Source organism: Tachypleus tridentatus, chromosome 1, assembly GCF_004210375.1.
Source record: "Tachypleus tridentatus isolate NWPU-2018 chromosome 1, ASM421037v1, whole genome shotgun sequence".
Classification (NCBI taxonomy): Eukaryota; Metazoa; Arthropoda; class Merostomata; order Xiphosura; family Limulidae; genus Tachypleus; species Tachypleus tridentatus.
Genome location: NC_134825.1, coordinates 142,022,776 through 142,144,671, shown reverse-complemented (window position 1 = coordinate 142,144,671; position 121,896 = coordinate 142,022,776). Strand labels below are relative to the sequence as shown.

The following is a 121,896-nucleotide window of genomic DNA, read 5'->3' as shown; positions in this document are numbered from 1 at the left end:
CTGTTATTTAATTATTAGTTCTTATATTTTTCATATGAGGTGGATGTACACATCAGCCCTTGCCAACTACGTTAGAATTATTCTTCATTCAGTTTATACTTGATTTCACATCAGTTCAGTAAACAAAATACTTACATTCACTGCACTATTAAGACATCTAATTATATTGAATATGATAATAAAATGTAAAAATAATAAATTTCTGTGCTGTAATAAGGACCTCATATGCATGCAGTATGAAATTAAGACTGGCTAGTAAATTGAGTGTAATTTTACAATCTAAAAATGCAAATAATACTAAAATTTGTAATTTATTCATTACAATATGAAACTGCAAATAGTCACTGTAGAATTAAGATTAAAATATAATCAGTGTGATATTAAGGTTGTTATTTGTTTTAATTAAAATATACATGTTTTTTTTTATCAGTTTAATTACATTATTAAATATTCTGCAACTTCCCTACATCAAGTATTTAGATATATTTAAAACTAAAGTGTGAACAAAGTAACAGATTTCGATAAAATCATAAATCAAAATTTTGAATTTTATTTATTATTATATCAGACCATTGAAACTTCTGTTATAATAATGTATTTACTGACACATGCAAAAAATATATACTTTTCCTTATGAGTTTAATATTTACATTAAAAATATATATGAAATGTGTTTTCTTTTAAATTCAGAAATAAGTTAACTGGTGTATAGTTAGTTAGTTAACACCATTAGATTCCATATAGGAACATAGGGCCGCAATCGCTTGTGGATTCTTCAACAAGTATTTAAGTGAGTAGGTTGTTAGCCCACTGCACCGAGCCGTTCCTAATTTAGTAGTGTAGGACTAGAGGGAAGGCAGCTAGTCATCACCATCTACCGCCAACTCTTGGGCTACTCTTTTACCAACGAATAGTAGGATTGACCGTCACATTATAACACCCCCACAGCTGGGAGGGCGAGCATGTTTGGCGCGACGCGGGCACGAACCCGCGATCCTCGGATTACGAGTCGCACGCCTTACGCGCTAGGCCATGCCAGGCCGTAACTAGTGCATATGAAACATTAATTTGTTTTGCTATTTTGTTTTTGTAAAATATTACGTTACTATTCCAATGAGTAATTTCACTTCATCTACAAGTGGAGAATTAGTGTACTAGGCATTCAGAAGATACACAAAAATGTTCAGAAAGTTCTATTTTTATTCATACATGAGGAATAATGGTTATTGTTTAGTAGAAAATGAAAACTTATATGAAACATTAATGGAAATTTCGAAATTCGATATTGTTCGAAACCTTGGTCTACAGATAATGTAGATTTGTGAATTACTCTATGGCTTGTGAATTACGTAGCCTATTATTCAGGGTTGAAATTTCAAGAACGCAAGGGCTAGATTCTCCAAGAGTTCAAATACTCGTGGTACAATGTTTACAAGCTATAATGAAATTCTAGAATAAACCATATTCCTTTAGCAGATTAAAAAAATAAATTGTTAGTTTGTGATAGCTTACTGAAATTTATTAGTGTTGTTGGAAGTTAAATAACGAAACAATATTATTAGAAATAGCCCAAAAGTATATTTACGTTTTTCCAACAAAATAATAGTTTAGATAATGAACCTGTGCTTTGAGATCTGTTAAAATGAAGACTATAAGCAGGTAACTTCGAAATTCTTTTTTTCTTCAGAGATAGTAATTTATTTGAAGGAGAAAATACATATACCAATGAACACTCATGCCAAAGATACGGTATAATTGTATCGTACTAATTCTTCCCTTTGTGTTTTTGCAGTGAGTGCGAGAGCTTATGACGTTAACATTTAGAATTTGATACCCACGGTGTGTAAAGGAAATATTAAATTTTCATTGTTACTCACGTCTAAGTAGAGAGTAAATATTATTGTAAGTGATTCTGCAGCGAGTGAACAAAATAAGAAGCTAAACGGAGTGATTCAGTAGACACACTGAAGAATGATATGTCTATAAAGAATAACTAAAAATTGTGAACAAAACTTGGAAGCATCAGAAAATTATAGAAGGTCACCATAGTATAAGAAAACATGAAAACAAATTAACATAAAGAGTTGCAATATGAAGGGTCGCAGTTTGAAATCCCTTCACACCAAATATGCTCGCCCTTTCAGCCATTGGGGCGTTATAATGTCACGTTCAATCCCACTATTCTCTGGTAAAAGAGTAGCCCAAAGGTTGGTGGTAGGCGGTTATGACTAGCTGCCTTCCCTCTAATTTTACACTGCTAAATTAGGGACGGCTAGCGCAGATAGCCCTCGTGTAGCTTTGTGCGAAATTCAAAAACAAACAAACAATATAAAAATGACAACATCTCCAATTAAGAGCAATAAAATCTAAAGACATTGATATGAAATGTGTAGAAGATATAAAAAATGCAAAACTTCTAGCCTTTTACAAACTATTTACCTAAATATTTAGTTAAGTCAGTTATAGCAAAGTAAACATTTGTTAGTGACTGAAATATTAGTTTACTGGCGGTTCTAAGATGCAAAATTAACACTATAAGAGTTGTTATGTTAACTTGTAGAAAGTATCATAATTGCCTATGACAGAAGAGATATTCACATGGACAAACATAGTCACTGTAATAATTGTTATGATAATAATCAGATGCAAAAAGACAGTTTCAGTATTCTTTTTTAGATAAAAATCAGATAAATCAAATAGGAATTTATCACAGAAAAAGCAGTTTATGTAGTTTGATACTGCTGTATAATCACAAAATATGTAAAAAAATATTCTAATTCTGATTGGTGTTTAAAACAATTCACAGACAATAAAAACCTGAAAAGACCGAAACTCTAGAAGAAAATTCACTATTAAGCCGAACTCGCGGCTCGAATATATACCGTAATTTTGTCAGATTAAAACCTGTAATTTGAGTCAGTTTCAAAGTTAACAGAACCTTATCGTTCTTCCCAAAACCTCTTCTCTTTTCTCCCAGTAAAAGAAGGAGGTACATATGAGTCCATAATGAAAGTATATAAACTATCTGTTGTAATCTTGAGTCAGTACTCAAGTTGTGAACATCAGATGTGAAAGGAAATATCACACAACAAGTTGTTTATTTTATATTAAAAGTATACACATAGTATTTTGTCAAACCTCATTATTTACATAATTTGATAAAAGTTGGAGAGCTGTAGAATATGATCTAGCTTTTCCCAATAAGGAACTATAAGAAATGTCTTCATAAGAAAAGAGAATATATTATATACTTAAGAGGAAATAGAATGTATATATCTATGTATACATATTCATATAAGTCATACTAAACTTGGAAGTTCTGCATCATTAATTTATGAGACAATATTCATTCACACAGTGATACTTCTGATTCAAACTTAGGTGTTCTATCAACAAAATTAATTAATTTTATTATATCAGTACCGTGACATGTGAGACCTACGGATGAGAGTTATTGTTACTGTACAACTCAGTATTATTTGTTATCAGCTATATCTTCCAACTCTTACACGTTTCCTTTACTGCTTTCACGAAGATTAGCCTTACAGAATCAGATCAATATCTGTTAATGACAGGTGTGGTTTCTGACCGCAAGAGTTTAGAAATCTTGAGCCTAATGGGGAAAAGTTCATTACTTTAGAAAAGTTTGAAAAAATCAACTATCCAAAATAACATTTTATTAAGAATATCTAGAATATTAGAGAATGAAAAGCTAACTTCTGTTATGGTGACAACCAGTGTCGTTCAGCCTTCAGACGATGTTTGAGTTAGAAGGTAGAAGATTCATCACTCTCAACTCTCCTATATTTACCTGAACGTGGGTAGTTACCCACAGGTTCAATCTTGCCCAGTTTTATTGTCTGATCATATGCTTCTCATTATAGTTCCTTCACAAACTTTCAGGTATCTTATAATGTTGTTTCAACTTCTCTTAGGCTCCGGTTTCTTATGCTAAGAGAACAACCTTAACGATTTTTGTAGATGGAGAGCGAGACCCTCAGGACAACCCCCTTTACCTACTAAGACAAAATGCTACGTGTGGTCATCTTAGAAGCTGTTGAACTTTGAACTTAATATCAAGACCAAGAATAAAAATATATTAAAATGTATTATCGGTGTTACATTCTTATGAGATAATATTATAATATGACAAAAATCGTGAGTTAATATATCATTATGTACTTTCCCGTATAAATTACTATAATTGTATAGAATATTGCAGAAGTTTAATTCGCTTTAAAAATAAAATAGTATTTAAAATGTTGAAATAATTCAATCTTCCTACATTACATGATTATCCTAAGTACATAGAAGAATAAAATGGTTTAGTCTAATATGTTTATTTTAAGGTTCTACAACTATTTGTAGTTTCTTCTAAAATATTTTGATAAATCACTACAGATTTTATACGAACAAGAAAAATCATAACAAGCTTATAAAATTGTAATAGGTAAATATATATATATATATATAATATTGGTGTATCGTTTTAATCCTAGCAGGATTTACAATAAAAGTTGTTATAAGCAATAATTTAAAACAAAACAAAAAACAAGATATTCAGTTTTATTTATAAATGGATAATATTAATTCTCAGAGAACTACAAATAAAAAGTTATATAAAATATATTCAAAGTGATGCTATAAAACATAAACTATTTAAAAGGAAAGTTTGATTGAAAAGATAAAACAAAATTTTGTTCTTTCATCCATATGATTAGCAACTTTCAAGAAAGTGTACAAAATATTTTAAATATTTTAGTTAAATTTCTTCAACAGTGTTATTTTACAATAATTTTGGATTAGTGGTAGTTCTGAAGGCTTATAACGGTAAAGCCATAATTTGGTGGGCACAGCACAGATAGCCCATTATGAAGCTTTATATTTAACTACACAAAAACGAATACATTTAAAATATTATATTCGAAAGTTCAAATGAAACATAACTTCTAAGATAACGATTAGCTTATGGAGTCATACATCGAATTTATTTTCATTAAAGATTTATTATTATTATTTGAAGTTTAAATGCAAGATATAAAGAAAAATTTTAACATGGTCACTCGACGGAGAAAGTTTGATAACAGTATCATTAAAGTATGCATATTTAATTTTATTATGTTATAATCACCTTGAATCTATTAGTTTGATGTTGTTTTTTTATCATAATAACAGAGAATAATTATACTCTGTAAATACCCTCAAAGTTGCTAGACGATGTCCTTTTAACCCCAATGTTTTAACACACAGTTAAAATAAATGTCTGTATTTAAAAATAAAATGAATGCAACAGCATGTGAAGTAAGTCATATCTTTCAGTATTAAACGACATAGCACAAGATAACGAGGTATTTTATTGACATTAAACCCTATAATTTAAAAATAAAAAATGTTTTATTTCAGTAACACAAACGTCTACATTTTTCACTATAGATAAATACATTCTAATGTTGACTCTTTGATTTTAAAATATTTATATTTCCTTTTTTAAATTCTCATTTTGACAGATGAATGGCCATTAAAAACATAAAACGTTTCTAATTCAAAATTTAAAACCAAAGGTGAGCAACTAGTTAACAATACATCTGTGTCTCAGACTATGATAAATTTATTATGCCTGAGATGGACAAAGAGTGAAAACTTTGAAATATATGACGAACAATCAAATGTCAATAACTATCTCAAATACATCTAAATATCGAAGACTTAACTTCTAAACTAGAATGTTTATAAAAACAATCTGGCAATATGGCTATTATGTTTATATACTGTTGCGATAAAATATGAAAAGCCCATTTATTATTATCAGTTCTTTCCAGATCTCAAGTACTCCATAGGACAACTATAAAAGCTCTCTACCGCATTCAATTTTCTGCTCATTTCTCAAACTTTCTTCTACCATATCTTCATTTCTTACATCCATCTCTATTGTTCTACATTAAATGTCTTTCTGTTTCCTCTGCACCGTCTTCTACCTACCCTTCACCTAATTACTTGTCTTCGTAGTCCATTCTCCTCCATTCTTAGAACACGCACAAAGTAGTAGTTCCATCTATACAACTTGAACATTTCTCTGGTTGATTGCTGTCCTTTTATCTCTATTAATATATTTTTGTATAAAATGAAACCATTTAGTCTTCGTTATCTTTCTTAAACAATTTATCTAAAAACATTTTAGATCCAGTTTTCTCTAATCCTTTCCATACCTCATTGCTGTATAACAAAACCAAAACAACCAAGCTATTGATCAACTTTAACTTCATCTTAATAGATAAACCAGTATTATCCCATATTCCATACAAATTTCTAAAAACAATTCCTGGTTCTCCCAGTTTTGTCCTTAGTTCCTTGCGTATATCTTTATCAATACTAACTATACTATGCAATTTTTTAATGTCCTCAAGTACCTCTTTATCTACAGTTACCTGATCCACTTCATTTGTCTTTAACCATACTTAGTAGTTTTAAATCCTATAACAATACTCCCATACTGAAGTGTACTTTCATTTATACATGTCAACTGATGTCTCAGAGCTTACGGTCCCCCACACTAAATCGCTAAAATCAGGGATTCGATTCCCCTCAGTAGATTCAACGGATGGCCCGATGTGACTTTTCTATAGCAAACACAAACACAGAGAGTTTATATTTTCCATCCATACAAACTAAAGCACAGCAGCCGTATGCTTACTGTTTATTTACTTGTTTACAAGCGTGGTTTGTCGTTGTTCTCTCTCTAATATATACAACTAACAATGAACGAACCAATCTTTTTCTCTTCATCCATCAGCTCAAGATAAAGTTTAATACATAAATAACTTAATGTTTTCACTTTTATTAAAGCAATCAGAAGTGTATACAAAATATTTAGTTTCGTGCAAAATAACAGACCATACCTTAACACAAGTAATAACATAATTTCCACAACTAAATATCTCTAGAATGTATAGATATTGTCTGTAACGTTTCAATATTTCATGTATTAATACCCATTACCATCAAATAAAATTATGTTATAAGAATCCGCATAAGATATATTTTTCATTACAAAATATGCATTGTATAATACTTATTTTCAGAAATAAAAAACGTCAAAGGGATTTATAAAAGTTGAATTATGATACTTATATAACTTTTCAATAAAGCAGAACTCTAGCTCAAGTATTTTGCTGAAATTTAGTCTTAAAAACGGCAAATCAATTTTTAAGTTGAAATTTTAATATTACAAACACAAACTAGAGAACATATGCTCATAGTTAAAGTAAATAACAAAATATAACACAAAAACAAACCTTTCTATTTAAACATACACTTGAATATTTTCGCTCAATAAATTCGTTTTTATTTTAACGTACAAAAGTGAGTTTAGAAAAAAAACGATTTCAGCTTAACTACTCAACAGAGGCCGCTACGAAGGCAACACATCTGGGCTGTTGCGAATTTAATACATCCTGTCCTAAACATAAGCATGAAGAACTAAGGGAGTGTTAAACCAGTGGCCTCGACCAAGACTGGAAAGTTCAGCAACTACATGCCTTAAGTCTCTCTGTAGCAAGGTTTAACAAATATCACATATTGACAGCGAAATTCTGTCCCTGTAATTTGGTTAAAATTCTTGTTTTCAATTTCATATTACAAAAACATAACACCATTGCAACTGTTAAGTTCTCCAAATTTTTAATTCTTCGTCTAACTATTACTACTGTACAGAACGCTGGTTCACCTTATTGGGTCACCCTATCTTTGTAACTGCGTGTCTAAACGTTCTCAGATCCTATGGTTTCCTTCCTACTTTACCGATAGAATATTGCATAATCTCCGGGACAGTACGGCTAACATCGTCTTGTTTGTATGTAACATTCATTGATACATTTCGCCGTTACAATATTTGGTATGGCTTCACATAAAGATAAAGTTTTCCTGGAAAAACTGAGAAGAGGGGGATCGCTGAGGACGAAGGAACCACCGGTGATTACTACTGTTAACCAGCCTAGAAATTTTCAACTGGAGGAATTCGATATTATCAGGACAATAGGTAAAATTTCTCATTATATTCTCTGTTGAAACGAGCTTGGTAAATATGAAAACGTCGTTTATAAATTCTTAGGTTTGTCTCATAATTTAATATTTAATTCATTTTCCCAACACTATGTCTTTTTGTTTCAAATACGAAACATGGGCTTAAAATGGGAAAAAAACGATATACCAGACAAGTGTTTTAATAACTGGTTTTAAGGACGTTATTTTAGTTGTTTGTGTTTTAAATTCATTTGCATCTGGTGTATCACTAAAGAAGTTAATAATACTATCTATTTTTACTTCTGTTGATATCTTGCATATATCTAAATCATATATACATAATGCAACGAAGAAAAAAATCAAATGGAGTATGTTAAATCACATAAGGTTAAAGCTTTCCTATAGTTGATGGAATTTTACTAAACGTGACAAAACAATCTTTAAGACACATGTACGTTAGGTTATTGTAAGTATAGTAAAGGCAGTGTTCGGAAATTCATTAAGTTTGTATGTATATGTATGTTTATACGGATTCTTTATACACTTATCTTGAAATAAGATAACAAGTACAGAATAAAACATTTTACTTATTCATTATCTTGTATCATTCATTTACAGTTTAATACTTTATAGCTGTTTATTTATTATAGCTGTATGCATACATTACTCATATCAGTTTGAAAATTCGAACATCCAAGTTATATGTGATCGTTCTGTAGTGATACTTTCAACATATTAACAGAAAATTAAAATACAGTGGAGCTCTAAATGTCCTAGTTTAGTGATTTTTAACCAACAGTCCAAAGACCACAGCTGGTCCATCAAATCCATCTTGCCGGTGCACATGATTTTACGAAAACAACAAAAAACAGCAACAGGATTTACAGAAATCCTTATATAAATAGTCGGTTCCTGGTACCGAAAGATTATAAGTATAATTCTTTAATTTAAAACCCTTGAATGGACCACATTCCAGTCTCGTAGTGTGTCATCAGAGAATTTACGGGCTTGCGATGCTAAAATACAAAACATGACTCCCTCATGATAAACAGAGAGCAAATAATCCATTGTGTAACTTTGAATCAGAAAATAAGGATATGGAAAAACTTCATCTAGGCGAAAATAAAGCTGCTCTTTCTGATAATTACACTTTTACACATAAAACCACTTTTCATAAAAAGAAATTCCTGTCATCTCAGCAAAAATCTGTACATGTTCAATTCATTAAAGTTAAGGATTCTTCTAAACATCTAGCTCTTCTAGTTCTAAATTTTCTAACAGTCAGGATGAAACTTTATCAAAACGATCGAAGTTTGTCTGCCTTTTTTCTTAAAAACCTGGTTATGTTATGTCCTATTGTTAGTGTTTGAAGTAAAGAGAAAAAGGAGAAAACACCCAAAGCGTTTATATCCCCATGAAGATGTAGTTACGCCACATCACCAAATGGTGTTGATTTGGTCACTGATGTAGTTAGGGAGGAATTTAGACCTTTTGAGTCTGTTAGTTCTGTGTCTTTGACAAATAAAACCGCCAATCCCATACCCATAGGTATTGTACGCCATTTTGGGGCGACTCAATCATTGTTGTTAGAAGGTCCATTGCCTTTAGATTTGAGATCTGTCACTGGTGAGTCTGTTATTGCTCAGGGTATTAAGGGTGGCTCTGTTAATGTTGCTCTTCATAACATTTAGTTAACATCAGACCTAGTTTCGGGACCAGTTGTGGTTGGAGTAAGACCTACTTTGCCACTCAATGGTGTATTATTATTGTTGGAAAAGATTTGTCTGAAGTAAAAAATGTTGCCAAACCCAAAATGGTTAGCGAGCCGTTCATAGTTTCATGTAAGGTTGATGTTGTTGAGGAGAATCCAAACGTATACCCTCGTGTGCTATAACTCAAGCTTAGGCTAGAGAATTAAACCAAAATCAAATGATAGACACGTGTTCAGAGAACGACATTAAAGATTTGTCTCAGACATGTTTTAGATCGGATAGGGATCACACCAATAATTGTTCTTCTGACAACTTTGTGAGTGACAATAATGTACATGAGGGATCTGGTTCACCTGGTGAAGTTCTGTTTGCTAAGAAGTAAACATATCGCTGACCAAGAAATTGATCCAACGAATTCTTCATTGTTTAAATATCCACTCCGAAAAGATAAACTGGAGAACGTTGCAAATGGTTACTTTTTTCAAAAATGGTATACCAGCTTTAGAGAACTTGGCTGTAGTTTAACGAATTGTTGTTCCAAATTCTGATATATTGAAAGTGGCTCATGAACTCCTCATGGGAAGTCATTTAGGTGTCAACAAGACATGTGACAAAATTATGAGATATTTTATATGTAAAAACGGCTGGTTTGGGTTAAGAAATTTTTTACGTTGAGAAGCAAACAACATTTCGACCTTCTTCGGTTATCGTCAGGTTCACTCCTCTACATAAAAAATTTCTCAACCCAAACCAGCCGTTTTTACTTATATATTTTTCTCTAGAAGTGGGTTTTCTCGTCATCACTGATTATGAGATATTTTGTTTGGCCAAAAATTAGGAAAGGTGGTTCTCAGTTTTGTAAAACTTGGAATACATGTTAATTGATTAGAAAATATAACCAAAATTTATTGTTGCTCCTTTGAAACCTAAACCAACTTTCGAAGAAAACCCCAGTCATGTGATTATTGGTTGTGTTAAGCCTAAAATGTAATATTTGCGTTTAAGCACTTTCATGTGCTATCTAATTTTATTATCGTAAGGTTACTTGTATTGGTTGTATTATATACTGTCATAATTTTTGAAGTTCTATAGTTCTTTGAGAATGTATTGTATTTAATGTATTGTTATCAATGTACATATATATATTTGGTGAAAATTAGTTCATTTTTATAAAGTTTAGTGAACAAAATCACAGAGAAGGACTGCGTTAAAAACCAGCATATCCAAACCTCAAACCGGTTAGTTATATTAGCTTGTTATAACTTAGAAACAAGCCGAAACAAAAATATGTGTAATATTTTATTTAAAAATTGTCCAACGCCAATTTTTAACTTCATAAGGAGGGTGGTGTAAGGGATTTAATATTATACATTTATTTTAATATCTATGTTTGTTTAAGCTTAATATATACTTAAAAATGCATATAACGTATATTGTTAAATGTATTGCGAAAGTCCGGCCTGTTCTCTAAATTTGTAAAAGATTCTCGTTTGTAAAAATCAACAATGCACAATGTATGCATGTAAGTACTAGAGACTGTCAGTATTATTGCCAGCTAAATTTTTAAACATCTCGCCTAATGAATATAAGACATACCCATCGCAACACGTGGGAGTAATGTCGTTAATATTGTTGGTTTACTACAGTCGGTATACTGTAATCCTCGGAAGCTGTATTTGTGAGTAATGTTATTAATAGGAAAACTAGAAGTATTTTACCAGGAACGTTTATAGATTTCGAACGTTACAAATTGTTTAGCTTCAGTGAATTAACTTCTAATTTCTGACGCTAGTATTTCCACAAGGACATTAGATATCTTCGTCGGAGGAAAATCAGCTTGTAAACGGCGTAAGGCTAGCTATTAACCGAAATGTAACATTATCAACATGTAATTATTTGTACGTCGTGAACCGTCGATAAAATATTTAGTTCCATACTAGATAAAAGGCTCAGTATTGTTGGTAAGTTTATAAAATTTCTGTCTGTAAAACACAATTTGTGATAACACTTATTATAAATTGTACTGTTGTTTGTATGTTAAAATATATTTGTGTTAAGAAAGAAAATTGTGTACATGTGGTTATTTGAAATCTTAATACGTATGTAACTTTATAAATCGGAGATTTCTTCGAAACAAATTATTATACGTAACAGGACGAATGTCTTTTAAAAGCTGGCAAAGTATAACATAACTATATTTGTCATAAGACATTACGTTAGAGTGTTGTATTTTTAACACTGTGGGCCTTATATAGTCCCATACGAATTTTAGAGAAATAGATTTAGTTTGGTTTGAATTTGGCGCAAAACTACTTATCTGCACTAGCAGTCCCTAGTATAGGACTGTAAGAATAGAGGGATTGGTTTTGTTTTGAACTTCGCGCAAAGTTACACGAGGGCTATCTGCGTTAACCGTCCCTAATTTAGCAGTATAAAACTAGAAGGAAGGTAGCTAGTCATCACCACCCACCGCCAACTCTTGTACTACTCTTTTACCAACGAATAGTGGGATTGATCGCACATTATAACGCCCCCACAGCTGAAAGGGCGAGCATGTTTGGTGCGACGGGGATTTGAACCCGCGACCCTCGGATTACGGGTCGAACGCCTTAACCCACCTAGCCATGCCGGGCCGTTGTTTGTTGTTAAGCGCGAACTACACAGTGGACTATCTGTGTTGTATCCACTACTGGTATCCAAAACCGGTTTTTAGCATTACAAAACATACCACAGAGCCTCCGAGAAGGGGGGCTTCTTTTGATGAATTCTAAATTTTACGTTTTTCCATCAAAAAATGATCACTAATTTCCTTCATCCTGTTTTGAATACTTTTTTAATTTTCCTATCGTATAATTCCGGTTCACCGCTGGTTTGCATTATATGGTTGATAAAACAAGTCTCTGCTCTTGTAATTAAAATTTATTTATTTAATTAAACAAAATACATCGCAATTAAAAGAAGGTCGAGATGTTTTCGACGAGTATTCCAAATACTTCTTACATTACAATATATCTACCAGTAGCCTATACTTGAAAACACCCACTAATCTCATCATTCATGTATCTGACGCCCATATGTACGTTTGAAACTTATCTATTTCCACGAATGTTTTCCCTCTGAAATTCGTCCTTCATCAGCTCATCGATTACATTTTTACACACATCCTCTGAATTAAAAAGACCCATTACTCAGCCGTTCTCCAACCCACTTCTTTGTTCGTATTACCCATTCTCTAATTCCTATCGTACACCCTATTACAACTACGTATATCTTTGCACTTTAACACTAACTGCTGCTCTTGTTAACTTATATGGAGTTTTAATGACTGTGTTTATATTATTATTTAGGTACATGTGAGTGTGTATCTAGGCTTGTACTAGACAAAACATATATAGTAGTTGTTATTCCCAGTTTTGTTGATTTAAATTTAAAAACAATTTCTAAATGCATGACCCTTCAAAAGTACAGATAGGGTAAGGATAGCTAATATTGTTCAAAGTAGGTCTTTGTATAGAGCAGGGGTTCCCAACCGGTGGGTCGCGACCCCTTGGGGGTCGCAAAGCCTTGGCAGGGAGGTCGCAAAGCCTTGGTAGGGGAGTCGCGAAGCCTTGGCAGGGGAGTCGCGAAGCCTTGGCAGGGGAGTCGCGTAGCCTTGTTAGAAGTAGCTTGGGATAACATTAATTTTATTTCATCAATTACATTTTCATGCTCTTACATTTTTTTTGTTTCGGTGCAAAGCAAAACGTGTGCTACGTTAGTTCAATGTCATTAGGTGATATTATGGGTGTATGTATGCGTGCCTGTGAGTGAATGTGCCTGTGTGAATGTGGATGTGTCTGCAACTGTATGTATGTGTGTATTAGTGAGTAGCGAATATGTGAGTGCACGCGCATGTACGTATGCTTGTGTGTCTCTTTAGCTGTGATTAAGTGTGTGTGTGCTCGCTGTTGACACGTGAGTCACATGTCCGTTGCTGATTGGTGGATGACGAATCGCGCGACTGGCCACGCTCCCTTCCCTCCCAATACTTACCCCATCATTACTCTACCTGCACCCCCCACAAGCAATCAGTGTAAGATCTACAGTTACCAAAGCGTTCATTATTCAACATTTTTATTTTATTTTAACAAGGAGATAAATAAGCAGTAGAGGTGAGTTGTGTCCATGGCTAAACGGCGCAGATACTCAGAATGCTACCTCAACATTGGCTTCACCACTGTGCTCGCCAACGACGGCATCGAGAAACCACAGTGTGTTTTGTGCCATGCCGTCCTGAGTGCAGAGTCAATGCAACCATCAAAACTCAAGCGTCATCTCGAGACGAAACATCCAGAACACGCAAAGAAGGGTTTGGATTTCTTCAAACGGCATGAACGGTGTCTTAAAAGCCAAAGAATCGATAGAAGTGGGTCGTTTAAGCAGCAGAGTGCAGCCGTAGTGGAAGCTTCATATGAGATTGCATTCGAAATTGCTAAACAAAAAAGCCTCACACGATTGGAGAAACACTTCTTAAACCCTGCATGATGAAAGCAGTAAATCTTATTCTTGGAGAAGCCAGTGCAAAGAAGATGCAGCAAGTATCTCTGTCAAATAATACTATACAGAGGCGCATTTTTAAAATGTCTATGGATGTGAAGGAACAGGTTTTGACTGAAATCAAGGGTTCCCCTTTGTTCTCCTTTCAGCTCGACGAGTCAACAGATGTAAGTTCATGTTCTCAGTATCTCTTCGTGAGATACATTAATTCAGGTGACATCAAAGACGAATTTTTATTTTGCAGTGCACTTGAAACCATAACAAAAGCTGATGATGTCATGGAAAAAGTTTCAACTTTTTTTCAAGACGAAGATCTTCAATGGAAAAACGTGTGTGGGGTTTGTACGGATGGGGCACCGTCTATGCTGGGATCGAAATCAGGATTCCAGTCGAGAGTGAAGAAGCTAGCACCTCAAGCAAAGGGCATCCACTGCATGATTAACCAATATGCTCTCGCCAGTAAGACTCTCCCTGCCTCTCTGCAGGAAGTGCTTGGATCTGTAATCAAAATTGTAAATTATGTGAAGACTCAAGCACTCAACACTCGCCTATTCAAAGAACTATGCAAAGACATGAATGCTGACCACGAAATCCTTCTCTTCTACACAGCAGTACGTTGGTTGTCGAAAGGAAACGTTATTAATCGTGTCTTTGAAATGAAAGATGAAGTAAAGCTATTCCTGGAGACTCAAGAAAGGAAAGATCTTGTAGCTCACTTCGAAGATGAAGCATGGAATAAAAGGGTTGCGTACCTAGCCGACATTTTTGACCAGCTGAACAAGCTCAATTTGAAGCTTCAAGGAAGGGAAACACATGTTCTCCTTTTTCAAGATAGTCTTCGGGCCTTTGTTTCCAAACTGCAGAACTGGCGTCGGAAAACCAATCTTGGAAACATCGCTATGTTTGAAAAACTTTGTGGAGTGACGGATGGGTCTCAGATCCAACTGGATCAGTTCCTCAAGGATGAGATTACCGAACATCTTCAGTCTCTAGAAAAGGAAGTCGAGCGTTACTTCCCTGAGCTATCACAGGAACAGGAGGCCCTGGTAAGGAACCCATTTTGTACTGAACTTGATGTATCCAGTATCCCAGATGATATCCAAGATGAATTTCTGGATCTAAGGAACGACTCTTCAGCTCGTGATCTCTTCAAGGTGAAATCCGTGACTCAGTTCTGGTGCGCTATGTATCAGTCATACTCCAAAGTCAGCTTGATATCTTTACGTGTCCTTGTTGCATTTGCTTCTACCTACTTGTGTGAGGCAGGATTTTCCACTCTTGTCAATATAAAAACAAAGAATAGGAACAGATTGGATGTTGGAGATGACATGAGACTGGCTCTAACAAATGCTCGGCCATGAATTTCAAAGCTTGCTGCTGAAATGCAACATCAGGCATCTCACTAGCTGGGTTGGATAGCTGTTCAAACCTATGTTAATATTAGTTTAAGAAATATATGTTCTTTTTGTGAATTCAGGTTGGACCAATGTGATTTAATTTGCTAATAAATAATTACAGAATTTTTAAATATTTTTTTAGATGTTTCTTTCCCTCTCCTTCACAGAAAATAAAAGAAAAATTAAGCTGCTGATAGTAAGCCCTAAGTAGGGGGTCGCATGGGTTTCAAACTTTTAGGTAAGGGGTCGCGAGTGCCAAAAGGTTGGGAACCCCTGGTATAGAGGAAATAGTATGACGCTAACATTATTCTCACACACACGTCTTTCAAGCAAGAAAAACGTTCTAAGCTAACTAGTCTTCCACTTAGAACGGGTATCCGAGATGTCTTCGGTTTCTTATTGGTAAAAGATGGGTATATTTCCACTAGCTGATTTAAATAACAATCTCTACAGTGGGTCAATTATGCTTTACAAAAATGATTTTCAAATGCTAAAGCAATCCCCTTTCTTCACAAATGTGAGGTGACTACAAGCGGCATATCTCGCACTTTTATATTTCCATGGTTCACGGCTCTTCAACATGTAGTGCTGTTCAACTAAACTAATAGCAAGAAAAAATATGATACAGCTCTTTTTCAAGGACGGATATCCGTGAAGTGTTATTATTACATTGATAGTGTTTGGACAGTTTCGGCTTCCAAAACTACACAACAAACTAATCCGTATTAACTACGTCATTCACAACATAAAGACTATAACTGTGAAAGAGAATCCTATTAATCCCAAAATATTCTTATAAATAAATCTAATTGTGTGTTTTACTAGCAGTAACAAGATAATAAACAAGGATTAAAAGCTGAAAACGCTACGCAGAGCTTTGACAGTTAGTGATATGACAGAGAAAATATAAACATTTACCTTAACAACTTATAATATTCATTTAGAAGGTTAAGCAAATGTTATGCGAAAACTATAATATATATGTAAAAATAATTTTGATATTTAACATGAAATCACCTTGCACTCGAACCACTCATGATCTGAGTGTAAATAAGTACAATAATTAACGAAATATATCAAAATAACAAAATAGAAATAGTAGAGAAGATCAAAATTAGATATTTTATTTTTCTAAACCTGCATGCCTTTAGAAACGTTCTCTCTCAAGTTTTTTTTTACAGTTATAGCATACCTCGAACCCCAAAGTGTGGAATACATTTTAATGGCAGCATGACTCCAATAGTGATCTCCCGGATTCAGAGATAGTGTACCCTAATTATTAGATCACGTACAACCCTGGTAGCTTACAAGCTTCCAAACAAATTACAAAATCAACAGTTGTTACCATGAAACAAAATGATTTAAGAAACGGAAATCACTGCAATCCTCATAGTTTCAAAGGCCTGTTTAAATGGCATCTTGGAAACTGGCATCTTTGTGTTGTGGGAAGTCTAAATAAAGTTTATCAAGATATATCATCATCATCATTCACCATTAGATTCCATCAAGGAACATAGAGCCGCAATCGCTTGCGGATTCTTCAACAGGTATTTAAGTGAGTAGGTTGTTCACCCACTGCACATCAAGATATATAGTGTAAACTTAACTTCGCGGACCTTCTCAAGATCGTGTTATAATGGAAATTATGATGTCAAGTATTTAAGCGTAATCAAAGCCACAATATTATGCTTGACAGATGTTGAAGGAAGTATCTTCAGGGTCAACACCAAACAAATGCCAATGTTGTAAAGTATAGTTGTAAAGTATAGGAGTAAAACTCCCCAATAGTTGAGTATGAAGAAACGCAGGCGTTTCGGAATAACGTATGTTCTTTGATAAATTCTTTAGACAGAGTACTCATGTTGAGTAAACTGGAATGGTTGGAAGACTTTCAAAACGTTGCTCTCTACGCTTGTGTTTTTCTACAACAGGCAGTTGCTACCTATTCCAGTGTATTCATCAACTGACGTTCTGTTTATTTCGGTATCGTTTGTAGTGAAATACGATTGTCAGAGTAACAACTGACTAAATACAAATCATTTAAACAAAGTTCAAAAATACATATTATATGCGGAAGTAATATTTAATACGTTAATACAATAGATAGTTTCATGTTTAGTAGTATCACATGGCTATGAGTAACAGTTTTGCTCAAGTGTATCCAAATGACAAAACCTGAAAACATCAAAGTCCAAACCTTTGGCGAAGAAATATAGAAATGTAATAATTATACTTTGCCAATAATAATATTCCATATTAAGGATCGTTAGACTCTTAGAAATATACTTTATACATCTATATACATTTCTGTGTCAATTCTGTTGGGAAAATGCCTATTCTGGCTTATTTCTATTTATTGCAGTGTAGTCGATCATAAAAGACACTGAAAGAAAAGATTACTTAAATATACTTTAAAAACATGTTGTACGTATAATGTCAGTACTTGCAAATAACTTACATTGTCTTTATGCGCTCAGTTTTACAAACTTTACATCTATAGACTTTTAAGACTCCTATGGATGTCAGTTTATTCCCTCGACCCTAGCTGGGCTAATGAAAGCTAGAAAGGATTGTCCAGATGTAGAATTTTATTGCCTACTATGTTATAATGATGTGTCCAGTTAACAATTGCAGCTGTCGGTTTGTCCAAATATTGTTTTGTGTTACGTAATATATCATGAATATGTATCCAATTTGTAACTGAAGTACTCAGTTTTCCTAATATAGTTTGTGTTACGTACAATATAATTTATGGGTACTGTATTAGTATCTGCAGTACTCGGCTCTCCTACAGTTTTGTTACTTATTATTTTATAAAAATATATCCTATAACTAAACGCAAACTCAGTTCGTTAGGCTTATGTTTTTGTTAATTACTGCATTATATAACAACAGTACTCAGTTAGTTTACGTATTGTTTTTGTTATAATCTATAGAACGAATGTGCAACATTCACCAGGACCAAATACAGGTTTTACTATCTATTCTTTTATTAACTTTAATTCTATCAGCATTTGGCCCAAGTATAATTTGTGTAATTTGCTATATTATTAGCACGAACTCTATATGTAGCTGCAGTATTTAAGTAGGCTAGGTATATATTTTATTATCTACTGTAGTGAACATGTGCATCGTTAGTAACACATTTGTTTCGGGACAAGTTTGGTTGTTTGTTTTTTTTCTGAGATAGGGTCAAGATTTGACGACATTTTATCTCTTGTAGTTATGCGATTATCTTTTGCTATAAAAAGAAACAGTTACCAGTTTTAGAAGTAGGTGTTCTCGGTTTGTATTTGGAAAATCTGGGAACAAATGTTAATGTGTTGGGGCGCCAACTGTCGTGTGACCTTCGTCCTCTTTTTACCTGCTTTTCTCTACACTTTCGTAACCTGTTCCTTAGCAACAGGGTTTATGTGGTGTGTAGCATATAAATATTCATTTTTGAAAACAAAAAACATTTTACTTCTATCAGGCAAGATTTCCAAACCAAAGCTGTTTGATTTGTCCACTAAAGAAAATTGTTTACTGTATGTTTAAAATGACAAAACTTTTACTCATAATTTTTCAGTTATATTTGTTCTAAAATTATAATGATGTGAAGTGAGATAATACTTTAACAAATCGAACAATTGCTTTATGAATTTTAATATAACTCTATAATAGGCCTGATAGTAAAATTCGTATAACACTGCACAACAACGATTTTGCTTCTTGAACACTGTTGGGTATTCCTTATAGAATTTTGAGTGCTGATCACGAAAATCACATCCAACTTTGCCCATCAGGTACCGTTTCATCGAAATCTTCAGTTTTGCTACAATGGAAAAACGATATCAGGGCAACTGGAATCCGTCAATGCTTGCTGACTACTGTTGGGCACTGCAACGTGATGTACCGGACATTGAATACAAACGAAAATCAGAAGCAAAACACTTTTAATTATGTTGAACATAATAGCGTATTAGAAACATAAACGCAATTAAATACGTTATTGCCGGTAAACAGTTAACTGTCTATTTTTCTCAGAGTTCCTACGTGATGAAGCAAAACCAAAACTATATTTGTGCACACCCATCAGGTACCTGTCACAATCAGCAAAAACTTTTCAGGAAGCAAAACTTTTCTAAAAAATTGGTGTGCAGTGTGATCACTAGAACACTTTTATGTACCTTATATTCATTATTTTAAAACCCATGATTGGTTAATACCATATGCAAATACTGCTTAAATTGTCATATAACTTACAACGACAAAATGGTTTTGGGTTTCAGAATTCCAAGCTAGTGGTTCAGTTCATATATTTCGTGTATAACTACAGATTTATGGGTTGTCGAACATAGCTGTAACAACATAATATTTCCATGCAGGTAATTGTCATACTTTTTTTTATAAAACATTATCATTTTGTTTATTTAAATATATAACAAGTTCTATATACGGTATGACCTGATCTTGACAACAATGCAAGTTTATTTTGTTTATTGTTTTTAATTTCGAACACAATTGCACGAGGTATATCAGCGCTAGCCGTCCCTAATTTAGCAGTATAAGACTAGAGAGAAGGCAACGGATCATTACCGCCCTTCGCCAATTCTTGGGCTACTTTTTTACCAACGATGGACCATCACATCATAACTCCCTCACGGCTTAAAGAGCGAGGATGTTTGATATGACGAGGATTCAAATTCTCGACCCTTAATATTACGAGTCGAGTGCCCTAACCACCTGGCCACACTTGGCCTCAGCAATAGGAGAATGGGAAGACTTGGTTGGTTGGTTTGGTTTTTGGAATTTCGCAGAATTTTCTCGAGAGCTATCTGTGCTAGCCGTCCCTAATTTAGCAGTGTAAGACTAGAGGTAAGGCAGCTAGTCATCACCACCCACCGCCAACTCTTGGGCTACTCTTTTGCCAACGAATAGTGGGATTGACCGTCACATTATAACGCCCCCACGGCTGGGAAGGCGAGCATGTTTGTCGCGACTCGGGCGCGAACCCGCGACCTTCAGATTACGAAGCGCACGCCTTAACGCGCTAGGCCATGCCAGGCCCAGGGAAGACTTGGATATAGTATCTAAGAATAACGTGTGTTAATTTGTTTCGCAGGTAGAATGAAGGAAACAGGACACCGTGAGAAATTGAACAACAAATAGACTGTTTTACAGAGATAACAGGGTGGCCAAAGAAACTCTAGTTGATTTATTGGTAGACAGAACTACTCTGCTGTTGTATTTCAAAGTAAAATTAGCTATGGTTAAAACAAATGATTTTTATTCAAATGGTTATCGCTCTGATCTTAAAAGTAATGCAGAAAAATAGATGGGGGTTTCGTTCTTCTTCACCAGATAACCCTCAGATCACAAGCTATGTGAATTAATCTGTTATTACTGAAACAAAACATCTAGAAAAGCAGAATGTGTGGCAACACCTTCATTATAATATAATAAAAGACATGTTTCAATAGGAAGGCTAAAATTCAATTGCATTATTATCATACTTACCTTCTTTTTATCTTGGCTTATCTCATTTTCGTGTAGTTGCAAATATGAATTGTATTTATTACATACAGATGTGTTTATGCAGGGCTTTGAAATTTATTTTTAGCAATTGTCATTGTATGCAACGTCATACACCGGCAAAGAGTGAACTATTGTTGTTGTTTTTATCATACAGGTGTGTTTGTGAATGACTTTGGAGTTAATTTCTAGTAGTTATCCTGGTATATTACACCATATTCCGATTTACCGACGAATCGCAATTTATTAACCGGTAGACTCTATGACACAGTAAGGCTTGCAATAAATTTTTCCTCATTTACTGACCCCTCACTATAGGTTTCCCAAGGTATTTAACCATATTATATAATGTTTTATTTTATTTAAAACCCTGATAGTTGAACAAAATTTAGAAAAATAAATGAGTTAATGCTACGTAAAGTATGTGTAGTAATTTATTTTACATTGTAGTTTTTACTTGGTGTTATATTTTACAGCTACAGTAAAATTGTTCTAATGGGAATAATTCTTTTTTTGACAAACAGATGTAATTCAAAACGATTAGTTTCTGTTATTCTATTGTGTTTACATACAATCCAATGGATATAATATTATTATATGTTCCAATTTTGACATGACTACTATAGCAACATATTGTGTTACTATATATATAGTCATTGAATGTATTTTATCAAAATGTCCTTAGCTTAAGTATTATGGTGTTAAAGAAAGAGATACATAATTGATATTCAGCGGGTTGAAGCTGACTAATAAAAGTGTTAAGCTTAAGTATTATGGTGTTAAAGAAAGAGATACATAATTGATATTCAGCGGGTTGAAGCTGACTAATAAAAGTGTTAAGCTTAAGTATTATGGTGTTAAAGAAAGAGATACATAATTGATATTCAGCGGGTTGACGCTGACTAATAAAAGTGTTAAATAACAAACATGAAATGTTTGTTTTTTCTTGTACTACGTACTATCAAAAGATTCTAAGGTCATTTCAGCAACAAACAAAATACATTGAGTAATCCTTAAAGTGGCATTCAACAACACTCCTGTGTCAACCCTTTCACGAGGGTATGAAATACCCACCCTTAGCCTATGTCATCATTTGTAAAGACTTGTATCCCTTTGATCTACAATACCTCCTTCTATGAATAACTTGCTATTCGGTACTTTATAAGTTTGTTTGTTTTGAATTACGCCACACGAGGGCTATCTGCGCTAGCCGTCCCTAATTTAACAGTATAAAACTAGAGTTAAGGCAGCTAGTCATCACTACCCACCGCCAACTCTTGGGCTACTCTTTTACCAACGAGTAGTGGGATTGATCGCACATTATAACGTCCCCATTGGTGAAAGGGCAAGCATGTTTGGTGGGACGGGGATTCAAACCCGCCACCCTCAGATTGCGAGTCGAACGCCTTAACCCACTTGGCCATGCCGGGCCTCCACTTTATAAGAGTACTATGTCTTCTCTTGTTTTGTCACTATTCGTCAACCGGTTCTCTTCACACGTATCTCAACTGACATAGTTTGTCTTCTTTCTCTTATTTTAGTTTTTATTGATTTATTGTCATCGTAACGATGAAGTCTACATGAATACCTTTTAGTTTGAGTCAATAAAGTATAATGTGTGAGCAAAAAAAGTTTTTCTAGAATTAATCAAACCTACCACAACCTTGCTAATTTTAATCAACCTCATAGTATCTATAGTATAAGTATTACTTTTAACAATCAGATATTTCTAGGGTTAATAATATTATATTATACTTTCGGCTAAAGGTGTCAAAGGAATATCTCACACTTACCTAAAATAATAAGTATTATCGTCCTGAATTTTATGAAATTTATTTGATAAACTTAATTCCCCAGAAACGTAAAGCGTGTTGCTTCCCAATTTTCGTGTCTAGTTGAAATTATACTCTGCATAAATGGAACGATATTAATTAGATAATATTATATTTAAAAAAAATGAATTTATGTATTTTCAGTATAGTATACATGAAATAAATATGCAATGGTCGTTTACTTTGTACACACTCTATAGTTTACGTTCGTTTATGGTTGATCTGATGTGGTTGTAATTGTGGATAACAAAATTTTAACACCACTTTTGCCTCAATACACTTTTGGTGTTCTTCAATGTAAGACTATTAAAAATTGCTACGATCATAACACCAACTTTTTGTTGATTTCTTAGATCACCCCTGATGAAATCTGCGTACCACCTAAAAGCCTAAGTGGTCTTTTGGACTCGTTAGCTTTGATGCGTATCAAACCTGACGTCATGATAGCAAGTAAATCAATCATGTTTAGAATTGGACGAAGATTTAAACTGTGATCAAAATCAAATATTTTGCCGTTTCTCTCTGAAGTAGAAAACACTACTTTTCTTAATGGCTCAGTTTGTTAGGCTTCTTTTCTGATGCTAACATTTATTAATATGAACATATCTTGGAATTATATTAGACTTTCTTAAGTACAGGAATAAAATAGTGTATTAAAATAGAAAACACGTATTGTAAGTAACATGTCCGTTTGATATATGTGTAGTCAAGTAAACAGTTTGGTTTGTTAAGAAGTTCACGAAAGTTCCATGAGAGTTATCTGTACTTCCCGTCCCTAATTTAGCAGTGTGAGACTACAGGGAAGGCAGCTAATGATCACACCCACCATCAACTCTTGGGCTACTCTTACCAGCGATTAGTGGGATTTACCGTACGTTTTAATGCTTTAACGTATGAGCAAGCAGGTGGGACAAGGATTCAAACCCGCAATCTATAGGGTGCGAATCGAGTACCCTAACCACTTGGCTATGCCAGACTTCCAGGTAAATATAAAACGTGCACAACTAATGGATTCAATACATACTTTTAAAATATAATAAACATTCCTTAAAAATATGTGTCAAAGTGAAATTTTACAAAACTTGCTTGATAAAAAAATAAATTAACTCAATATTCCAATGGTATGTTGTTTAATTTTGCTCACTGTATCATTTCACGTCCTGCTCGAAAGTTATTTTAAAAAAGCGACTCATTATTTCATAATAAAAAAATAATTAGTTCAATTTCTCTGACACCTCTTAGGCATATCTATTTATATATATTTTTGCTAGTTGGTTTTGTTACGGCTTGGAAACAAATTGGAACTACCCTAAATCTTAATAATGTTAAGATTGTCACGCAGAAATGACTTTTAAGATCCAAATTTTGACAAAAAAACAGCAATTTAAAGTCAAACGTTTAAACAAATGCAGTAGGCTAGTATAAAATAAAATATAAATGAAAAGTTCTCAATAAAAATGAAAATTTATATATTTTTGTTTTGAATGAGTTTTCGTATAATATTTCGTTTTACATTTCATTTGACTGTTTATTATTTATTCTATATCTCATAGCGAAAATACTTTTATTGTTGTACTTAGCTATTGTATTATTAGATGTATACATATATTTCACTGTATTTTTAAAACATAATATATTATAAGCTGTAAAAGCGTTCTAATTTTAAAGAAAAATGTTTAAATGAAATGTTAAAATCTTGCAATTAATTTACTGTACTATCACATTATGATATTGTGAAACAATGTCAAAATGTACTTCTTATACAACTCGTTCCACCGCAACATTAAACTACTGTGCATGGTTGCCATGTGACTTGCTGATTTACATGTTCAAAATTGTTTTGAAATAATGGATCGTATCTATAACAATTTCTTCAAACACTTGCAGTTTCTAAATAAATTAATTTATGTGGAAGTGATTTTAATGACAGATCGTATGAGTTATTGGCGGCGTAACATTTTTAAAAAAATCAATTCAAATAAACAATTGAGAATTTAAAAACCTCCAAGTATGGATCGTGAGGCAGTAAGGAAGCAAGATTGTAACCTAGAATTATATGTGGTGGAGTCAAAACAGGAATTTTTAGTTTGAATAAATAATGTCTACAGTATCTCAAGCTTTGTTTTCTTACTTTATTTAGTACCCAATTTATCCTCAACTATAGACAAAGAATGCCTTAATATGGTAGCTAACCATTTATATTGTGAAGATAATAAACATAGCTAGTAGCTAGCCAATACAGTTCATGATGATTTACTGTAGCTATTGACTACTTTGTCACATTAGTTTAAGATCTAAAATGTTGAACTGCAGCTGGAGATTGTCATAGAGATTTGTTTAAGAACATATTAAGCATTTATAGTTTCTATGTAACTAAATTATATATATATATAATGTATAGCTATGGGCAGATATATGCCTAGACTAAGACACAAGCCCCCTAATGGCTAAAAATCGGGTTTTGGTATTCCTGGTTGGCAGAGCACAGATAGCTCATTGTGTAGCTTGGTGCTTAATTCCAAATAAACAAACAAACTAAGACACAAACTCTCAAGAAGAATCAAAATAAAAATTCCAGTAGAAAAGTCATCTAAAACATCGCTTTAAATAAACCTTTGTATATTTTAAAGTAATTATTTTACGAATGTGTGTTATGAAATTTACTGTTACGTGTATTGATTTCTTACTTCTTGACTTCATATGTAATATAGGAGTTGCCTCCATAAGACACCGACTGAAAATCTACATGTTACAGTCATCTGATTCTCATCTATCACGGGATGGAATTTTCTGTTTCATTCTCTACTCGGCCCGGCATGGCCAAGAGTGTTAAGGCGTGCGACTCGTAATCTGAGGGTCGCGGGTTCGCATCCAGGTCGCGCCAAACATGCTCGCCCTTTCAGCCGTGGGGGCGTTATAATGTGACCTTCAATCCCACTATTCGTTGGTAAAAGAGTAGCCCAAGAGTTGGCGGTGGGTAGTGATGACTAGCTGCCTTCCCTTTAGTCTTATACTGCTAAATTAGGGACGGCTAGCACAGATAGCCCACGAGTAGCTTTGTGCGAAATTCCAAAACAAACAAACATTCTCTACTCAAGCTATTTAAAGGAACACTAGATATTGATAAAATATAGAATAAACAAATGGACTTTGAAATACCCCTACGACCTACGCAGTACCTCATTCAGGTTTGGTGAAATATACCAAGCTGTTTGTTGTAAGGAGACAAGAGTATAATAATAAAAAGAAAAGTAGCCGTTTTGAGCGAATTTTTTTCCCTCCTAAGTCTAACACACGTACTTTTCTGTTCCTTTCTATGGTACCACGTTATCAGTTTATATTAAACGTATTAAGGTGTTTTGTGCCCGAACACTCTATTAGGATTTTGTACAATTCCTTGCGATTCATATTATGAAACACTGTTGTGGATCATGATATACAAGTCCCCTGCTGGTACAGCGGTAAGTATTTAGATTTACAACACTGAAGTTAGGGGCTCAATTTTCGTCGGTAGACGCAGCAGATAGCCCGATGTGGCTTTGTTAAAAGAAAACACACCCAAATGATATATAGAGAAATATAAGTTAAACTAAATCATTGATTTATATTTACCAAATATTTGATATTAATTACTTTATATATCTTGTCAATATAATAGAACAATGCTAACTACAATTTTTTCTCGTCAAAATAATTAGATGAAACACCAATGTAAGATAGAATTAAACAACTTTTATGTGGATCACACATAACGTACATTACTGTCAGAAACGCAGTTTCAACAGGTGGTTAATATGAAGACATATTTACAAATGCATTTATAATAAATACAATCGTCTGGAAATAACGCACATTTTATTTGTTTTCTGAACAACACCTCATACGGATAATAATCTAAATAGCCAAGTTAAAACTCTCTGTCATTTAAAAACAGCCGCCCCTAAATTTTAAACTGTGTATAGGGGGGAAGGCAACAAGCCAGCTTATTTTTATATCGATATTTGTTCAAAATGTGGCATAGTTTACAACTTTAACGTTTCTTCAGATGGAACCCCACTGGTTCAGGAATGTGCAAGTGTGTGTATGGGTTATTCATGTGTTCTACAAAGGCTTATGTGAGATTTTGAAGTATATTAATGTTTTCACTGTTGCTTGGATAGCGTAAATATATCACAAAACTGCACTCTCAAGTCTTATAATGGCACGAAAGGTGTTTTCATGCATGCTAGTTGAATGTCACGCATGACGGAAACAGCTATCATATTACGACTCTTTTAACACTTTCTTGGAGCTGTTCCAAACATATTTCAACTGGATGTTTTTATATCATAATAATTAAATGCGTATTTGTAATACATGAAACCATTTCCTAGACACGCTTTTAAACTATTCAAAAACTATAACTGTTAAAAACAATACAGAATTACAACATTTAAATCTAGACTAAAGCATATTTATACCGTGATAATCAGATTAAAGCTTTCTGTGAAAATAATATAAAAAAGAATTAAATAAGGATATTTCTAATTACAATAAAATTGTAGGCGGAGAGAAAAAACGTGTAAATAAGTTTCTTCTTTTGTCGTTTAATATTCAGTAAACGAACTTACGATCCCCAGTGAGTGATACGTTAATTTTGTAGCGTAATTTTTAAAAATTACATGAACTCATTGTCAGAATTCGGTTTTCTAATTCAATATGTAAGTGTTAGAACACATACATTGAATTAATAGTTTCGTTAGAATTTACTTAATAATAATAAAAAAGAACACGCATTGAATACCGAAACAATGTTTCCAAAATGAGGAAACTATATGGCGCATGTTAGCACAACTAGTGGCCTGGTTACGAGTTTTAGAACTTGTTTCCTCACGCGAATAATAAATTCAATTTTAAAGAAAAATAACTGTTGAAACAATATGCCCATTCCTGAATACATGTAGCACGGTATTGTAAACACACTCAACAAATGAAATAAGTTGTTACACACAGAATTTCCTTGTATTTATACCTAGTATGATTTAATGTGAAAGGACTCTCAAAGACAGAGTGGGTCGCGGGTTCGCATCCCCGTCGCACCAAACATGCTCGCCTTTTCAGTCGTTGGGGCGTTATAATGTTACGATCAATCCCATTATTCGTTGGTAAAAGAATAGCTCCAGAGTTGGCGTTGGGTGATGATGACTAGCTGCCTTCCCTCTAGTCTTACACTGCTAACTTAAGGATGGCTAGCGCAGATAGCCCTCGAGTAACTTTGCGCGAAAGTCAAAAACAAACAGTTGACAACGTGACCTGTTTAGAAATATATCTCAAATAAGCTTAAGCATAATATCTCCAATATTTGGCTGCATAAACGAAAAATAAACTACCGTTTAAACAGGTTTTGTTGTTGTTGTTTTTTAATTTCGCGCAAAGCTACATGAGGGATATCTGCGCTAGCCATCCCTAAGTTAGCAGTGTAAGACTAGAGGGAAGGCAGCTAGTCAACACCACCCACCGCCAACTCTTGGGCTACTCTTTTACAAACGAATAGTGGGATTCACCGTCACAGTATAACGCTCCCATAGCTTAAGGGCGAGCATGTTTGGTGTAACGGGAATTCGAACACTCAACCCTCAGATTGTGAGTCGAGCGCCTAAACCACTTGGCCATGCCGGGCTACGACTTGCGTTCTACAAAGAGTAAAACAAGTTTTTAAACACACTAAATGATTAAATATTTTCTATTGTATATATAAAGGTTCTTTTGTCCTTTTACCATCATAAACGTACTCCAAAGACCCTTATTGTCCAGCTACTATTAAGGATCGTTTTTTATAGATTTAATATAATGTAACATAAAAGGTCCTTATGTCATAAAATTACGAGACACGTACATCATTGTAGCCTAGCACTAGTATTATGCATATTTTACGTTTATAAAACATTGACAGTCTTTTTATGTTTTACATTAAAGTGTTTGGATTCTACCACTGAACCTATAGGGGCCCCTTTTGACGATCTTCAGAGCCTATTCTGATTATATGTGGTCCATTCCCTGTCTGTCATTAAAGAGAGCCTTCACTATCATTAAAGGGGTTAGCTTTGACTGTTATTAATATATTTTAGTTAATTTGTTCTACAATTATTTATAATTTATAATTATTATTTATAATACTTTCGACAAAATCGATTTTTTTCCATTATTGAGATCATTTTTATTTATTAGATGAAGTTGGATATTTTTATCTCTTTGTAAAATATTTTAATATTGAAGCCTTCATTGGAAAAATGGGATGCGACCATACCTAACACACTCCTCCGTGTGTTAGCCCTCACATCTTATGCATGCTTGAAGATAAAAACAGCAAAAGCATATAAGAACAAACGTCATATCAAATAGCTCTAATCAGGCTATTCTTGTTATGGTGTAATATGCACTGTGCTGACCGTTGTATCACTTGAAGCACGTACTCAAGTATTTTATTATACATGGTATTGCTGTCCCTCCTAGAGTCCAATGAAGCAAATTTCACTTGTAAAGGCACCAATTTTGTGTTTTAAGATGGTAAATCGAATGCCAAACCAAAACATATACGTGTGTTGTCAGGAGAAATAAACTTTTTTAAGTCTCACAAGGTAACTGATACTAAAAACACTATTCTTATTATGCTGGAAACATTTTGTTTATGACATGGTTTCCAGAACTGTATCTTTAAGAAACACACATCAAAGATATTTGTGAATCTATATGGGGGCTGTCCTCGTTAAACTCCGTACTGGATTATTCAGTAGAATTCTACATTTCAATTTTGAGTTTGGAAAACAAGGCTATTTAAAAGAGAGATATTCTCGGGGTTTGTTTTTCTACTTTGTTGAGCAATTATGCTATTATGTAGCTTAGATCTGGACTTATCTGCCATCAAAAATGAATTTTTAACCATACTGATCCTGTTGCATTGGGCTTTTAACAGAGGTGAACAATGTTTAGATGGGATGTATTTTTTCCAAATTTAGTTGTGTGAATTGATTAATACTTTGTGTTGGTTATTGGATCATACCATTTTGATAAACGATTTATTGATCCAGCAATTACTTCTCATGTATTCCAAAACTACATTGAAAACACTTTCACCTGGATACAACCACAAGACATGACTATCGTGTTTACAGGATTTAAGGTTGCATTGCATCCCCTTTAAGAATTGTATGTGAAAACCCCAGATTGTATTAGTTATGTAAAACTAGATATAATCTTTCAAGGGTTTCCACAAAAGTGCGCTGTGTTATATTTACTCCTTTGTTCATCTGAATAACCCTTTATGTATATTAAGGATAAAAGGCCAGATCATTCATTGCCAACCTTAACTTTGTAAGTTGAATCAAAGTTAAGGTAACTTGTCTACAAAACACACCACTATAATTTGGGTTACTTTTAAGCAAATAGCAGGATATACTATCAGGTACTCATAGCTGAAAGTTGGAAACTTTTCTGATATGCCTAAATAAATGTTTGAATCTTCAGTGTAATAACTAAACACGCAGGGCATAATAAGGTTACAACGGTTAATGGAAACGATAAATGGTCGCACACAATTCAGAAGCTACTGGACGTGATGGTTACCAATCTGCATATTTATTCAATACAGATTAGGTGAAAACTGTCAGTGCTCTTTAGCCTGTCCTCTCACGTAGAACAGAAACTGGTTCTACTGTTGTACAACACATACTCAAACTGGTGATTGTTCTGTTTGTTTATTTATTTGCTTTGAAGTTCGCTCAAAGCTACACGAGGGCTATTTGTGCTAGCCGTCCTTAATTTAGCAGTACATGACTAGAATGAAGACGGCTAGTCATCACAACTTATCACCAACTCCTCAGCTACTATTTTACTAAAGAATAGCGGAATTAGCTCTCATATTATAATACTACCACGGCTGAAAGGGTGAGCATGTTTGGTGTGACAGGTATTCGAACTCGCGACCCTCAACTTGCAAGTCGAGCGCCCTAATCACCTGGCCTTGTTAGACTGTGTTGTATAAACAGAGGTTCATTTGGAAAGCAAATATGTGTATCTTTTTACCATTGTCTGAAGATCGCCCACACGTACTGTGTACAGACTGGAGCAAGTGACATTATATGCACAAGAACATCTACCTGGATAATTAATGTTGGTGACGCTCAGGCTCGTGATTCAGTGAAGGTGCACTCTCTCTCTCACTGGATTCGGCATGACTTTTAGAAATATTAACCTGACATTGGTTGTGGCAAGCAAGAACTAGAGTAGAGGATCTTGAGCACACATTACGTTAGTAAGTTGATACATGGTCTCAAATAGCACATTGAACATAGGCTCCCAAGATCAGCTTTTTCATCCGAGATGCCCCCCAATAGTACAGCGGTATGTCTCCGGATTTACAACGCTAAAATCAGGGGTTCGATTCCCCTCGGTGGGCTGAGCAGATAGCTCGGTGTGGCTTTGCTATAAGAAAAACACACTCATCCGAGATGTTAAGAATGATGCAATAGTCACTGCTATATAGAATAAGAAATGTTTATACTTGATTTATTAACAAGGTAAAAAACTATTCTTTATCATTTTCTAGCTTTCAATGTTTGCTGTTAACTTATCACATTAAAAAAGTAATTTAATGTGTGGGTTGCAATTTTTCATCTCATTGTTTTTTCTTTTTTTTATTGGAACTGTTTGGATAGTCGTGTGTGCGGTTATGGTGTAGTCGGTGTAAACTGGCAAAGTTTCAACAAGAGGTAATTTGAAGTGAAATTTGTTATTGAAATTTTGTATTTAATTTGATATAATGAAATAATATGTTTGAATAAAGAACTAGTATATCTATAGTATTGTTTAAAATATTAAATTTGAAATGGAAATATTTTTAAAAACAACTTTCATTTTCCAGCTGACTTTTAGTAAAATTATAAAATAGATAACAGTTTTGATCTACGTTAATGGGAAAAAAAGGAAATATATATTTGAAAAGTATTAAAAATATCGGTATAATGTACTAAAAACGATTTATTCGGACTTTAAAACCAAAGTGTGGAGTGATACTGTGATTTTCTAAACAAATTTGTAGTGGCCTTGGGAAAACGTATAGAAAGTTCCAAGTCTTATCAAAATTAATTATTGTATAGAGTAAACCATCACTATTTTCAAATTAAATTTACCAAACACCTTTGTGGTACTTTTGTATTACATTTTATTATTTATGTTAGCGTTCACCAGCTGTGTATTCTCAAGCCTATCACGTCTAAATTAGGGATGGCTAGTGTAAATAGTCCTCCCTTGAATAGCTTTGCACGAAATTCAAATAACAAATCAACAAGCACTAGTCTTTACTTCAGGAATAAAGCATGTCAATAAGAAAACTGTGCTAAGAGATAAACATGTAAAAACACAAGAACCACAACAGAAAACATAATCAAAATTTACAAACAATACATTTGACCAGTTATAGAATATTCCTGTCTTGTCTGGACTAATGGAGTACCAACAAACATAAAGAAACTACAGACAATATGGTTCGGAATAATCACCACAGTATCCAGAGTGCCAATAACTATAAACACAGTTTTCATACATAAATACGCAAACATTAAACCAATGAAAGAAAGACGAGTCGTTTGCTCGTTCCAGTACTTTGATAACAATTGTATTAATGATAGATAGATCTATGTATCATACATAATGAAGATAACCCTAATTATCTTTCCCCACTTAATGTTTAGTATAAAAAATTACAATTGCACTAGACCCTAATATATCGCATATAATCGTATCGCTTGCGTATTTAAAGATATTTTTATACGTGAAATACGCGCATGATAATTATTTCAAGTGAAAAAGTGAGTTTTTGTTATGTAACTGCTTGCGAGTATGTGCAATCAGGCTAATAGAAATAGTAAAACAACACTGAATGCTATAGATAGTCTATTCTAGGACACCATCCTGAAAAGGGAAGTAAAAAACAGTGTTTCCACTCGGTGTTCTACATTAGTGTTCGAGTATCGACTTCTTGGATGACTTTATAACATTTTGTAGTTTATTAGCAATAGTAAAGGAAAGAGGAAGAGGTATGACTTGAACCTTAACCTCATAGGTTACGCACAAAGACCGAATACAGAGAAAAACTAAAATTGTCTTCACTAAACTTTTAGGCTATAGCCTACTCATAGATAATATACGTTTGTTTCGTGTTGACATTTTTGCATGTGTTTATTGCACTCAGTGTGTCTTATATGCTGATATTTTTCACGCTATCAGCTAGAGAAACTATAGGATACATCCGTTCATTTCGAAAACGTTAGGTTTAATGTCTTTCTTTACAATTAATCAAATATTGTTGATCCGATTTGATTTCTTAGCATCAGGAATAGAATTGTTGCTGTATTTAATTAGATGGACTATGATGTGAGAACTATGCTATTTTATTTTATATATTTTTAAGGATATATATATATATACACAATTATCACAGTAACTAAAAACGACATTCCACAATAAGAACACAGCACTTAGATTATTTTGAGCTCCAGGGTCTCAGTTGCTCTGTTTACAACATATTTTTGCTTTACATATAGGTTTCTTTCCTTTTGTCGTGGAAGGGCATTCATGTACACATATAACTTATTGTCCCCCCCCAGTATCATGACTTTATATCTGTAGACTTAAATCGCTAAAAATCGGGTTTCGATAACAGTAGTCGGGAGAACACATAGCCGTTGTGTAGCTTTGTGCTTTACTTCAAACAAACAAACCTATTGTGTAGCTTCACGCTTAAACACAAAGAAACAAAATGTATGTTAATGTGCTATACATTCAGTATAAATCCAATAGGACGTTATTTATGCGTACGATTTGTTGGTCCCGACTACCAGAATTTCGAGACAGAAACATCCACATGTAATACATAAACGTACGACAACATGTGACCTGTCTTTCTACCAGTACAAGCTTTCTTTTTAAAACAGGTTTTATCATTGAGACTTGAAAATAACGCGTTTTTCGAGATTGATGTAAAAACTATCGTAGAACATAAGGTCTCTCATGCTATTCACATGTTACGAAATTTATATTTTGTATGCTATAGTAATGCTGCAACAGACAGACACATGAATAAACTCAGTTTTATACTTCTACAGTGCAGAATATAATGAAGAAACAAAAGAATGCTGTAAAAGAACTTGGCTCTTATTGGGAATACTGAGTTATGTGACATAGATGTCAATATATATAGTTGTTATTAACGAATGGATCCGGCATGGCTAAGTGATTAAGGCACTTGACTCGTAATTCGAGGGTCGTAAGCTCGAATCTCCGTCACACTAAATATGCTCACCCTTTCAACCGTGGGAGCGTTATTATGTGACAGTCAATCTCACTATTCTTTGGTAAAAGAGTAGTCCAAGAGTTGGCGGTAGGTGGTGATGACTACCTATCTTCCCTCTAGTTTTACACTGCTAAAACAAACAATTAACGAATGTACTGATGAACTTCTTAGTTTCAAGTTTCAATCACAATAAACATTTTCATTGATGTTGTATGAAGACCTACGTGTTTAGTCGGTATACCTACGTGTTTAGTCGGTATACACCATTCTTAAGGTTGAATTTTTCACAAGAACGAAAAATGCTCTTTTTTATATATACCCATGCTTACGTGTTTCAGTAGATATCCTTGGAAGTTGTGGATTTCATTTTGATATACTCTAAAATGTCCTAAGTAAGTGTATACTGAAGGCATGTGTGAAATTATTTAAAATAACAAACGTGACTTGAAATGAATTAATTAAAACTTTGTCAAAGATATTTATTATTAAATACTGAAAATGCTTCATTTTTAATCTACTGAACACACATAGCCAGGAGTGGCCTTGTGTTTAGTGTACCTGAACTGTGAATTCCAGAATTCGTAGGAAGTGTCTCGTTTCTGCAAAAACGTGCTACGTCATGGTCATTGTTGTGATATAAGAGTGAGGTCAACTCTCACTATTTGGTCAGATAAGAGAAATCCAACAATTGGTGGTGGATACTACTGACTGGTTACACTTCCTCTAGTCTACCAGTTAACGACAAAGTACATCTGTAAAGATTCCCCTTCTTGTAACTTTTGTTTGAAAATATTAAAACGAACCAAATAAATACTTAAAATATAAAACCTGCATACGTCAAATATCATTAGTTAGTCATAACGTGTAACATCGTTCTAGTTATCTAAGAATTAAGGAGAATTATTAAATATACGTGCATTTGTTTGAGGTGAGACACAAAACTACACAATGAATTATCTGTGCTCTGCCTACCACGAGTATCGAAATTTGGTTTCTATCGTTATAAGTCCGTAGACATGTAAGTGTGAGATGTCACTCGCCAAAGGTATAAAGTTGTGGCTTTATGCAAGTTTATATTCTGATATTCCTAAGTACAAACATAAATTTTGAAATAGCGAAAATTAGATTTAAAAATATAAAACACCACCTTCTTTACGACAACGACACGTAGACAAATACAAATTCCCGTAAAATTACAATGCCTGTAGTATTGTTAAATACATATATATAATCAATTTTCAATGTTTTTCGTTCCCGCTAGTACAGCGGTAAGTATACGGATTCACAATGCTAAAAGTAGAGGCTCGATTCCCCTCGGTAGGCTCAGCAGATAGCCCGATGTGGCTTTGCTGTAAGAAAAACACACATAATATTTTTATGTTTACATCAAGTACATCTTGTTTTCGTATGTTTATACTATTCTAACCAGGTTCTCCTTCCTTTTATATATTCAATTATAATGTTTCGGATGGAGTTTGTTCATTCCGAAACGTCCATCGACTGTGTTGGAATATTGTTCATCTAGAATCCTTGTATATATAAAATACATATAATACTTTTCTCTTCCTTATAAAAGGAGGGTTTCCACCCAATGGATCTATTACTATTAAAGATATATGTCTATTATTATTAGTTTATTGAAACTGATATATTCATCTTTCAGGCAACTCTATTACTTTACCTTCAATGTATTAAGTAAGATATTAAATCAGTATATAATAAAGAATTACCATTTTTACCACCGTTTGTGCACAGAACTACATTACATTTATATAAACAAGTTTAACAGAGTAACTCAGACTGTATTTTAAATTAACATGCAAAAGTTATTCGTATATAAAAATGTCTCTAGCTGGTGACTCAGTCATAAACAAACTGAGGTAGCGATGGCTACTGAACAAATAGCCCATTAGACAGATTAGTGCTTAAAGATAAATAAAACCAACTAAACTTCTACCTTCATAAAATATGCTCGTTCTCCCACGTCTTAAGCTATCTTACTTTTGTTTCACTGTCGCTAACTCAGTTTTCATGTGAAAAGATAAGTCATAATTTAACAGACAGTTCGTAGGAATTTTTGTTCAGAGAAAATATTTCATGTTTTATAACGCAAAACATAATAAAACCAAGGTTTACTATATCGAGTTTTGATGCCTATGGTAGACACTGCACAGACAGCCCGTTTTGTATATTTGCGCTTAATGGTAAGTAAAAAGCCTAACTTATTAACAGATCGTTGCCTATTAACAATAACACGAATAGAAAACGTGTTTATATTATTGGTTGTCTTAAAGAGATTGACACTATTATTATTTTCTACGAAATTTGTCTCAATAAAAGTTCGTGTGAATCAGTTCTAAATCTGTTAGTCGTTAGGCACATCTATACAATAAAACTAGCATTCCACTTTATTGTACTAGACATACACCACAATTACTAATAATATCCCTACAATTACCAGCATAGACTAAATGTTTCAACAGGTTTCAGTCATACACTAATATTTATTACCCGAGCGTATACAAGTAATTACTACTCTACAAGTACAGGATGAGCCAAAATATTAGTGTATGGTGCTCAATGTTAAGAACAGAAGTAAAAAAGCAGAATCATGTATGTGAAACTCATTGTAGAAATATTGTATACCTATAAAAAACTCAGTTTATTAGATGCACATGATTGATAGGGCAATAGAAAGTCATAACACAATAAAGATAAATACAAACTAAATATCCATGTTACTGATTAAGCGTAACTTGGAATTAATTTTTATACTAACTTCTCACTAGATGGCAGTAACAAATATATGAACATTAATAGTCATTTGAAATGATTTAATAATCTCCAAAATAAACAAATCAAAGAATATTAATGTTTTGACACTTGAGACCTAGTGGCTGAGTTGGTTAGCATGGATAACACGTAATGAAATGAAGGATATTTCAAATACTGATCGCTGTATTGTGTTTCACTATATCAAAATAATTTACAAAATTCGTAGAGATGGCTATACAAATAATTAGCAGTTACTAGCCGGATAATATTTTTTTACATAAGTATTTCATTCTTCTCTTCCCCATACACCGCTAGAGTAAAAAAATTCACATCTAGTTGAAACTGGCATTACTACAATTTTTAAAAGTTACGTTACATCCTTCACAATACGGTATATTGCTTTCTTTTTCAGATAATAGTTTCTAAAGAAACGTCGGTATATGCACTACAGAATTAAAATTGAGTATTTTTTAAACTCTTACTAAACTTTAAGAAGAAAAGCGATTGAAATAATACAAACCAAGTAAAAAAAGTGTTTATCTAATCAAAAATAAATCAAGAAAACGAATGTTCTGGACGATGGATAGAGCTTATATTGTAAATTGTGAGGCATATCGACCTCGACCTCAGAGAGCATGGCATCATTGACCGGCGCAAGTGGATGAAAGGACAATACGGCATCGTGATATTTCTAAACTCAGACACGTTGATATCGCAAAAGGGATGTAAATATAAGGTCAAAACCAGTACTACAGCAACACCCTTCGTGAGAAAACATAGAGATATCTCAGCGAAGCGCGTGTCTTGACCTATGTAGCACATAAAATCAGGTCAGTACGATACAAGGCGGATTTCCTGTATATGAAAGACTTAATCATTCTCGAAGAGTATATATATGAACATAAGAAAATAAAAATAAAAAGTTAACATTTCTAGTGATAGTGAGAAAAAACAGGCACTCCTGCAAGTACCACGTGTAGTTAACTTGAAACAGAATACCTAATTACATCTGATGAACCATTATGAGTGTGGGTGCTAGTCTTCATCATACAGAACTGGCTGACTCGATTTTCGCATGGTAACTGGAAACTGTCGGACGTTCTACGTGGGCGACTTATTTTTAAGATTGTTTTACCTGACAAGGAGTATAGAAAGACCCTGAAACAGGACAAATTTCTACTTTTTCATTACTTTTGGCTTTATCATCTACAGTTGGCTGTCTCGATTACTGTAATGTATATAATAACTAGAAACAGTCTGGTAGTGTACAGGGGCCACCTTGCTTTAATATTTTACCCGTTGAAGAGGATAAAGAAATAACCTAAAACAGGACTTGTTTCCACTTTCTCCAGTCTTTTGGCTTTGAATGCAAAGATGTAATTAATTAGTTAAATGCAATGTCTGGGATTTTCATTTGCTGAAATCAGTAGGGATTTCATGACAAATTAACATTATCTAACACTGTTCTTTATAAAATATTTGCATCTTTAACGGGTACACTTAGTAAAATGCACACATTATTCCCATGATATAAAATTATTAGTTTTTTTCTCACGTGCTGATATTTATAACATATCTCAGTCTCACATTCTTCATTACTCTGAGTACATTATGTCCAGTTATGTAAAAATGATAAAAGAAACGTAATCTAACAAAATAATTTAATTATAGAGGTTAATTGGGTTTCTTGTTTTCCGAAAATGACATTTTTTTCCACGTCATTTGATAACTTTGGACTGAATATGCAGACTGACTACATCATTGATTTGTTTGTTTGTTTTCTTTTAATTTCGCGCAAAGCTACACGAGAGCTATCTGCAATGTAAGACAAGAGGGAAGGCAGCTAGTCATCACCACCCACCAGTAGGCGGTATTGGGCTACCCGTTTACCAACGAATAGTGGAATTGGCTATCACATTATAACGCCCCCACGGCTAAAAGGGGGAGCGTGTTTGATGTGACGGGGGTTACGAGTCGAGTGCCTTAACCATCTGGCCATGCCGTACCTTACAATTGGTTGAAAAGGAAAAAAAGCTGTTTATATTCCAGTGAAATACACTTTAATACAATTTTTTTCTTCAGACCTGGGAAATACTAGCTTGACAGGATGTGAAAGTTTCAATACGCGTTCCAATTTCAGTGTAATATAATAGCTAGCTATGTACATGTGTAAATAAAATAAATATTAAACTTTCTTGATATTGCCTACTATTATTAATTATCTATGAAACACATTATAAACACTACAAAGTATGTTCCTTGTAATTTCTAGTGGAATGTAAATTCACACCTAAATTTATAATTATGCTACTCATCCCAAAGGAAATACACTATAGGACAATAAATCATATAAAAATACAATCATATTCTAACCCTAACTGAAGGTATATAATTGTGTAAACACATGCATTTTGACCTGCGTGAACAAGACGGCTTTGAAAATCAACAGGCCACATGAAGTAGGTGCTCGTCTTGTTACAGGTGTGGCGACAAGCACGTTTCGTGACGGAACAAAAAAATGCACTATCAAAATGTCTGTGAAGCTATTTAAGAGAATAACATTTTTTTATTCGTGATGACTAAGAAACTCACTTGAAGTAAAAATGTATCTAAGACGACAGGTATGGGTTTTAAAACTTTTATTAAAATAAAATAGAGAACAACGTTAACCTGAAGATGACTTAACAAGACCGAAATGTTCTTCTCTACTTTATTTTAATAAAAGTTTTAATACCCATACCTGTCGTCTTGAGATACAATGTTGTTTCTGTATACTCTAAACAGACAGAAGCTTGGTCACCCATAATTTTTTAAATGAATTGTGCATTATAAATTACCACATTGATATATTTTAAAATTAACCATAATTATTCGAACTTAAAGTGACCAAACAATAATTATTGCATAATCGAATTTCTCATTAACTTCCTTTCCTTTAAGAAAAATTTGATAAACGCCTGTTTATTAGTTTTAATGAAGTGGAAAATGGATTTAATTAAACATCATAAATCTTTCATTAATAATCAAATGCGTGCCTCAATAATGTTTTTTTTTTGCATTACTATTTCACACGAATTAAACTAATGAATCTGTATTTTGTTTCTTTCTAAAAGTGGTTATTTTTGCGTTCCACGTTGAGTGTAAATGTATGCGTATATCAAAGAAGTAGAAAGTTAGTATGGACGCTAATCTCAATATATTCCTTTGTATTTTCTTCTAGTAGCAAGGCCCGGCATGGCCAGGTAGGTTAAGGCGTTTGACTCGTAATCTGAGGGTGGGGGTTCGAATCCCCGTCCCACTAAACATGCTCGCCCTTTCAGCCGTAGGGGCGTTATAATGTGACGGTCAATCCCATTATTCGTTGGTAAAAGAGTAGCCCAAGAGTTGGCGGTGAGTGGTGATAGCTAACTGCCTTCCCTCTAGTCTTACACTGCTAAATTAGGGGCGGCTAGGGCAGATAGCCCTCTTGTAGCTTTGCGCGAAATTCCCAAACTTGTAGCAGTAAAAAAAAACTTAGTAAAGCCACAGTGTTTCAGGTCGCAAAAATTATATATGAGCGTCTCGCTTCATCATACTAACTCAAATAATCTCAAACTCAAGGCCCACAGTGGCACATATGTCTTCAGACTCACACCGCTAAAAAGCGGGTTTCGATACCCGAGGTGAGCTGAGCACAGATAGATCACTGTATAGCTTTGTGCTTAATTCTAAACAAACAAAGAAATTTAATTTCAAAATTAATCAATCTAATTTGCTTGAAATATGGTGCACTTGGGTTTACCTGGTAGCTTTCCCTCTGATCAGCCGTTTAAAATCAGTAATGGCTGTATTTGATTACAAGGAGATATCTGACCTGACTGTTTAGCCCAGGTATTGCATAAGATGTCTTTCGGTTTGAAAATGCCAAATCTAATAGTTAACTTATATTTATAATAAAGATCTTTTGCGCTTTAACTGTTACTGTTTTAATATAAACATGTGTAAACACAATAAATTTACGAGTGTATAAAAGTTTTTTCAGAACGTATTTATTTAGTATTGAAATTGTGTAAACTAAAAATATATTTACACCGTACTTTCGGTTAACAACATATTATATCTGTAGCACTAAACAATAGAACTTGAATTGTGTGAAATATGAAGTGATTCCAAATGTTTTGTAAACATTTCATTTAGTGTAGTTCATGTTTCTACTTAAATTTACATCTTCAGAGGAATTGTAGTTCAAATTATCATATCTTCCGTTGTGTAACGAGTACGTTTATAAATGAATAATAAACTAAAAACGTTTTCAACATCTTGAGTCCCTAGTATACGATTTGTGTCGGGACTGTAGAGTAATCAAGTTTCAACAGCAAGAAAAAAACAGCGTACATTATACACAATTAACACTTAAATGTACAGTTTTTGTTTCATCCGCAATGTGTAAGCTGTTTAAAAAAAAACAACATATTTTCATAAAATTGATTAGCTTAACTAAAACTAATTTGAAGTTTTTTACTTCATTCTGCTTAACTGATTTTTTTTCTTGTTCGTTAATCAAGCTTCATTACTGGAAGGTAATTTCATCATTTGTTGTTAAGGTACAGAATGCGAGAAGACATAAACAAGTTGAGTGAATGCACTGGATTTAAAACTCTGACAAAACGTTATTGAGCAATCCACCAATAGAACAACAACAGGATCTCCTAAAACAAGAGAAAAACAAATCTTTTAAGCATGATTTAATGATCTTATTTACACTGATAGCATATATTTTAGTAAATACATAACATAGTATTTCTTTGTTGGTTACAAGTGCTAAATGTAAGTTCTCTTCATAGCCTGATAACAAGACTACACATTCTTTACAATCACAGGCTTCATACAAATGTATAACAACGAAATAATCAAGAAGTTATTGAGTTTTAATTTGATGTCTACTGGTGACATTAGAGAAGTTGGAACTCAACAGGAATGCATATAATTTTAAAACTATCATATATCGCTACTGAAAAATTAGTTGAAATCCATTAAGACCTTTATTCTATATCCTGCAACACTATTGTTTAACAAAGTAAAGGTGGAAAAGCTTTACACTCTGAATTTAGAATTAGCCTAAAGATTTAAAACCTGTCCAGTGAAATACTGAAATCAACGATTCTACTCACTTAACAGGTGTTTAAAAAAACTAAGCTCGTGAATTACGACTGCTGCTAGTTCTCGTTTTTACAGAGGAAAAAAAATGAATCCCTGTAAAGTTTCATTATTATTTTATTCTATTTTCAGAACTAATGTTTAAATTTCTAACAGTTTCTAAACCTTCACATGTGTTAGTGTGCATACATTTTATCCATGGCTAAGGCTATCATCTAGTATTCTAGTGCTACATTTATATCTATTGTTGCTATTTCGTACATAATTCGGACAACTTATTACGTTTTACTTTTCAAGTTTGTCAAAACATAGGGTCAAGTATCTTTAATTTATTAAAATAATAGTACCACTATCCCTCTGGTACGGTTCTCAGTTAACGTTGGCATCCTATATTCTAAATTGATAATAAATTAACCAAAACATTAGAGCCTTTTATGTTAACCTGCCAGCTTAGTGTTAAAACTCCACGCTTTATAAACACTATTAGTCTTGTATGGTCTTTGGTTAAAGTTTTGTTTGTTTTTTATTTGTGATTAAGGGCAAAACTACACAATGGAATGTCTATTCTGTGCCCACCACAAGTATCCAAACAAGATGTTTAGCGTTATAAGATATTAAGATCCCACTGATCCACTGGGACAGGGGGTTGGTAGTTTACAATCTTCTAAATTCATGTTAGTTAACTAGTGTTTGATGTTAACCTGCCAGGTTACTGTTAATGTCCGTGTACTATAATATTAATGTTAAGTTTGTAGACGTGTCTGAAGTATGAATAGTCGTGTCACTTAATATTGAAATGTGTCGAACAAGACAACGGTTTTATTCTTGATCAGTATCGTAAACTGTTAATATTTATTACTTGTAAGACTTTTCACTCCAGGTATTATTCTACCGAGTATTAAACTGTACTTCTGTAATTTTTATCATTGTTATCCCAAAGTGCTAGGCCCGACATAGCCAGGTGGTTAAAGCGCTCGATTCGTAATCTGAGGGTCGCGGGTTCGAAATCCGGTCACACCAAACATGCTTGCATTTTCAGTCGTGGGGGCGTTATAATGTGACAGTTAATCTCACTATTCGTTGGTAAAAGAGTAACGTAAGAGTTGGCGGTGGGTGGTGATGACTAGCTACCTTTCTTCTTGTCTTACACTGCTAAATTAGGGACGGATAGCGCAGATAGCCCTCGTGTAGCTTTGCGCGAAATTCAAAACAAACCAAAACCCCAAGTGTTAGAGTTTTATTTACCAATCTAGTGTGATAATTAATCACCGTACTCGTTCAAACTAAAGGCAGTGCCATTGTTACTGCTTAGTCTAAAGTGCTCTACTGTACTTTCATATGTTAAGTAATTTTGATCAGTGGTTCTCAAACTTTAGTAACCCGAGGTCCTGTTTTAATTTAAATGCTTTTTCGTGGAACTCAAACTTATTTTGAAAAGAATATTCCGTGTGAGAAACGCTGTACGTTCACATTGTGAACTGTTACAGTTCTTTGATCTTCCATCACTATTAAACTTCATTATTCACTGCACTAAAGCTCCACTTATTAATAACTAACGTATGTTTAATAAAAATGAGTAGTCCTTACTAAATCTATTGTGTTATCTATATTTTACCATATAGTAGTAAAGTAACAGGATAAAGCTTATATATTCATGCTTAATTATAACGGGTAAGTGTTATAGTCTTACTTGCTTAAGATTAAATATTATTATCATGTACTTAATAGCAACTTCAGATGATCTTAGAAAACGAGCACTTTGACCAGACTTTAGAACAGAATATTATATAGTTCTAATTAATGAAAAGTTTTAACGTTCTAAATAATTACTTTGTTTCGGTTCTTTCCGTAAAAGAAAGTAATTTTGTCATGATTTATAAACTATATAAATACATGTAAGTTTGGAAATAAAGAAATGTTCTTCTAAAATAAGTTTGTTTCATTAAGAATTTCGCAAGAAGCGTCAGAATGGCTACAGGCATAAATTGTCCATGATTTGTAATGAAATGAAAAGAACAATGGTCCCCACGTGCCACGTAAAGTCCACGAAAGCCTTATTCATAACCCACACTCCGAACAGGTATTACAAACGTTAAAAACTAAAAAACTTTATTGTACTCCCCAAGCAGCGTAGGCCTGGATCTTGACTTATTATCGACAAAAGCGACCCCTGTGAAAACAATTCCAAACCATTGGACACGAGGGAAAGCAGCAAATGAACAGCAATCACCGGAAAACTTTACCCACAGCTTCATACTGCAGAATGTAGTTTTGCGACAATAAGTTACGAGCAATTAATTCACTGATTCACAATCCGGTAACACTTACTATTGGGCTACACTTAACCCTTTTAAACTCAGCTAAAAAGACTCAGAGAATAGTTAGTTCTACAAAAAATACAACTTAATATGTTTTTCAATCAGGTTTATTAAATTTATAAGCATATCTATTTCATAGTCTGAAAGCCCTCCCCCCCCCACGCGCTATAGCTAACGATACGCTCCGTCTTCTACCCTTACGACAGCCATTATGTGTTTAAAACAAGACTCACAAATATAATCTCTTGTACAGTATAACAAACGATTAAAATAATTTCGGGCCCGACATGGCCTAGTGGGTTAAGGTGTTTGACTCGTAAACTGAGAATCGATTATTCGGATCCTCATCGTACCAAACATGCTCGCCCTTTTAGCCGTGGGGGCATTATAATGTGACGGTCAATCCCACAATTTGTTGGTAAAGGATTAGCTCAATAATTGGCAGTTGGTGGTAATGACGAGCTGCCTTCCCTCTAGTCTTACACTGCTAAATTAGGGAAGACAAACAATTAAAATTGATGGCATGATAATATAATGTATAACGAAATGCTGTCTATATAACCTTACAATAACAAGACAAATGTAAAACTGTGTTGTCCTGCATACGCAATATATACCCAATACTTTATTCGAAATTTAGGGAAAAGAATTAAGGTATAGTCGCGGTAGCTTTTAAAAGTTCATTGCATTTTCATGACTGTTAAATTTCACAAGAGACGATCGAAAAAACATTGTGTTTACAGCATAATAAATTGAACTTTATTTCAAAATTTGACACGTTTTTGAAATTTATAAGTAATTCTTTATTTGAACTTTCGTACAAGTACTACTGTAGATATTAAGTTGTGCTGATTTCCCCCAAGACCGTTCTTGTCGGCTGTGGTTTCGCTAGATAGTAGATAGGGACAGTGGAAATGTATTTAATCCATTCATGTATAGCACTAATTAAATGAAGAGACATTTGGCTATCGATATTTTCAATTACCCAATTTAACGTCAAGGTTGACATTACAGACAGATGTCGGGTGTTGTTTGCATGAATGTCTAATGTTATATGGAGAGGTGAAATCTGTAGTATTATGTCCTACCAAACAGGGTGTTCATTACTACTAGCCTTTCACAGAAGGTCCATTACGGTGCATCTACACAAGAACTGTTCAAAATATTTGGACCTTATGTTTCGGCCTGCCAGAACTTCCGTGTTTTCAGGCAACTAGGCACAATAAGCAACTATTTGAAAGCCGTGAAACACTACGAAAGAATAACCTGTGTGTTGTTTAATCTGTAGTGCTAAACTCTCCTATTTTGATATCTTTGAAGAGTAAGCCTCTTTCAATGAGTCACACATTAGCTCATAGCGAACCATCACCTTAGCAACAACCGCTTTGTCATGACGGTGGAAGATCAAATCAGGACGCCGACGATCCCCAGTATTTGTCACAAAGGTGGATTCTTGAATAACCGTGAAGGTTCTTTAATCAAATGGTCACAGATCTTGTAATGACGACATATTCTTATCGACTTAAGTTTCGGACAATGATCACTAAGATGACATACGGTCTCTCTCATGACTGTAGAGCCCCGACATTTCACATATTTTTTGTTCTTAGACAGGTTACTTCTATTGAGGGCCTTATTTGTAGGGTAAACATTAGCTATTAGAAACAGACTTTCATACCATCTGGCCTAGGCAACCAGTAGTTGGCAGATGTTAAGTATTTGAAAAGTTCCACAACATGCCCTTGCAGGGTTAGCCTTTCCCAGTTTTTCCTTTCTATATCTCTCCCATTAGAATGATATGTTCCGGATCTTTGGTTAGGTCTAGGGATTGAAAGTTCAGTCTTCAGGGCAGTACCCTCGATAGCACCAAACAAAACATTGTTTTCTGCCAAATAAGATGTTACTTTGTCGGAAGAGTGAATGAGTCTCAAATACGTCTTGGGTCTTTAAAGTTAGAACAAAAAACTCCAATTTTATAGTTGCTAGACCCCCGTTGCGATGACATGAGTAAAGCAAACCATAGGCCATATAGGCCGACAAGTGATACTAAGTTTTGACTGCCCTTTTAATTAGGCTGTCCAATTCTTTAAGCTCTGTGAAATTCAATTTGCCAAGTTCAAGTTGGTACAAAAGCCAGGGGACAGCAAATTTATATAATATTTCGATGTGGTTTGAGGGGAGTATTAGTAATCTGGCTTATCCACTCCTCCTAAACGGGTTTTACAGGTTCACTGCTAACCTCAGCCCATGGACAAACGTTAGCTCCAAGATATCTCTACGTCTGCTTAGGTCCGATCATAGGGAGTGTTTTACCGTCGACTGACCACGCTTGGCAGTCATTTACAGTGAAGTTCTTCTTCGAACCCCTAATCAACATTCCGGCACTCTTTGGGATGTTAAGGTTGTAGCCGTTCCATGAACAGTATTTGTCAACTAGTTCCAACATCGCCTGGAGGCTAGCATGATCTTTGGCCAACACTGCCATGTCATCGGCATATGCCAGAGTGGAGACTGGATCCAGTTCCTTACCCAGCGATATACCTCGGTCTTACTCCTCTATCTTATGCAGAAGAGGGTCCAAAGCAATAATAACAAGTATAGGACACACTGGGTCAACTCCCTTGACACCTTTGGGCTGGTTGATTGGGTTGGTATTCTACGTTCCCATTGGAAAGGTTATCGTACTCCCTTAATACGAATCTTCGACAATCCGAATGAAATGTGAATGAATAGCGTGTCTTTCAAGGCTGGCTAAGGGATGTTTGTGACCAACAGTATCATAAGCTCTTGACAGATCTAGGTAGGCCAAAGCCAGTGTTCCACGTCACTTGACCTTCCTCATGATAGAATGAAGCAAAAATATATTATCCCTACATCCAGCTAAGGAATGAAGCCGCACTACCTGGGATTTATCTGCATCGCCTGCCCGAGACTGCGTGCCATAATCCTGGAACTTAAGAGAGCCACAGTTACTCCAGCCGTGTACTCGCGCTTGGTTGAATTCAAAGCACTGGAAAAGCAAGCATTTAAAAAATAAATCTGATGTTTTTGTTTTATTAAAAGTAGTATTTTAAAGATTAAGTAGCTACACTTGTATTAAAGTCCAAGTTGTCTAAAATGAAATAATTATTTAGTAGCCAATGTGCGAGTGAGGAAATATTGTTTCTTTCGGAATTTCTCGCAAAGCTACACAAGGGCTGTTTGCTCTAACCGTCCTCAGTTTAGCAGTGTAATACTAGAGAGAAAGCAGCTAGTCATCACCACCCACAGCCGCCTCTTGGGCTACTCTTTTACCAACGAATAGTGGGATTGTCCGCCACAATATAACGCTCCCATGACTGAAAGGGAGAACATGTCAGGTGTGACGGTCACCCGAACTCAAAACCCTAACATTACGAGTCGAGCGCTCCTAACCACCTGCTCGCTGGGCCTATGGAAATAAATAAGTTTCACACTGCCAAGAAGGTTTGGATAGTCTGATTATACTACACTGTATAATCTAACATATTATTCTGTCACCTAACGTTATTTATACAAGGCTGAATTTTATAAATTAATTTTGTCTAGATATTATAAACAATAATTAATTAATAAAAGTGTTTGTTTCAGTGTTTATTTTGTGATGTACAGGGTGTTTGGAAAGTCTCTGTGCAGTTTGGTAATGATATTTTATTCAATCTATTTCAAGCCAGCAACTGATAGCGGTGTTTAGAAACAAAATAAGAAGGATCCAGACCTGTATTGATGACAACGGTGGTTACTTTCAACATTGTTTATAATTGTCATTCATATTTACCTCCTGTATTCTATATTGAAACATGTTTATTAATAAATATATAAGTACACAGTGACTTTCTGAACACCCTGTATAAATCGATGGTTTTACTGTCCTTTGTTATTAAGCTCAAAGCTATACAATAGGCCAGCGGTGATCTGTCTACCACAGGTATCGAAACCCGGTTTTTAGCTATACAAATCTGTAAACATACCATTGTGCCACTGAGTGGTTGGTTTGTATAAGGGATTATTACACGAAAGTGGAAAATACTATTAATCTGCTCTAGGTGAAGACGTTTATTATATTATAGCTACCTAGTAGTTAAATGACAGATTGGGATTATTTGAAGAGAGTTATTTGTGTTTCAAACACAGTATTTTTAAATCGTTTGAGAAAGTATATAATTAAATATATTTTTACATTACCCGTCATCAATGAACTTTGTCCTCTCCTGCATTCAAGTTTTAGCGCGTCGTCCTTGATGAAAATAACTCTCTGAATGTCTACGTGAGCTAGAAGGTATAATTTTGAAAACAATGGCTATTGCTCACGCTAAATTAAAAAAGAACGTGAAGAAAACAGATATTCACTTCTCACGTACACCTGTGTTATAATAATATATCAGCAAGATATAACAGCAACTTTGTCAAGACAATAACAGCTTTGCTTAACTTACTTATGTAAGAATTTGTATTTCTAACCGAGTTCGAACTCCGTTTCTTTTGTCGTATTTTATTTTTATATTTTGTTCCTGAAAATCTCGATTTATTTATTTCAATTTCGCAGTAAGCTAATCGAGAGCTGTCTGCGCTAGTCATCCCTAATTTTGAAGTGATAAAGTATAGAGAGGGCGACTAATACCACCCACCGCTAAATCTTGGGATACTCTTTACCAACGAATAGTGAGATTGACTGTGACATAATGACGCCACCAGCTAGGAGAGTAAGCATGTTTTGTGACGGGACCGAACATAAGACCCACAAATTGTGAGTTGAGTGGTCCAGGCCTGAATGTTTATGAGAGAAAAGCGTAATTTAAAATCTTAAGATATTACTGAAGTTAAACGTATAATACTTGCATCTAACATCCTATGATATAATCGATTTGTTTTTAGAATTTTAAAACATTTATTTCCAAAACTATTGGTAAATATGAATTTTCATGATTTATGCTTGTCATATCTCCTCACAATAATGTTAATTATATCAAAGGGAGAGTGATACTTACTATGATTACAAATAGCTCAAAACGGCCGAGACACAATTTGTTACTAATTGCCTGTTGAAATATCCTTAACAAATATCACGTACATTTATGAATTGATATGACTAATATGTTTAATATTCAATGAGAAAAAAATATGTTTTTCTTCTTGTTGTTTCAGTTCGAGATAACAACTACTTTATTACTAACTCAATTTAAATATAAATCAATTCTATGTGTTTTGCGGCAGTACACGATGTCATTGCTTAGTCTCAGTAACAACTAGTAATTTAAAATTTAAAAAAATCAATATTCTGGTGTGAATTATATTATCGTTACCCCTCGTGATTAGATTGTTTTTTTACAGAACTATGGCGTTCTTATAGAAAGCCTATGTACAAGATAAACCAGGAATTACCAGCCTGTGATAGATGAGCATTAGATTTCTGTGACATGTAGAATACTCAGTGTTTTATACGCTATACAGCCGGTGTCTTTAGGAAGCCAATCCTTGTATTAAGTATGAAGTGAAGGCGTTAACATTAAATTTTATTACACACATTCACAGAGTATACTGACTTACAGTCAGCGAGAAAATGTCACAAAACAAGTATTAAAAACATTCCGTAAATGTAAAATGATGTAGGGATAGCAGTGTCAAAAAGAATGTAGAAATAGATATAGTGATGATACATCTATGCGTAGATCATCCCTACATGGCTTTCAATATTAGAACGTAATGTGACGTTTATCTAAGTCAAGCCTAGTGGAGTGTATCTGAAAGTGTATGTAGGTGAAACAGCGATATTCGAATATATTTTAAGAGCACTAGCTGAAAGTACCCATAAGTTTTTATAAAGGACAAGAAAGATAATGTTCCTGTTCTTCTTTTCTTTCGTTATAAATCCCTGATGTTTTAATTAGATGCTAAGTGTATTCCTTGCTTTATGGAAAGTTATAATCGACTCATTAAGTTGATTAAACACTTGTAACTTTAAATGCAATGCCAGAAACATGCAGAAAACAAAGAAAACGTACTCTGTTTCAGGGATTTCTTTAATCACCCTTTTCGGACACGCCCCCCCCCAAAAAAAAATACCCAGTATATACCGTTAGACAGTTCCCAGTTATTACACCATATTTAACAGTAATAGAACCTGCCGAATCTTAGTGATGACTGTTAACACACACACACGTAAATAATGGATCATTTTCACTGTAAGAGAATATTAGTCATTTTTTATGAACAGAACTAATAATATATCAAATACAAAACGTGTTCACACATATGCAGGTGAGTCTCATAAATTATCATTTGAATAATCTGAATGCAGCTTTAACTGACACAAGAGGAGTCCATTTGTCATAATATTGTGTTGTTAGTATGTTATCGTTGTATAATTTTAAATAGGAATTGCAAGCATTGAGTTGTTTTTGTTGAAAATAGGTCTGCAATACTCTCAACTCTCGAGGCTCCGCGGTGCCTCTAAGCCTAAATATTACAAAATATATACAGCTAAATATGCTTTTTTTAAAGATGAAATAAGAAGGGAAATAAATACGTCTAGGTTCCCCAATGGAACAGTAGTAATGTCGCAGTTGACACATCAAGTAGTGTAATGTGGCTTTGTTCTAAAAACAAACAAAAATAAATTTAGAAGCGTCAAAAAATTTAAAACATTCGTTAAAATAGTATTATCAGTTTATTTACGAGCCAACTAATGTTCAATGCTTTGTTATAATATATTTTACCATGAGTTGTAATGAATAAAAATTTAAGTTATAGCAAGTACATTTCTACAACTGGTGTACTGAATATGTCGCACACAGGTTTTTCCTGGACTTGCTGGAAGATAGATGTGTTCGTCAAATTTTACAAAGTGCTCTGAAATGTGTTCCTTTTTTTTAACCTATATACTGTTTTCAACGGAAAGATTTCAGTTCCTTCAATACGTATCTCTAGAATTACTGAAATAAAAGTTAGGGCTTTAAAAATGATCTTAAAAAATCACAATAAAATCTCTTTGTTGGACTTATTGTTTGTTTGTTTTTGAATTTCGCGCAAAACTACTCGAGAGCTATCTGCGCTAGCCGTCCCTAATTTAGCAGTGTAAGACTAGAGGGAAGACAGCTAGTTATCACCACCCACCGCCAACTCTTGGGCTACTCTTTTACCAACGAATAGTGGGATTGACCGTCACATGGAACGCCCCCCGGCTAAAAGGGCGAGCATGTTTAGCGCGACGGGGATGCGAACCCGCGACCCTCAGATTACGAGTCACATGCCTTAACCCACCTGGCCATGCTGGGCCTGTGTTGGATTTACAACATGACTAACATCATAATATTCAGTATATTGTTTTAATTCATTACTGTAATATTCATCTACAAGCTGTTAGTATATGAAGAAAAATAGCATATAAAGATATAAAACATATACAAAAGTACAATATGAATATTTTACAGTTTCTCCAAAACCTACATAATTAGTGCATTAATCAAATACGTATTGCTTCACTAACTGAAAATTGCTTGTTAAAATGTTATGAAAATCTGTTCGTTCTGTTTTATATTCTAAAATACCTTTATTTTATGAGTAAAATTAATACTTGACAGGATTTTTATGTTATTTTTTTCCATATATCATATTCTTAGAGTAGCAATGACTAAAAATGCGAAACATGTTAAATCATAATAAATAAGGTAAATTTTTCAATAGAAAACATCATATTAATGCGTTTTATCTTGTAAATTGTTGTTAATCTTCTATGTGCTGGTGCAAGTTGTCTGGTTTAACTACTTTGTAATAAATAAAAATATGGAATAATTTAAAAGTTATTGTTGAACGTCGAAAGTCGGTGAATTGTCCCCCAGTGGGACAGCGGTAAGTTTTAGGACTTCGAACTCTAAAATTAGGGGTTTGATTCCCTCGGTGGACACAGCAGATAGTGGGATGTGGCTTTCTATAAGAACACAAATACTGTCGGCGAATCGTTAAAAGACCAATAAGCCTGAAGACGACGTTCAAACAGTAACTTCTGAAGTATTGAACTGCTATATCAATCGCATTCCATAGGAACAGTTCTATCTCATTGTTCATCCCAAGTAACGAGTTGTGGTGCTGAATTAAAATATTACTGGGCAGTGGCTTATGAGAAACAAAAAATATATATCTCAAATGCTATTTTTTACACACCTAGGATTTCGGTTCGCAATAAATAAAGTAAGAGAAACGTGGAGAAAGAAGCAATTGCCAATACTTTGTTTTACAACCTGTAATACTACCTAAACTAACAAGGTCCCCCTGTCAGTGATTTGTAGAGTTTTTACACGATATTGTGATGACAAAACTTCGTTAGTTTGTTTAACAAAACGTTATGAATATATACAAGTACATTCTTAAAACATTCTTCTCAGCTTTAATATGTTTATCATTCATTATATGTATGGAACTCAGTGAATATCACTGAAACGTTTTAAACCAGAAGATTCATGTGTTATTTAGCGTATAATACATGTATTCCTGTATTGTTCATTTTAGTTTGTTAGTCCATCCTAGGCAATACATTGATACATGTATGTATTTCATACGATACTTTTTCGATTTACTATTTATTCTTCAGTTGAAAGGGCAGGATTTAAGATAACAATGTTTTTGTTTCTATCTCTAGGTATAGGGACATTCGCACGAGTATGTCTTTGCAGAGATAAAGTGACTTCCAGCTACTATGCCTTAAAGATATTAGAAATGGCTGATGTAATCAAACTGAAGCAAGTGGAACACGTAAAGAACGAAAAAGCTATTCTCCAGCAAATTAAATCTCCTTTTATTATCGACTTGTAAGTATCCACGTGTGTGTTTGTTGTTGTTTTTATTTTGTCATTCCTTATAAATAAATTACAAACAAATAAAAAGTTGGCTATTTTTCATGATTTATAAAATTATTTGTAGCATATCAAAGTACTTCGCTAAGCCTGCGGATTTACAACGTTAAAGTCAGCGGTTCGATTTCTCTCGATTGACTCAGCAGATAGCCGATGTGACTTTGCTATAAGAAAACACACAAATATATCAAAATAATGCATGTTAACTGATATATAATGTTCTGTAAGTTATACCGTTTGTTTAAATATTTATTTTTTAATATTATGTTAAGATTCAATAGCAATGTATCAAGCTAATGCTTTTTCATAACATATTATTCACACTTATCATTAAGTAGACAGGAGGGTTTGAAATTTATGGTGTGGCTGAACTCCTAGCGGTTACCATCAGTCTAAAAACATATTGTTTTCAATTTTTCAATTCGTTCGATTTATTCAAAAAATAAGTTGAGAACTCTCCATATAAAAATACGAAAATTATATAATAATAAAAAAATATATAATTTCATATTGAATAGAGAAGATCCACAATATCACACGAGTATAGATAATAAATAAATAATTATTAAACAATGGACAAATTAATTATATATTTCCTCATTACGTTCCATGTAATTTAAACTCATTTTAACATGTTTTGATACTTTAATACATATTTTTCAAACTTCTATACAGACTTTCTGTTTCCTCTCTATAAGTTACATATTTCTTAAATACTGGTTTTATATTTATATTTTATTACTAAGATTCACCTTATTTTATTTGGAATATTATTTTTCATCCTGATATAAACAGGTTTTTCTAAATATTTTCTTGATTGCTTTAGAAAGTTTTAATTTCCAATGTTCTTCAGCTATTATTTGATGTATTGGTTTTATTTTATTTTTTTAGTCTTAATATGTGCAGTGAATTTAGTCAGTGTTTCGTAAATATATAATTTACACAACGGTGGTATATTTATATAGTACGATCATGCTATAGTAATAATGATGTATATCTGACATTTTTGAAAATGTATTAAAACTTTTAAATTTGTTAACTAGGTACCTCACTAGCGGGTGACGCAACATTGTAGAATTGAATCAAATCACCTAATTTATTCTCAGATAAATAATATTTCAAATAGCAAAAAGCTTACAGTTGATATCATTAGTTTTTCTATTAACTTAATGTGTTTTTATTTTAATAAACTGTATATTACTCTTAGATTCTTACTACTTTTGCTTTTTTTGTGAAACTGAAATTAATATTTATATCATTCTTAATAGATAAATATTACCACGTATCGTTCTCATAAGATATTATTAGTTCCTTTTGAATTTCTTGATTTCATTATTAGTTTAAAATTTTTAACAATATTTTACTTTAAAATATTGTTGCCACTCAGTTCCATTTGTCTCTCTCCCTAACAAGCCCAAAAACAAGACAAGAAACGATCGTTAAGATACGAAACTAGAAAGTGACCAACCCATCAACCTGTTCATCTTTCTTCTTTTTTGTTACAGTTCGAGATAATTCAACAACTACTTTATTATTAACGTCAATTTAAACCTAAGTTGACTATATGTGTTTTGGGGAAATGCATAGTCATAATAGCTAGTAGTAATTAAAATATATATATATCACTAGTGCAACCAATGTTATCATTACCCCTTACTACAGCTAAAGTCAGGGGTTCGAATCCCCTCGGTGGGCTCAGCAGATAGCTTTATATGGCTCTGCTATAAAAAACACACACGCACACACGCACATTACCCCTTAAAGTTTAGTTTAAAGAAATATAGTGTTTCTTTAAACAACTTAAGTACAAGATGGAACAGGAATTAGCCTCCAATAATTATAACAGCTGAACACTAAATGATATAACACGTACGAAGTGATGAAGTAACAAACTAATCATAATATCAAGTATTGATACACACGTTCATAGGAGACACTAACTTTTTGTCACATGAGGAAAATCGTCACGAGAAAGTAATAAAAAACATTTTGGAAATGTAAAATAATGGAAGCATTCTTTTTTACTTTCAATATTAACATTTAATTATACTGTTGGTAATTAATATTGTTGCTAAAGACGTTCTGTTGTTCTTGAAGGGCTTGGACTACGCACGACGACAACTCACTATATATGTTATTCGAATACGTGTGTGGTGGCGAGTTGTTTACTTACCTTAGAAACACTGGCCGTTTCAGTAGCGCCACTGCAAGCTTCTATGCTGCTGAAGTAGTTGTAGCTTTGGAGTATCTGCACAAACAACAGATCGTCTATCGAGATCTTAAGCCTGAAAACCTTCTATTAGACAAGGAAGGCCATCTGAAGTTAACCGATTTTGGATTCGCCAAAATTCTCAACGACAGGTAATTTCTGTTCTTGTGGGCTTATTATATCCAGGGATAAATGTCTTTGTAGCAGATTTATCAGATTAACAAGTGAGACTTTTTTTTTGGTAACGAGCTAATCTTATCGACAGGCAAGTTCTCCTGTAGCATATTTATCTGATTGACAAGTAAATTTTGTTTAAGTAGGCTTTTCTTACCGAAGGTAAATTTCCCTGTAGCAGATTTCTCTTATTGACAAGTAGTTTTTTCTGTTGTTGATTTTTTCAGAACAGACTTTTCTTATCGAGAGGTAAATTCCCCTGTTGCAGTTTTATCTGACTATTATGTAAAATGTATTGTAGGAGGTTATCTTATTGAGAGATATATTTCTACATAGCGGATTTATCTGATCAAGTGATATGTTTCTCGTATTACTGACTCTTCCAAACTAATGAAACGCAAACACAATTTGAAAGTAACAATATTTCGATATAATATTAAACGAATGATATATTTCTCTTCAGAAAGTAAAGGTGTGTTTTTCTTACAGACCCCCAGCATTATAAAGTTGTGATACAGTCACCAAGTATAATTCCTTTTAGAACAAAAACGTATATAATGTGCGTTATAATGTTACGATCTATCCCACCATTCGTTTGTAAAAAGTAGCCCAAGAGTTGGTGGTGGGTGGTGATGGCTAGGCGCCTTCCCTCTCGTCTTACACTGCTAAATTGGGAATGACTAGCGCAAATAGCCCCCTGTAGCTTTAAGCGAAATTCAAAAACAAACAAAAAACTATACTAAAAATATTGGGAACATTAAATTATTAATATACATATATTATATTAATATATATATATATATATATACCAATTACGCAACTGACAAATGGGGACACCACACTTTGAAATACGGTTTTGTTTTATTGTTTAACCACTTGTAATTAAGCAGTATTCCAGATTTCAGCAAAAATGATCTCCCTAAGATTAATGTGTTATTAGCTGCTGAGGAAAATTTAAAATAACTGAATGAAATCAAAAACATTCATGATTCTCAAGTGAATGAGTTAAAGTAAATTTTCTCTTTTCTACTTTCAATTTCATTCCTACAACATGTAACTGGAAAATTTAAAAAATTTGCAAGTGTTGTCAGATCAGGCGAAAAATATTATTTAATAATGAATTGCTTCTGATACGGCTACAAAAGCTTCAGAATACGAGGCCTGATCAAAAAATTCTAAGACTTCTTCTGTTACAGGTGCCACTAGAGAGGTAATGGGCTTCACTGAGGTGTGTACAAAATAAAAATAGTGACCTACCCCACGAACAAGCCCTTATCTCCACACCTTATACCCGTGTTGCAAAAAACGTGTTTAAAGACAGACGTATCTTTTGCCCCTGTCGTAATAAGAGTGGACAGAAAAGAAGAGCAATGTGTTTGCATCAAGTTTTGTGTGAAAAATAGTAAAGGAGAAACAGAAATCCTCGAAATGTTAAGAACTGCTTTTGGTGATGACTGATAAAGTGAGGCTGTCGTTCATCAGTGGATAAAACGCATCCAAGATGGCCGGAAATCGGGCAAAGATGACCACGTGTTCTGGGCGACCGTCGACATTTTCCAGTGATGAAACTGTCGCTAAAGTGAAAGGCAGTTAACTAGGTCTTTTATAAAGGGGTCTTAATTCGCTCGAACGTTAGAGAAAGTTAGAAGAAACCGCAGTGAGCTGTGGGAGAATGGTCATTGGTTTCTTCACCATCACAACGCGCCTACACACACTGTTGTATCTGTGTAAGAATGTTTTGCAGAAAAATACATTCCTGTGATACCACACACCCCGTATTCTCCCGATCTTGTCCTGTGATTTTTTCATGATCCTAAAAATCAAAATTAAGTTGAAATGAAAGAGATTTGATGACATTCCAACCATCAGTAATAATGTGAAAACAGAAGTTAGTCGCATAACAGTTGAAGACTTCCAGCATTGCTTGCGATAATGGCAAGAAAGTTGGAACAAGTGTATCAACTGTGGAAGATTACTTTGAAGGATAGTATATAATACTGATGTATATACATTATTCTTAGGAATAAAAGTGAAGTCTTAGAACTTTTTGATCACACCTCGTATATGTGAGACATAAGAACAGTGAAAATATTTCATAAGTGTAAGTTAGAGACAGAAACATCTGTTCAGTTTCCAAAATAATGTGTTTATACTTAAATATCCAGCTTCGTGTTTAGTTAATTGAGATTATGAAGTTGAAAGCCATACATACATAAACTTGCGCATGTAATCATCCATATGTATACACACACACACATATGTGTATATACATATGTGCATGTGTGTGTGTGTATATGAGAAACAGATTTATACCTCACAAACTATATATTTGTGTGTGTGTGCATTGTGTGTATATATGTATAAGCCTATTTTATATATGTATATACAGATGTATATAAACAACTAAAATATAAATAAATTTCACCTTTGGTTTCGTGATTTCAATGATCACTCTTCAGGTTATAATTTTATAGAAAACCTATAACGAAAACATTCAAATACCGTTTTTCAATCAAAGGTAAACAAATTAAATTAAGTACATACATTTTTCAAAAGTACAAATACATAACATACTCCTTGTTTCAGTTAAGTATGTTAAAAATTATTAAATAATAATTATAATTAGTTACAATGTATCCAACGTACTTTCCTTTTTCTAATTAAAAACTTATTCTAATTATAGTTTTTTCTGTTATTATAGAAATATAATTTATTCCATAATCTTTCATAATTTAGTAGCTTTTAGTTGCTTTATTGCCTTTCTTGTAATTATTACTAATAATTTCTATGGTTTTAAAACACAATCTGAAAGTAACAAGAACTCAGTGTTACATTAAACCCACTTCTCTTTTGAGAGTGACACTATTTTTTTCTTGCACAACTGTTTTCACTCATAATGTCTAATAATTTTGGAATATTTATTAGTTGAATGATAAAATATAAATTTATATGTGATATATATATCATATATATATGAAAAGAAACATCTTACACTATTTATTGTTAATTGTTATATATTATAATTTATCTCGAACGAATATTCGATTTATTATGTTACCTACGTTAGATATTACGATTTCAAGTAATCGGAAATTTTAATTCAGATGTTAATTCAATGTCGATATGTGTGAAATGATATTTAACAACAAGATTAATACACGGAATATACCAACAACAATACAATTTATAATAACGATTTTTACAAATGATTATTTATATAAGAAACTAACCAACATTACTGAGGCTTCTATCTTGTATGGAACTAAATATTTTATCGACTGTTATTAACAAACGAATTATATGTTAGCATTGGTATAGCTCGCATAGCGGGTAAGCTAACTCTCCCTACTCACACGTAGGTTTTTTTCACAAATGAAGATACGTATTGTCCTTGTAAAAATATTAATGTCTGAGGTTAATTCACTGAAGTTAATCAGTTTGTAATGTTTGAAATCTATGATCGTTTCTGGTGAAGTATTTGCACTTTCCCGATTAATAAGCGTTAATTACAATTATAGCTTCCGAAGTATATATTGTACCAACTGTAGCAAGCCAACAATAATAAACTATCTGTCCGCGTTCCGTTGCTTCCTTTTTATAAGCTTTAAGGCGAGGTCCTCGAAAGTTCAGTTGGCAACATTGTAAAACATATATTGTTGGTTCTTGCTCTCGAGAATCTTCTACAAATATACAAAATAGGCGGACTTTTGCAATACACATCTAACAATATAAGTTGCATGCATTCTTAAATATATGTTAAATTGAAACAAACATAGATATTAAAATAAATTTATAATATTAAATCCTGTACACTAATCATATGACGTATTTTTACAACCTCAATACCGTTTTCTATCAGTATTGTAGTTTATACATGAAAGATTCATTATTCGATTCATAAATAACAGAACGTTAAGAATTTTTACACAAGGAACTTTATGTTATCAGCAACGTTGTGGTAATTTTTCATGATCATTAGACTGTTCAGTTGTTTATATTTTTAGGTAAAACGTTTTGTTCATATAACAAAACACGAATAACATATTAAAGTGTTATATTAGACACATTAGTAACAAACAAAACTAAACATTAATTTTGTTTTATTCTTTTCAGAACATGGACATTGTGTGGAACACCTGAATATTTAGCACCTGAAATTATCCAGAGTAAAGGACACAACAAAGCTGTAGATTGGTGGGCTTTAGGAATTCTTGTATATGAAATGCTAGCAGGGTGAGACCACAAAGTCTGCTATTTTTTACTGTTTATCTTTGTCAATTTAATCATCTTAATGGAATGATTCGAACATACATGTGTATGCATCTCACATCTGTATTCATAAGATAGCATCTAGAAATACTGGCGCCACCTAGAACGGACGTATGGTACTACACAATCTACACATTATTCCATATTGAGTGTGACTTTAATCCCTTGCAGGTCTTCTTACACCTTTTATAACACAGTTTCCTGTGGCAAGTAATGCTGTGTAGTGATTTTAAAGGGTTGTTTTTTATAGAAATGAATATTTACAAAGAATAATTACAAAGTATATAAACTGTAAACTACTCTATAAATTCAACACAGTATTTTGTTGTGAATTTCGCGCAAAGCTACTCAAACGCTATCTGCTCTAGCCGTCCCTAATTTTGCAGTGTAAGACTAGAAGGAAAGTAGCTAGTCATTACCACCTACCGCCAATTCTTGGGCTACTCTTTTACCAACGAATAGACGAGCATGTTCGGTGCGACCGGGATTCGAACCCGCGACTCTGAGATTACGAGTCTGACGCCTTAACCCACCTGGCCATAGCGGGTCCCCACAGAGTATTAATGAAACTTAAAATTTTATAGTATCAAATTAGTCATCTGTGTACATTTTCAAATAAATTAAAGCTTATAGTAAACGTATCTGCAGGAAGCAAAATAACCATTTTATAGTACAACCGTAGGTTTGATTCAGTGAGAGAAGTCTGATCAAGAATAAATATTTATCTATATTCTACTAACATTCAATGTTAATTTTGATTTTTTTTTCCAAAACTAATTTCAATTTCAATCAATGAAGATAAGCAAACACAATAACATGAACTCAATAACACTTGTTTATTGTTTGGGCTGAAGTTTAGGGAACTTTGTTTTTGACGATATTTAAAAATATGAAATTCGCTTATTGAAGAAAACCTATCAAAATAGGAATTAAATATCTGTCTTTTCTATATAGATATCCACCTTTCTTTGATGAGAATCCATTTGCTATATATGAGAAGATCTTGGCTGGCAAGATTGAATGGCCGCGACATATTGATCCAGTTGCGAAGTAAGGAAATATTTCATTTCTCTTTGTTTGTTTGTTTATGAATTTCGCGTAAACTTACACCAAGGCTAAGTGCGCTAATCGTCCCTAATTTAGCAGTGTAAGATTAGAGAAAAGGCAGCTAGTCATCACCACCCACCCCCAACTGTTGGGCTATTCATTTGCCAACGAATAGGGCTGAAAGAGCGAGTATATTTGGTGTAATAGGGATTCAAACCCACGATCTTCTGATTACGAGTCGAGTGCCTTAACCACCTGGCCATGTTCGACCGAATACTTCTGCAGCTAGAAGTTGTTTTACTTTAATTATGACGCTGTTTGTTAGGCTTTACATACTATTCGTCACAGTTATGACAATCTGTTTTCCTTTACTTGCGAATTTAGAAGTGAAGATGGGTTTTGTATGTTTTGTGATTTAAAATGAATATTATTTGGATACCTTAGAAGTATTTTAGAGATTTGTTTATATTCTTTATTTACTTAATTTATATTTACAATTTTTTGCGTATTTATCTATAGTGTACTTCATAACTGTTAATTATACGAAAAATACGAACATCCACGCCTGTCGTAGCAGAAAATGTAAGGAATTTTTAATTACATACGTTTTTGTATGACATTCATTCTTTTACCATAGAGCAATTTTCCGATATATATTAATCTCTCCTGTTATAGGGATTTAATTAAGAAGTTCTTGGTTCAGGATCGAACAAAGAGATTAGGTTATATGAAGGTGAGACATTTAGGTATCGCATTTGATATGTTAAATCAAAAACAAATTTATAGTAAGGTTTAAAATGATGGTAATCAGTAGTGTAACAAGGTTTTCCACATAAAGTATGTGCAATTTTAAAGTGTAGAAATATTTTATAATTAATTGAAAAACACAAAAATAAATAGAAATGATCACCACCTAAAAATTTTAAAAGTAAATTCAGGTAAAACATTTAAAGTTAATTGTACCATATTTACAGGAAAGTTTTGTTCATGTTATTTGTAAGGCTTTTCATATTGTAGTAGATAGGTAGTTATCTTTTGCAGTAACATTTCAAACTAAGACATATATTTGTTACTAAAACTAATCTTTTCATGCAAACTTTTCTTAACTATTTGTATGAAGAAATAATAATCTCATGGATAATTTTCATCAACACTTTGCTGAGTTTACTTGTTTGTTTTTAATTTTAATATCTATGTTCCTAAGTATTTATTGTCACTGCTTACTATTTTAAAATTAATAAAAACAATGCATTACCTTTATGCATTATCAATGCATAATTTTTACGGTTATTTATCTTCAGGAAATTAGTGAGAGGGAGTTAAAAGACAAAACCTCCATACCTTTTCTTTGCTTTAAACAAGTTTTTAATTTTGTTTCATTTTTCTTGTTTATATTTATTTAACCCCTCCCAATGGCACAGCAGCATCCCTCCGGACTCACACCGCTAGAAACCGGTTTCGATACCCGTGGTGGGCAAAGCACTTGCAGCCCATTGTGTAGCCATATGCTTAATTCTAAAGAAATAAACATTTATTTGACTATGGTAATATATTTCAGAAACTGGTGGTATGATTGGATTTTATTACAAAGTTTCCTTTAAGCTTTTTAGTTGTCATTATTGGTTTGATATTCTTTACTTCATGTTTCATTTCAAAACATTAAAGGCAATATAAGAAAACTACGCCAATGTAAGATACCATCAAAACTAGGTTAATGCAAGGCATCAAAGAAACTAATTCTTAAAATCACTTCATTGAAAAATTCACCGCTCGTTTTTCATCATAATTTTAATATTAATTTCCTTGTCCCTTGGAAATATATTTATTAAATATTATTCGTATATACTACAAGCTAAGGAAATTCCATCTTGCAGACATTAATTGTTTGTTAATATTTACACGTTAGTTACTGACCAGTAAAGAGGCTTATGAAAAAAAATTAATTAATTAATTTATAGTGGTTTTTGACCTTTCTCACCTTTACGAACTTTTCGCAGAATGGAACTGAAGACGTTACAAGACACAGATGGTTTAAGGGAATCATCTGGGAAGATGTGATAAACAAACGACTAAAGGTAGAAATATTTAAAAATTTTGAACTTATTTTCTAATTTATTCTGTAAATAGGTTCCAAAAATATTATTGAACTAAATTTCTCAATATAACTATACAGGTACGTCATGATATAAATACGAATTTTGTTTTATAATTTGTATTTAGTATTGGAATATTGTCTTTCAGTTATAGACCCCTATTATAAATCGTAATTACTACAAGTTGTAAATCTTTATCCATTTTACTATGAGATGTCTTATCGGTGTGTAGTAAAAACATATCTAATTTTGTCCATGATATCATTTCTACAGTCTACTGTGTATAGCTAAATTAGCAACGTTTTTTTATGAACTTTAAAGTCCTGGATACATCAACAACATTTACTGGTAATTCTTTCTTTGTTTATTGTATCATCAAAAATGTTAACACTTTTTAAGTAGTTATAAAGCCCGCTAATTACACACTTGGAGCTCATTACCTTTTATGATATTAGCTAAGTAATATATCTTACATTAAAGTGCATTATTTAATTTTAACTCATTAATATCTAATCATGAACTACGTAACTTGTACAAAGCGTCATTTATCTACATTTAACAGTCTTTAAGGTGATGGCTGTTAAATCTAATCTATGGTAGCTCAGCAGTAAAGTCTAAAGGCTTTGCAAGCTCAAATTAGAGTTTCAATGCCTGGGGTGGCAGAACAGAGATAGCTTAGTGTTTAGGTTTGTGCTTCACAAATACATATATATATATATAATTTAATTTTAAAAAAGATCAACAAAATTCTGTTTTTCTCTTTGATAACTATCACCTTCCACCATTTCTATTTTCAAACGTTCTCGCATTCTTATTGTTGCTTTGAATAATTTATTTATAGCTAAAGATTTGAACTTAACTTTAGCAAGACATTTAATTTAAAATCTTGAAGTTTGCTGTTTAGTACGGTTGAATTAAAATGTCAGAAATTTATAACTTCCTTTTGTAAAAGTATTTGTTATGAGAATTTTAGATGTTAATTATTCTTAAACTTAAGTAGCTAAACTTATTTAATAGTTTAAACGGTTAAATCTTTGGAACCTTTTATTTCACTTCAGCTACACCTAGCATTAGTTTGTTTGTTCGTTTTGAACTTCGCGGAAAGCTACACGAGGGCTATCTGCGTTAGCCTTCCCTAGTTTAACAATGTAAGACTAGAGGGAAAGCAGCTAGTCTTCACCACCCACCGCGAACTCTTGGGCTACTCTTTTACATTATAACGCCTCCACGGCTGTGGGGGCATTATAATTTGACGGTCAATCCCACTATTCGTTGGTAAAAGATTAGCTCAAGAGTTGACGGTGGGTGGAGACGACTAGCTGCCTTCCCTCTAGTCTTACACTGCTAAATTAGGAACGACGAGCGCAGATAGCCTTCGTGTAGCTTTGCGCGAAATTAAAAACAAACCAAACCAACATATACTATTAGAATTAGTCTTAATAAAGATAAATACATTACTTTCAAAGTATAAATAAACTTGTAATTTCTACTTCCAATATTTCATTGCTTTATTCCAATAAGTAATTTTCACACAGTTTCTTGCATGATTTATTGATAGCTACATGTATTATCTAAAATAAATTGACAGTCTGTATTTACCTTCTAATGGTATAACCAAAAAAAATGGTTGATTACAAATAATTAATGAATACTCCATTATGTGACTATAACATTTGGAACACGGCTTTCTTTTAACTTTCTACTTTTTTATATATTTGATGTAAATACTAGGCCTACATCATCATGTTTTTAATAACATAAAATTAATCGAGCTGTGTGTGCCTTCCACAGCCTCCTATTATTCCAAGTGTTAGTCACAGTGGGGATACTCGCTATTTTGATCGGTTTCCAGACAAGAAATGGAAAAATACTAAGACAAAACTAGAAGAGGAGGAGCTGGAGTATTTCAAAGACTTTTAATCTCTTCCTGGAACTAAGAGCACATGGTTCGTCTGTGATCACTTCAGGAGTTTGTCATTAACACACTGAAGACATTTTACCCTCCTCACAAAAATCGATTACATTTAAATTTGTTTTGAAGAATTGCTACAATCAATTAGAAGAAAAACAAAAAGGGTAGAACCATTATTAAGAAGGCAGTTGTTGATCACGAACGTAATTAAATGACATGGTTCACATAACTCATATATCTTTTAAAGTTTCATATAAAATGTGGCTATCATTTTCCATTTCTTTTTCATTGGTCAAGTAATTGGTTAAAAAAATAGAAAGGCATAAAACTAAATGCTTTATTGAAATCATACACAAATACCTTAGCTCTATACAACGTAATAAGTAGGCAGCAAGTATTTCAAAATGAAAAGGTAACCAAAAAATGTATAAGTTTTTAAAAACTCAAATGCTTAAGGAGTATAGAGAAATTAAGGTAACAATTACATGCAGTATATTACAGAACACATTTGTGGAATATTTTAATGGAATAAATTTATCACTGAATGACGGCTTTGTTGTTTATTAATAATAATTTTATGTCTTGCTATTTTGTTGTTAGAATTTGTTGTAATAAGTTTGTGTACCATTTCACTTCGATGCAAGTATTGTTCTATTTAGTTTCATATTCTTCCTAACTCAAAGACTTAATAGCACACGTTAAAAATGATGACGTTCATGTACAAATGAGACAATGTCTCGATAAATGAAAAAGTAGAAAAACAAAAGGATTTTAAGAAAATTATTCGATACAGCCCTAGATAATTCTTCAGAGATGGAGCAATCAGGTTGTGAAAGTAAGTATAATAAATACTAAGATTATATTGCGAAATTTTATTATGGGCAGCAACTTCGTGGGTTATAAAGGTTAATACATGTCAGTGTTTCAAGTAACTCTCATTTTTCATCTTCGAGTCTATAAGAGCAGGAACAAGATTAAGACTGTATGTAATTAGCATGCGGTCCTCGGAAAGAGCTGGTGAGTTGTTTTGTTTTTCAGTCCTCGTTTATGTCGGTGTTTATTCAGTAGACAGAAACAAACGTTGTTGGCTTTCTTTTCAAGATCTCTGTCAAAGAAGATTCATGAACGATATAACTTTATAACTGAAGTTATCAGTGTTTGATTCCCTCTAATGAACAAGTACTAACAAACACAAGGGACGAAATCCTCTCCATCTTTCTTTGAGAAGTGGAGAAGGTGTTTATTTTAATTTGTTGAACGGTGTGTTAGGCAACTTGACCTATTCGATACAGAAAATTCTGCAATAATAAAGTATTATAAATAATTTAAACTCCAAATTAGTTTAACTGAAAATTTAAGATAAAATATTGAATTTCAATTTATTTAAAATAAAAAAGACAATTGGAATCTTAAGGTTACAAGTAAGTCATTTTTGTGAACTTGGAGGTATCATCTTCATCAGTAAGAAGTACATTAACTGATGAAGTGTACCTTTTGTGTTCTTCTAATTGTTAGTTTATTTATACCATGCATTTGTAATTCTTTGCCTATCTTTTATGTCAGTATTCAGACAGGCACCTTTATGTTATTCAATTTTATGTTGTCGAGAACATTAAAGAAATCGCACAGTCAACTTGATTACATTAAATATTTCACAGATCCATATTAAAAGTAACTTTTGGTAAGCATTTTGGTCATTGATTTCACAAACATTGTATAACTTTTTAACGTTTATATTTCTGGCATTTGGAAATCATTTTTAATTTTTTAAATATCTGTAAATCATTGAAACTCGTTGCATTTTTTTTCTCGATTACTGGAGGAGGGTCTGTAGTTTTCAGAACATTACTTCTTTCATTATTAGTTGTTTGCGTGTTCTTTACTAATCGGTTATTTGGTGGAATAGGTGGGAAATTTCAAACCCTTAGTATCTTATTTCTCAAAGTATGCGGTGATGCGTCACCTCCATGTACATTTTCAGAGTTCAAATCTTAAGCAGATACCTTAGTATTTTTCAAATTATTGTCTGGTATTTCATTTCATTTTTACATATATTTAAACTTGAATTATATTTTTTCAACTGTGAACCATGGATTCTTCATTTATTACTCACATTTAATTATTTTCCATTTTTCAAAGTATTTGCTTCATTATCATAACTGTTGAGCTTTACCACAAGCTCCGGGTATATACATTTATCTAACACTTGTATATGTTTTGTTATTTATTATAATTTATCTCGAACGAGTTTCAGATTTATTATGTTATATATTAGAATTCAAATATTCTGAAATTTTAATTTGAAATTAGAAGTTAACTGAATGTCGATATATATCAAATTTGTAATATTTGCCAACAAAATTAATACACACAATTATCCTTCTTAGCATAAATACACTTTATAATAATAATACAGTTTATAATTATGGTTATTATAAACAATTATTGCAAATAATTATTCACATGCAAAACTTTTACAATTAATATTAAGTCTTCTATCTGGTCTGGAACTGAACAATTTATCGACTGTTCACAATTAACGAATTAATTCTATGTTGATATCAGTACAGTTCACTTAAGGAATAAGTTACCTCTTTTCGCACGTAAGTTTTCACAAACGAAGATACATAATTTTCTCGTAAAAATATTAACGCCTGAAGTTAAATGGTTTGTAACGTTCGGAATCTATAAACGTTCCCGGTCAAGTATCTGCACTTTCGAGATTAATAAGCGTTAATCACAATTATAGCTTTGGGAGCTTATAGTATACGAACTGCAGCAAACAAACAATATTAAACTGTCTCTCCGCGTTGCGTTGGTTACCTTTTATAAGCTTTAAGGCGAGGTTCTCAAAAGTTCAGTTGGCAATAATATAAAATTATATTGTTGATTCTTGCGCTAGAGAATCTTATACAAATTTAGAGAAGAGACGGGACTTTCGCAATATACATTTAATGATATAACTCATATGCATTTCTAAATATGCAGTAGAACCCCTCTAAAGCAGCCACCTTCAAGACTGAGACAAACTAGCCTGATTAGAGGGGTTCCACTGTACATAATTAGGGATTATGTAAACAAAAAGAAGGACTGTGATTGAATGACCTCTTGAATCCGAGGGGTGGCGCTTAAAGGGGTTTCACTGTATATTAAACCGAAAGAAACACAGATGTTAAAAAAATTATATGTGTTACAGTTTAAAACCCAAATTATTTTACTACAAAAACACTAATGTCGTTAACTACTTTAATAGAATAAAATGATCATCAATAACAAAAGAAGGAACCAACTGCTATGTCCCCCAGGAGATCCTACTTACCACAGATCCAGACTTGAAGACAGAAAACGGATGTTACCCGAAACGTCAAAATATATCAGCCATCGTTACCACAGTCTCTCTCTGTCCATAAATAAACTTTAAAATATATCACAGATACACAGCTTAAACCATCTATAAAATATTAAAATATTGATAAAACTTATTTTCATTCATAGTAAATTAATTTGAATAAAGTGTACGCATATATTATTTGTATGTGTCATTTGGCCCGACATGGCCTAGTGTGTTAAAGCGTTCGACTCGTAATCCGAGAGTTGCGGGTTCGAAACCCGGTCGCACCAAACATTCTCACCTTTTCAGCCGTGGGAACGTTATAATGTTACGGTCAATCCCACTATTCGTTGGTAAAAGAGTAGCCCAAGAGTTGGCGGTGGGTGGTGATGACTAGCTGTCTTCCCTCCAGTCTTACATTGCTAAATTAGGGACGGCTATTAAAGATAGCCCTCGAGTAGCTTTGGGCGAAATTCAAAAAACAAACAATGTATCATTTATTTAACAAAGCTAGGAAGTTGAACGACGTTTCGAGTTACTTACCTGCTACATCATCAAAGAGTAAACACGTGTCCCGAAATATCGGAGAAATTGGAGAATTCAATTTGCACCGTTCTTTACACATTTTCCATTATTCTACACCATGTACTGGCATAGTGGTTATAATGAAGATATATTTTTATATCTTTAATTTGTCTAACTTCATGCAAATGAAATGAAAATATATTTCCTTAAGTCAAATACAGTTTTACTTATCGTATACATTACAAAATTTTTCCTTACATATATAGAACAGGTGATATAGAAAGGTAATAGCATTTTAATAAATACGATGTACGTATGATAAAATAGTGGGGATACTGTCATAAATACGAAACCCTGTGGCATGGGAGACATTTAATACCTACCATTCAACACGGTAAAGTCTAAACGGTGTAGAGTCAAAGGATACAAAATTTTACACAACACCTTGTGTAATTCACCAATTTTATTGTCCACAATGGAAACAGAAAAACACGTGAAGCAGAATGTTAGAGATAGCAATGAGTTCCAAAATTAGGCCCGGATTAATATAAAGTGAAGGCTGTGGTTATGAATGAGAATCCTTCAACCATCCAATATGAAAAAGAATGATTGTTTCTCCTGGTACCATAAAAAGATATTAAACAAGGACTTGAATTTGAAAAATCGTTTTCGTAAGATTAATAACTAAAAAAGTGTAATTACAGAAGTTTCATCCCTCCAAGTGTCCCAGTGTAACTCCAATAGACTTCTGGGCTTTAAGTTCTTCTAAATGTGGTTTTAAAAGCCAGTGTGAGTGTTCTGTAAGAAGTCTTTAGAAAGTTTGTCAACTTAGTAGTCAATAAATGGCCTAACCTTCCTTCACAGAATCTTGTTACAATGAAAATGTAGGTGTTATGCAATATTAATTAATTGTGAAAATTGGGGTAATAGAAAACCTTGAACGTATCTTATAAACTATATCTTATTCAAAAACCACATAGTTTATACTCAAGGTATTTTGAGCATATAATCCAGAACGTTTTATGAGTAGATGTGACCTGGTATCTTCATTTATTTGAATTGTTTTATGTATGAAATAAACGTATTATATAATCGAACAAAACTGCCCAAATTTTTATTAGCTTTTATCATAAGTTCACCTTGAAGATTACTTTAAATGACCACATAGTTCAATGCGATTACACCTTTCATATAATGTACTTCCAGTTTACTTTCGTAAGTAAGCATATAATAGTCGTTGCTCAACGATAACTTGTTGTTTCTCAGAGATGTGTTTTCTTTTAAAAAAATCTGACTTAAGACAAAGTGTTTAACAATAAGCTACATAAGAATGGCATCAGTATGTATTTTTTTATAACAAAGCTGCATCGAGCTATCTGCTACGTCCACTGACAACTGAACCTCTAGTTTTAGCATTGTAAACCCAAAAATTTAGCGCTGTCCACCCGTAGTTCATAAGGAAGACAAAAGGAAACACAGTCAAATAATTAAAAATATAACGTGTGATTTTTTTGTGGGGGAGGATTTTCAGGAAATAATATTTTTTAAACTATTGCCAAATTCTTTTATTTTGCTGACGAAAGTTCAAATACACAATACTCAGAGATGTTAATAAATACATCTTTTGATTATTTTAAATAACGTTATCTTATTTAATTCAAAACCCTTTTAATTATTGTTCCAAAAATAAAAGAAAATTGGAAAGATTCACGTTTTTAGCTAAGAATATGGAATCTTAAAAGAAAATCAGCTGTGAGTTTATGGGTTATATAGCAACGATTCATCCGACTCTGAGTTCCCGCGGTTGATAGAGTACAGATAATCTATTGTGCTAAAGAATAAACATACATATTAATCTTGATATAGGAAGGTAACGCAAACGATAATCAGATTGTCGATAAAATATTAAAGCTTAAAATTTTAAAATAGTTTTTATATAATGATACCTTTTCTGTCTTATTAGACGCTAACTAATATTGTGAAAAAAACAGAGGCGAAGGAGAAGACAGTCAGTTTTTTCAATAAAACAAGTAAATCTAACTCCATCTGTCAACTTGATTTAAAATATAGTTATCTGTATAAGATATAGTACAAAGGAAGTCAGGCAAGTGTGGCTTTAACATTATGTAGAAGACAAAACATGGGCTTCACACAGACCTTTCTATACTATAGTTTCAAAATAGATATGCGATCCCTAAAGCTGAATTGACCATATCTAAAAGTATTCAGCTTTATTTTTTATAGCTTGACATTATGGACTCCATTAGTAACTATCAACATGCTCTGTCCAACCCACTCAACTGGGGAATGAAACAGATGACACTCACTAACTCCACGTTATCCATTAGCCTCGCTCCACGATCACAAGATCCTTATACGGAATGTGCCTCCAGAAACACTTACCAATAAACACGTTTAGCGTTAAAGTTCACCAGAAAAACTCTCCATTTACTAAAGTATTATATTCTCGTAAGACTCTGTTTAAACCAGATAAATTAAAACTCTAAAGCTTAAAATGACTTAGAGGTTTACTAGAAAATTATGAACAAAATGACAGTAACACCACTCACGTTCCAACTAAAACATTCAATGAGCTCCACACGAACTACTACTTTATAATGATAACAATTCTTATGATAAACAAAACTCAAAATTACATGGTCTTCACAACATCAAGAAGTCAGCGTATCTTGTATTTGTGAGGGCAAGTTTTGGAGTGTGTTACTATTGGAATGAAAAGGACAAAACAGAGGATACGTTGAAATAAAACAAATTATCTTACTAATAGAGATAACAGGACGTGAACTGGAACAGAATGAGGTCTTGTTTATGGCAGGAAACCGTTGCATCATGATTAAAGTAAAGAAATAAAAAAATATTCTGTATATATAAACAAAAGAAGGTTAAAATAGATTTTACTTTATCGTAAACTGTAAATTGGTTAACTGAAAGATGCAAACACAGTCAGAAAGTTAAACCAGGATACAACTTCAACAGCTGTTCTTACTTCTTTCAAAACAAAGACGAATCTGACTGACAATTTCATTCTTTCGTTGACTGTCCAATTGAAAACTGTTCTCACCATTCACATTTTGTCTTTCTCTTTGAAATTGAACAGTCATAAAATAGGCTTGCATACTCTACGTGACAGGCATACAAGTCCCACACACCCATGTTATTGTAATATACTTCATAACTATCCCATGAAATAATAGATACTTTTGTTGAACGAGCCTTGCTGCAGAAAATAGAAATTAAGAGTGAATCAGTACATGACTTTCAATAGGTTTATATATAATATAGGAAAGTGAGGTATGTGGTATTCGTGTCTACTACACAAAAATTATTAAATAAATAATTCGTATGGCTTCAACAATTACTTAGCTATATATCTTTAGCCTCTTCTTAAACATTGGAACAAAAAGGTTGCTTTCTGTAGTGCATATTAACAAATTGAAAAAAAAATCAAAGTTTTCGGCTTAATATACAAAACTATAACTTATTTAAAATAATTTTAATTCTACAATTTTCAGCACTTTCCAAATATAGAAATCGTAATCTAATGAACGTGAAAAACAACATTAGAGATTCTTGCATGTAATAGTATGCTATTCACTACTATAGAGAGGATAGTTCACGAAACAAATTTGTCAGTGTTGGACTGACTCCAACACAGAGAGAGAGTTTTTTACTTTATGCTAAAACTATTTTGAATACATAAATCAGCAAGTCATGTGACAACCACAGCCGATAAAAAGTAAAAGTCTAATGACTGCATCAGAGCTGCGTTTTTATATTTTATGGAGTTACGTAGGTAGTGTGATCTCGTCAAAAACTGACTGCTTTTTGGAAGGGTATATAATAGTCTTTTCCGACGCAAAATATGCTTACATTCAGATCATAAAGCTGTGTTTAGGAAGCGGATTTAGAATCATTTCCAAGACGTGAATATTCCTGATACTTAATAAGATTAGTAAACAAGGAATGTTAATAAGCTTGGGGCACAATTGGACCATCCCGAATGAGACATACAAGTTGTACCCCAGACATGGTAAGCAACCTGCAGTGTCTTGCAACAGGTGATAATCCACAAGTTTAGTGGTCATTAAAAAATACCTACATATCCCAGTCAATATAACAAGAATGATCTCCAAAACGAAGCCAACAGTGTTAGAATCACCAAGAAAATCTCCAGTCGTATCTTCCGTTCAACTGTTACATATCTCAAGTACCTGAAGAATAAAATACACGTACATTGTTTTTCATACGAAGACATAGCATTCATATAACTGGATGCAGTGCCTAGGAATTTCTTGGCAATCAGAATACTGAGAATGGTGCTGGAAAACCATCGTTCTGGTACAGTAGGTTAATTGTAGAAAGTCTCACAACAAAGTAGTTTGCCATGTAAATTATGTTCAAGGCTATTGTTAAGCCTTACAGTTCTTAGACAGAGCATGACTAGAAATGGTGACATAAACCGTGACGAACTGACGAAACTCCAAAAACTTCTACTCAAGCGATGAAACTCCTGCTCAACCTGTGCATTTTTACTCGTCTCAAATCATAACAGTTTGGAGTCAATGTTCCAACCTCAGTCCTTCTTGGGAGAACCATATGAACAACTCAGATATCTGCTTCTCATCTTCTGAATCACATTTTAGGCTTATACATTACGCAGAAGTTACCTGTTAGTATATATTAAGTACTAGGTGAAATGCAAATCTATAACAAAACCCATAAAGTACCGACCAAAGTGATCATGGTAACAGATGACTAAACAAGTGCATATAGATGATGATGTTACAATTCCACCTAATGCACAAATGATGTTTATTAGCTTATTCGCAATAGTGCCAATGACACTGTAATAGAAGTAATGCCTGAAACACACTAATTTCTGTATAATAAAGAACCCACTTGATTAAAATATATTCTGAGAACCAGGTATATCCCTGTGATTGTTTGCAATTATTCAGAGAGTTGTCAATTTATGGAGTATGATAATTGTTGGAATGGTAAACGAAGAAGAAATAACTAAAACAAACAGCATAACTAGTGTTTCTTTAAATGTAATACACACACCTGGAAGTAAATTACTGAAGATTGCATTTACAGGTATAATTCACTAGGTTTGTTAGGTTAGGCAGCCAGAAGAGAAAAAAAATGTTACCAGAATCATAAAGTTACAAGATACATATTTTCAATAAAGATATTTGTCATGCAGATTTCTTTAGAGAGAAAGGTAGGTAACCATTTATTGAAGAATGGAATCTTACATCGTTCTGAAAGTGTCAACGATCAGTACTCACTATGAAAAAGAATGAAGGAATTACAATCTTATCTATTTTAGGTATGTGAATGAGATACTTTACATCCAAGCATTTCCATTTACACACACATGTTAATGTTTGGAATGATCTCTCTGTTTTAATACAGTAGGCCTGGCCTTTGACTGTTGAACATTGGGAATGAGATAACAAAAATAAAGCCAGGACCTTCTTTGATTGAACGTTTTGTTGCACTATTCTGCCTGTGTACAACAACATCAACGTTTTTAGGAATAGATTGATTTGTTCTGAACTTCGCTCAAAGCTACACAAGGGCTATCTGCGCTAGCCGTCCCTTATTTAGCAGTGTAAAAACTAGAGGGAAAGCAGCTAGCCATCATCACTCACTGCCAACTCTTGGGCTACTCTTTTATCAATGAATAGTGGGATTGACCGTAACATTAAAACGCCTGAAAGGGCGAACATGTTTGGTGTGATGGGGATTCTAACCCGCGACCCTCAGATTGGGAGTCAAGTGCCTTAACCACTTGGCCATGCCGAGCCTTTTAGGAATAGAAGCAACTTAGATGATATTTTGATATTTACTCACACATTTCTGGCTACTGTTTTGAGCCTATGAATTACAATGTAACATAAAAGAGTAAAAAGTCTGCAATTTAAGACAGAGAAATTTTACCAAGAAAACACTTTTGTTGATGTTACAATATTAGTTTATACGAGATAAGATATTCCACTCACTCTGAACACAGAAAATGCTAATAACAATAGAACCAGAAGGGATGCTTGTATAGCATGGTATTATAGCATGCGCAAATTGAATGTTAGCCTCCACTAATCGTACGATTAGACAAGATTAGGTTGTACTGATTGTACTGTTTTCACTATTATTTACGTGGAAGAAGAATCACACAGATGAGTACAGATTAGATAACAATGTTGAATGAATACAGCTTCAAAGTATCGCAGCAGTAGCACAAAGAATTAACTGGTCTGATGTGGGTCATAATGTTAACGTGTATGAACCAAATACGACTGTGGTTAAATGTTTTTAATAAGTATTACCAAAACTTAGAATTCTCAAAACAGATTATCCTCTTGATATGTTATAAATGAATGGAAACATCTGGCAACTGCAAGGAAATTAAACACTAAATATTACTCGTCTATGAGTGAATTTGATTAATTTTGTGGATATATGTGCACATAATTTGAAATAGAATAGTCTAAGTTTGCCATACGTTCATTGTCTGGTCTTTAATAGAATTTCAAATTGCATTTGCAAGGATTTGACTTGTACTACCCATGTGATTTTGAAACTATCTTTTCTAATAATACATGAGTGGGGTTAAATTTCTGTATATTTAGAGACAAAAATATCCAATGTCACTTTGGTTTCATTCGGTTAAAGAATAACATTAAGTTCAAAGTATAAATTTAATGTATTTAACAACAGATGGCGCTTAAACAATCGCCATCGAGTGATAAACAGTATTGGAATTGAAATTCTTCACTGCACAGTCAGTTGGTCTTTGAAGACAGCAGTTAGATACTCGCAATGCAATCGCGTTTCTTAAATTAGCGAAAGCTCGAGAGTAATTCCACTATATAACAGATATTTATTGTACACTTAGACAACAGCTTTAGACATTTACTAGCTTTTCAATTTTACTAAATACTGTTTACATCTGAAATTAATATGTAAATAAAAATGTTACTATTTTATCATGTTAGATTAGTTCGACCTTCAGAACAATCTAACATTCTCAGGTATTTTTAAGTGAACGGTCTAAAGAATTTGTAAGTGCTTTATCTATTTTTTCTAGCTCCTAAGCTGTATCTCTCAAATATAACGTTTAAAAAGATGAAAGACAAAATAATAGCCATAGAACAAGGCAAGATACAATTTTCTATACTATTGTAAGAGTAAAATGTTTAGAATAGTGTTTTTCTCATGATTTCAAGATGTTGAATCCAGATTTGATTTCTATCAAATTATAGGACAAATTTCTGACCCACAAAGTGCACTTAAACAAAATAACCACCAGAAAAAATGAACACCAATATTCCAAGACGACAATACTTTGTAATTTACTTCAATATGCCTTTGGTAATCAACCCTTAATAAAGTTCCAGTTATACAGTGCCATATAGAACGTTTCATTTTTTCAAGCTGAATGAGCTACGATCTCACAGAACAATAATTACTAGAGAACGTTTGTTCATACATGAGTTTAAGTAATGTTTTTCTTGACCCCTTCTCTTTTTCATGTGTGACTGATTTAATATTATATATTTATTTTAATATCGATGATTGTTTCAGTTAAATCTATATTTAGAAATGTACATAACTTATACTGCTAGATGTGTATTGCGAAATTTCCGCTCATTCCACAAATTTGTAGAAACTTCTCGAGTTTAAGAATCAACAATGTGCTTACTATGTGAATGTGTAATATACAAGTAATCGCCAGTATTGTTGCCAACTGAAATTTTGTGAACCTCATCTAACGTTCATAAAGCGACACGCCAAGAGAAAGTGTGTATTGTTTGTTTGCTACAGTTGGTGGTATAATATAAAAGTTGTATGCTATAACTGTGATTAACGCTTATCAATCGCGACATTACAGATACTTGACCAAAAGATTTATAGAATTCGATCATTACAAACCGTTTAACTTCAGCGGTCCCCCACTAGTACAGAGGTAATTCTACAACACTAAAATTAGAGGTTCGATTCCCATCTATAGGCTCAGCAAATAGCCCCATGTGGCTTTGCTATAAGAAAACACACACACAGACTTCAGCGAATTAACATTGAACGTTACTTCTATGTTAAAATATATTTGTGTTAAGAAGCAGTGTAAGATTAGAGGGAAAGCAGCTAGTCATCACCACCCATCGCCAACTTTTGGGTTACTCTTATACCAACGACTAGTGAGACTGACCATCACATTATAACGTTCCCACAGCTGAAAGGGGGAGCATGCTTGGTGCGATGGGGATTCGAACGCTTAACCCACCTGGCCATGTGTTAAGCAAGAAAATTGTGTGTATAAATTTTGTTGGCAAATATCCTAAATTTGATGTATATAGATATATTAAATTAATTTCTAAATTTTAGTTATCACTTAACTCAGTTTTTTTTTAAATTGCAATACGTAACATAATAAATTGGAGGTTCTTCCGAGTTAAATTATAATACGTAACACATTACTTTTATTTGACTGAAGTTATTTCATAAACTGAGTTATGCACATGTGGATATTATAGTACACACATTTTTCTTAACCAGAAAGTGTTATGCACCGATAGAAAATCTTTCTCTTTACAAGTTTGATTTTAATTCTGATATATTTTCCTTATACTAGGACCGTGATATTGCACCCGCTAGTACAGCGGTATATCTATGGATTTACAACGCTAAAATCAGGGATTCGATTCCTTTCGGTGGGCTCAGCAGCTAGCCCGATGTGGCTTTGCTATAAGAAAACAACAAACCAACGTAATACTAGGCAGTAAAGAACCATATGGTATATCATGTTGTGCAGTTTTACTCTCTTAAATATTGCAACTTAAAACAAACACCATCAACACAGAAACTCTTTCTTCAGAGGAAGAACGTCAGTTCATATTCTATTAATCAACACAGTTCAAGAAAGAGACCTTTGAAGCGGTTTGTAATATAATAGTGTATCAAGTTTAAAACGACTGTCTACTGAAAGTAGAGTTTTAAGCTCTGTTCTCTTGCACTTTTGTACTGTCCACAATTTACAATACTAGAAGCTAGAAATGCGATTTCTTGTAAAATAGCTTGGTTAAATAACAGAGTTTGAAGATGCACTTACAGCTATTTGATTAAAAGTAAAAGGTGCTAGAAACTTTTTAGCTATTGTGGTTTGTAGTCAATGAAGTGAATTTATTCCTAAATGATGTTAAAGTTTCTTCTTAACCCCAAAGCTGCTTAGTGAGCTATATGATCTGTGCCTAACATAGGAATCGAATCCCTAAACTTAACACTATAAGCCATCAAATTGAGCGTTGGTCCATCAGGGGAATGACCTGTTCTTCTTGATTTTTAATGCAAATCTGTGCTCTGTTCAACGCCGGGACTCGACTTTTAGAATTTAACATTGTAAGTCCGTAAACTTACCGCTAACTCGCTGGTAGACAGGGGTTCAGATAAAAGGATATACATTGTAAAGGTTTACCCAAACCCTTGCATTTACAGCAAACGTTTTGTTGTTTCCAAACAAATGTATATATAATACTGAAAAGTACAACATTGAATCACATTAAAGTTAAAATAATTGGTTATCCAACTATGGTAATCAATCCTGGTGAAATATTTTATGAAAATTAAAATGACTTTAAGCTAAATATATTTCTATAGCCAACGAAAATACATTTCATGGGATTTGCAAACAACGTATAAATCTCTCATTAAACTTCCTATCTGGAATTTTTATGTTGCCACTGTTTCAGTTTATGTACTGAAGCAGGAAACAAAAATATGTTCATTTGAATATAAATCTTAGGGAACCTTTATTCCAGACATAAGAATATAGATGAATCAAAATTTACACATATTAAATCGTAATAGTTCAGCTTGTCGGCTTATATAGTGTTTTGAAATAACACAAGAAAAATTCACCTTTAGTTTTAATACCTTTGCAGTAGTTTTGTCAGTACCGTGACATAAATAAAGATACAACTAAAAGTGCACCATATCATCAAAATCAACTACATAACTAAAAGTGCCCCATATCATCAAAATCAACTACATAACCATACAATTAAAACAACTAATTTTTCGGAAGATCTTCCAATAACATAAGAATCATGAAGTTGGTTTCTTTCTTTAATTATTGGATCGAGGTATAAGTGAATAAACCATACGCATTAACATTTCTTAAATTTTATCAATTCTAGTGATAATTATTGACAGAAATCTTTAGAGAAAATAACAAGAACGTAAAATTATAGCATACAGGAAAATCGAACTTATTTCTTTATACAGCTGTAGAAATGTAAGATTTGTATCCCTATTCAAGTAGTAAGACAAGAAGTACCAGTTTTAAGTTTTCTGTTTTAGAGACATTCACTGTAGCGAGAAAATATGAGTTTATTAATCCATCAAACTAGTGGAAGGACAGAGACAGTCTAGACTGGCAAAAACTAAAGAGATTTCTTTCATCTTTCTTTTGTAATGTGTGTGGTCCATATCCTATTACTTTATTGTCACCCAATGTTTTGGCTTGTTCTTCTCTACCATGATGCACTGTTGAAAACCGTATAACTTATACTTATTATTTCTGTCTTTCCCAAGATGTAAATAGTTTTTGCTATCTTCTGCATCGTTAGGTGTGTAATAACTGGGTTCGTATTTTGTTGTGATAGCTAAATACTCTTCTGAAATGCCTCGTTTATATGTTCTCTTTGTGTTTTCAGAGAGACCTTTGACACAAGAGTACGTGGCCGTGTGTCTGTAATTTTCTTCGTATTTAATTTCGATATTCGTTAGTGGAGAAAAAAAAAAAGGTAAATTGGTTCTCTTCCTTTTTCTTGTCATCTTCCGTATTACAGACGTATTTCATTCTGGAGGTTACGTAGTTTATGATACTTGTTTTTACACTAACGAGGTGATTTAATCTTTAGTTGAGATGTGTATGTGCGGATTTCCTGTTAACTAATGTTGTATATGTTATGTTTTGGTAATTTTCATATCTACGAATCACAGTTTATAGCTTTATTTTATTACCATTGTGATTTTATAGTGATATATTTTATCTTTCGGTGTTACACGAATTATTATAATTGATAACACACTTGGACAACCACCTGGTATAAAAGTCATCAAAATACGAATAAAACATTAAAAAACACAAGTAGTTAGTTGAATAAAGTCCAAATTAGACGAAGATCCAAGTTTGAAACCCAGCCACAGCCGTCACACATAATTCTTCTAATGAATCGATACAATACGTAAATAAATATTATTTTTTATTTGAAGACAATTAATAGAATAGAAAGTAAAGAATCTATCAAGATACATACAGCTACAGAAATTTCATACCAATAAGAAAATGTAAATAAATAAACTAGATTGGTTCCTCAGTTATCAAGGTAATAAGGATCCTAACACAAAAGATACAACTAATTTTAATGCAATAAACATAAACAAACAACCATTAACAGAACAAAATGTCCCCCGCCAGTGCAGCGGTAAGTCTATGATTTTACAACCCCAAAAACCAGGAGCTCGGTGGGCTCAGCAGATAGCCCCATGTGGCTTTGCCATAAAAAAACAAACAAAAACAGAACAAAATATACCAATGGAAAAAAAAGTGAATTTTACTTTAACACTCAACGAAATATCCACGCTATATATAGTTACAACAACAGAAGATACAACTTACAGAAGAATAAAAAAATTAAGATAAAGTTAGTGCTTCAGAAAGCCACAGAAAAACAACTTCATCTTAAGAATTTCAATAAAGAAAACTCTAACAATTTTACCAATAGAGAATTACAATGAGTTCATAAAAAAAGAGAAATGCAATATAAAGTTCTAACTCTAGTTAAAGATGTTCTCTACAAGAAATTCAAGTCAACCCAACAACTAACACAGAGAGAGAAAAAAGAAGCAGTATAAAAGCTTCAAACAAAATCAACTATATAACCAAATGTGTACCATATCATCAAAATCAACTACATAACAGAAAGTGCACCATATCATCAAAATCAACTACATAACCAAATGTGCACCATATCATCAAAATCAACTACATAACCAAATGTGTACCATATCATCAAAATCAACTATATAACCAAATGTGCACCATATCATCAAAATCAACTACATAACCAAATGTGTACCATATCATCAAAATCAACTATATAACCAAATGTGCACCATATCATCAAAATCAACTATATAACCAAATGTGTACCATATCATCAAAATCAACTACATAACCAAATGTGTACCATATCATCAAAATCAACTACATAACCAAAAGTGTACCATATCATCAAAATCAACTACATAACTAAATGTGTACCATATCATCAAAATCAACTACATAACCAAAAGTGTACCATATCATCAAAATCAACTACATAACAGAAAGTGCACCATATCATCAAAATCAACTACATAACAGAAAGTGCACCATATCATCAAAATCAACTACATAACCAAATGTGCACCATATCATCAAAATCAACTACATAACCAAATGTGTACCATATCATCAAAATCAACTATATAACCAAATGTGCACCATATCATCAAAATCAACTACATAACCAAATGTGTACCATATCATCAAAATCAACTATATAACCAAATGTGCACTATATCATCAAAATCAACTATATAACCAAATGTGTACCATATCATCAAAATCAACTACATAACCAAATGTGTACCATATCATCAAAATCAACTACATAACCAAAAGTGTACCATATCATCAAAATCAACTACATAACTAAATGTGTACCATATCATCAAAATCAACTACATAACCAAAAGTGTACCATATCATCAAAGTCAACTACATAACCAAAAGTGTACCATATCATCAAAATTAACTACATAACCAAAAGTGTACCATATCATCAAAATCAACTACATAACTAAAAGTGCACCATATCATCAAAATCAATTACATAACTAAAAGTGCACCATTTCATCAAAATCAACTACATAACTAAAAGTGCACCATATCATCATCATCCCATATCTAAATACCATGAATAAGTAAGAAAAAATCAACACATAGTCATGTTCCTCTAAGTAAAAGGTTTTTTGTTTTTTTTATAAACATGCAAAGGATACATAAATAGCACACAAATTTATTATAGAATAATATTCAGAAGTAACGGTGTGATCACAAAAGAGAAAAACAAGTAAAGTTTTTGGTATCCATCTAATTTATAACAGAGTAAGTCAACAAAGCAGAGACGTCAAAGTAGCCACTCAGGTAGTAAATTTATTGGAATCCTATTAAGAAGGAGGATTCAGACAAGTTGATAGAAGACCATTCTTTCTATCATAAGAAAACCCAGGAATGGATGCCAGTCATTACTTCTACACAGGATAATCGAGATTTGTTTGTTTGCTTTTGTTTCGTTTTTATTTTGCGAGAAAATACACAAAGGCTACCTGCGCTAACCGTCCTCAATTTAGCAGCGTGGGACTGAGGGAAGGCAGTTAGTCATCATCACCAACCGCCAACTTTTGGGCTACTCTTCTACAAAAGAATAGTGAGATTGACTGTAACATTATAACAACCCACAACTGAAAAGGGCGAGCATGTTTGGCGTGACTAAAGTTCGAGCCCGCGACCCTCAGATTACAAGTCGAGCGCCCTAACCACCTGACTATGTCGGGGCCCTAGAAAGAAAGAATAAATACTTTTATTTTAATTATTAACTAGAGTGATCTGATAAATTGCAATAATCAGAAATACTGATATCCGATTCCTCCAATAATACAATAAGCACTTTATATAAGATGAAATGGTTTTGCTTAAAAAAATAAAAGTAACACACACACACATACATGAATAGGATATAAAGAAACATCTATCAGGAAAAAAAATGAAACATTTTGAAAGCTTTATTTGAGACGAATGTTGAAAATAAAAACTAAAGAAAAGTTAAATGTATACAATAATTAAAACTTTATCTGTCTTTTATTTTATAGTTTAACTATGATAAGACAACACTATTGTTACCAAGTAATGTGTATGGCAATCTGAGTTTCTTTTTATGCAGAAAAAGTATTTCGTGACAAATAATAGATTCCATATATAATGTATACCCTTATTATTCATGTCCTCTAATGTCCGTTTAGTTTGTTTGTTTGTTTGTAGTTAAGCGCAAATATACATAAAAGGCTACAATGCGGGATTATAAAATGTACCCTGGGATCTTTTCAGTTGATGCAACGTTTTTGTTTCGGCGTCGTTTTTGAATTATAACAAACTAATATAATCAGTCAGAGGATTTGCTGATTTTAACACAGTTCTTCCTTGTGATTTTACTTATTTTACTATTAAGCTTCATTCAAATGTATTTATTATCACTAATATACATACATATATATGAACACTGTGGTGGGGCATGTTATCATCTACCAGGTTGACAAACTGAACCTCTAACCTCTACATGGCAAGAAATATAGTTGCAAGACTACGTCCTTATATTGTATTGTATTGTATCGGATTTACTCTTACACATTCATTTTAATATCTACGTTTGTTTCAGTTTAATGCATGTATCTTTCATTGTTAAATGTGTATTGTGCAAGTCCCGCCTGTTCTCTAAATTTGTAGAAGATTTTCCAGAGTTAATAATCAATTATATGTTTTATGAAAGCACTACCGTATTTTCGAATATTGTTGGGCCAAGTAAAGTTTCCAGAACCGCACCTAAAGATTAGAATTCGACGCGCCAAAAGACAGCTTTAAAAGACTATTTGGTCGCTGTAGTCGGTACACTATACGCTTCGGAAACTATAATTGTGACACACGTTTATTAATGAGAAAACTACAGATATTTGACAAATAACGTTTATAGATTTCGAATATTACGAATCACTTAACTTCAGTGAATTAACCTCGGACAATGGTTACCTTCCTCGGTAAAAAATGAGCTTATAAACCGCGTAAGACCAACTAGCTTTCCCGTCAAGAGAAATATAAACATATCAACTCAAATTAATTCGTTCTTCATGGACCTGAAACTTCGATAAATTTTTTTAGTTCCAGACCAGATATAAAACTGCATAATGTGTGTGAATTTGTAAACTTTTTGTATATAAACCATTATTTGTAATAACCGTTATTATGAATTGTATTGTTCTTTATATATTAAAATATATTTGCGTTAGGAAAGAAAACTGTGTGTATTAATCTTGTTGGCAAATAAGATAAGTTTGATATTTATTAACATTGAATTAACTTCTATATTCAAATTTACTGCTATTTGATAATCGTAATACGTAACGTACGTAACATATTAAATCGGAAATTCGTCCGAGATAAACTATAATGCGTAATAGTATTTATAGTATAATGTCGCAGCACATATAGATAATCGTGGCCATCAATACCAAAGCCATATGACTGTCTTGTTTATGGCTACGATATGGTGGGTGATTCATCTGTGATAACCTGATGTGGCTTTGCTATAAGGAAAAACACACACTAAACACACTTTATGAGATTTGTAGTTATTTTGCAATGACTTGTTGTGTTTAATATGGTTTCTAGCAAATCTATTTCCTCAATAAAAATGTCGAAATGTCTTTGTTGATGTCATGGCATGTTTCACTTTCTGTTTGGATCTCTTCAGACATTCTGCTGTTGATATATGAAGGTATATTATCTTTCCATCGTTGTTATGTGCAACTGCAATATGTATATCAAGTCATGCAACAAGCCACCTGCTACTTCATTTGCATAAAAATACTTTTAGTGTTTACCTTACATTATTCAGACCTTCTGCCTTGATATACGAGATCTGTTCAAAAAATACGCGGACTGTTTGAATTGCGCGGCTCCAGTTGGTTCCAGGGGAATCCGCTTGGTGTCACTAGGTTCGCACAGATCAGCTGATTAAGACGCCATTTCCCGATTGTAGATATCTTTATTTGTGTATTAGCTACGCGGTTTTAAGAGAAGTGCGATTTTTTCGTTTGGCGGATTTCAGAATGAATGACCTGAAGGAGCAACGACTTGCTGTGAAATTTTGTGTTAAACTTGGAAAATTTTTGCTATGCTTAACACGGCTTACGGTGATGTTGCTATGAAGCGTACGGCATGTTTCAAGTGGCATGAACGTTTTAAGGATGGTCGACAGTCCATTGAAGATGATGAGCGTCCTGGACGTCCTTTCACGTCAACTGACGACCCACACGTCGACAAAATCAACACCCTGGTGCGGGCAAATCGACGTCTGACTGTCAGGGAGCTTGCTGAAGAGTGTAGGATATCAGTTGGATCTTGTTACGAGATTTTGACCGAAAAATTGAAGATGCACCGCGTTGCTGCGAAATTTGTGCCTCAGAACTCGTGAGTTATTGGCCAAACACTCGACCACTGTTCTTCCCCACCCCCCTACTCACCTGACCTTGCTCCTTGCGATTGTTTCTTGTTCCCCAAACTCTCCTTCCCAACGCACACACTTATCCCAACGGTGTTTCCACTTGTTGAAACAGTCCTGGTACGCTTCTTTTGTAATGTCATCCAGCTCCTTCGTCGCATTTGCCTTAATCTCGGTAATCGTCTCAAATCTTCTTCCTTTCAAGGGGTCCCAGACCTGTAACTTCTAAATAAAGTACATTTTGTTTTATGACGTCAGTCCGCGTATTTTTTTAACAGCCCTCGTAGTTACTACATAGAAAGTTCTAACTATCGCTTTGAACAGTAGAATAAAAACTGTTTATTTATTATGAAAGGGAAATAATAGTTTATATTCTTATATTTCAATAATTTTTATTGAACAAAATATTCTAATAAGAAACAAGTAAAAATTCTTGAATCAATAAAAAAGCTTAACATATTAAATAATTTTAAATTTAAATTTAAAAAACAACAAAATCTTAATTTGTTTAACTATTCATTTTTCAGAAGAAAAGACTTAAATGACGTCATTTGGTATCAAAATATATTGATCATTGTTACATTTTATTTTCATTATGCACAACAAGAGCACGTGCTCATCTTTGCTCAATACAGAGAAACAACCTAGTTTAGTTTTAATTAATACGTTTATTTATTATACCAAGTTGGTTTTATTTTGTCGAAAAGTGTCATTAAAATGTTTCAGTAAATGTCAAGTGTGATGTTTTCATGCGTCTATTGGTTGCATTTCTCTGAAAATAGCATTTGTGTATTTTATTTATGTAGTAAATCTCGAAATTTAGAATTGGCACATACATTATTCTCCTTCCACACACAAAATATATGGAAACTTTCATTGGGTAAAAAGCGAAACACATTCTCTGTTCACCCTGAACGTCACTAGGAAGTGTGATGTACTTACTCTCAATTTTTAAATATTAGATTATTTATACATTTCCAAATGGTTTTCAAAATTCGCATAACACAATCTGCAACCGACCTGGCCTAATTCCAATTACACTATGTAACAACAATTTTACTTTTTCTTGTTCCTGGGCAGAAAGTATTATTTCTCAATTGCTTATGCCTAAAGTAAATGAAAAAGACCTATTTTCTCTTAAAACTTTGCTTTTGTAACATGGGAGCGTATAACGGAAACATGATGGGAGACTATATTTGGGGGCTAATACATGAATGTGATTTACATTACAGTCGCAAATCTCGAAAAAACTACTCACTTCTAAACATTTTTGATCATTTTTGTGTAACTTTAGTATAAATACATGTAAATCTTAAATCATATGTTTTATTCATATCTTATGTAAATGAAAATGTGCAAATTTCTCATTTTATATAGAAAATAGGTTAATTTTTAAATTTCATTATCCAGGTCACAAAAGCAAAGTTTGAAGGGAATGATGGCCATTTTCTGTAATTTTACAACATAACCAATTAAGAAATAACATGTACTATCCAGGAACAAAATTTGTGTTACATAGTGTTATGAATGCTCTTTCCTTCTAATACACGGTTCTCTCGCTCTGAAAATCTTAACGTCTTTATTAGTTAAAGCAATAAGCAGTTCATGTTTTTGAATTTCGTGCAAGGATACTCGAGGGCTATCTGCACTAGCCATCCCTAATTTAGCAGTGTAAGACTAGAGGGAAGGCAGCTAGTCATCACCACCCACCGCCAACTCTTGGGCTACTCTTTTACCAACGAATACTGGGATTGACCGTCACATTATAACGCCCCCACGGCTGAAATAGCGAGCATGTTTGGTGCGACCGGGATTCGAACCCGCGAACCTTGGATAACGAGTCGAACGCCTTAACACACTTGACTATGCCGGGCCTAAACAGTTCATTCACATATTGACAAAAACTGATAGTTTCAAATAGTAATTAAGGGATTTTTACAAACATCTTGTTTTTCAGATCTATAATAGCTATTAAAATATGCATCATTTATACTTATTTCATTCCATATTTATTTTTCCACAGAAGCTGAAACATTTTGCTTTTAGTGACTGATATATCGCTTCATTACGAAACTGAACCGTTTTCTGTGGTTTACAACAGACAATCAGTGTATTTGTACGTTAAAATAAACTTGTTCTTCCTATCACAATAATCAGAGAACTTTAAGTTGTTGTGGAAATTCACCATGTTTGAGTCTCGCTTTGATTTCAGTGGTGACCTCGTCCTCAATATCCCTCCCCGCTCTTCAGCTTAGGAATCCTACAGATCCAATAGACGCTCTCTCTCTTTTTTTTTTTTGTTTGAGTCACTGGCCTTGGTACATTCAAACATTCGACCTCGACAGTTTGATACACAAAACGTATAAGAATTATAGTGTGAACTGTCCACAGTTAACGTTCCATTTGCACATTAGGTGAAGTTCAAAGGACCTTCGTATAAAAAAATGTATAAGTTTTAGACATACAAAAAATACCACATGTTTTCATTTGAATACTCAAGTTAGTGCTCAACCGATTTTTAAAAAAAGGTGGTTTCTTGATTGAAACAGAAACCACGAAGAGATAGATATAAACATTCAGGTTTTTTTTAGCAATCCGCCATGTTTTTTTCTTTTCTTGTTTTGGAGTAGCAGTTCGATTCCTTCAACATTGTATATAACGTTTCAAACAAATATGTATATATTTTTGTTTGATCTTAATAACAAAATGTACACAATGAGTTTCCCGTGTATCGAAACTTGATTTTTAGTGTTATAAGTCCTCACGTTTACCAGTGGGCCTCTGACGAAATATTAATTTAGGACGCTTTATTTATTAAAAATAAGATATATTTTAGATATTGTTGTGGAAGTAAACATTTACTTTGTTACAATGTATTGTAAAAGTTCTGTACGTACATTTCTTTTTAATTTTTGCTTTCATTATACAAATTATACGAAACATTTAAGGCATGGCTGGGTGATTAGTGCGTTCGACTCGTAATCTAAAGATCCTGGGTTCGAATCCTCATCACAACAAATATTTTCGTACTTTCAGCCGTGGGGGCATTATAATGTAACGGTCGATCCCACTGTTTTTTGGTAAAAGAGCAGCCTAAGAGTTGGCGATGGGTAGTGATGACTAGCTGCCTTCCTTCTGGTCTTTTACTGCTGAATTAGAAACGGCTAGCACAGATAGCCTTAGTGTATCTTTGAGCAAAATTCAAAACATTTAAACTATATTTGTATATTTTTTATTCTTTGCATGTGAAAATTTTTATCTACCTATTATAAGATGCAATAGTTCCCAATGATTTAACACGTAGCTATTCCCATTACCTACATAGATTTCAAGATTAAAACGTTCAAATGGGTGTGCAAAAACATTTTTAAATTTCACTATTATATCTAGTATAATAAAGTATACTTGTTAATCTAGTAACAAACAAAATGCCTCCAATGGCTCACCAATACGTTCGAAGGATTATGTCACTAAATTCTGGTTTCGATATCAGTATTAGACATAGCACAATATTTTGTTTGTCGATTTACGCTTAAAAAAACAAGTTCAAACTTTTATTTTTAATAATTTTCTTTCATTTTGAGTTGTAAACATAACATTAGTTTTGGTTAGTTTCTTTTAAAGAAAGTTATCTGTGTTTTAGAACCACTAAAGATTTTGGTTTGTTTGGAAATTTCGCACAAAGCTACACGAGGGCTATCTGTGCTAGCCATCCCTAATTTAGCAGTGTAAGACTAGAGGGAAGGCAGCTAGTCATCACCACCCACCGCCAACTCTTGGGCTACTCTTTTACCAACGAATAGTGGGATTGATCGTCACATTATACACCCCCACGGCTGGGAGGGCGAGCATGTTTAGCGCGACGCGGGCGCGAACCGCAACCCTCGGATTACGAGTCGCATGCCTTACGCGCTAGGCCATGCCGGGCCAGACCACTAAAGAAATAGACATTGGTATGTGAAATGTATGGATTCAAACTCGTCTCCGCATTAAAACAAATTTAATTAACCTTTCCATAATTATAAACAATCATTAGTAGCTCAAACAACTGATGGACAACGTAAATGTTCTAGACATGTATGCGATAAATAAAACGTCACTTTGATAGAGCATACTTAATCCCCAGTTAAAACATTCCAATGATGCTAAACCGTGAAAGAAGAAGTTACGAGTATACACGATACCGATGTTGTGTTCCATTATCCGAACGTCTCAGATAACCAGACTTTTTTTTGTTGTTGTTGTTATGATTAAGTTAAATTGCATCTGCTGTGCTTTTTGCACCATTTACGGTAAAGTCAGCAGGTTATAAATTAAACCATTTTATTGTAATGTGATAGATCCATAAAGAAATAAGAAGAAAAGAAAAAATAGCTACATTAATTTATTTTCAAATAGGGAAGTTTCGATTTCAACACAACCCTATTTATCGCTCTGCAGAAAAAGAAAAAGAAAACATAGTTACCGTACACAACGAGACAAAATCTTCCTTGTATTAGCTTAAGAGTAAGCTAAAATTCTGGGTTCAACCACTGCAGTAGTTATAGCAAAGAAAATCCATTGTGTATCTTTGTGTTTAAACTGAACGCAGTATACGTTACATAATTAATTTAGGATTGTCTAAATCATACAATAAGCAGTTCTTCTGTACATGTTTCTCAATAACAGTTTTTAGCGAGACCACAAAGTGTGGGGACATGTAGGATTCCTGCTGACTTTTCATAAGCACAGAGCTACTTTCAAGCCATGCTGTCACACGGTCTTTGCCACGTATTATTTTCAGTCGTTACTGACATTTCTTTTTATGGATATACCTTTGTCATTATCTAGATTTTGAGGATGAACAACAAAAACTTCAATTTAGAATTTCTCTTGAAAATGAGCGTTTACGAGTAAGAATATAGTTCGATGATGCTACTATGTTACGAACGTGTTAATTAGTTCATAGAATATAACTTTTGAAAATATTTGCAAAGCTTTCTATCTGTTGACGTATCAGATTTAACAACAAATTATCAAACTTCCTTATGGTAATTTAAAATAAACTTGTCTGTCAAAATAAGGAATTAAAGTGATACACTTTCAACTTATGAAACAATTTATACTCATTAAACAAAATATTTATACGTTTAGTCGAGGCATAACGTGTTCATAGAATGGTTGTTTGTTTTTTCAAATACGTATTTTTAGCCCATAAATCCATCATCTCTTGACTGATTTGAGCTATAATTACGGTTTTGAATTCACTAATTCAAACCCCTTCGATTGACGTACTTGACCATAGCCATTGTTTTATAACTTAATGTTTTATAATCCTGCCTAAAAGAATTCAATTTTGAAGGATAGGGTGGTTATATATTTACTATTTCTTTTTTAACGATGTGATAGCGTAACATTAATAGTATACCATGATGTTAATTAAGCTGGTTTTGATTGGCAAGTGTTCCGTCCATAACAATATGAAAAAAGTTACAAGTTTTCGCCCATACTAAAGATGCGGGCACAGAGCTCATGAAGTAGCCCACTTAGGACAGTTACCCCACACACACATATACAGTGACATAATCTACAAATGTATTCCTATTTTTATTTTTATTTTTACATTTTACTCATGATGTTTTCTTCCACCTCGATTAAGTGAATGTTTTGTTCTTTTCTTCAGGTCCTCACAGTTGAACATTTAGTGCGCACTACCACCATATCTTCATTTGTGAAAACGTAAGGGACAGAACATGAACTTCAAAGTACCTAATGATAGACCCTTAGTTTATCAATCTTTTATTATTATGATGAGTTACTTGTACCTCCACATTCTTATTTCATCTATTACTAAGTGAGGTTATCATTATTAGACGATTTCTGATCCCTGCACTCGTTTTCACTTCTTTACAGTTACTCTGGTAGTTCCAGCTCAGCATATCAATATTCACTCATCAATCTATGAATTTCGTAACGCATTTGCAAATGTAATCATGTATGATTGTTAATAGAGTACTAACTGTTTTAGATATTCTTCACTAATGATTCTCTAATCCGTTCATCACATGTCATTCAGTTAGTGTTTAAGGATTGTAATACAATATGCATGTCAAACATGAGGAACTATCTCTTAAAACATGGTTTTTCAAACTATGCTCCGTGGAGTTCTTGGGGTCCGCCATAGTTATCTGGGACTCCGCGAGGAAATTTAATGAGGTTAATATTTTTTTCCCAAAAATTATAAAATTGAATCAGAATACGCTGTCCAAAAAAGTAAAAGTAAAATATATCTTTAATATAACACGTTCATCACGCGTTGGGACTTAACGCCAGGCGATTTTATTTAGCATTTTTTGCTACTTATACGCCAGGCGTTTTTCGATTTAAACCTAAACCTTATTTACTGCATTACAGGCTAAGTTCTTATGTACGAATTTTGTCTTGGTGAAATGTTAAAAAAATTTTGATTATATAACTTTGTAAGCTTTTTTTATATTTAAGTTTCTCAAACAACTTTAAGAACCACTGGCTTACAGCGACACCAGATCTGGGTTTAATATCTTGTTATTTGGCTTAAACATTTCTGTTAAAAGACAAAAAAATTGTAAAAACAATAAGTTAACCTTTTTCTCCAGAGAAATATATCATTCTAGCGAGTGAGCTTTTTTTTCGCAAATCTTTATTTCTGATTTCGTTGTGACAACACTGATCTCAGGTCAGCATGTCATTGTATGATGATAAAACTCAAGTGCTTGGACGAGGTTTCATTAAGAAACTATTTTGTTTCCCTGAAAATACTTTTGAAGTGCCAAAGGTATAAAAATACATTTTTAGACAAATTAATAATTAATTGTCACCCTTATAATGGATGAGTGGCTGAATATCAGTAATAAATCTGTTGTTTGTTTTGGTTTTTTTGAATTTCGCACAGAACTACTCGAGGGCTATCTGTGCTAGCCGTCCCTAATTTAGCAGTGTAAGACTAGAGGGAAGGCAGCTAGTCATCACCACCCACCGCCAACAAATAGTGGAACTGACCATCACATTATAACGCCCCCACGACTGAAAGGGCGAGCATGTTTTGGCGCGAAGGGATAAGAACCCGCGACCCTCAGATTACGAGTCGCACGCCTTAACACGCTTGGCCATGGCGGGCAGTAATAAACCTGACAAGAGTGAAATTCTTCCTAGGCCTAATACGAATTCATTAACGTTATCGTCGTGTCCAAGCAATTCCATGCATAATGATGCAAGAAGTACCGAAACCAGAAAGAAAATAAAGTATGATGAAAGTTTTATTGAATATAGTTTTACATGGGCAGGTTATGAAGTTGGACCTAGTGGGTTGTGTGTTGAATGTGGAACAGCGTTGAGTAACAGTAGTTTGCATACAGCAAAAGTTAAAACGGCATCTAGAAACCAAACACTTTCAATTAAAAAATCCAACTTCCGAGTATTTCAAAAGAAATTGTTTGCAATTAAATGCAAGGAAAGCTACATTTCGTTCGCGTGTCCATTAGAACAATAAAGGTGCTCTTGTTACTTCATATCTTGTTAGTTAAAGTATTGTAAAAGCAGGTGAAGCTCACACAGTTGTGGAAGATTTGATAAAACCATGCACAAAAGATTTGGTAGAGTGAACTACTGATGAAAATTTTCTTAAAAACATTAACTCTGTGCCCCTTTCTGGCAACTCGGTTTCTCGAAGAATCAAGGATATGTCAGCAAATTACTTAACGGAGTTAATAAGGCGAGTAAAAGCGAGTTCATTTTTTTGCTTCAGATAGATGAATCAACAGATGTTGCAGGTTATGCAATGGTGCTCGTGTTTGTTCATTATATTCACGAAGCTAGTTTTGAAGAAAACATGCTTACGAACATTGTTAGTTGTATATAGTATTCTCTAATGTGGTTTAACCTTTATGTCATTATGTCTGTTGACACACTATCACACAACCGTGCATCTTGATAATAGCCCTATAGTTTATTTTCCGCTGCAAAATATTTCGTCGTAAGGTTGTCAGAACGTATCACGCCTCCGTTTTAATTTACGTGTTTCCTTTAGTGAACAACAGTGACGCTTTTTGGGAACCCATTTCAACATCCGATTGGACAGAATCCTTAAACAGTACTCCTGTTTTAACCAGTGCGTCTTCATATGAAATAGGAAGAATACACTATTTTTGTCTCTCCAGCTGTATTATGTATGCAACGGTTTAACGAGAAGTATTTTGGAAGCCTTATCTCAGTGAACCACTATTGATCCAAACAGAAATGTCCTTCTTGATTACAGTGCGTGCATGTGAACAACATTTCCTAGTGATATTTATGTTCGTGGATTTACACCTATTATAAGATGCTCTACTTTACTTCTAACGGATGGAGTACGACTTGTAGCAAGTTTCTTTTTATGTGGCCCATAATTCTTTGTTTTCATGTCAAAAAGTACATATCTTGCCCAAGATCAATCATTACCTATAAAACATCAAACCATGCTAAAGTGTGGTTCTGATAAATTCGGTTCTTTCGTGACTTAATAGAAGTTGCTGATTTGCATAATTGGTGTCGTGTTAATATAATGTGCTCAACCTTTTAAGTCATTAATATTTATTACAAGTCAATATAAAACTTTTTTAAAAGGAGATAAACGTAGGGATGGCTAATATCAATCCTTCAGAAACAGTGCAAACAAGATATAGAAATAGCATTTCCATCATTCCTACATAAAAACGCTGTTTACTGTGTTATTACATAGGGATGATGTAAATGACACCCTACAAGCCTTACTATCTTGTTTGCATTGTTTTTGAAGGGTTAATATTAGCTATCCCTACAATTACTCCTTGTTATAAAAAGTTTTTCACTTGTTTTCTTGTTTGTGTGTTTTAATGCAGTGTTTCAATAGAAATAGAAAGTTTGTATTTGTAAGAAAGTCCTAAATACGATTAGGTTCAAACTGTAGTATTTCATGTTGTTTTTCTGTTATTGGTTGGTAATTTCTGTTTCATTCTGTATTTAAGCCATGAATTTCAGCTTTTTTTTGAAGGAACTCCAAATTTATGTAAAAAAGCTTACTTCAGGAGGATAATGGCAACGTCATTTACACTAGAATTATGATCTTAAAAATTACTACTAATTATTAATAATACTTATAAAAGGCGATACTCCGTTTGAAACTATGTGACTTCAGTTAATTGGTTGACATCCTAGTTTTGATTTCTGAGTTATCATGTAATATAAAAGAAACAAAACAAAAAAGAACAAGAAATTCAAACGTTTTGCTATAATATTTACAGTCATTTTCAGAACTTGTGGCCCACTTATTACATAGATATTGTTATAAATGGATACACTGCTTAGTATTGTAATGTTATGATGACCTCTCAAGGATATATTTAAAATACCATTTCGATTAACAATTCGAGTCATCCCTACAAAGAAAGTGCTACCACGTGCATAATAAGGTGTTCCTGTTTGAAATGAGTTTAAACAATGTGAGCTAGTCTTAAGTTCATATAGAAATTGTTTGTTTGTTATGCTGTTAAACACAAACCTACATAATGGGACCACCATGGATTTCGAATCCCATTTTTAACGTTATAAGTCTTCAGACTTACTGTGACACCGGGCTGGGCTTCTCATGTCAGATCGTAATTCACAAAGAAACATCGACTTACCCTGAACGTTGTTGGTTTAGAAGATTACAAAACTCGTATTGTCTGCATATAGTCAATTCAGGTTACTCTGATCATCACTGAAATGATTCGTTTCTAATACAACTACAACAAAAATTTATGCATGTCAGTTTCATTCTACTAATATTTTCACTAAAAACAAAACCGAAAAAATACTACTTAATTTCATAAGTCAACAACATTATATGTTCAATGACAAAAACATTTCTTTACAAACAATATATATTTTTCTTCATAGTTGATTAACAATTATTAACAGTAATTTTCCACTAGTTTACAAAGTCGTTTTGTATTTCATCCATACTAGAACTTCCAAATTAGGCTTACCTTTCTTATTTAAATTTTATAGTAAATGGTTAATTTATGCTCTTATCATTGATTACTAACTGACAGACACTGGTCTGTGAACTTTGTTTATATGACAGAACACCTACTCTGTCAGATTTTTACTGAAACAAAAAATAAATAAAATAGTTAATATTTTCATTTAAAAAAGAAGCTCAGAAAGTGTTCTGCTTTTTTATTCATTTCAGAGATTCAAACGTTTACGTTATATAAACATAAGTTTATACGTACCTGAATACTAGGGAACATCTAAGATGGCTGCTCCCGTTAGGGAGATATTTATATTAAGATATTTATATCCTAGAAGGTCTGACTCCAGCCTCGATCAATGTTCCTATCATTCGAAATTGGTTTGGTTTTTAAATTATGATACTAACTGCTATTTTCTAACACACTGAGAATAAACTACATTAAACAAATGATATAAGTTCTACCATAAAAGATAATGTAAACTTTATGTAAAAGATGTTGTTGATGTAGATATGCTGCTGAAGCGATTCAATTTATGAAATGAAATGCGCTTTTCACATTATTTTTATCTTACTGTTCAACAAAACAATTAAGTTAATTGAATACATTTTTAGTTCACCCTGAACTCAATAATATTGCAAATGTAGTGTAACAGATTTACTGTTATAAATTTATTTCAATACCTACATTTGTTTTATTTTGATGCATGTGATGTATATTGTTGGCTTTGTATTGCGCAAGTATGGTCTGTTCTCTAACTGTATAGAATGTGTAGAAGATTATCTAGAACAAGAATCAACAATATGTGGTTTACGAAAACACTATCTTGTTTCAAATATTATTGAACGTTCGAAAATCATGCGTGAGTATATAAAAACAAGCCATCACAAAATCCCAAGAAAAAAAAATATTGTTTTGTCAGCTACAGTCAAAAAACCATAAGCTTCGGAAGCTTTAATTGTGACAAACACTTAATAATCGGAAAAGTGTAGATATTTGACCACAAACGTTTATAGAATTCAAACATTACAAACTTCAGTGAATTAATTTTGGATGTCATTAATTCTGTGAGAGCATGAGATATCTTCCTCGGTAAAAAGTGTGCTTGTAAACCGCGTTAGGCGAAAAAGAATAGAGCTAGTTAGCATTCCTGTCAAGAAAAGCTGTGTATCAAAATTAAATTAATTTGTGACTTGTGGATATGGACTGTTGATAAAATATTTAGTTCCAGATCAGATAGAAAACTGAATATTATTTGTGATTTTGTAAACTTTTTGTATATAAATTATTATCTGTAATAACAGTTAATATCAATTGTATTATCATTTGTATATTAAAATATATTCGTGTTAAAAAAGAAAATTGCGTGTATCGATCTTATTGGCAAATATCGTAAATTTGATACATATTAACATTGGATTAGCTTCTAAATTCTCAGTCAAATTTCTGGTTATTTAAAATCGTAATACGTAACGTACTTAACATAATAAATTAAAATCTCATTCTGTTGCTTGTTTGTCTGTTTCTGAATTTCGCGCAAAGCTACATGAGAGCTGTCTGTGCTAGCCGTCCCTAATTTAGCAGAGTAAGACTAGAAGGAAGGTAGCTAGCCACCACCACACACCGCCAAACAAATAGTGGGATTGACCGTCACATAATAACGCTCCCACGGCTGAAAGGACCAGCATGTCTTGTGCGACGGGAATTCGAACCCGCCACTCTCGAACTCATTTGAGATAAACCATAATACGAAACAGTAGATATGCAATAATTGAAAGGTCATATAAAAAATAAAAGTAGAAAACTATACAACAGCCAGGTATAAAACTAATGGTGCATTCACATACAACATGTAGCAACTCGGTTGAAATATTCTTAAAAACTTCAAAATTCTATCCGCGACCCACGATAATAACAGCAACTCAAGAATATGTCTAAATGCTTATAACGTTAAATACCCCACCGAGTTTCGATACTCGTGGTAGATACAGCAGAGATAGCTGTTAACAACAAACAAACACAGTGCTAACGGTCTTTGTATAAGATTTTATCATAACTTCATCAATTTTAGAACTATCCTCGATATACTCATAATTTTTTGATATGGTTAAACTCTGAAATTTGATTGACACATATTTGGAATTATGTTTATTCTCAATAATTTCTTCATTGTATGTCATTTCGCTTCTTAATGCAGTTGACAATAACTTTTCTCTACCATCTCTGTTTTTCTCTCTGTTACATGCTTTCAATATATTATAATTTTAGAAATAATTTGGATTCACAAATTATAACCAGCACCTAATGGTAAGCTCAGTCTAATTGCTCGATAATAAGGTGAAATTACTGTAACACTAGCGACCCCATTTAATTCTTGCTTCAATCTCATTTTTAATAAACTTTGTTTAAGTCGGCTAGGCCCATAGTTATTGAAATTAATTTAATCTTAAAGTTGTTCAATAGATTATAGTCTGAAATGAGACCCTAATGACGTCACTGATATTAGAGTTTTTCTGACACATTTACTTTTAAGTTAATATGATGATATATTCAACTAACACTTCACCGATACACATAGATAAATTAAATCATATTTTAAAAATCATCTGTGAAGACTACGAAACGTCAACTCTTCTATTTTCTAAATTGTAAAAGGTAGTAATGGCAATAGCTCTGATTCTTAAAATGTTGTATATACGGGTCCGGCATGGCCAAGCGTGTTAAGGCGTGCGACTCGTAATGTGAGGGTCGCGGGTTCGCATCCCCATCGCGCCAAACATTGTGAATTCAATTACGAAAAAATGTCAAATTCAGTGTTTGAAAATTACTTGTGGTATCTCATACATTTCTTGTTATGCAAGATTACCACTGTTCCTAAACTTCTATGGTAGAGAAAATGTTGATACTTAACTTGGCTTCAAACGAAAAATAAAGAAATATTAGTTTATATCATTCCAAGTGACTAAACTCAAAGTATAATAAGAAAGATAATAAATAAAGAAATATTAGTTTATACCATTCCAAGTGATTAAACTCGAGATATAATAAGAAAGATAATAAATAAAGAAATATTAGTTTATACCATTCCAAGTGATTATACTCGAGATATAATAAGAAAGATAATAAATAAAGAAATATTAGTTTATACCATTCCAAGTGATTAAACTCGAGATATAATAAGAAAGATTGTAAATAAAAAAATATTTATTTCATTCCAAGTGATTAAACTCGAGGTATAATAAGAAAGATAATAAATAAAGAAATATTAGTTTATATCATTCCAAGTGATTAAACTCATGGTATAATAATAAATAAAGAAATATTAGTTTATATCATTCCAAGTTTATATCATTCCAAGTGATTAAACTCATGGTATAATAACAAAGATAATAAAGAAATATTAGTTTATATCATTCCAAGTGATTAAACTCAAGGTATAATAAGAAAGATAATAAATAAAGAAATATTAGTTTATACCATTCCAAGTGATTAAACTCGAGATATAATAAGAAAGATTGTAAATAAAAAAATATTTATTTCATTCCAAGTGATTAAACTCGAGGTATAATAAGAAAGATAATAAATAAAGAAATATTAGTTTATATCATTCCAAGTGATTAAACTCATGGTATAATAAGAAATATAATAAATAAAAAAATATTAGTTTATATGTTACCAAATGATTAAACGCAAGGTATAATAAGAATTATAATAAATAAAGAAATATTAGTTTATATCATTCCAAGTGATTAAACTCGAAGCATAATAAGAAAGATCGCAAATAAAGAAATATTAGTTTATAGCTTTCCAAATGATTAAACTCGAGGTATAATAAGAAATATAATAAATAAAGAAATATCAGTTTGTATCATTCCAAGTGATTAAACTCGAGCTATAATAACAAAGATAATAAATAAAGAAATATTAGTTTATATCATTCCAAGTGATTAAACTTGAGGTATAATAAGAAAAATAATAAATATTAAAATATACAGTTTCACCTCCTAATAGCCACTTTTTAGGAAATGTTTATTAAATACGTCATATTTTCGTTTTTTACAAGTATTGTCTAATTTCTTTCTTTTATTAAATTAATAATAAGTTGTTTTCCATACAACTGTCTTAACACATTGTCTTTTTCATCGTTTAATTTTCATGGTATTTAATATATGTGACGATACAAACAGTGAGAAAGGTAGTTGGCCCGGCATGGCCAGGTGGTTAAGACGCTCGCTTCATAATCCGAGGGTCATATATTCGTCTCCCCGTCGCACCAAACATGCTCGCCCTTTCAGCCGTGGGGTAGTTATAATGTGACGGTCAATCCCACTATTCGTTGATAAAAGAGTAGCCCAAGAGTTGGTGGTGGGTGGTGATGACTAGCTGTCTTCCCTCTAGTCTTACACTGCTAAATTAGGGACGGCTAGCACAGATAGCCCTCGAGTAGCTTTGTGTGAAAAACAAAAACAAGAAAAAAAAACAAGTTATATATATTGCATGCGAGAAGGTTTAATCTAAGTATTAATTTTATAGCATCACTGAGAGATGTTACATACTTCTGTTTAAAGTATAAAATATTATATGTTGGATTTTTTTACCTATTAATGGAATTTTGTAGCATACTAAATCGCTTAAACATTTAAAACTATTAATACACCTGGGCCGGACGTGGCTTCGGTTAGTGAGCGAGATTGTGAATTCAAGTGTCCGCGATTCAGGTTCCCTTTGACGCAAAATCGCATTCAGCGCCGAAGGTTGTGAGTATTCTAGAATAGTAACCCTCATACCTCACTGTTTGATTAAAATAGCTAAAGAATTATGGGTGGGTGTTGTCGACTAGCTGACTTCCCCCCTCTAGCCTTCAGTTCAAATTTAGGGTCGGCTAGTACGTATTGCCCTTGTATAGCTTTGTGCTAAAACCGAAACAAAGTAACGCACTTAAACATATAAAATAAAGAACTCTTAAAACCTTAAACCGGAAACCGGAAATTCCAATGAATGTCTTGTTCCTTCCAGGATTTCTTTTGCTGTTGTTGTACACACACACTAACATAACACACCCGGTTTGGATTTTAAAACTGACTCAAAGAACCATTTAGTGTTTTCTTTTGGAGTGGCTGAAAAGTTTTTATAATATGAAAATAAGTAACTTCACAGTATAAACAGATTACGCGTAATTCTGTATACACTTACGAATACATATCTTTCTTATAAAATAATTTTATGGTAGTAATATAAAGATTGAGAGTGAAAAACAAGAATTTATGTACAATTTTTGCATACAGCAACTTCCTACGAGTTCGCAAATTTTGCCCTTGATTTAAATAGTAATATATGTAATAACAGTGTATGAAACATTGCTTTATAGAGTAAATAAATAATTTTAAAACAGGCGTAAATTTTTTAATCATGAATTTTAGCCTAAAGTGGAGTAGTGAACATAAAAATGATCACAAAGTTAAAGGTAATTTTAGTAATATAATTAAAAGAAAACACAATTATTTAACTTCCAGTGTTTATATTTGTATATAGGAGACGTTTTAATATCAGAAACAAACGACCTTATAATACCAAAGTGTGAGTTTTATTTCATTAAACAAAAAAACATCAATTTGGTGATATATGTTCGCTTGTTTTATTATTAAGAAAACAGTGTAAAAACGACACATAATTTCAACTTAATTTTTTTAGCATCTTAGACAAGTAGTACATTAATACAAAGTAAGCTTCGAAAAAATTACTAAATACAACTTCTCTAAGTTATGGGGTTAAATTAATTTGAAGACTGGAGAAAAGTTGAAATACGATAGACTGTTGTTGCTTTGAACTAAGCACAAAGCTACACAGTGGGCTATCTGTGCTCTGCCCACCACGGGTGTCGAAACATGATTTTTAGCGTTGTAAGTCCGCAGACATACCGCTGAGTCAGTGGGAGGCATACGATAGGCCTAATATTCGTGATAAATATGTCGCTTTGCTGCATGTTATTTCGCTAAACTCTGGTATAATAGTTTAGTAACAGAAATACTGTTCTACATTCTTTTTAATTCTCCATTACAGATTTCAAATCACAAGTGGACAAATGTAGCGTATCGGATCTAACTTTTGTCTTCCATAGATCACTGCCAAGGATTTATAGAGTTCAAAACCAGACTCGTTAGTTTTATTAAGAGTCATAATCTCAATAAATTTTTATACAAGAGATAATTGTGTTTGTTTTCTACTGTCTTATAGGACTCAGATAGTGTTGCCAAGCAAATATCTATATTCAATAAAAAATTGACGTAAATTCTAAGTGGAAAATTAACGTACTGGAAGTTAAACAAATCTTCAAAAGCGAACATAATTAATTATTGTAGTACATTTGTCTATAAAATAAAAAAAACTGAAAGTTATTGAATCATGCTTAACTCAACATTGTTTACATTTTACTCAATCAACTTTCTTTATATTCCTTTTTTAGAACTGTTGGTCAGCTAATACGATAATTCCATTTAGGGGAATAAATATTCGAATTAAAGAGTTGATATTAGACAATAGAATAAAATGGTAAAATGTCTGACCATAAACATTTGTCCCTGTGGTTCTTTACTTGTTATAATTTTAGTTTAATAGCTTCATTGTATCCATTTCAATTGTATAAATTATTGATACTATGAACCTAAGAGTATGTTTACTTGTAAAACATTACACTGAATAGTGCATTAGAGGGCATCAATTATTTATTGTTTCAATACAAAAACGTAATATAATGAATACGACAGATGAGATCATTAATTAATGGACCCCTGGCGGAGCAACAATGAGTATATGAGCTTGCAGTGATAAATCACAGGATCCCATTCTCCGCGGTGGACATAATGCAAATAGTCCACTGAGTAGCTTACGCACTTAGGAGAACAGACTAAAAACAAAAGAACTAAGATGGCTGTTCATAAACCACAAGGAGTTCATTTGAAGAAAGAAAATTGCGTGTATCAATCTTGTTGGCAAACATCATAAACTTGATGCATCTACACATTTAATTAACTTCTAAATTTAAATTACAATTCAATTCAGTTTTAGGATATTTGTAGTCGTAATACGTAACATAACAAAATAAATTCGAGGCATTTCTGCATTATCACTTTCAATGAAGATTCGTTATACCCAAATTATCCCAAATATATATGAAATAGAAAATAAGTATCTAAATTATAATATTATATCTATAACAAGGACTTGCATTTTAAGCAATATACATTTAATGTTTTTATAGATAGAGTACCTATTTCATGTAAATTTATAAAACAACTAATAATGACAGGTTTCTCTAGCCTTCCATCAACTTCTCAGCTGTGTGGATTGCTTAAATAATCTTTATAGGCATCTCTACTGGACAACTACGACAAAGAGAAACGTTTAAATTTAAGAGATGTCTAGAAAGGCATTTATGAACATTCTTTTTTTGACAGTGAAAATGGCAACACAGCGTCTATAAATGACACATGACGTTTACAAGATCAATTTAATTCAGTAGTCGTTTTTTCCTTATTGTTAGAATACATTTCACTGAATAAATAAAAGGTTATGTAACTTGCATTTTACACTCTTTCTAATGTTAGTGTTTCAACACGATTTTCTGCAGTTCTAAGGTTCCTACTTGTGCAGTCGGTTGTGTCACTTACCAATGTTCAATTGAACAAACAATTACGAAAAAATGTCAAATTCAGTGTTTGAAAATTACTTGTGGTATCTCATACATTTCTTGTTATGCAAGATTACCACTGTTCCTAAACTTCTATGGTAGAGAAAATGTTGATACTTAACTTGGCTTCAAACGAAAAATAAAGAAATATTAGTTTATATCATTACAAGTGACTAAACTCAAAGTATAATAAGAAAGATAATAAATAAAGAAATATTAGTTTATATCATTACAAGTGACTAAACTCAAAGTATAATAAGAAAGATAATAAATAAAGAAATATTAGTTTATACCATTCCAAGTGATTAAACTCGAGATATAATAAGAAAGATAATAAATAAAGAAATATTAGTTTATACCATTCCAAGTGATTAAACTCGAGATATAATAAGAAAGATTGTAAATAAAAAAATATTTATTTCATTCCAAGTGATTAAACTCGAGGTATAATAAGAAAGATAATAAATAAAGAAATATTAGTTTATATCATTCCAAGTGATTAAACTCATGGTATAATAACAAAGATAATAAAAAGAAATATTAGTTTATATCATTCCAAGTGATTAAAGTCAAGGTATAATAAGAAAGATAATAAATAAAGAAATATTAGTTTATACCATTCCAAGTGATTAAACTCGAGATATAATAAGAAAGATAATAAATAAAGAAATATTAGTTTATACCATTCCAAGTGACTAAACTCAAAGTATAATAAGAAAGATAATAAATAAAGAAATATTAGTTTATACCATTCCAAGTGATTAAACTCGAGATATAATAAGAAAGATAATAAATAAAGAAATATTAGTTTATACCATTCCAAGTGATTAAACTCGAAATATAATAAGAAAGATTGTAAATAAAAAAATATTTATTTCATTCCAAGTGACTAAACTCGAGGTATAATAAGAAAGATAATAAATAAAGAAATATTAGTTTATATCATTCCAAGTGATTAAACTCATGGTATAATAACAAAGATAATAAATAAAGAAATATTAGTTTATACCATTCCAAGTGATTAAACTCGAGATATAATAAGAAAGATAATAAATAAAGAAATATTAGTTTATACCATTCCAAGTGATTAAACTCGAGATATAATAAGAAAGATTGTAAATAAAAAAATATTTATTTCATTCCAAGTGATTAAACTCGAGGTATAATAAGAAAGATAATAAATAAAGAAATATTAGTTTATATCATTCCAAGTGATTAAACTCATGGTATAATAACAAAGATAATAAAAAGAAATATTAGTTTATATCATTCCAAGTGATTAAACTCAAGGTATAATAAGAAAGATAATAAATAAAGAAATATTAGTTTATACCATTCCAAGTGATTAAACTCGAGATATAATAAGAAAGATAATAAATAAAGAAATATTAGTTTATACCATTCCAAGTGACTAAACTCAAAGTATAATAAGAAAGATAATAAATAAAGAAATATTAGTTTATACCATTCCAAGTGATTAAACTCGAGATGTAATAAGAAAGATAATAAATAAAGAAATATTAGTTTATACCATTCCAAGTGATTAAACTCGAGATATAATAAGAAAGATTGTAAATAAAAAAATATTTATTTCATTCCAAGTGACTAAACTCGAGGTATAATAAGAAAGATAATAAATAAAGAAATATTAGTTTATATCATTCCAAGTGATTAAACTCATGGTATAATAACAAAGATAATAAATAAAGAAATATTAGTTTATATCATTCCAAGTGATTAAACTCAAGGTATAATAAGAAAGATAATAAATAAAGAAATATTAGTTTATACCATTCCAAGTGATTAAACTCGAGATATAATAAGAAAGATAATAAATAAAGAAATATTAGTTTATACCATTCCAAGTGACTAAACTCAAAGTACAATAAGAAAGATAATAAATAAAGAAATATTAGTTTATATCATTCCAAGTGATTAAACTCAAGGTATAATAAGAAAGATAATAAATAAAGAAATATTAGTTTATACCATTCCAAGTGACTAAACTCAAAGTATAATAAGAAAGATAATAAATAAAGAAATATTAGTTTATACCATTCCAAGTGACTAAACTCAAAGTATAATAAGAAAGATAATAAATAAAGAAATATTAGTTTATATCATTCCAAGTGATTAAACTCAAGGTATAATAAGAAAGATAATAAATAAAGAAATATTAGTTTATACCATTCCAAGTGATTAAACTCGAGATATAATAAGAAAGATTGTAAATAAAAAAATATTTATTTCATTCCAAGTGATTAAACTCGAGGTATAATAAGAAAGATAATAAATAAAGAAATATTAGTTTATATCATTCCAAGTGATTAAATTCATGGTATAATAACAAAGATAATAAATAAAGAAATATTAGTTTATACCATTCCAAGTGATTAAACTCGAGGTATAATAAGAAATATAATAAATAAAGAAATATCAGTTTGTATCATTCCAAGTGATTAAACTCGAGGTATAATAACAAAGATAATAAATAAAGAAATATTAGTTTATATCATTCCAAGTGATTAAACTTGAGGTATAATAAGAAAAATAATAAATATTAAAATATACAGCTTCACCTCCTAATAGCCACTTTTTAGGAAATGTTTATTAAATACGTCATATTTTCGTTTTTTACAAGTATTGTCTAATTTCTTTCTTTTATTAAATTAATAATAAGTTGTTTTCCATACAACTGTCTTGACACATTGTCTTTTTCATCGTTTAATTTTCATGGTATTTAATATATGTGACGATACAAACAGTGAGAAAGGTAGTTGGCCCGGCATGGCCAGGTGGTTAAGACGCTCGCTTCATAATCCGAGGGTCATATATTCGTCTCCCCGTCGCACCAAACATGCTCGCCCTTTCAGCCGTGGGGTAGTTATAATGTTATGGTCAATCCAACTATTCGGTGGTAAAAGAGTAGCTCAAGAGTTCGTGAATGGGTGGTGATGACTAGCTGCCTTCCCTCTAGTCTTACACTTCTAAATTAGGGACGGCTAGCGCAGATTGCCCTCGCGAAGCTTTGCGCAAAATTCAAAAAACAAAAACGATTAGAAAGGTAATTACGCTATCAACATAATAAATATATTCCCCTTTAATAAGTTTCAAACATTTTCATCCAGTTTTTATGCAACAAAATTGTTTTTGGTTAAATGTTTTGAAACTACCAAGTAATAACATCACTATTTGTGTAGCTAATTTTAATCTCAAATATTGTTTAAATTAGTACTTGCAAATGTGAAAGTTGTTTGCATAAAGCTCGAATAGTACGTAATTACAAATAGGTAAATAAGTACTTAATTTAGCTTTTCTTTACATATTACATACCTCTAAGTAAATAAATAATTATTTGATTTGGATGCTTAATATTTCTTTAAATAAGGCTTGTTATCTGAAACTTCTCTAATATAGTGATTATTATCGCATTTCAAATACGTGTTACGCAGTTGTTTTGTAGTTAAATGGCTCTGAAAGTTCTAAACTAATCATCTCATTTAATTAAAATCATAACTTCAATTGGTCAAAATTTATATTGAAATTTTGAATATAAAACCACGTAAAAAGCACAATGCTTTCAAGTTTTTGAAACATTCTATAGGATAGTGATAGACTGAAATAGGGTATATATTTTATATGATAAAGGTCAATGAAAATATTACTTTTAAACGTTCTTTCTAAAACATTTTATTCATTTTAATGTGTGATCTCACGATGTGTTCAAAGTTCCACTTTAATCACCTTTTTACTGACTTCTTTTTAGAATATCAAAAATGTTAATTCTTCTCATGTCTAGTTACAAAATATTTTCAGAACGTCAAAGATTAGATTATATGCGATGGCCATAATGTAGATATATAGCCCACTGTGTAGCGGTGCACAAAAACACAACAACAACAAAAAGATAAAAAATTATAAATAAATAAATTAATTAAAGTATGATTCATTTTCTTTCGAGTATTTCTTATTTCGTTTTATTTTTCTCTACCTCTAGGTATATTCCATTTATATAAGCATAAATTAAAATAAAACACATTTGTGTATGTAAAAGAGTTGGGAGTTTCTTACAATAATGAAACTTACGAACTAAGAATTCATGCAGTGTCATTTCTGCTACTAAACTCTAGTTATGATTGCGCTCTCTTCATTAAACTTATCGGTAGGAATCGGCAAGGAATGATTAGTGCCATGATCCTCTTAACAGTTTCTTTTATATAAAATAAAACTCTACATTTCCAGACGTGAAACGGTATATCACTTATTTGTAGCTATTAATATAATCACTACATTCGCTATTAAATTAATTGCATATAAGTAACTTTAACTACGTTACAGAGATTTACTTAGATATTCTAATGTAGCTTCAATTTCTTCTGTAAAAAATATTAATAGTCGTTGATAATCTTTAAAAATATTTGTCAAGAAAATATTTTCAAATATCTTGTTTACAATTACGCTTAATTCTCCAAACTTAAAGTATCTAATTTTCTATCTCATGAATGAATCTAAAATTATTAAGGATGGTGTAATCTTGAAGTTCTTCCAACATATTAAAGTTATTTGCCCATTAGTTATATTTTGTTATGGATGAGTATTTTTCTTACTTTAATTAGAAAAATATAATACACTTGATATTTTGAGTTATTCGTTACTTTAATTTGAAGTTTGAATATTTAATATTTTTTGATGTAACGATAAACGTCAGCGAAATTAAAAGTGGACTCACTGATGATGGGATTTTATCAGGAGAAACTTGTTCATCTACATAGTTTTGTGTTATCACTATGAAAAATAACAACAAGTTATTTAATATATTCCGCGCTTGGAAACTATGCCTTCGTATCTAACCTGACACTAAACTCCAAAATATAATGATTGTACACATAGTGATATATTTATGTTCGTTCGTATTCAGCTTTCTTTTAGCGTAGAACACAAGAACGAGCACTTCAATATTAAATTGTGATGCACAATGAAACGTATTAGAATGGTTAGAGAAACTGGATTAATATAGTAATCAGTTTTATTTCTTTCCAAAGAGCGGCCGGTATGGCCAGGTGGGTTAATGCGTTAGACTCGTAATCTGATGGGTGCAGTTTCGAATCCACGTAGCACCAAACATCATCGCTTTTTCAGCCATTAGGGGGTTATAATGTGAGGGTCAATCCCACTATTCGTTGGTAAAAGCGTAGCCCAAATGTTGGCGATAATAACGAGTGGCCTTCCTCTTCTAGTTCTACACTGCTAAATTAGGGATGGTTAGCGCAGATAACCCTCGTGTAGCTTTGCGTGAAAATCGAAAACAAACAAACAATCTATCCTACAATGTAAATAACGGATTATTAATAAACAGAAGCCTTACTTCATCCCTTTATATAAATGGGCAGTTATTAATCAGAAACATATTTTGATACATCCGTTCTCCTTCCCATATAAATACAAAATCCCCTAACTTTTGTTAATCTTAAATTTCACATGTGGAAAACACTTAAAACAGAATTTCACTTCGTTTTAATGAGGCACAAAATTGTAATATGTAATCACGGAATACTGTTCCATCATATTTAAAATCAGTATCTTTATTTGCACAATACAAGTAATGAAAATTTAAGCATGTGTTTTAACATTACTGGTATATTATTGCGGTAAATGGTTAAGCAACAGGAAGAACGATCACTAAAATGTGCTTGTCTAATTTAGCTTCCAACGGATATAATAATACAACATCATTTATTTTACCTTCACAATTATTATTTTTTTTAATCAACAAGAGTGTAAACAAACAGAACTCACGCAGAAATAATATAATAGGCACATATGTATATATGACACAAATAATAGGGCTCAAACTGCGGAACGGGTTTCCTTGTTTTCAGATCCTCGAGCAATGGTACTCAATGTGCTAAATGTCCCGTATTTTGAACTAATAGACTAAAGAAAAAACAGATAAGTAACAGCACACACTTCCAGCTTTTTGGCGACTCACATTAGACTGTCACTATTATAATACACCCACGACCCCCAAGTGTGGAGTGTGTTTTTGTTTTCGTTGTTTTGTAAAGGGACACGAACCGTAGACCTGCAGTTCCACTGTGTGGCACGCTAAGCACTGGGTCACTCTCGACCTCTATAGAATGGGTATGACTTTCAATATACTGTAAACAAAACATGTTATTGTGTAATATATCTTACTCTTCCATTTCTACTACTCTATATCAATTTTATTTGCTTGATTTCTATGTTCAACAAGATCTCAGCATGGCCTATAAATTAGCTAAAGGTTCAAGGTTTAGGCAACAAAACACAGCTGAAAATTTACTTCACTTTGTAACTGTGATAGTACTGGAACTGTGAGACTCACTATCGCTAATCAGTTAAAAACATCCGCATGAGAAACGAGCGCATTGCCTTTCATTTGGCTAGCAGTTTTAAACTGTAAATTGCTATGGCTGTATTAACTCTTTCACTCAGGCTGAATAAGCGCAATTCAATTTAGTTGCCTGAAACTAAAATAATGAAATTAGGGGTATGAAAATAATCAAATTAAAGTTAAGATGATGTTCGTAAGAGGAGATCAATAGAATTAAATAATTATAAAAAGGAAAAAAATGTTAATTTATTTGTCATATATCTTGAATAAAAAGTTCCTAAGATCGGTTTTTTGTTCATCACCTGATATGTTAAATTATCTATGGTATTTCTGGTATTAGTGAAGTGTTTGTCTGTATTTTTCACTTACTGCTCACTTATTTTCTCACTACGTTGAACTTAAGATTGCTCAGATCTAGAAATAACCACCGTTTTTATAAAATACGAGGTGCATAATGCATTATGTTACGTTTGTAAAAAATACTGTTTTACAGTAAATTATATCATAGTCGTATATGTAAAACGTTTCATGAATATAAAGATTTTATTTATTGTTGACGGACTTTGGACTTCTAGCGGTTAAACATGGCATTTTCAAGGTGTAAGAACGAAATAACAATAGTTAAAAGTAGTGAATCTTCTAAAATTATATACACATTTACAAAAACAATTTATCGATTCACTTAATCAAGAACTTTTTTCTTAGATTACCTCTTCACCCACCTATTGACATCAATTACAAGCTTTCACTTTGAAAAACCACAATTCCTATTGACGAGACAGTTATCAATCGTTACAACATACCAGGTAGTTATTGCTGGAGTAAAGATCTGTAACATGAATTTCCTACCTGGAAGTTACTAATTGTGGTTGGTAACCCACCTAAAGTTAGGGAATTCAATCAGCATTTCACGAAATTAATCTTCTCAGAATACCTTTACAGTACCATATTCTAAAAGATGTATAACAACATAGAGTGGCCAAACAGTTAGTGGGAAGTGTTGACTAATTGTCTTCCCGTCTATCACTTCAAAATTAGGGTTTGGTTTTGAATTTCGCGCGAAGCTACTCGAGGGCTATCTACATTAACCGTCCTTAATTTTGCAATGTAAGACTAGAGAGATGGAAGACAGCTTGTCATCACCAGCCACCAATAATTCTTGGGCTACTCTTTTACTACCGAATAGTTGGATTGACCGTCACATTATAACGCCCCCACAGCTGAAAGGGCGAGCATGGTTGGTGCGATGGGGATTCGAACCCCCGACCCTCGGAACACTTGTCGAGTGCCTTAACCACCTGGCCACGCTGGGTGTCAAAATTAGGAAAGGGTAGTAAGGAGGTTTTCATTGTGTAGCTTTTTGTAAATATTCAAAAACCAAATAAGCTAGTTGAATAATAGGGTTTTTCACAGTTACCTTTATTATTTACTAACAGCCCAAAACTGCAAAATGCAATTTGTTTCAAAGGAAAGTGAACCACGTGTCTATGAATGTATGATCCGGCACGTCACTAGGCCATGCCGTGCCCAATCAAAAGAGCAAAACAAAAATTCATACAATAAATAAAAATTAAAATAAAAACGCTAGAGAATCACAAGACAAAGAAATACAGCCCAAACGACGAGCAGAAAATATATATCAAGAAACACAAAATAGGAGAAGAAGAACAAGAGAATACACAATAAAAGAAAATGAACCAAGGCAGTGCAGTGGATACAAGGAAGACACTATTTAAGCATTTTGAATTTTCAACATTAGATTTACGTAAATAAACTCCTTGTAAGGCTTTCTTTTCAACTTGGCTTAATAATGTGGTTATAAAAATATTTTCTTATTCACGTTTCTATCTGTGTAATTGACCTTTTTAATTTATGTTTTGTTGTTTTATCCATGTATTTTAGCTATGTATTTTATTAATTTATTTTAAAACATGTCTACTTAAAATATATAATTGTTTTAAAAGCTTAAATTTACATATATATTTCTACATTTGCTTTTTATTTATAACTACAAGCGTAATTGTTGTGTGTCTGACTTTTCATTTAAGAATTATTAAGATCTGTTTATTACACGTTCACTAACTATTTAGCTCATAAGTAACATTAAGCTATGAATTCATTAAACCAATTCTGTGTAGCAACTTAACGTCGTAAGTGAATAACTTCAGAAAACTAATGCCTATAATTCAAGATTTTCTGCCTTAAATCATTATTTGTGTTTTTGGTATTTTGAGCTATAATCATAACCTGTGTATTCAAAAATGTTAGTAAAGTTGCAAGCGTGTGTTCCAAGTTTTTTTTTTTTCATTTTAATGTTGTAATTTGAGTATTTTATCAGTTTGGTACTATTATTGTGTCTTGAGTGCCACTTGTAGAGGCTGTATTATATACAAAAATAACCACTAAAAATGATTATATGAACCATTCATAGATTGGTATCTGTAATATAATCAAAAGTTGAACCACAAAGAGTTCAGTAAAAATCATATTCAACTTCTGTTTATTGAAATCGTTCGTCAAAAAAATCAAATAAATAAAGTACTCGTCCATGTTTGTCATCAGTCTTTTCAGTTACTGTGTTTTTGTAGGGACACATTATATTTTTTCCTTTGAACATTAACTTGCCTTTTCGTTAAAGTTAATCCATTTATCCTGAGCAAGCTGTGTCAGATTTTATCGAAATCGTTCTTTCAACTTTGAGACATTTTGTCACATATGTTGCACAGATATCGTAGATAAAAAGACCAAAGTACACATTAGCGTGGCGCCATCGCTAATAGCCGGAGTCTAAAAGACCTTCCTATAGATCGTATCTTTTTACTTTTTAAGTGTATAAAAATGTTTTTCATGTGCTGGAAGGGAAAATTTATAAGATCTTAGAGATGTAGTTCGAAGGTTTCACATAATAATATCTTCATAATGAAATTTTACAGAATCTGTATTAACTAGAACTTACGCATATAAAATTATGCATGGTTTGTGTAATATGAAAGTTGAAATAAAATTTACATACTAAACATATAGCTAAATAGCTAAATTTTTATTAAACTTTACGAAGCAAGAAAGCTAAATAACATAATCCAATAAGTTGATTTAATAGAAATAGGTCTTCTAGCATGGCCAAATGGTTAGAACGCTCGACTTACAATATGAGGGTCACGGATTTGAAAACTTGTCATACCAAAAATATTCGCCCTTTCAGCCGTAAAGGCGATATAATGTAACGGTCGATCCCACTATTTGTTGATAAAAGAACAGCCCAAGAGTTAGCGGTGATGACTAGCTGCCTTCCCTCTAGTCTTACACTGTTAAATTAGGGACAACTAGCACAGATAGCCTTCGTGTATCTTTGTAAGAAATTTAAAATTTATCCTAGTCTTTAACTCTATAATGTTTGTTACAGTTTTGTGATACACGATGCCCTTAACATATCTCCAAAGAAAGAAGTATAGTACAGTGATGTCTGGTGAACACGTATGCCCCAAAATGGTCCATTCAACAAGCTAAATGGCGTACAAAGTGTTTTTTTTTCACGGTTGGCATTTGACGGGATAAAGCTATTCACTTGAGTGAAAAAATACTTGGCAGTAAAAATTGTCTGAATTGGTCTACAAGGTGTTGAAAACTACCTAATTGTAATTCTCTAGTTATTTAATTATTAATTTTCAATAAATATAATTTTAACATCCAGTGGCTCAATTGCACGGGTTTCGACACCCGTGGTATTTTGTAACTTTGTGCTTAACTTCAAACACCATCACGCAACAACGACTCTTTACTTAAAATAATTTATATCTAATGTAACGAAGAGTCATAGAATGACTAGTTATGCTCTACATTCAATCAGATTAATACGGATTTTGGCTAGCAAAGGTACTTTATTAGCTTATAAATATATTTATCTCTTTTATACTATTTCATGTAATATACAATGATCAGTGTAAAATAATAGGGCCAAACAATTATAAGTCTTTACACAGTACTGAAATGTAACAAGTGTATAATACATAATATTAGATTTCGGGATTTTACATGCTGTTTGAAAAGATGTCAACTAACTACATGTATAACTAGTACAGTAAAATTTAAAAATAATCTAAGTTTGTCTGAATAAAGAAATATTATTTTCTAGTTTTGAAAGCATAAAAAAGTGCGAGTGTTAAAGTATGAAAAACACATCCTTCCTCATAAATATAAGACAGTCTGGGCCAGAATCTTAATATTAAACATAAAATTATGAGCTGTGTGTTTAATAAAAAAAACTTTAAAGTCCCATAATCACTGCGTATAATAATGTCATTATTCTTTCATGTTCATAAACCAAAGGAAGTTTATTGAAACATGTTGGATCCAACACCCGCAATAATATCAACAACATAATAAAACAAACTTAAAATAAGGCAATTACAAAACTGAATAAAATTATATGAAGACAACTGAGACTAAACTAAGTAAGATCAAATAAAACTAATTACATAAAAGTTTTATACAAGACTGAAACTGAACTAAAACCTAACTAAAAACTGGTATTATAGAACCAAACACAAAATACATAAGGTAAGACAGCAGAAATATCCAACATGAAGTGAAAAGAATGTGGAACTAAATTTATAACAAACTATATGACATTTAAGATTAATAACATACAGTTCGACTGAGTATATAAAAAAATTAAAACTTTAACTCAGAATAAGGTAATATTTTAAAAAAGTTCCGCAAAAAATGATAACGCAATTGAAAAATAAATGAGCTAAATATTAAATAAATAAATGAAATAAGAACAGAAACAAAATAAGCAACATAATGACGAATAACACTCTTATGTTAATTGAACTTAATACAAAATGAAATCAGTCAGAATGAATATAATTGGATATAGTATATAATTCAGTATCATAAAGTAAATAAAACATAAATAAATGGCGTATAATACGAAAAACATAATGTATAGAAACATATTTTTCATACACATACTTTATATAAAATACCGAGTATTGAAAGAGTCGAGAGAAATTATAAACGGCGTCTTTAGAATTTCTTCTTTTTACAGATATTTATTGGAAGGTTTCTCACGATCTTTCTCTTTAGAAGTGCATTTCTTCTTGTTTGTTTGTTCATTTTTCGCCCAAAGCTACACGAGGGCTACCTGCGCTAGCTGTCCCTAATTTCGCAGTGTAACACTAGAGGGAAGGTAGCTAGTCATCACCACCCACTGCATTTGTTGTATCACAGATGTCAACATTATATTGACATTTTTAATATATCTTACTTTCTACTGATCTTATTCCCACCGCATCAGGGCACAGTTTTAATATACCTGACTTCTGAAGGTGACAGTAGTGACAGGTGGTAGTGGTGTGATCATCCTAGGACTGCCTCATTGGTATCACTTGAGCTCTGTACTTTTTTTAATACCTTTCGAAGCCTTTAAAATACATTTCTATAGTACAGAAGTCCTGAAATGTGATGTTCTTACTAAACACTAACAATCCATAAAATAATGATATTTGTTGCACTGTGAAGATAAAACATCCTATGATATTGATTGAGAGGCTTACCAGAAAGATTTAACTGGTATTAAGCCATTATTGGTGACGTTATATCAACTGCAGCAACTGGTTCAAGAGAACTCGAAACTAACGCTATCTTATCTTGTTATAGAGAAACTCCTGAGGCTAATATTAAATCTCACACGATCTCATGTCTCAAATAACATCTTGCCTCTTTAGTGGTAAAGTCATGTTATTATTTTAATCAAACATTATATAGCAAGAACTAGTTTTCAATGACTGTATCTTTATATAGCAAAAGTCAGGGCTAGAAACTCCAAGTAAATGAGCCTGTGATAAGTCAAAATTTCAGCAAGCAACATAATGTTAAATGTCAGTTATTCTAAAATTTGTTTATTGAGAGGTAACAGATATGTTGCATCTTACAGTAAGAATTTCAATACATTCACACTTCTACTATAAAAATGCAGAAGTTAAAGCATATCTTAATAGACATGTACTCTGAACATTTAAGCCAACTTCATTATTGGCTTTAAAACTTGTACTCTTCTAATATGTGACACATGTGTGCATAATTAATCATACACAAAATGGTGCACATTTAACATACCACTATGTGGTATCATGGGCATATGTTCATAAACCATCAGCGGTAACTATCCGAACGTTTCAACACATTAAAACACATGTACACCCTCCAGGTTGATTCAGTCAATATCTTGAAATTAACATCTTGTTTCGCATTGCATACTTCAAAATATGGACGTATAAACATCTAATGCAGCATATGCAATAGCCATTACAACAAAATTTCCTTTATTGTATCAAGAATATTGTAGACATCTTGTTCTGTTTGATACAGTCTTACTGTACATAGGATATTTAAACACGCATCTGCCTCACAAACAGGCGATACAACATAACATATTCTTATGTGCAATATTAAAAGTGCTCTTAAGATCTGCATGTAAATGTGTCTCACAAAATGTCAATGCCTGAAAAACAATAATTTCAAACTACCACAAACAATTATCAACATTAAACACAATATCCTAAAATGTTTTTCTGAAAGTTTAGCATGCCCAGTCTGTGTTTGTATCAACTTTTGTGTATTTTATAATTAAGAAATGCTACTATAGCTTACTATATAAATCTCCTAATTATTTCGAGAAAGATCATCAGCCTTTCACTATCCAGGTTTGACAAGCATTTGACCATCCTAATTGCTTACCAAACAAATCATCTAAGTCTTAATAATTAGAATCGCATTTCAGCATTTTATTCGACTATAAGAACAAATAGACTACTGCAAATACTTTCTTAGTCTTACTACCATGGATTGTCACTTATAAACTGCTGAAATCATCCACCTCTCCATCTGAATATAAGTTACTTTCCACCTCCTCATCAGTTTCTGATTCTTGAAATAAGTTCTCAAGAGACTCATCAATAATACACAATTTAAAATTTACAATGTGTTGGATTATTTTATGCGCGTATTGCCAAGATAGGAAATATGGATCATTCCTGTTAGAATTGTGTTTCCTACATACTGCATACTTGCACCATGGCCAGATCCACTCATCAAGCTTACACTTTCTTTCTATGACTGTTTTCCTTTATGATTTCAAGCTGCTTTGTCCACTTGCTAGCATTAGAATTAAATCAACTCCCTTAGAACGCGGTTGTTTCACTTATCCCTGTGGACAGTGCATAACATGTGCACTTGATGTTAGGCCAATAAATCAGACTTATTTCATACGATACACAATATCTGAACACCAGACTATCTAGAGATCAACAAATAAACTGGATCTCAGTGTTATAGTATTGCATTATAAAGTATTGTAAGTCCTCTTCCAAGCTAGTTCTGCAAGGGACCGCATAGTCAAATCACCAAATTAAGGAAGACATCAAGAAGCATGCATTTTGAACAAACCAACATTTGACAGAAGTCTGAAACCAATGGGCGCTAATAATCTGGCTGTTTGATCCATGTAAATATCTGAAGGTTTGCTTTACACTTTTCAATCAACAATTAATCAGTAAAACGTACTAATTTATCAACCTCTAAAATACCTTTGGCTTAGTTGATGAAATAGTTGACAATAGCTAGCACATACTCATATTTCCTCTCTCAGTTTCAAGTGAAGAACCATCTATATTCATGGCAATTCTATCTATTAGAAGACATATAACTCTCTGCAAGAGTTATCTTATGTGGCCTATCTTCCCAAAGAATAAAGTAGTACAATATCAAAACATCATTCGATGTATTTGCATGAAAATAACAAAAAAAATACGTCATTATATTCACAAAAAAATTAATTTTCCAAGACTTACCATTTATTGAATAAAGTCACTTTCACTGGTTGGCAAGATAATAATATTAATGTTTCCACGCTACTGGCTTTGATGATGTTGTACAAAGAATTTATACACTTGCAGAGGTATTATCCAATGAATGATTGTAACTTCCAGATTTATGAAGCTAATAACTGATTTTGACGACAAAGAAGCATTTAATAGTGAGCTCCCGGTTATACAAGTAATGATGGTGATGTTTGACAAGTACTAAAACTGTAAACAGTTTCTTCTTAAGAGTAAGTTTTCAGCTAAAGTTTTAGCTGAGGCTAAACAAGAAATCTGCTTTTCTCTGGGATTCATATCATGCTACCGATAGTTTATAGTCAGTTTCTCTAAAATATATATCTAAAAACGGCTCGTTTGGATTGAGAAATTTTTTTTTACGTAGAGGAGCGAACAACGTTTCACCCTTCTTCTGACGATGACCGAAAAAGGTCGAAACGTTTTTCGCTCCTCTACGTAAAAAAATTTTCTCAAACCAGACGAGCCGTTTTTACATATATATTTTTCTCTACAAGTGGGTTTTCTCGACATCACTGATTATAATTTCTCTAAAATGTCTACACCAGAGCCACCCTTGATCACTGTAATCTTTGGAGTAACAATGAACATTGCTTTTTACTATTATGTAGCCAATATGCCAACATCTATTTTGCTGCAATGTACATTTTACAGTTTCCAATTTCAAGCTCACATCTTTGGTGCATGGAATATTATTCTCAGATTCTCAACTATAGCATGAAATGATCGACCAAAACCGTCATGCCATCCATATGTATTAGACATCTCCTCTGACAAGAGCCTGATACCATAACCGTTGCCTACGAGTAAAATCTACTACAATAGTGTGATGAAGAAATTCTCGATCTATTCAAAATACTTTAAGAAGCAGATACTTAGTTAAGTTTTTAATCAATGAACATGTTTTTTCAGTCCACATTTGTTTAAGATTTTAAATGCAGTTGCTTAATATGCTTCTGTTAAGGACAAAATATTCCTTTTTATTAATATAATTCTTTATTGGACTACTCACTAAACATTAAGTTTGCTTTCTTAAACATTGATTTTCCTATAATGGTATCTCAGATCTACATCTGAGCTTGATCGAGGGACTTAAAGGCAACGAGTATGATAAGCTCACATCGAAAACCCTAGAACGTGATCTTTATGTTTCTCAACGCGTAAGCTTCATGTTAATGTTTGCTATGCAAACACATGACAAACAATATTCCTTTTAACCTAAAAACTTCAAGGTCGAGTATTGAGACAAGCCCTTAATCGTAAGATAGCTTTTCCACTTCGAAGTCACTGCCAGTCTGTGTAAACCCATCCACAACACCTCTTTTAATCTTTCTGTTAAATATTTGGCTGTTCAACTAGAAAGCAAAAGACCTTTTTTGAGCTTGTCTTTTTATCTTATCAACCAGCTATGACTCAATTTATGTCACAAACAAAAGCAACTAGCAAGACAAGAAACGCCTAAAGCTATTTATTCAGTGTATGCGGAAAATTACACACATATATATTAACAATGTAAAGAATAAAATCTTTCATACGAAAATATCGTTAGGTAGTCGTCCAAATCGCAAAAGATTTCCAGCCATGGAGATAAAAAACTATTTAAAGAAGAGCAAGTATTGCTTCAGTATAAGGGGCAGTTAGGATGCATAAACTTGCAGGCTGTGAGAATACTAGGAGAATACAAAAATTAGCATTCCTGGGAGAAAGATCTGAAAATCACTCCAACTAGTAATATAAAACTTCTAACTGAGAGAAGGTCCTTAAATAAAGACAATGGAGAAGATGTATTTCAAATGGTGCAAATAAGATATCAGAAAAAGTGTTGTTTGGATTACTAAGCCTTTACAAGATATGAACCTCCTTCAACCCAAACGCTTCACTGAACATTTCAGCACTTAGATTTCAGTAACCTGCTTAACTGAATTAGCTTTTTGTTTAGTGGAATGATAAACTTCTCAGTCCTAATCCTAAAACTATTCTGATCTTCATATCAGTGGAGACAATGTATGAAGGTGAGTTGCTTGCCAACATATCTGATGTACACGACCTTGCAGGGTCAATAACTAAACTTCAGTCCTAAAAGGACTGACTGCCTCATAAGCAAGAAGACCCATATGTTACTACATAGTTTGTTTGTTTTTTCTGCGGATAAAAAAAGAAATGATCATGCAGACCTAAACCTGAACAGCAAAAGTGTCAAAAAAAAAACGAAAGTCATTTCAATGCTCTATCATAAGGTATACAATTACAAGGAAGGAACATCGCCAAAGTTTGTGTGCATTTTCACAAGTGTAATTTTAAAAACGCAAACAAATAGCTTCCCAGTTGAAATATTCTCGAGTTGTGGCCAGGTTCTGGAGAGGAATAAACAAGAAAACTACCATTGTTTCAACAAGAAACTAACTATTAACGTAGAAGTAGTGAAAGCGGTATTCCACCATCAAACTAGTGTGCAGCTATCAAGTTCGAAAAAATAGCTTTGAATTCCAGGACCTCCAGGGAAAAACGTGGGACACCAGCTGTCCTATATTTTGAACTAACAATAAAAACCCCAATACAGCGTTCAGTGACAGGAATTGGTCTTCAGGCCAACAACCACTATTTCAGAAAAGTTAACTCTTCTACAAATCTCGGCACTCGAGCACCATCATCTCAACATGGGTGCTATGTGGATGCAAACCTGAGTCAATAAAAAGACGTTTTCCAGTTGAGTCCAAAACATTCACCAAAGTGTGATGAAGAAGTGCAGTACCTGCAAGTACAGTTGATGAAAACAAAAGGGACCTTTTTAAAGTGTGTTAGTCTAATTGTGACATCATCCACCAATCAGAAAACTATTGAGTTATTCTCTCGCAGTTAAAGTATTCATTTTATTAAAAGTTCAAGGTTTAAAAGAACTATTTAAATGTTCGTACTGATTTTCTTTTAAGAAATTCTATAGGAGATGTATTTTGATGTCAAAAGATGTATTTTGTGTGTTGCAACTTTTTTATTCTTAAAGGGATTTTGATGCTGTTTTAGTTTTTGTATCTAAGGCTTTTTTTCTATGTTACAACGTTTCATTTGTAAAAGCCATTTCTTGTTAATAATGAATATAGTATTAGGATTTTCATTATGTCTTAATGTTTTTTATATTAACAGTCTTCCAATGCTAAATGGTTTTCGCGTTTTTTTAATTTTCTTCATGTCTAATATTTATTTTCTTTTTTCTTGTTACGTAGGGCCCGGCATGGCCAAGCGTGTTAAGGCGTACGGCACGTAATCTGAGAGTCGCGGGTTCGCATCCCCTTCGCGCCAAACATGCTCGCCCTTTCAGCCGTAGGGCGTTATAATGTGACGGTCAATCCCACTATTCGTTGGTAAAAGAGTAGCCCAAGAGTTGGCGGTGGGTGGTGATGACTAGCTGCCTTCCCTCTAGTCTTACACTGCTAAATTATGGACGGCTAGCACAGATAGCCCTCGAGTAGCTTTGTGCGAAATTCAAAAACAAACAAACTTGTTACGTACTTGATATGCTATATTAGAAAGGATTTTGTTTGTTTTGAATTTCTGCACAGCTACACGAGGACTATTTGCGATAGCCGTCCCTAATTTAGCAGTGTAAGACCAGAGGGAAGGCAGTTAGCCAACAGTTGGGGTACTCTTTTACCAACGAATAGTGGGATTGACCGTAACATTATAACGCCTCCACAGATAAAAGGGGGAGCATGTTTGGTGTGACGGGGATTCGAACTCGCGACCCTCAGATTACGAGCGGAGTGCCTTAACCACCTGGCTATGCCGGGCCTTAGAAAGGATTTATTGCACATTGAGTGATGTTCTTGCAGTTCAGCTTTTGTCTCGCTGTTTAACAGTTGGTAATATTACTTCTAACATGTTTCTCATTAAAGAATAACTTTATAATGTCGTCTGAGTTAAAAGGTGTTTTTTTCTTATAATAAATGAGCTTATTTTCATTCTTGGTGAGATTCCTGTGTTAAGTAATACCTTGTAAGTTCGTACTATTTCTGAGGAAGAATTATTTGTATTATATCTTGTATTTCGGATACTCAAAACTAGGTTTTGAGTTATAAAGGTTTTCGTTAGTATTATATCCTTGCTTAATCCTTAAACAGCGGGAATGTTGTAGGTAGTAGCATCAATTGATGATGGCTGCCGTTGAATATTGCTTTAAGCCAGATTTTTATTTTAAAGACTAATTATTGAAAGTGTTTTCTGACCGTAGAATTAAAATGTTTTCTTGTAGAATTTGAGTGCCTTTATCTCTGTTAAAGGGTTTGCACTATGTCGTCTTACGTTTGACTTTTTTTTTCTGTGTAAGATGTTAGACCAGTTTTCCTGTTAAAGGGATATTAAATGTTTTTTTTTTTCGTGTGTGTTTTTATCCTTAAGTGATAAATGTATCTCTATAGTTGTTGATTCATTTTTCCCCTAGTTTTTCTTTGGTTCTTTTAAATGTGTACTTACTATTAGGGTAATTATTTGTTTATTGTCATAGAATATTTCATATATATCAGTGTTAAGAGAACATTGACATACATATATTTG

The 121,896-nt window shown here is 32.8% G+C and overlaps 1 protein-coding gene across 4 annotated transcripts; it reads left to right on the top strand.

The window, feature by feature from the left end:
- Positions 1–7,412: 7,412 nt before the first annotated feature.
- Positions 7,413–68,665, top strand: LOC143225823 (cAMP-dependent protein kinase catalytic subunit 3-like). Of its 4 annotated transcripts, none has more exons than XM_076455898.1 (8): positions 7,413–8,035; positions 53,222–53,390; positions 55,533–55,796; positions 59,932–60,051; positions 61,042–61,137; positions 61,810–61,867; positions 63,132–63,209; positions 65,019–65,684. In XM_076455898.1, the coding sequence occupies exons 1-8, from the start codon at positions 7,894–7,896 to the stop codon at positions 65,145–65,147; spliced, it is 1,056 nt and encodes a 351-aa protein (XP_076312013.1). In that variant the 5' UTR covers positions 7,413–7,893; the 3' UTR covers positions 65,148–65,684. The 4 variants fall into 4 exon arrangements, with proteins under 4 accessions (XP_076312013.1, XP_076312020.1, XP_076312030.1 ...); XM_076455889.1 differs by lacking the exon at positions 65,019–65,684 and adding an exon at positions 68,393–68,665 and having other exon boundaries at positions 7,469–8,035; XM_076455905.1 differs by lacking the exon at positions 61,810–61,867 and having other exon boundaries at positions 7,451–8,035.
- Positions 68,666–121,896: the final 53,231 nt, after the last annotated feature.

What these genes read in the sequence shown, in the direction of transcription:
- LOC143225823 (XM_076455889.1), top strand. Translation starts at nt 7,894, where the DNA reads ATGGCTTCACATAAAGATAAAGTTTTCCTGGAAAAACTGAGAAGAGGG. An exon ending in CGATATTATCAGGACAATAG is followed by an intron (nt 8,036 to 53,221) that starts GTAAAATTTCTC and finishes TTCTATCTCTAG; the next exon opens with GTATAGGGACATTCGCACGA. An exon ending in TCTCCTTTTATTATCGACTT is followed by an intron (nt 53,391 to 55,532) that starts GTAAGTATCCAC and finishes TTGTTCTTGAAG; the next exon opens with GGCTTGGACTACGCACGACG.